This window comes from Plecotus auritus (assembly GCF_963455305.1).
Source record: "Plecotus auritus genome assembly, chromosome: 7".
In the NCBI taxonomy this organism is placed as follows: Eukaryota; Metazoa; Chordata; class Mammalia; order Chiroptera; family Vespertilionidae; genus Plecotus; species Plecotus auritus.
Window position 1 is genome coordinate 78,756,019 of NC_137774.1, and position 143,011 is coordinate 78,899,029.

The 143,011-nt window shown below is 48.8% G+C and overlaps 3 protein-coding genes across 10 annotated transcripts; 1 reads left to right on the forward strand and 2 right to left on the reverse strand.

Moving 5' to 3' along the window:
• Positions 1-2,834: 2,834 nt before the first annotated feature.
• Positions 2,835-42,357, reverse strand: TEKT5 (tektin 5; the record flags this gene model as incomplete). The annotated part of the gene is made up of 7 exons (XM_080679635.1): positions 2,835-3,051; positions 6,597-6,751; positions 27,823-28,045; positions 32,194-32,337; positions 37,768-37,838; positions 38,440-38,523; positions 41,785-42,357. The coding sequence occupies 7 exons, from the start codon at positions 42,355-42,357 to the stop codon at positions 2,835-2,837; spliced, it is 1,467 nt and encodes a 488-aa protein (XP_080535761.1).
• A 13,795-nt stretch (positions 42,358-56,152) lies between these two features.
• Positions 56,153-80,586, forward strand: NUBP1 (NUBP iron-sulfur cluster assembly factor 1, cytosolic). 2 transcript variants are annotated; one of them, XR_013961240.1, is made up of 12 exons: positions 56,153-56,586; positions 56,664-56,768; positions 58,929-59,062; positions 64,988-65,056; positions 67,325-67,357; positions 67,956-68,046; positions 68,628-68,782; positions 71,302-71,412; positions 71,643-71,745; positions 73,029-73,112; positions 77,787-78,019; positions 79,306-80,586. XR_013961240.1 is itself a non-coding variant. In XM_080681033.1 (11 exons), the coding sequence occupies exons 1-11, from the start codon at positions 56,568-56,570 to the stop codon at positions 73,930-73,932; spliced, it is 1,011 nt and encodes a 336-aa protein (XP_080537159.1). In that variant the 5' UTR covers positions 56,153-56,567; the 3' UTR covers positions 73,933-74,103. The 2 variants fall into 2 exon arrangements, 1 of the variants encoding a protein (XP_080537159.1); XM_080681033.1 differs by lacking the exons at positions 77,787-78,019; positions 79,306-80,586 and adding an exon at positions 73,826-74,103.
• On the reverse strand, positions 73,983-110,619 carry TVP23A (trans-golgi network vesicle protein 23 homolog A). 7 transcript variants are annotated; one of them, XM_080681037.1, is made up of 8 exons: positions 110,465-110,619; positions 110,106-110,185; positions 77,933-78,077; positions 77,328-77,417; positions 77,014-77,142; positions 75,863-75,991; positions 74,927-74,986; positions 73,983-74,207 (listed from the first exon to the last, which is right to left on the reverse strand). In XM_080681037.1, the coding sequence occupies exons 1-7, from the start codon at positions 110,471-110,473 to the stop codon at positions 74,927-74,929; spliced, it is 642 nt and encodes a 213-aa protein (XP_080537163.1). In that variant the 5' UTR covers positions 110,474-110,619; the 3' UTR covers positions 73,983-74,207. The 7 variants fall into 7 exon arrangements, with proteins under 7 accessions (XP_080537163.1, XP_080537160.1, XP_080537166.1 ...); XM_080681034.1 differs by having other exon boundaries at positions 77,933-78,188; positions 110,465-110,604; XM_080681040.1 differs by having other exon boundaries at positions 77,933-78,188; positions 110,490-110,547.
• Positions 110,620-143,011: the final 32,392 nt, after the last annotated feature.

Genomic DNA, 143,011 nt, shown 5'->3' on the forward strand with positions numbered 1-143,011 from the left:
GGGTTCTGGCTCCCACCTCATGAATATTCCTATGCACCTGTCCTAATCCAGCCTCCCTGCAGCTTTGCCTGAAATTCTAACAGCTTGGTCTCTCCACCTCCCTCCAGCTTCCTCCTCCTCCTCATGAAGAGATTATTTCTAAAACACCAATCTGGTCATTTCACATCCCCACTTTAGGGATCCCTACTCATTTGTAGAAAAACTGGCTTTTCTCTCCTCTTTCAAGCAAACTTGCTTCAAGGAGAGTCTCCACTGAATGCTAAGTGGCCTTTAACTTTCCTTTAAGACTTGCTGGCTGACCTCCCTTTTGAATGAAAGCAAAGATTTCAGACAGTGTTACCTTAGACAGACAACATTCCCTAACCAGACACCGTTAACAATATTTTGTTTTGTTCGACATTGGGCCAGGCAGGTTTCCTGTCACAGTCACGCTATAAATTTGCCTTTAAAATAAATGGACTTTTTAAAGCACACCAATCTGCAAGAGTGAGTAATAGTAAAGGCAGTTCTTGGTTATGGCAAAAATTGAGGAGGTGTTATTTGCTGCTCAGAGTGTGGCCCCTGGGCTGTCAGCATCGTCTGGAGCTCGATTCAGTCTCAGGCTCCACCTCAGACCACACAACTCAGAATCTGCATGTTAGCAAGGTCTTCCAGGTGATTGTCACATGCACGTTAACACTGGAAAGCACTGATGTGAATAACAAAGTCTGGCAAACACTGACCTCAGGAAAAAGTAAAAATGATTTGTCACTCATGATCTGGCCTCATGACCCTTCTAGATAGTTCACGGGCCTCTTTGAAAGCTCCTCCAGCCGGCTCCTGGCCTTTGTCCAGGCTACTCCTCGCTCCAGAAATCCCACCCTCAACCTCTTCATCACTCAAGACTCAGCTGCAATAGGACTTTTCTTCTCTTGGTTAATTGAGGTGAATTTCACATACGATAAAATAAACAACTTAAAGAGAACAATTTGATGGCATTCAGCACGTTCACAATGTTGTGCCACCACCTCTCTCTTCCTTTAACTTTCTTCTCCTCCTTTCACCACTCCAAAATAAAGCCTGTACCCACGAGGCAGTTACTTCCCATGCCGCTCTCCCTGGCAACCATTGACCCGCCGTTTGTATGGATTTGCCTATTGTGGATGTATCATACACTGCAACTGGGACCATACAATATGTGACCTTCGCTTCTTCCACTTAGCACCATGTCTTCAAGGTTCATCTGTGTTGTACATGGGTCAGTGCTTCATTCTTTTTCTTTTGTGTGTGTGTGTGTGTGTGTGTGTGGTTTTCTTTTTCTTATTTTGGGTGGGGAGGGGTGACATCCTATATAATTAAAGGGTAATATGCAAATAGACCGAATGGCAGAACAACCGAACAACCAATCAAAGTGTAATATGCTAATGATATGCTAAGGCTGCTCAACCACTCACTATGATGTGTACTGATCACCAGGGGGCAGACAGTCAACTGGTTGACCAGTCGCTATGACATGCACTGACCACCAGGGGGAAGATACTCCAACCGGTAGGTTAGCTTGCTGTTGGGGTCCAGCCTATTGGGATTGAGTGAGATGGGCTGGACATACCCTGGAGCCCTCCCAGGATCCCTGCCCGGCCCTATCGTGCACCAGTGGGGTCCCTCAGCCTGGCCTGTGCCCTCTTACAATCCAGAACCCCTCAGGGGATGTTGGAGAGCCGGTTTCAGCCTGATCCCGTAGGCCACTCCCCATGGGAGGGCGCCAGATGCAGGGCTCATGGCTGGCAAGCGCTGCTGTGGCAGCGAGAACCTTTCCTGATCACGGCTGATTGGGCCCGAGCCGGCAGCAGGCATAGTAGGGCCAGGATGAGTGGGAATGGCAGGTAGGAGCTGCAGGTGGCATTGAACTGTGGGTTTCAGCCCGATCCCTGCAGACCACCCAGAGGGATCCCATCTGTGCACGAATTTGTGCACCAGGCCTCTAGTTGGTTAATAAGATCATGTGGGTTTCAAGTGTACATTTCTGTCATTCATTCCTTTATTAAGGCTGAATAGTATTCCATTGTGTGGCTAGACCACATCTTGTTTTCCCACTTACCCATTCGTGGACATATGAGTTGTTTCCACCTTTTGACTATTATGACTAGTGCTGCTATGAACATTCATGTGCTCATTTTTGTTTACAATGCTGTTGCTTATATACCCAGGAGTAGAATTTCTGGGTCGTTTGGTAATTCTACATTTAACCTTTTGAAATGATGTCACTTCTTCAGAGAGCTTTCTTTGAACCCTTATCTGCCTCCACCTTCTCCCATATCAATCTCTAAAACACCCCACCTAGCAAAGCTGAGTTTCAGCCCTAGGACTTCTGACCCAAATCCTATTTCTTGGCACCGCCTCACACAGCTGAGTCACCTCCTCCAGGGACTGACCTCACTGGGTGGACGAGGATGCTCAGGTTGGACACTTGTTCAAGGCCCACAGCTCCTGAAAGGTGGGCTGCGGACTCTCCACTCCTGTCCAGTCTCTGGGCACAACAGCCTGTCTATACTGTGCTCTTAAGTGGACAATCAGGTTTTATAAAACACGGCCTCCTCTGTTCCTGGGGATGCTGACAACCTCACATTGCTCTGTCTGAGGGTCACAACCTGTCGCCTCTCTGGATCTGCCCCGAGGCCCGTTCTACCACAAGGAATGAGTGCCAGGAACCTTGGTTTAGGGCACATTTATTTGTTTTTTCTATGATAGGAGGAAAGGGATAAAACAACACTTTCATTTATTTCACTGGTCTGCCTTTTCAAAGTTTATGTTGCATAAGGAACCGACACGGAGCAGGCACCACAGGGGGTGTCAGCTCACGTGTAGCCCACCAGGCGCGGGGTGCTGGGGAAGGTCCTGCGCATGCACATGCACTTCTCCTTGTCGATGCAGAGGGTGTTGGCCTTGATGGCCAGCTCGTGCTCCAGCCGGCACTTGGTCATTACCAGAAGCTGCAGCGTGTCCTGCGTCTCCCGCAGCCTCAGCTTGAGGGTCTGCAGCGTGTCATCGATGGTGAACACCTCGTTCACGAGCCTGGGGCGAGAGCAGAGAAGGCACAGTTCACTCAGTTGTTCAACACAGGTGCACCTACTATGTGCCAGGAACTGCGCCAGGCGCTGGGAGACTGCGGTAAGCCAGACTGGGGAGACTCAGCCGACAGGGAAGACAGGGGTGGAAGAGGCAGGGAAGTAAAGGCAGGACAGAGCTCCCAGGGGTGATAAGCGGAGAGGGAGAAACCATCAGGATGTTTAGGAAAACAATCTGGCTGCTGCTCAGGAAGTTAAATGTAGACTTATCATGACCCTGCAATTCTGCTCCTGAGTATCTCCCCATGAGAACTGAAAATACTTGTACATGAATGTTCATAGCAGCACCAATCACAGGAGTCAAAAGGTGGAAACAACCCAGATATCCATCAACAGCTGAGTGGATAAGCCAAGGTGGTCTGTCCATACAATATTATTCGGCCATAAAAAAGTAATGGAGCAGGATAGATGTGATGGCACAGAGGGACCTTGAAGACATTGTGTTCAGTGAAAGAAACCAGTCATGAGGTTATATGTTGTATGACTCCATTTATATGAAACTAGAGGCCCGCTGCATGAAATTCATGCACTCGGGGGATCTCTCAGCCTGACTTGCGCCCTCTCGCAGTCCGGGAGCCCTCGGGGGATGTCTGACTGATGCCTTAAGCCCTTTCTCCTGACAGAAGCGGGCCTAATCCAGCAGTCGGACATCCTTAGCGTGCCGTGGAGGTCAGAGAGGCTCCTGCTACCGCCACTGTGCTTGCCAGCTGTGAGCCCAGCTTCTGGCTGAGCGGCACTCCCCCTGTGGGAGTGCACTGATCACCAGGGGGCAGCTCCTGCATTGAGTGTCTGCCCCCTGGTGGTCAGTGCACATCATAACAACCGGTAGTTCTGCCGTCAGGATGAAACCGGCTCTCCAACATCCTCTGAGGGGTCCCAGATTGTGAGAGGCACAGGCCAGGCGGAGGGACCCCACCGGTGCATGATCGGGGACAGGGAGGGGCGTGGGAGGTTGGCCAGCCGGGGAGGGACCGCGGGAGGGCTCCAGGGCATGTCTGGCCTGTCTTGCTCAGTCCCGGTCAGCCAGACCCCAGGAGCAAGCTAACCTACCGGTCGGAGCGTCTGCCTCCTGGTGGCCAGTGCATGTCATAGCGAGTAGTTGAGCGGCCTTAGTATATCATTTGTATATTTCACTTTGATTGGTTGAATGGACGACCAGACACTTAGCATATTGGGCTTTTATTATATAGGATTCCAGAATAGGCAAATCCATAGAGACAGAAGGGAAATTAGTGGTGACCAAGGGTGGGAGGGAAATGCATAGGGAGTGACTGCGAAAGGCCCACCTGCAGGGGGAAGGGCTATGCAACTGTGCTGCGGCTGGGAGGACGTGCTGGGAGGCCTTGAGTGGGTACCAGGGCCAGAGCTGCAATGTGATCGGAATTAGCAGCTGGACACCGTTCTCTCCCTGGGAATCTCTAGACCAGCGCTGTCCAGCCGCACTTTCTGTGGTGACGGAAATGTCCTGTTCTGTGCTACCCGATACAGCAGCCCAAAGCCACTGACCACTGACCACTTGAAATGTGGTTCGTGTGAATGAGGAATTGGACTTTAAATTTTATTTTATTTTAATTCAATTAAATTTAAATTTAAATGTGCATTCATTCTGGGAACTGCGCTCCGATGAGGCCTGAGTGATTAGAGAGGCTCAGGCAAGGAGGGGCCACCTGTAGGAAGATGAGGACGAAGGCCCAGCAGTGGTGAGAGGGAATGCGGGTAAGGAAGACAATGCACAGATCGGGCACTTCAGCTGCTGGAGAAGGCAAGACAGCTCGAGTCCCATCATCTGCTCAGCTCCCAACACACTGTGCACACACATTCATACACACACCACATACACACGCACACATGCACATCACATGCACACACATACATATACATACTACGCACATAAATACAGAGATACACACACACACACACACACACACACACACTGCCTGGGGCTCCCATTCATGCTCCCTTTCTACCCCTGTGGGTGGCTCAGCTGGTGGGTGAGGGGCAGGAGCTTGTCCAAGAGCAATAGGTCCTCCGGGACATCTGGCCATTCCCTAAAGGCCTGCTCTGTGTAAGCCCCTGGGTGGACAAGTAGGTTATTAGAGCCCCAGGAGGGGCAGGAGCCCAACCTGAGGGACTAAGAGGCTTGAACCGCACGGAGGAAGGATCAGGAGAGCCTCCCCCAGCCCTCCCCTGGGACCCGGGCCCCTTGCAGTCCAGCAGGGTGGGACCCTGGCCACACTGCACCCACTTCCAGGCGTGGTAACTTTCCAGGCCAGCAGCAGGCTGAGGAGCAGCTGGCCAGGCCGTCATGTTCAAAGCCGCCCACCCCCACAGCACACACGCCCAGCTTTTGTTTCCTGAGTATCTCAGGCAGTCGCTGGGGCCGCTGGGGCCGTGCAAGCATCACCACAGGGGACCACCAGCATTTTCTCTCGGTATGTCCCTCTTTCTCTTTCGTTCAGCTCTCTTCTCCACATCCAACCCCGGAGGAGGACAAGCCGAGGAGTTGTGGGGGAATTTGTTACACAGCAACAGAGACTGAGACAGTGCCCGCAGCATGGGGGAACTGGGCAGCCAGGGGGCCTGCGCCAGCTCCACAGCCCATCATGGGGAAACAAGCCCGTGTGATGGTCCTCCCTCACCCGGCCAGCATCACCTCCCAAGCTCCTCCTCCAGCTCACAATCCCTGCTTCTGGGTTTTCACCCCCAGAAGCACTTTTCACCCCCTGCTGTGAAGAGGCCCTTTCTCAACAGAAGCAGCCCTTCCATCCCTGAGCAGGAAGCTGTTCCAGTGGTTCACAGGTGAGAACTGAACACAGGCAGCAAGGAGAAGGAGTGAGGTGCCAGCTGGGAGCCTCTTGTATGGGAGCCTGGGCGGAGAAGCCATGGGCCAAAGGCCACATCTCTGCTGGAGGGTACCTCTCCATAGCTTTCAGGGAAAGTGGGGGCTTCCCAGAGCACAGTGGGAATATGAAGCCATGCTTGGTTTTTCCCATCCTTGGTTTAGGCCCGGGGGCAGGGCGGGGTGGAGGGGGACAGACCTTTTTTCTGGTAAGGGCTATTTGAATATTTATAACATCATTCGTGGGCCATAAAAGATTATCAACTTAAAAGCTAGCCTGCTATATTTGGTCAAACATTTAATGAACTTCCCCCCAATGCCTTGGCAGGGCCAGGCAAAATGGTTTTGCAGGCCTTAAATGGCCCTCGGGCCGGACGTTCCCCCGCCCCCACCCCCCCACTCCCCCTCACCCCCCCACCCCCCCCCCCACCCCCATTCCCTGGCTTAGGCAGTTGGGAAGGCTTCAGTGCAGTGCAGAGCGTCTGGCCTTCCCCGTGATGGGTGGGTTTCAAGGGGACCCCCAGAATTTCAGGCACCACCCCCCGCCCAGGGCCCTGTTGACTTGTGAGACTAGATGTCCTGGTTGGTGGAAGACCCTTCTCAGATCCAGGTTTCCTGGGAGCTCTCCCACCCCTTCCAGCCTCCCCGCTCACTTGAACTGTGGGATGTCCCTGCACAGCTCCACATTGGGGCGCCGGGTCCTGCACTCCAGCCGCGTCTGTGCCACCTTCAGTGGGCACTCCTTGGCCATGATGGACCTCTCCAGCAGCGCGATGGTGCTCTCTGCCTGAAAGATCTCCTGCAGCGTCTGCGGGGAACATGTAATGTCACGGAGGGAGCGTGGGGCCAACCAGCTCAGCATCCACTCAGGTGTTTCAGTGGCCCCTTCCCCAACCGGAGGGGAGGGGACCTTGCTCCTCCTAACACAGTCTTGGGAAATTGCTTCAGCATCTCTCACTACCCAGGCCACTGTGAATGCTGGGGAGGAGCAGGGGCCAAGGTCAGGTTTGTTTTCTATCTCCAATATCCACTGGAGTTGTTCAGCCAGTGTGGCTCAGTGGTTGAGCATCGACCTTGGAACCAGAAGGTCACAGTTCAATTCCTAGTCAGGGCACATGCCCAGGTTGTAGGCTTGATCCCCAGTGTGGGGTGTGCAGGAGGCAGCCGATTAATGATTCTCTTTCATCATTGATGTTTCTCTCTCTCTCCCCTTCTCCCTTCCTCTCTGAAGGCAATAAAAATATATTTTAAGAAATATATATCCACTGGAGCCAGCCCATTAATGTTCAGTGGGAGGGATGCAAAGTAATTGGAGGAAGGAAGTTTTTAAGATTAACATGTATAACCCTCAAATAATAGCTAATTTCTAAATCCACTTTAATCTGAATTAATCTTGGTTGTTCTATATCTTTTTACAATCCAGAGTTTGCCTTCCTAATAACTAGGTCAGTAAATAAACTAGAAAAAAAGAAAAAGAAAGGAAAAAGGAAAGGAAGAAGGGAGAGAGATTCTAAGTTTTCTATTTATCTATAGAAATGTTTTCCCCAATGTAATACCACTAATGTGCACTACAATTGACCAATGCACAGATGCCAGGAAGGCACAGGAGGGAGCCAGCTGGGGATAGAAATGGTCTATATCTTGCTCTAGGTGGAGGTTTCACAGGTGTAAACATGGGGTGTGGGGGGAAGCAGCATTGAAATTCATCAAGCTTTCATTATAAGACTGTTATACCTCAATAGAAAATAAAACTAAAATCAGAAAAAGGTCAATCACAGGAAAAGATTGGCAACATGTTAATATTCATGTTGGGTATATGGGGATCTTTTATATGTCTCTGTGTTTAAAGTTTTCCATAATAAAAGATAAAAGCACGAGAGGGTGAATAAAGAAGGAAGCATAGCCCATTACCCAGAGGAACCTGCTCTTGCACTTAGCCAACATTAAGCACATCCAGAACTGAGAGTACTAAACAGATGTCACCTTGCTATGACTGAAACATCCCTTCTCCTCCCACCATCACCAGCAGCCCTGGATCTGTGAGCAGTTCTCATTTTCATGCCCCTTTGCTAGGAGAACTATTTAAAATATATATATATATATATATATATATATATATATATATATATATATATTTGATTTTTTTACAGAGAAGAAGGAAGAGGGATAGAGAGTTAGAAACATCAATGAGAGAGAAACATCGATCAGCTGCCTCCTGCACAGCCCCTACTGGGGATGTGCCCACAACCAAGGTACATGCCCTTGACCGGAATCGAACCTGGGACCCTTCAGTCCACAGGCCGACGCTCTATCCACTGAGCCAAACCGGTTAGGGCTAGGAGAACTCTTTCAGTGGGTGCCAACACCTCCCTCCAAGACTTGGCCAGGCCCAATAGCGAGGTTACATGTGCTCTGTTCCTGGCAAGCCTAGAAGTGGTTCCTGCCACGGTGCCCCCAACGTCCTTCCCTCAGCTGTTTGCTTGCCTGTCACACTCACTGGCATGTAAGCTCCAAGAAGTCAGGGGCTCTGTGTCAGCCATGCTGTGCCCTGATCACCAGGAACAGCGCTTGGTGCGGAGTGAGGGCTGCTAGGTAAAACACAAGATGCCCAGTTAAATGTGGATTTCAGATTGACAATAAAGCATTTTTTAGTGTATGTCTCAACTACTGCATGATCTGAAATTCAAGTTTAACTGAGCATCCTGCATTTTTACTTGCTAAATCTGGCAACTCTATTCATAGTAGGAGCTCGATGATACTGAATGAATGAATGAGTGAGTGAGTGAGTGAGTGAGTGAGTGTGTGAATCACGGTGGGATCTGGAAGTCTCGATTTTTAGCTAGCTTCCCAATGGTCCCTCTGCACGCTAAGGTTTGGGAACTGTATGGCCTAAAGTTTACATGGTCCTGTCTATCTCAGATTTCGACATCAGGGAAAACTGCTTCCACATGAATGCACCAGTGCTCCTGACGGGTTGGCCCTACAAGTACCAGACCCAGTCTCCGCCTTCAAGAATTTTACAGTCATGTTGTTTTTCCCTTTTTTGTGAGTTATGAAATATTCACAAATCATAATAGCTACTAGGATGACTACGTTAGCTGGGTTGGGCTCATATTCGATGGGCACCAAGAAATTGCTTAAAAGAATTTTTTCCAAAGAATTAAAGTCCAGGCTTTCCTATTAGCTTAGGACAAAAGCCTAGAAAGAGAGCATTTCGCTGCTTCAGGAGGATAAAAGGATGCCCCTTTCCTATTGGGGTGAGACACGGGCTGCAGAGCAATGGGAGGCAGGGGGCCTGCTGTGCCTCCTTCAGAGACCACGGAGGAGGAGGGCTGGCCCCTCACCGGCCTCAGTGAGCTGCACAGACCAGCACGATGCTACTACTCGCCGGTTAAACATTACCCCACAGAAATGCTCTGGTCCAGCACATGAGAGGGCGTGGGAACACTCCAGTGGGAACACCTCTCTAGAAGCCCTGGAGAATTTCTTCAGAAACCCTCCATTCGCAAGGGGAGCGTGTGGAGGGTATGCAAAGCTCAGAAAGCACCAACCGAGTGGAGAAGAAAACCAAGCCTTCTCTGGACAAAAAAGGGGCCACATGCTAACCCAACCAGCTCAGGGAAGGCCTGCATGGTGGTCTTGCAGACTCAAAGACCTAAAGTAACCACAAAGGATGGTCTGAAATTAAACCTTTAACTAAAAGCAATTATGGTGGGTAGTCACATCCTAGGCCGGTATCTTCCCTGACAAAGGTCAATCTTTACCTTAACTGAACCTATTGTCTTTTTACATCTACGATAACATATGGTTGGAATGTCAAAGTACTTTTCCTTTTTCCGGACCCCTCAAAGCACAGGAACCGCTCTGCGGAGACCACAGACCCTCACTGTTATTGAGTTAATTGTTGACTGTTAACTATCCTGCTCCCACCTAAGTAAAAGAAGCATGTGTCTATCATTTTACTTTTTATCCAATTCCAGAGGTTTCCCCACTTTGCTTACTCCCGCCTCCCTGATCTATCACCAATGGAGTTCATGTAACCCACTAACATCTCCTCTTTTTTTTTTTAAAGGACCAATTTTTTTGGAAAAAAAAAAAAAGCAAATATGAAAAGATCCTTGGTACATCTCCTCTTTTGATTGTTATGTGTAAAACAAGGTAAAAAAAACATCTTTCTCTGGAGCATTATCCCAATACGTTGAGATTCTGCTTCCTGGCAATTGTCAACAGTTTGGCTCAAATAAACTCACAACAATTCTTTACAGGTCTGAAAGTTTCTGTTTTTTATGTTAACACTTTTATAGACGAAAAATGCTTCTTGGTACCACATTACCAGTATGGAAAACAGTCCCTCAACTCTACCATCTAGATGACCCTAGTTGGAGTCGGGGAGGGCTATTGCTGAGGTGGTGGGAGGAGGGCATTACTGGGAGTTTAGCTGCTGGTCATACTGTCAGCCCTGCCTGCCCCAGCCCCAGCCCCAGTCCCAGCCCATGGAAGGGCTGCTTCTAGGCCACCTTCAGACGCCACAGCCAGTGAGGCTGCCCTTATCTTGGTTTCTTCTGTTTGCTCTTCCACCCCCTGGTTCCCAGTTCAAGGCTTGACCAGCCTCACCAGGGTCTGCAACTTTACAAAAGGCCTGTCTCTGGAGTGGGGGGGGGGGGGGGGTGTGATGGGGTGGGGATTGACAGTCATTCATGTGCTCAGTCATTTCTTCATCCACTCATTCATTAATTTATGGATTCATTGATTCTTTCATTGACTCAACAAATGCTCACTGAGCACCTACTAAGTGCCAAGCACTACTGTAGGCAGTGGACACAGCAGGGGACAGAATAGACAGAAAACCCTGTCCACGTGGAGTTTACATTCTAGTGTAAATGCATTCATTTGCACCTTTATGCAACAAACGTCTATTATTCACCTCCAAGTCCTTACCACAATGTCGTCAGTGCTTTCTTTAGCATTACAGACGCCTTTAGTGTGCAGGACATTGTTGGGGGATGTGGCCACATACAAGGCATCCAACACATGTTCATTTTCAGTTCGCCAGGAGCTCCCACTTGAGGACAGCGGAGGAACAAGGACCCAGCAGCACAATGAATGGGAGCTCCCAGAGATCTGAATTTATCAATCATTTTAAACCTGCTGAACACTCCCAGTTGGAACTCCAGCATGGTGCCAGTATTGGGCATGGCCTCTCCAACACATGCTCGTGTCTCTTGATTGACAAAGGGGAGCTATGGATTCAAGAGGCTTCTTGCCTGGCCAGTGTGGCTCAGTGGTTAAGTGTCGACCCATGAACCAGGAGGTCATAGCTGATTCCCAATTGAGGCACATGCCCGGATTCAGGGCTCCGTCTCCAGTAGGGGGAATGCAGGAGGCAGCCGATCAATGATTCTCTCTCATCATGGATGTTTCTATCTCTCTCTCCCTCTCCCTTCCTCTCTGAAATAAAAAAAATTTTTTAAAGAAGCTTCTGCAGACAGCAGGTTCCAGCTGCATTCCTACACATTTGCTCTGCTTTCCTTGTATGTATCTTTCTACTTAGGGCAAGTGCTGTTGGTTTTCCACTGATAGAAGTAATATAAACACATTTTGGTTTTTTTGTGTGTTTTTTTTAATTTTAATTTTAATGTTTTAAGTGTATCTTTATAAACACATTTTGAATGAATGCATTTTTAAGTGACTCAATTTAAACAGAAATAAAGTAAATAACAGCCCAGGTGGCACATGGAAATGGCAAAATTGGGAATGTGGCCCAGGAGTGCTGCCTTTGGGAAACCCCATATACAGTGTCTCCCAGGTACTTCAGGTACTTAGGTACAGAGGGTGAGAGAATCGAGGGGGGACCACCATGAAGTCCCTAGCCTCCCATCTCCCTCTTAGGGCACCATCTGGTGGTGTGCATGTGTGCATGTGCGTGCGTGCGTGTGTGTGTGTGTGTGTGTGTGTGTGTGTGTGTCTGGGGATGGGGTTGGAGGTGGGGAGACTAGAACTGACGGTTGGTTGTTTCTCCATGCCACCACCCCCTGGCACCTGCTGGTATTTCTTGAGCAGCTCTGCCTGTGGTTTTCCAGAATAGGCTGCTCTAGAACCAATCAGTGACCAGGTGGGTGTGTGCTCTGCCAAAAAATGTTCCCTATAACCCAGGGGTAGGCAAACTTTTTGACTCGAGGGCCACATGGGTTCTTAAACTGGACCGGAGGGCCGGAACAAAAGCATGGATGGAGTGTTTGTGTGAACTAATATAAATTCAAAGTAAAGGAGCGGAGGGGAGAGCAAGAGAACCCTCAGCTCTTTCGGCTCCACGGGCCAGATAGAACAGCCGAACGGGCCGAATCCAGCCCGCGGGCCGTAGTTTGCCCACGGCTGCTATAACCTCTTGTCCAACCTCTGTAACTCATAGCTAGGGTCCTCTTCATTAGAGGGGAGAAAAAAAAGCCACATACACTCTGTCCTAGGGGCAGCCCTTGCCACCCAACCCAGTCCTGCCAGGGTGTACCTCCCAGTCCTGCCAGGGTGTACCTCCAGAAGCCCCAGGTGTGGGAACTCACCTCTAGAATTTGAGGAATGCAACCCCCAAGAGCCAGGAGGCAGAGACAGAGGTGGCTGACCAGGGGCAGGGGCTGAGACAGAGCAGTCTTGACCTTCATGCTCAGGAGGAAGCAAAGGATTTGCTTGGTGCCAACACAGGCTCCAAGTGCCAACTGGGCCCACCGCACTCTGAGCTCCAGGTCAGCCTGGGCCTCAAATTCCATGATGTTTCCTGGGAGAAGAGCCCTGATTCTAAAAGGATGACCCCATATCCCAGCACATCCACTCCTGCGTACATACTGGAGGGTATCTTCACCAGGGCCACTGGGGACGGCAGTTTTTATTGACTAGTCAGTAGGTGTTCAATGACCACTTGCTCCCTGGGTGTTTGGTTAAAACAAGAGTACAGATGTTGGCATCACACTACCAGACCTAACACCTCCACGCTGCGTGACCTTAGGCAAGTGTCTGAAGCTCTCTGAGCCTTTCCGGCAAAACAATAAATAGGGATCATAGTGATCATTTCCACTCCATAGAGTGGGAATTAGGCAATCAACGCCCAGCCTGAGAGAAGGAGCTCTAGGACACCTTAGTGAGTGTATAACCCCCTTCGCTGCTGGGACACAGCTGGAGAGAGGCAGGCACTCCTGTGGTCACACGCAAAGCAGCGGTGTAGAGTCTGCTCTCCAAAAACCAAGTGTGTACTGGTATGTGCTGTGTGTGCACGTTTTCCCCACAAACACACCCTGGAAAGGGCCACAAGGAAGTCATATGCCCCTTCCCCCACCTTCCCTTGACCAGTTGGAGTAATCCTCCCATCCTTCCTCCCTTTCTCCTTCTGTCCCCCCCACCCCCCAGACCTTGAGTTCTGAATGGCTGTCCTGAGCCCTAGAGGCCCCCCCACCCCCCAGACCTTGAGTTCTGAATGGCTGTCCTGAGCCCTAGAGGCCCCCCCACTCCTTGGTCTACTTTCTGTTCTCACAAAGCCAAAGAGCTAGAGGGAAAGGCTGCTTGGGGCAGGGCTCAGCCGGCTCACCCAGCAGCTGGGCAGGGCCGCTGGGAGATTGGCCCAGGGGGTCACCCCATGGGAGGAGTCTCTGCAGCCTCAGCGAGCAGGAACTCAGTTTGGAGTGGAGTTCCCACCTCACTTTGCTCCCCAGGCCTCCACTCCCTGCTCTGCCTGCTGCAGGCTGCCTGCCAGTCCAGGCTGCCAGACGTGAGGGCGGAGGGCGGGGAGTGGGGGGTGGTCCTAAGCCTCCCGCCAGCCCTGCGGAGGGGAGTGGGAAGGAGCCGGTCACTTCTGCTGACTGAGCCTCTCTATAGTCACACAGCTCTAGGTTCAAATTCAAGCTCCTGCTCTTCCCTGCTGAGTGACCTCGAGCAGTTCTCTTAGCTTCTCTGTGCCTCATGCAATCATGAACTCAGCATCTACTGAGCCCCCTCAAGCAGCAGCCCCTTCTGTTGAGAATAAGTGGGGCACTTATTCTCTTGTAAAACCCACATCATCATAATCACAGCTCGCCCACGGGGTTGCTGTGAGGATTAAATGAGATAATGTGTGTGAAGTGCTTGGTCTAGTGCCTGGCTTGTGCCACAAGACTGTCCTGCATCCTAAGCCAACCCCTGCCCTGTAATGTTTAGTCTGTTAGATTTTTCCTTTGGGATCATTGGTCTTCTTTTTGTTATATTTATGGAAGACAATAGGAAACTCAGATTCATTTGACAGAATTTATCTCTACAGGCAACTTAAACTCCCTCAGCCCTCCAGTCCAGGGCTTGGGCTTAAAATCCATCAACTTACTTGGATGTAGGGGTCGTCTGTGCAATGGAGGAGGGAAATTCTCCTTATGGTGGGCCACCCTCTCCCCAAACCAAAGTTCTTTTTGTTAACCAGGCAGATTCCCAGCAGAAGGGGCCTCCACACAGGGTGCTTGGAGGTAGAAGCCCTGGGCAGGAAGTCAGGAGACCAGGATTCCCATCCAAGCGCTAACACAAACCAGCTGAGGGACTCACAGGCCCACTCAGAGTCCTGGGCTGTGCGAGCACCTATTTCCTTATCTAGAAAACGGGCGCTCAGGGCCTGTGCTTCCTCACTGGTGGGCGTTGCAAGTGCTCCTGGGTGTGATTAAATGCCTTATACCTGCTCCAGTCCATCATCAATCTCCCATGCGCCCCCGAGCCTCATCCTCAGAGACCAGCCTGAGACCTGTCAGCTGCAGGTATGACTGTGATGTGTGTGTGGGGTGTGTGTGTGTGTGTGTGTGTGAATGCCCTTCAAATGGCTGCAGTCCCAATACACAGCCTTGCAGAGCATCGTGAAGATGGGCTACACCATGTACACAATTTTCTGTAAAGGTCTAGGTGGTAGATGTTTTAGGCTTTATGAGCCATAGGGTCTCACACTACTCAACTTGGCCATTGTAGTACAAACGCAGCCACAGACAATACATAAATATATGGGGGAGGGGATGGTCTGTGTTCCAATAAACTTTATTTATAAAAACAGGTAGAGGGCCATTTAGCCCTGGGGCTAGTAGTTTGAGACCCCTGCTGTAGCCCAGCACAGAGGAAGTCAGGTTCCCTTTAAGCAGCCCATCTCACTCAAGGCTGCACCTTGCTACTCAAAGTGTGGCCCAGGGACCAACATCATGGGACTCTGAGCCCTTGTTGGAAATGCAGACTCTCAGGCCCTATCCCAGTCGGATCTACCAACGAAATCTGCATTTTAAAAGGTTTAAAATGCGGCCAAAACCGGTTTGGCTCAGTGGATAGAGCGTCAGCCTGCGGACTGAAAGGTCCCAGGTTCGATTCCGGTCAAGGGCATGTGACTTGGTTGCGGGCACATCCCCAGTGGGAGGTGTGCAGGAGGCAGCTGATCGATGTTTCTCTCTCATCGATGTTTCTGACTATCTATCACTCTTCCTTCCTCTCTGTAAAAAATCAATAAAATATATTTTTTAAAAAAAAGGTTTAAAATGCGGATCACATGCACATTAAAGTTTTAAGGCAGAGAAGGACATGGTTAGATGTGCAGTTGGAGGCCGATCCCTCTGGCTGTCATTTGAAGACTGAACAGAGCGGACAGTCAGGGAGCAGGAGGCCAGAGAGAGCTGAGAGGCAGAAGGACCCACTCCAAGCAGAGCAGCAAGGTCACAGTGTGTACAGCAGGCAAAGCGGTGCGCACGTCACCCAGGGAGTGTGCCCAGTCAGGAGAGGTCAGACTTCACAGACTTCAGCCGGCCCAGCTCCTGAATCAGGCGGGCCCTCCTAGAAGAAAGGCTTGGAAGCTCCAGACCTCTTCGAACCTGTTTCCCCATCTGTGTAATGGAGGTAATAACAGCCTCTACCTCAGAGGGTGACTGTGAGGATGAATCAGGGGTCCTCAAACTATGGTCCGCGGGCCACATGCGGCCCGCAGAGGACATTTATCCAGCCCGCCGGGTGCCGCTGCCTGTCCTGCTTAGCAGCTGACTCGTCCCAGGCCCGCAGTGCGCATAGGAATTTATTCATAGTTTTTTTTTTTTTTAACTATACTCTGGCCTTCCAACGGTCTGAGGGACAGTGAACTGGCCCCCTGTTTAAAAAGTTTGAGGACCCCTGATTTAGGTACTCGCACTATGGCCAACACGCATAGATCTGGGTTTCTCAACCTCAGCACTTGCTCTCCATTCGTCCATCTAGCCACCTATCCTCATGTCCATCTATCTTTCTATTTTTTGCCTTTTCTCCTTTCTTTCCTTTTTTAAATCAAATCTTAATGCCAGGAGACCAGGGCTTCTCAGTTTGCGGATTACTGACATCTTGGACTGATAATTCTCTGTGGTGGGGGCTGTCCTATACACTGTAGGATGTTTAGCAGCCTCCCGACTCTATACAATAGATGCTAGTAATACCCCAGCAATAGTGTCTTTAGACATTGTTGAATGTCCCCTGGGTGCAAAATTGTCCCATTCCAGAACCACCCACCTGGATGTTACCTGTATATTGTCACTAGACTGTGGTGGTGGGAGTGGGGGAGATGTTCACATTAACTGACAGCATGAACTCTGAAGCAAGACACTTAGATTCCAATCCTGGCTTTGCCACTTACTAGCTGGGGCCAGGTGAGGGTACGCTTGAGGCAAATCACTTGTCCTTGGTTTCCTCGTCTGTAAAATTGGGCTACTAATGGCCCCTTCTTCATCAGGTTGTAGGAGGCAAAGATGAGCTAACCAAAGAAAAGCACTTGGAACTCTGGCTGCACATAATAAGGTCAATATGTATTCTGCGGTTATGGGTAATTTTTCGCTTTTTTCTCTTTCCACTTGTAGAGAATGGAAAACTAGACGGTGACCATCCTCCCTCGGCCCTTGCTAGGGACCAGCTGAGGGCAAACCCCAGTCCCCAGAGTCGGAAAAGGCTGAGGTCTGCTCTGGAAATGGTCTCTGGCCACGTCTGGCAATTGCTAGGTCTGCCGAGGGTGAAACCAAGCTCGGCTCAGCAGAAAAGTGCACGGATATTCCTGGCTGGAATGGAAATCCACCCAAAAACGCCTTTGAAAGGGGAGATGTGTTTGGCTGGGTTGTTTGCCATGTAAAACTATCTGCCTGCGTCTTGTCTTGTGACAGCAGTGAAAATCCAAGGCTAGGAAATTATTTTTGATGTGGAGGGAAAAAATGGATTTAGCAGTTCCAGCCGTCTTTTCAGTTTCTGGATGCTTTGTGCAACCTTGCAAATTTATTGTTTTCCAAATTGCACGGAGCCAAGGAGTTTCCAAAGAGATGCCTAGCTCAGCGCAGCCTCCCCAGCTCTGGAAGTGAGAAGGCAGCTTGGAATCCTTTTTCTGGTCAAATGGTGGAAGGTTTTTGAGTGCCACCAAGCCCAGGGCAAGGAGAGCAAGGAGGAGAGGGGTGCTCCGGAGGGACCTCACCTGGGAGGCTCCGGAGCAGGGTGTCCCAAACTTGGCACTCTCTCTTTTTAATTTTTTTTATTTCAGAGAAGGGAGAGGGAGAGAGAGATAGAAACATCAACAATGAGAGAATCATTGATTGGCTGCCTCCAGCACACCCTCAACTGGGGATAGAGACCGCAACCTGGGCATGTGCCCTTACTGGGAATCAAACCTTGATTCCTGGTTCATAGGTCAACGGGCCACATGCGGCCCGCTGAGCCACGCTGGCCGGGCCCACTCTTGACTTTTTGGGCCACACCTTCTTTGGGGGCTGTCCTGTGCCTTGTGTTCAGCTGCATCCCTGTTCAACCACTGAGCCACGCTGGCCGGGCCCACTCTTGACTTTTTGGGCCACACCTTCTTTGGGGGCTGTCCTGTGCCTTGTGTTCAGCTGCATCCCTGGCCTCTGCCCACTACCTGTAGCACATTGCCCCACCACCACCACTGCTGAGGTGTGACAACCAAAATGTCTCAGACACTGGCGAATGCCTCCTAGGAGTAAATTCACCCTGGGGGAGAATGACTCTGGAGGACAGATGTATAAGCCCTGCTTGCAGCTGTTTCTGTCCAAAGGTGGCCAGCTGCCTGTCAATAAAAATCTCAGCTGCGTAGAGGCCGTCTGGGACCGGGGTCCTGAAAGTCCTGGAGGGGATTGGAAACGGTTGGGGGCTCCTTGCTGGATAAGAGACAACACCTGTAATTCACTATTGGGCCTTGGAGGGTCTCCTTAACACATCACAATTTTTAATTGTGCATCTACTTATTTTTTAAAACCAGTCTTCGTCACTAGACCATAAGCCCCTTGAGGGCACAGACTCTTGTCCTATTTGTGATGTATCCCCAGCAACTAACTCAGAGTCTGGTACACAGGATGTACTAAGTGAATATCTGCTTCAGGGAGGGAGGAAGGAAGGGAGGGGAGGAGGAAATAAACCAGCGTGTGTTGCATGCCCACAGCTGGGAGACACACCTGGAGGGCTCCTTTCAACACAGATGGCTGGGCGGAGGAAATAAACCAGCGTGTGTTGCATGCCCACAGCTGGGAGACACACCTGGAGGGCTCCTTTCAACACAGATGGCTGGGCCCCAGAGTTTCTGATTCAGCAGGTCTGGGGCAGGGCCCAAGAATTTGCATTTCTAACAAGTTACCAGGTGACGCTGCCGCTGCTGGTCCCAGGACCACACAGCTTGAGAACCACAGGTCTGAACCCTGAACCTCTGGCTTTCACTCTTGGCTTGGGAGAGTTCAAAGGCTGGATGCCCGGGCCACACCCCAACCAATGAAATCAGAATCCCTAGAGACGGGACCCAGCATCTGGGTGACTCCAGTGTGCAGCCAAGCTCTGCCCTCTGCCTTATGTTCTAGTGACGAAGACTGCTCCGATTTACCTTCTCATGCAACCCTCACAGCCCGTAGGAGCACTCCATTCTTAGATATTAAGAAACTGAGATTCAGATCTTTCCCAAGATCCCTTAGCTGTACCAAAATTCAACCCTGGTCCTTTGATTCCAGGCACCATGTCCTTTCAGTCACTTTGCTTGTCCCTCCTCTTCAGCAGGTCAAAAATCAGTCCTGGCTTTCCCCCCTCTTTAGAGCTAGTATTCATTGAGCACTTACAAAGTGACCATGGCTGCTGTCCTTACTCTGACAACAAATATTTGCCTATCATTATTACTCCCATTGAGAAGAGGGGGAAACTGAGGCACAGAGGTGGGGCAACACGACCTTGGTCACTTAGCCAGGAAGTACTAGAGCCAGAATTGAACCCAGCTGTCTGCACTGCACTATGGGGCTCATGCATGGGGGAGGAAGAATGTCGAGATGGAAGGGGAATCTGGACCAGCATGGGGCAAGCACATGTGGAAGCTGGGAGTGTGGGCAAGAGTGGGCTGCAGGTCCCGCGCAGGCAGGCAGCCGCAGCCCCAAAGGTGGACAAGTCACAACTTGGAAGAAGCTAGGAGAGCACTGGGACATACCTATACCCAGGAGATGCCCATGCAACCCTCTGCCTCGTCCATGCTGCAATTTATATCCTTGTCTCAGCAATAACCAATTCCAATGATTGCCTGGCCCAAGGCGTCCAGTCAAAGCATATGATGGGCTAACACCAACTGTAGAGTGCAGTGGGAAGAGGGAAGTAATGGCTCCCTTGAGTATCAGTGGTGTATGTACCCAAAATGAGCTCAATACAGCCTCATTTGTACGCCCCCCCCTCCCACCTGTGCCATGCTGACCCTTGCTCCTCCCCGTCCTGCCTGGTCCCCAGCTTCCTGTATTTGTTGGCTACCTTCCCAGCTCTGGACCTTGGCTCTGTTTCCCTGAGTCCAGCAGCTCCCCTCCCATTGGGCACAGTGTCATTGTGAGCAAACACTGTTGATTCACGCCCCTCAGCTCTCGTGGACCCCCTCATGCTGAGTGTCCCCACGCACATACCACCCGGTACAGTGATGAGACCTGAGCCCATGTGACACTAGAGCCTTTGAATCCTCTTGGCACTCAGGTGAGCACCAGGCTAGGAGACCTACCACACAGGGCCCGCGGCTCTTCCTGAGAGTTAGCTTGCCAACCCATGTACAACCTATACACTTAGTTAATATTTTTCTTCAAATCATCTCCTGTTTCAGCCGTTGACAAATGTATTAGAAATGGAATGTTTATATGCAAGTGGAAAGCTAGTATCCCTTGCCATTAACAGAGTCCCATAACAATAGAGAAAATGGAAAAAAGAAGTAATTTCTGACAGGTTCTGTTGTCTTTCAAAGTTTCAGAGCCAGCCGGAGGCGGGATGCCTTGTTGTTAGAAAGGGAGATCACACATGAAAGAGAGAGGTAACTGACAAATTGGATCAATCCTTCTTGCTCCTGGACATTGTCAGAAGGAAAACTTCTGAAGAGAATTTTCTCACCAAGACGCAATGGTGTTTAAGGCCTGGCCCCTGCAATTCCTCACCAGACTGCCCACGGGGCATAGGGGCTCCGCTTCCCCTGGGCTGAGCCAGTTTTAGAAGCGAGCCAGTCAGTAGCTTGGCTGCGGCACCGGCACTGGAAAGGATCCGGCTGCTTGCAAAGCACAAAAGCATTTCCCACTCCACAATGGGTTCCAGAGCTCCCTGGACAAAAAGAGGGGCTGGCGCAGGCACTGGGGCCCTCTCATCGCTGGCCCTCACCCCTCAGACACCACGCCTTCCTGCCCTGGCATTGCCTCCCAGGGCAGGGGTGGTTCTGCTGGTGTTAATGACCATTAGAAGTGAAAACCCTAAAGAAACTTCAGCGTTAAGAGCAAAGCCTTGCAAGGTGAAAACTCACAGCCCCTCTGTGTTCTGTTAGACTCTTTTCATGGCCACTATTATACACCTGCTTTCCTGCATTTCCTCTGATGCGCAGAGCAGACAGTGCCAAAGAGACTCAGTGGCCACTCAACTCCTGCCTGCAGAACAGGAGGCTTGGAGTTGCGAGAGCCCTGGCTGGTGTGGCTCCGTTGGTTGGAGCATCATCCTATACACTAAAATCAATTTTTAAAAAAATTTGCTAGAGCTGCCACCTGCTTTCCACCAATTAGCTAACAATTTTTCTAGAGATCCTGGAAATCTGTACACAAATGTTCATAGCAGCCCCAAACTCGCAACAACTCTACTGTCCATCAGCAGGTGAATGGATAAACAAATGATGGCATATGGGCACCATACATACTAGGGTGTATCCGTACAATACAATACCATACAATACTCCTCAGTAATAAGAAGGAATAAACTAAAAATCTCAATTATGCTGAGTGAAAGATGCCAAATCCTATATAATAAAAGGCTAATATGTAAATAGACCAAAGAGCGGAACAACCGAACTGAACAACCGGTTGCTATAAGTTGCGCTGACCACCAGGGGGCATGTGCGGAACATGGTGGGTGTCAGCCACGGCGGGATTGTGGAGCAGGTGAGCGGGGGTGCCAGACCAAGGCAGGCGCCAGTCACTGTCATTGGGGCGAGCCTCTGGTGGTTACTGAAAATTCTTTGCTCCTGAGCGCCATGGTCCTGCCTGGTACTCGCACCTGCTGCTGGCACTGGCCCTGCTTGCATCTGCTGTCAGCGCCTGGCACTGGCCCTGATCGCTCAGCGCTGTCAGTGGGTGCAAGTGGCAGCTGCCAGCCCCCATCCCCCTCAGGGCTTCTCCACTCCCCCTGCTCCTGAGATGCCATCGGGGCAGCAGCCGCCACTTACACCTGCTGCTGGCACCGGCCCCAATCGCTGTGCACTGTCAGTGGGTGCGAGAGGGGCCGGTGCCATCAGTGCTTGGGAGCAGCAGCAGCGGGAGTGAGGCTGCCGGCATACAGAGGACTGGGGGCCGTGGTGGGAGGGGGTGGGCAGGGTCGCGGAGGATGAGCTGAGACCCGCCCCTGTGCCCACCGCAGCCTCGCGGCTCACAGTTCCTTTCAAGGTGCATAAATTCGTGCACTGGGCCCCTAGTTAAAAAATAAAAGAGTGCATAGAATATTTCTCCCTTTGTAGAAAATTCTAGAAAGTGCAAACCTATATTGACAATGGATTAGGGGCTGTGTGGGAATGGGGGGGGGGGTGGGCAGGACAGGAGGGAGAGATGGCAAAGGGGCACAAGGAAACCTTTCATTTGTTCATTACCTTGATTGAGGCAATGACCTCAAAAATGTCAAAACTCCTCAAATTGCACACTTGAAATACATGCATCTAATTGTGGGTCAAGGAAAAATAAAGCTGTTAAGAGAAAAATGTGAGGAGCCAAATAACATGTGGACTACTGGTGTTGATCCTCTGATTTAAACCTCTCCACCACCATTTCCTTGGAATTCACTGTGCATTTCGGGAGGCACTGCGGTTGCAATGGTGGGCAGTGCTGAAGTTCTCATGACAGCAGTGGTGCAAGCCGGCCTGGCCGCGATGAAGATGGAGACCCACAGACACGGGCAGGCATGGCCCAGAGAGAGCCTGCTGCCCTCACTCTACGGCTAAACTCTCGAGGTTTTTTGAAGAATCTAAAGATTTGAATTTTCTTCCTCTGTGAATTTAGTTGGCCTGCTCAAGGACCGAATGCCCTGGGAACTAGCTGCCAGCTAATCATTGGCAACATCAAAAGCAAACAGAGCAGTTAGGAGACCACAGCAATAATCCAGGCAAGAGGTGGTGGAGACCTGGCCAGCAGGGAGCAGGGGAGGGAGTGAGGAGTGATGACATGCGAGCGTAGAACCAATCGCATTTGTTGATGGAGTGGATGTGGGGTGGGAGGTAGAGAGGCATCTAAGTGGACTTCAAGGTTTGGGATGGAGCACCTGGAAGTCAAAGCCCCTGGAAGTCCCTAGAAGCATCTGGAAGTCAGAGCCACCAACTGAGATGAGAGGGCTCCAAGTGGAGCGGGTGGGAGGGTGAAAGTCTGAGGGTGGGAGCTGGCTCCTCCTGTCGGCTGCCTCTGAGAAAGCCTGCAAAAGGCGGGGGGGTGGGGGGGGGAGGGTGGGGTGCAGGGGGGTGAGCTGTCGAGAGGAGGCAGAGAAATCCAGCTTATCTGATAAATTGACAACCTAATCCAGGCGGTGCTCCTGGCTTGTCCTGATCCCCGGCTAATAACATCATTTGCTCCAACCACATTAACCACTAAGGTGGGAAATGCAATGTGACTCAAGGGCACACATTGCAGAGGGTGGCAGGCACCACAGAGGGGCATTTGCATCCTCACAAATTGGGCACTGTCTGTGTGATGGGGCAAGCTAGGCTGGCCCCGTGCAGGAGGAGTGACAGGACTTGGCTCGGAAGCTCAGAAGCAAAATACAATTAGAGAAAATCTGATGAGAATTAAATGACCCAGGATTGCCTTTAAGAAGGATTTGGTTCTCTGAGTATTCTGAGCCTGGAAGGGAGGAAGAAAGAGGGAGGAAGAGGGAGAGGGAGGGAGAGAAGGGAAGGAGACAATTGCTTACCCAGATGTTTGTCAAAGACAAAGCACTCTACAACCCACACTCCCGCTATTTCCTACCACCCAGTTCAAATGCAGGTTCTCAGGCCCGACCTCAGACCTGCTCAATCAGAGCCTGCATTATGATTCAGTCCCCAGGTGACACTGGTGATTACCAGGCACGCAGTAATGTTTGAGACACGCAGGCCTACACACCTGTTTTCTAAATGTCAGGTATCCACCAAACATCTTTACCATGTTTGCCATATCCCCTCACACCACTTGTAACATGATTAACAATCTTCAAGTCAATTCATTTTGCAAAAAGACTTAAATGTGTTTATTTAAAAATAACACTTAACCTGGCCAAGGTGGCTCAGTGGTTGAGCGTTGACCTACGAACCAGGAGGACATGAGTTCGATTCCTGGTCAGGGCACATGCCCTGGCTCGATCCCCAGTAGGGGGCATGCAGGAGGCAGCCAATCAATGATTCTCTCTCATCACTGATGTTTCTATCTTTCCCTCTCCCTTCCTTTCTGAAATCAATAAAAATATATTTTAAAAAACAACACTTTATATCACTATCCTCAGTGGAAAATTGGCATCATCTGTCATAAGTGGAAATCACCATAAAAATGCATGAAACAAGATGCAATAAAACAATGCTGTTTCAGCTCTGGCTGGCTACTGCTGCCTGCCCAGCCTTCCTAGCCTGAGGCCCTCACTCCGTAAAAGGGAAATCAGCCCGTGTTAAAGGGATGAGGGAAGCACTGTAGCATCCAACCAAGACCTTCCTCTTGATGAGGCAAGATAGTGAGAAGCTAGGAAAATCCCTGGGCAAATGGAATGGGGAAAATAAGACAAGAAAATGAAACAAGGCCAGACAATTTGAACTTTTTACAGCCAGCTGGTGAATTGTGAGACCTTATCTTCCCCAACCAAGGACATTTGAGAGCAAATGGTTACTACCTCCCCACCCTAACCAGAGAATACATAGCTTAAATCACCCTGGCCTGGGAAAATAGAGAGCAAAGACCCTATTAATGCCATTTGTGCCAGCTAAGCCCAAGGACAGATGAAGTTGGGGATAAATAACAAAAAGCCTATTAAAGCCAGACAGACCCAAGATAAAAAATAAAACAATAAAACAGACCAAAGAATAATCCCAAATTCCCCTACATGCTCATTTTGATGCATCAGCCTATTAAAATGCACCTGGAAAGCTGATGAATATTCTACTGAAACCCTCCCCTAAGATTCTCACCTGCAGGAAAAAAGGGGATATAAAACCTTCAGGACCAAGACTCAGTACAGGCTTGCTCTAACATGCCCAGGCCCCTTCCCAGACGTGAACCTTTTATCTCTTCCTGAACTCTAAGGGTCCCCACAAGACTTGCAACTAGGGGAGTGGTGGGCAGCAGCAAGTTGACCAAGGCTCATCCCCTGATCCTGCCTCCAAGGATCCCCATTCCTCTGACTTCCCAGTGAGCTAAAGCAGCCCCGCCTTGCTCACTTCCATCACTGTGACCTTCACTTGCCTTGGCTCACTTCTTTCCTACAACATTTCTAGGGAGTCAACGCAGAGCACTGCCTAGACCAGCCTTGGGCAAACTACGGCCCGCGGGCTGGATCCGGCTGTTCTATCCGGTTCTCTTGCTCTCCCCTCCGCTCCTTTACTTTGAATTTATATTAGTTCACACAAACACTCCATCCATGCTTTTGTTCCGGCCCTCCGGTCCAGTTTAAGAACCCATTGTGGCCCTCGAGTCAAAAAGTTTGCCCGCCCCTGGCCTAGACTCACCCCTGCTGTTTCTTCCACCCTAACTTCTTCCTTTGTTTCACTGTCCCAGGCATTAATAAATAGACTCTCAAACCCACCTGGACTCAGGTCGTGAAATCTTTCCAACATGAAGTCAAGAATCCACACACTACAGGCTGGCCTGAGGCAGCCCTGCTCCAGGCCTGTCCCTGTCCGGTAACATTGGGATCATCACAAGGATTGTAAAAGGACTGAAGAAGGAGTAGCTTTCTCACTGTGTGATTCAATGATATCAACACTATGTCCATGTCACACACCTGCTGTCATTTCCCCTGTCGGGCGAGCTCCTACACCTTTAGAATAAGCGCTGTTCTATTGCAGTGTCCCTGCCCCATACCTCCTCCCCGTAAGTCCTTGCATCTTTTCCCCTCATCTAGAATCCTCCCCCTAAAAGGCACATTCAACCAGGTAAGTGGATGCAAGTGGGGACTTATGTTTATCTGGAGACCCCCCCTGGACCCTGGCTCTCAGGACAGAGCAGTTCTCAAGGTCAATCTCCTGCTTGCTGGTCATCAAGTGCTTCAGCCCAGAGAAGCCACCAGCCCCTTTCCTAGCCATTGGCAACATGACCAACACATACCCCCCAGTGCAAGGACAAAGTACAGGGATGAGGTGCCAGGACAAGTTGTAAGGTTTGGGGTGTGGCCTGGGGGATGGAACCCCAGGATCATGGTGAACAGCTAAGGCTGGGTACGCATTCCCAAACCACTGGGCGGGGGCGGGGGGGGGGGTGTTCAATGTCCGCATGGGAAGCCGTGTAGACCTGGCCTTTCAAGTGGGTTCCCATGACCACTTGGGCAATAATTTAATTGCTTTCCAGCACAGGTGAGGATGAGGGCCTAGAATTTCCAGAAATGCCTCTTGCCAAGGGGATCAGACCAAGCTCAACAATTAACAGTTAAAGTTTTAAGGGGAGCATTTCAAACCCTCCGGCTGAAACAAACTGTGAAAAGGTGAAATGGTTGCTATATATTTATCTTCATTACATCAACTCCTTCTTTTACCGTCTTAACAAAGCCAAAGACAAGTTCTCAGTCAGGCAGTGTTGTCAATAGTGTCATGTAGGGGTTTGGTAGATCTCAAATGGGTGCTGGCTTGTTTGCAAAGCACCTGGTGGTTATATAATGACTATTAATAAAAATCCATGTGGTTGCAAAAACTCTGATCAGCAGTAATGAGGCTGTTAGTAATCATTAAAACTTCCCCAGAGAAATTTGGAAAGAAAAAAGGTTTTGCTCCCCACCTCCAACCAGAAGATCCCTTTTCTTTCCATTGGTAATAGTATTTATACTTGTTACCTTTTTATTGAGTGTTTACCATGTGCCAAATTCTGTTCTACAAACTCCACAGAGATCTACTCATTAATCCTCACAGTAATGTCAAGTAGAAATTCTTCCTGTTTTTTAAACCTCACCTGAGGATATGTTTTTTATTGATTTTTTTAAAAAATATATTTTATTGATTTTTACAGACAGGAAGGGAGAGGGATAGAAAGTTAGAAACATCGATCAGCTGCCTCCTGCACACCCCCTACTGGGGATGTGCCCGCAACCAAGGTACATGCCCTTGACTGGAATCAAACCTGGGACCCTTCAGTCCGCAGGCCGACACTCTATCCACTGAGCCAAACCAGCTAGAGCTTTTATTGATTTTTAAGAGAGGAAGAAAGAGGGGGAAGGAAAGGGAGAGATATATATATGAGAAATATCCATCGGTTACTTCCTGCATGCACCCTGACCAGGAACGGGGATTGAACCTGCAACCCAGGTACATGGCCTTGACTGGGAATCTAACCCACAACCCTTCAGTGTGCAGGCCCATGCTCTAATCATTCAGCTACACTGGCTAGGGTGACAATAGCAATTTTTATGTATATTTTACCATAATATAAAAACTATTTTTCCCTACAAAAAAGAGAAAGACAGAAAGAAGATACTTGAAATTAAAAGCATTCACTTATTCATGCATCATTCTCTTAAAAACATCAGTTCAAAAGTTATCATTGTAATTCCTTTAATTTGTCGCACAAAGATTTAAGGAGTGTCTGCTGTGTGCCAGACAGTATGCTAAGCATTGGGGGACCAGGAGCTGTCTAAATTTATATAGGGCAGGAAGGATAAATTCCACGCAGAGAAGACTTCCCCAGAGGTGTGGAACAGCATGACACATCGAAATAAGGGAGTAGCGAAAGGGGCATGTGAGTATGGGAGTGGCAGGAGATAGTGACAGAACTTGACAGTGCTGCCTATTCCTCAAATTCCAAAAGTACCTCACCCCTCAACACAGGGTCCTGATGCTGTTGAAGCCTTGAAGGTCAAAAGGTCACATTTTCAAAGATGCTAATGTGAGAGGAGTAGGTTTGCTCAGACCTGGTTCCTGGGGCTCTGATATCCACACCCATCCTCGGCCATCAGCAGCCTTCGGGTGCTGTGGGGACAGCCCAGCTCCAACATCCAGGGAGCAAGGGAAATTTACCCCTAGATGCTTGAATCCTCCTAGGAAGCTCAGAGCCCTTGTCTCCTTCTGGGCTGGGCGCACACACAGACTGTGTGACAGGTGGGAGCATGTCAGTGGCAGGAGTGGGTGGACAGCATGGCCAGATACTGCTGGGACCACGGGAGGAAGGAGAGGGTGTGGCAGAGTGGACAACGGTCCTGAGACGCCTCTCGCTTACTGACCTTAGCAAGCTGCATCTGTAGCTTATTCTTCACATCGGTCACCTCGGAGATGCGGGCGTTGAAAGCCAGGTTGGTGTTGGTGAACTGTTTCCACATCTGATCCGACAGAGTCTCAAAGAGGTTCTTGGCCTCCTCCTGCAGCCGGATGGAGTTGGCCCGCATGTTCTGTGAATGCCTGATGTTGTCATTACTGAACTTGGCCCAGGTCTCAGGCACAGAGATCCTGCAAGAGGCACAAGGGAATTCAACACAGGTGAGGACCAGGGCTGTGTGGCAGGCCTTGGGGACCTCCGAATCCAGGGTTGCTGAGCCTCGGCTCTCTTGACCTGTGGTCGGGGTCAGACTCTGTGGTGGGAGACTGTCCCATGTACTGTAAGATGTTTAGCTGCAGCCCTGGCCTCTGCCTACCAGATGCCAGTAATGCCCAGCAATGCCCCTCCAGTGTAACAAACAGAAAAGGTCTCTAGACATTGCACAATGGTCCCCAGTTGAGAACCCCTGGGCTGATCCAACCCCCTCATTTCTCAGGTGAGGCCACTGCAGTGTAGAGAGGGCAGCTGCTTTCCGGGGTGAGTTATGGGAGAGGAGAGAGTCCCAGAAAGGCTCTTCTCCATAACACTTCCCTCCCTCCCCACCAAAACACAGAGACGGGGCACCGTGCTGGCTGCGGGGTCCCTTCCATGCAGGGATGTGCATGTGGCCTTGTTACTTGCACTGACTTACTTGCTCAACAAATGTTCTTTGAACACTGACTACATGGCAAGCCTTGTTCTAGACACTCGGGATAGAGCTAGACACAAGAACAGCAACATCCCTGACCTCATGGTGATACATTTCCAGTGGAGGGAGACAGACAATAAATAAAGATGCTTACACAGGGTGTTTGGGCTATGAAGGAATTCAGGAGCAAGATGATGAAAGAGAGACAAAGGGAGCAGGGCCATCAGGTGTCAGGGTCATAGAAAGAAAGAAATGGAATTTATACTCCGAGGGTGTTGAGGTGCTCATGGATTAGCTCTTGCATGAAGTTGTTACCACTCAGCTCTGAAGGGCAAGAGGAGAGGGACAGGCAGGAGAGGAGGAGGCTTGGAGGGTCACTGAGAGGGCGGGAGAGCGGGAGCAAGGGAGGATAAGCCCCCACATCCTTCTCCTTCCTCCCTCCATTTCCTGCTGCTGTCCCTCCTATTGGCTGAACTCAACCGGAAACCAGATGGCAAAGAGCCAGTCTGCAAAGGGCAGCCGCCTCTACAGCTAAGGAATGAAGGAAGGTAGGGGCTGAACGGAGACCCAGGTTGCTTTGGAAAGGGCAGGCAGGGAAGGCTTTTCAGAGGCGACAACTCATCAGGGATTCAGTTTAGACAACAGAAAGCCCTTCCTTAGATACAGAAACCCCACAAGCAGCCACCGACGAACAAGCGAGAGTATTGTCCTCTGGGGGGGCCTTCAAGCTGGCTTCAGTTCCTGCGTAAACCAGACGAGAGACCTATTCAAGGCCTTTTCTAGCCAGGAGGTCTGTCCAGTTCTTAAATAAAGTCCCTTTCTATTCTCGGGCAGCAGTAAAAAGAGACTGAATTTTCTGAAATAGAAGTCTCGTTCCAGACGTTTTAAAGCACACTTGGACTGCATGGTGGGTAGACATTTTCAAGCATATGTCATATGTCATTTTGTCCTGGCGTTCGCAGGCGCTAACGTCCAGCACTAGAAAGGGGTCTCGGGCTTCTGGAGATGGGAGAGGCACTGTGCCTGCAGAGCTGTCATCCAACAAAGACCTGAGGCTCAGAGAAGTGAAGTGTCTTTTCCAAGGTCACACAGCTCCTCGCCATCAGATGAGGGAGGAGGAGGCACAAGGACAGCAGAAGAGAGCAGCAGCTTCACCTGCTGCTGAATGGGGCACCGTCAGTGTCAGCAGCAGCCACCTCAGAGCCCTCGCCCTCCTCGGGAACAGGCAGCTGGGCTCCAGAGAAAATGACCCGCTAAGCACATTCTCCCTGGGGAGCTTTGCCAGGGGCAGCCCGTCTCCTGGCAGGTGGTGTGCCCAGGTGGGAGGCAGGTAGTGCTTTCTGTAGCCTGTGTCCTCTGAAGACTAAAGACACAGACGGCAGGCTTTGCTGGGGAGGCAGAAAGGCGCCTGGATAACACGCACAGGCTCAGTGTCCATCCAGTGCGGGCTCAGGTCACGGCTCGGCCCCTCACTGTGTGAGTTTAGGCCGGGAGCTTCAGCTCTCTGAGCCTTAGTTTCCTCATTATGAATGGGGATAATAACGGGATAATAACCCTGTAGTTGTTGAGTGACTAAATGTGAAGCCCCCATCACAGCCCTGACAATAGTAAACACTCGATAAGATATTTATGATTCATGAGACACTGTGTGTAAAGCTCTCAGCAGGGGGCCCGGGACATAGTAAACATCACGTAAAAGGCACCCACTATCACCATCATCACCATCACCATCATCACCACCACCACCACCACCACCATCAGTTAACCCGTGGCAAAGAGAACTGAGGTGAACAGAGACAACTGCAATTCAGAGTCTCCAAACAACCTTTAAGCTGCCCAGACACAGCGCTGCTTTCACCTAAGAACTTCTATGCATTTATGCATTGCCCATGGACACAGACAATAGGGGGTGAAAGACTGGGGTGGGGCGGGAACCAGGTGGAGGGGGGTAATGGGGTGGGGGCAATGGGGACATCTGTAATACTCTCAACAACAAAGACTTTTTAGAAAAAGAAACCCAAATGAAAGCCCTGAGCTAGCACACCTGAGGAGCGATTAGTGACCACAAACAGCAGTGGAGGTGCAGGCTGAGGGACTTTAAATAGCAGCCCTCCTGGGCACGGAAGTCGGAGTCTCCACCAGCCCAGCCGGCCTGGCTGCCCAGGTTTCAGGGAGGCATCGATGTGGGAAGGCAGTCCTCCCACTCTCTGTCCTGATGGGCAGCTATGGATGAGGGCACCAAGCCCCCTAAGCCCTGCTCACCTTGCCAGTGCCATAGGGAAGTCCACCTTGTCAGGAAAAGAAAGGCCCCCAGGAGCTGCCATCACTGGAAACACCAAAGGGTCCTCTCAACATGTATGTTTTAAGATCCAGAAGGTGGTTCAGGAGACTGCCAACAAACACCTTCGCTTCCTTCTTTCCTTCTCTCTCCCTTCCTTTCGTCCTTCTTTCCCTCTCTTCCCCCTTTCATTCATTCTTTCATTCAACCAATATTTATTGCACACCTACTATATGACAAGCACAAATCTATAGGCAAGAGATTTTTTTAAATGGCCCAAGATGGACACCACCCCTGCTTGTACCCCAGAGTCTCTCTCTTTCTCTCTCTCTGTATGTGTGTGTCTCTCTCCAGCCTTCAAGCTACCGAGTGGGAAAGCATGCGTCAGTTCTACAGGAAGTTCTGGGATGCTGTGACACACCCACAACAGTGCCCAGCATGCAGAAGGCACCTCATAGCTGCTGGGCTGAGACAGTGAGGTCATACAGCAAGCACTTAATAAATGTTGGCTGTTGGCATACACGAGGCTCTGTGCTCAGCACTTCACACGCCCACCGTTTTATACTCATAGCAACTCTGGGCAGTGGCACTATGATTAGCCCAGGGCTACAGATGAGGAAACAGGCCCAGAGGATTAAGGAATTCACCCCACGTGCCAGTGTTGAGGCTGGATTTGAGGCCGGGCAGCCACTACCAGCACAGGTGGACACCAATCATGACCACTACCAGCACAGGTGGACACCAATCATGACCACTACTAGCACAGGTGGACACCAATCATGACCACTACCAGCACAGGTGGACATCAATCGGCTCCCAGCCGAGCTTGACTTCCTCTCCCTCTGGTTACAGCCATGTTGTTGTGGGGTTTGTTTGGTGGCATTGCCAATCGAGGTGCCCCAGCATGTCCTGGCCCAGCAGCAGTGGCCGGGTGACCCTCACTCAGCCGATCACTTGTTCTGTCTTGCTGGAATTTGAATCTTGGGCAAAGTGGGGCAAGAATGGCAGGATGGGGTGGGGGTGGGGGGCAATGGTAAGATATGTACACATATAATACCTTAATAAAAATTTGAAAAAAAAAAAAAGAATGGCAGGATGGTGGTGCTCTGATTAGCTTTCACTTCCTGGCTCATTCAAGCTGCCAGAGCCTTCCCCTTGAGTCTGTGGCTCTCCACAGCCTTCCAGTAAATTTCATCTTGTCTCAAGTTTTTTAGCCAGAATTGGATGCTATGGGTTGCAACCAAGAGTCCCCGTGGAACCACACTGCCTCTCACTTGACTGGCGCACGATCAATGCCCCTTTAAGGGAGCAGACTCAGAGGCCCCTTCTCCCATTAGACAGGGTCAGATGGGGACCTAGAGCCCAGTACTTACGTGCCATCGACCTTCTCCATACCATGGAAGAAGCTGATGCAGTCGGATGTGTTCCTCAGGTTAAAACACTTTTCGTCAATAAACTGGGCTGAGTTTTTGTCCTCAAGGTCCCTCTCCAGAGCATGCTGAGCATCTCGGTTATCCCTGGGGTGGAGGGGAGGGGGGCGGGGTCACGGATTTATTCCTGGACTGTGCCCTTATCCAGAGTCCCTCCCCCTAGGTCTTATGGGAGGTCGGTGCTGAGCCACTGCTGAAAGCCAAGTCTTTGGACTCCCAGGTCAGTGCTGAGCCACTGCTGAAAGCCAAGTCTCTGTCCACCCAGCAGCTTCTCAGGCCTCTTCCCACTTCGATGCCCCCACCATATACCCAGGACCTCCCCCCAACCCCTCAACTTCCCCCCAATCCAAGCAAACCTGTTGTCATTAGAACAGGGGTGAGCAAACATTTACTGTAAAGAGTCAAATACTAAATATTTAGGCTTCGTCAGTCATATGGTCTCTGTAGCAATGACTCAGCTATGCAGAAGGCCGTCATAGATAATATGTAAGTTATGGGTATGGCTGCATTCCAATAAAACTTTATTTACAAAAACAAGTGGTGGGCCAGATTTGTCCCTCCAGCTGTGGTTTGCTAACCTGATTGAGAAGATACGAATTCACACTTTGGACAAAGCCCGGTATCGCTTTAAACCATGTGTCTCATCCTATGCCCGGCACAGAGGGAGAAGACATGAATAAGACCCAGTCGCTTACCTTCATGTTGCTCTCATATTTGTGTAAATAAATACAGTAAAACTACATATGGTACAGAGTGGCAAGGGCAACAGTGCAGGTTTGTAAAGGATAGACAGTAACACTCAGGAGGAAGCCATCAGCTCAGGGTGCGTGGGTAACCAGGGCAGGCTTCCCAGGGACGTATCTGGGCTGAGATTTCATAATAACAGGAGCAGACATTCCCGACAAAGTTGGATGGGGGGTGAGAATTCCAAGCTGAGGACACCTCATGTGCAAAAACAGAGGAGCTAGAGACCTGCAGGTGTTTAAGGACTTAGAAGCAGCTCAGTAAGATTGTCAGAACCAGAGGCCGGGCAGAGTCCAGGACTGGGTGGAGCCAGGGACTGGATGGTCAAGGACTGGGCACTCAGGGACTCGGTGGTCAGGGACTGGGTGGTCAGGGACTAGGCACTCAGGGACTGGGTGGTCAGGGACTGGATGGTCAGAGACTGGGCACTCAGGGACTGGGCACTCAGGGACTGGGCACTCAGGGGCTGGACCGTCAGGGACTGGATGGTCAGGGACTGGGCACTCAGGGACTGGGCACTCATGGGCTGGACCAGCGGTGGGCAAACTACGGCCCGCGGGCCGGATTCGGCCCATTCGGCTGTTCTATCCGGCCCACGGAGCCGAAAGAGCGGAGGGTTCTCTTGCTCTCCCCTCCGCTCCTTTACTTTGAATTTATATTAGTTCACACAAACACTCCATCCATGCTTTTGTTCCGGCCCTCCGGTCCAGTTTAAGAAACCATTGTGGCCCTCGAGTCAAAAAGTTTGCCCACCCCTGGGCTGGACGGTCAGGGACTGGGCACTCAGGGACTGGATGGTTAGGGACTGGATGGTCAGGGACTGGGCACTCAGGGACTGGGCACTTAGGGACTGAATGGTCAGGGACTGGATGGTCAGGGACTTGGGCACTCAGGGACTGGGCACTCAGGGACTGGACAGTCAGGGACTGGGCAGAGGTAAGGAGGGGACAATAGAAAGGGCCTAGGACTTGAATCTCCAGGGCTGGTATCTTGGCTAAAAAGTTTAGACATAAAGGCCACTATTTGCCAAACTCTGAACATAGGAGAACCATGTTCATGATTCTTGTCATATTCCCAACGTGTATATACTATTACTTACCTGCTACTTGTATTTTTATGAAATAACTTTTAGAATATAAATGAATGTATTGTGAAAGGGAAACCCCCACCACGGTCTTTAAAGGAAAACCAATAAATCTTTCCATAGGTCACCTCAAACATAAACACTAAGCAAGCACTAACAGAATCCCAGCAGAATCCATCGTCTCTAGAAGGCTCTAGACCTGGACCTTTTTCTGTTTCTCTCTTGATTGAAAAGAGTGGATTAGTCAGTTAAAGACACCTAAGCGTCGACTGGGACTTTCACCTTGAAGAATTGGGCGATAATAAGGGACCAACTCTGACTAAGCAAGTTGAGGTCCAGATACCAACTAAAGTGATGGGTGCACATCTTACATTGGTCTCTCTTTCCCCTTCTGCATCCTCTCTTTCTCTGTCTCTCTATCTCTATATCTCTTTCTGACATCTTTTTCTCTTTCTCATCTTTCTTGCTTTCTCTATGTCTTAGGGCCTCTCTCTCTTTCTCCCTCTCCCTCTCTCTCTCCCCCTCTCTCTCACCAGTCTGTCTCTGCCTATCTTTTTGTCCCTTTCTTTTTCTGCTACTGACACTGGGAGCTGGTGAGGGTTTCAAACAGGTCAGGAGCCAGAAAATGAAATCCTGATGGTGGGCCCCCACCTATGAGGATACTCAGGGGTGATGTTGGGCAGAAGGAACCATCCTGGAGCCTTCGGAATGGGCAGCGCCGTGGAGAAATAGCGCCCCATCTTATCTAATGAACTGGCATGTGAAGAAAGACCAGAATTGTAGAAAGAACCTGCCAGAGTATTGGAGGAGCACCTGGGGCCTCAGAATCCCTGGCCAGCTGGTCTAGACTCCTGGCCCTCGCTGGTGATGCCCAGGGAAGGATGGGACAGCCCCTATCTCCCTTCGTGGGCCCATGACAAAGAGCCCAGCCCTTGTTGAGGCTCACCCGGCTGTTGGTCCACCAGGAAAAGCCGGAACTTGGCTCCGGCCCATCACGAAGAGCCTTCTGCTTTGTTAGAGAGCTGGTGAGCTGAGGACATGATCCTGCCCAGATGGGGGCCTCGGCCTCACCCACAAAACCACAAGTCAGCAGCCAGCCCAGGCCTGCCGGTGCCAGGTTGGCCACCCGAGGGGGTCAGGGGCAGAGCTTCCCACAGGCGGCCAGCACCCATGGTATTGAAACTCTGGCCAGTTCTGGGTAAATCAGGCTGCCCAGCAACACGGGTTGCCTTCCTGCAAGATGCCAGGCAGCCTTTGACCAATAGCTGCTCCTCGAGGTCCAATAGCCTCTATCCAGGTGGCCCGGCCTCTGGTCCTGCCAAGGGAATGTCCCCTACACCTGCTCATTCCCTCCCACCTCCTCTGCCTCAGCTGCTTCATCTGTGTCCCTCCCAGCTTCCCCCGCTTTCTTCCTCTTTCTCTATGTCCCTCTCCATCTCAGGTCTCTGTCTCTGATGCCCCTCCTGATTTCTCTCTTTGTCTGGCACATCTGTGTCTCTCTGTCCCGTTGTCTCCCCCACACACATACACATCTCTGTCCTTTGCTTCATGTCATTCTTGTTCTGTCTCTCTCCCTCAGACATCGGTGCCGGAAGACAATTCCAGCATGTCATAATTTCAAGGGTTTCATCAAAAGGTTGATGGAACTTGGGGACTCAACAGGGCTGAGTCACATGTTATCACCTGCTGGAATGGCTAAGGCATTTCCCCAAACCTGAAAAGGATGCATTAAATTGATTGTTTGCTGCCAGACAGCTCAGGGCATCTTAATCTACATGTTATTGCCTCCTACTGGCCAAACACCCGAACAGCCATAGGCTATTCCCCATTCAGGCAATAGACTCTGTAGATGAAACCCTACCCTTTGAAGTGTGTATCTCCACCTTGCCTTAGGACAATTTGTGTTAATAAAAAGCAAGGGGTCCTGAGACAAAGAGAACTTAGTTTCTTTAGCCAGGCTCCTCTGCCTCCCCCAATATGCCTTTTAAAATTATCTTTCGTCTCTGGATGCTTATTTAATCTATGCACAGTCCCTTCTCCAGATTGCTAAACCCTTCTAGATGCCAGATCAAGACCACCGGCGTTAAATGTCGCCCAACGTCCAGCATTACATTGGGCCCCTCTATGTCTCCCAGTGGATGGGACTGTCCTGGTCTGTCTCGGTCTCTCTGGTTCCCCCAATTCTTCCACCTCACCCTTCATTGCCTGGGATTGCAAAGCAGCCCCCGACCCTAGTCTCGGAATTTCTCTCTCAGGGTCCAGCTCCCCAATTTCAAGTCTGGGCTTTTATTCACTCCGCTGGTTCAAACTGTCCCATTCCCTAAACTTCAGCCCTCCCGTCACCCCAACACTGATTTCTGTCACAGCCTTATGTCAACAACAAATGGAAAATCATCTCTCTTGCCAGAAATACATAATTGTAAAAATAAGAGCAACACAAATATAATAGAGATGTTTGCCTGCCCTAACTTTCCTGTTTAAATCCAAGGATTTAAGGTTTTTAAAAAAGTGAATTCATTTATAGACAACATTAGGCAACCAGTAGTCCACGTGGCAGTGGAATCGTCAGAAATCAGGACGAGGCGTCAAAGACAGAACTTAACCCCACCTCAGCTATTCAACGGGCCCTTCACCCACTGCTGAGCCTGCACCTCATTTCCAACCACCCTCTCTTGCAGCTCCCTGAATCTGCCCCTGACCATGTCCTCATGTTCTGGGGTAGCTTTTCAACACTGCCTGGGGTGCTTTTTGTCCTGGGTGATTCTCTCCAATCCCTGCCACCCAGTTCTCACTGCAGTGGAGTTGGGGGGCTGCTGTAGAGAGGGTGTGTGTGGGGAGGGATTACTGCTGTCCCTGGGGTATAGCAAGCCAGGGCAGCAAACCCCCGGAGCCTATCTGCAAGCTGCCTGGCCCCTTGGCATCCCATCAGGCTGCCGCAGTGCCCCCGACAGCAGGAAGGGTTGCCCTGGAGAGGTTGCCATCCTGCCTCCTGCCATCTGGGTCCAAGGAAATAAGAGAGAAGCTAGCAGAGCAGCGTGCCCTGCATGACTTAAAGGCAAATGCCCCAGTCAAGAACCAGGCGGGAAGGCTGACTCTGGAAGAGCTGGGTGCCAAGAGCTTAGCTGTGGGTCCCAAGCCCCATAAAACTCAAGCCGCCCTTTAATTATGGGGGAGCCTCCTGGCTTGTCATGAGACCAGTTACGTAATCTTCCAAGAACGAAAAGCTGATTCCTTTTGAAGACACATGGCTCAGGCATCCACCAGCTCCCCTCTGGAGATGCCCGGCCCCTCGCCTGGATGCCGACTGCCACCCAGTCTGCCATCACCCCAGGTACAGGGCTCACAGTGGGGAGAGCAGGTAAGGTGGGCCACTGTGAGAGCAGTTTCTTGTCCTGCGGCCCCCATTGCAAACAGGAATCACCAGTGATGTGCTGACTCATGGAAATCAATGTGCACATCTCAGTAACACACTATTGGTAGAATGGAATCAGCTATCAGGGCAGCATTTATATGTGGACATTGACAAATGCTCCAAATCAGGATTTTTTTTTCTTTCCTAGGGAGCTGGTTGTTAAACACCAGTACACCACTGACCAAAAGAACCACCGAGTACCGGGGTCCATCTGGCTTGCCCCACACAACCTGGGGGGCCCAAACAAGCTCCAAGAGGGAGAGAAAGCAGCCCTTACCGCAACTGGATTTCAATTCTTTGAGCTAGTTTTCTCATCTGTTCTTGGCAGCATTTCAGCAAATCGACCTCCTTGAATGAAAATGTCAGAAACAGAGGCGCCCCTTAGAAACCCACAGCAGCCTGGCCCCCAGGCCAGTGACCATCCCTCCCCTCTCATTGTGCACCCTCCGCCCCACAAGCTGAGACACAAGGGTGGGGCCCATGTCCTGCCTCACCCCACGTGATCCCCTGGCCAGACAGATAAGGGTCGATTGTGGAGCTTCAACATTCCTCACCCACCTTCTTCTCTTTTTATATACTTCCAGGTTAAAAGGACATTTAGCACCTACTCTGTGCCAACTACTCAATCATAGATTGTTTGATCATTAAATTAAATAAGGCATACAAAGTGGTACAGTGTGTAATAACATACAGTAGGTGCTCAATAAATGCTAGCTTTTTAAATTATTTTTTACTGGTGTAATGATGATGATGCCCATTTTAGAGATGAAAAGACTGAGGGTCAAGTTATCTTTCTCCCTGTCCCTAAACTGCAACCTAGGCCCCCATCCTGGCTTTCTGAGCCCTGACTTTGCATGGGCTGACAGGTGGCTTCTGCTCAGAAAGCTCTCTGACCAGCTGGCCCTCCCTCCTCCCTTAGGGGGGACTGAGCTTACAGGAAGCACCTTACCTGAATAAGGTTTTTCTCCACATTGTCATGGACCAAATCGATCCCGATCCTTTTCTCTCGATGGTACAGACACTCCAGTGCCACCTGTAGGAAGCAGCGGGAAATCATGTGTTCTCCCTGTCGTATTGGAATCCTGCGCAGAGGAACTCAGGTCTATCTTGGCCATGATCTGATTTATTCCCGGGGAAACCTGGACGCTTCATGTAGCCTCACCATCGTGCATCTGAGTGGGTTTCTGCCTCCTCGCCACAGCGGTGAGCTATCACGGCTGCAGCGGGTGCAATATTGGTGCGTATCTCACAGGTTTGCTGTGCAGGTGAATATGACTATGAACTTACAGCTGACCCTTGAACAACACGGGTTTCAACTACACGGGTCCACTTATATGAGGATTTTTTCCCCAATAAATACTGTAAATGTGTTTTCTCGCCCTTATGATTTTCTTAATAACATCTCTTTTCTCTAGCTTACTTTATTGTAACAATACAGTATATTATACATATAACATATAATTTATGTGTTAATTGACTATTTATGTTATCAGTAAGGCCTCCAGTCAACAGTGCCCCATCAGTAGTAAAGTTTTGGGGAAAAGTTATACATGGATTTTTGGCTGCACGGGCACCCAGTGCCCCTCACCCCATCAGTGTCTGGGGGCCAGCTGGATGTGGAGATCTCTAAAGGGGGGAAGCGTTGCAAAGTGACCAGGGCCGAGACCCAGGCAAGCCTGCCACACAGCAATGAACCTACAACTGTCGTGGGGACGTGAGCAGAGCGGAATGGAAGACAGAACAAGTGGCAGCTCAGGGAGCCCCTGCAATGACACAGGGGAAGAACAGGGAGGGGCCACTAGCCTGTGATGTCACAAAGAGCAGCGGGGAGCAGGCAGTGGGGAGCTCGACATCCTGGTGTTGGGATGCCAAAGCACCTGGAACTCAGGAAGGCGAGGGATTCGTGGATTCCATGAGGATTTCCTGAGCCCCCCTCTGTGTCCCCCTCAGTCACGGTACCAGGGATACCTCAGTAAGCCAAATAGGTGCCCCAGCTTAATGGAGTTCTCACAGAAGGAAGAGAACACACACACACGTAAACACATAAATGCAATCATTTCTGACAGTGATGAGAGCTGTGATGAAAACAGGGTGATGTGTGGGTGGGGAGTCAGGGTATCAGGGAGGACTTCTCAGAGGTGACAAACCATGACCTGAATCATGAGAAGCAGCAGCGATGAATGGGGCCAATGTGCCAGGAAGAGGGAGCAGCAGGTGCAAAGGCCTAGGTCAGAGGAGGAGGAGGAAGAGGAGGAGGAGGAGAAGCAGACAGAAAAGCCACTGTGGCTGGAGTGGAGAAAGCGAGGCTGGAAGGATGAGCAGAAGCTGGGTCATGCAGCGCTAGAGGCTGTGACTAGGAATGTCGATGTTAATTAGGGAGCATGAGGAAGCCATTGAGGTGGCTTTAGCAGGGGAGTGGGGAAATCCAGTTCAATATTGAAAATCACCCCTCTGGCTGCAGTCTGGGAAAGGGGTTAAAGGGGGAGCAGGAGTGCGGAGGCCAGGGGGGAGGCAGTCACCACTGTCCAGTGAGAGACGCCCGGACTGAGGTGGTAACCATGGAGACGGAGAGAAGTGGACAGAACTGAGATGACTCTGGTGCCTGTGGCTGCCTGAGGCGGCACATGTGATGGGCAGATCTGGGCTTTCCACACAGGCTGGGGGTAGAAGACAGTGGGAGAGGAGAACACAGATTTGGGACGCTGCCCTGGGTCTCTGAGCAGCATCCCTGCCCACTCTTCTCCCAGGGGAGAAACTTAGGGGTGTGGGGAGATAGTAGGACCCCACCCCCACCCCACCAGAGTGGACAGACTCTGTGCCATGTCTCCCGATGGGTCTGGAGACAAGACCTCTCCTGCAGAAGTCCCCGCACCTGATGTGGTTTCCAGGTAGGATGTTCCGAGTCCCCACACACTCCAGGGAACCCCAGAACATCAACTGTGTGGCCGAGATGAGCTCCCCAGCCTGAGGCAGACACTGCCGGTTCCTTACCCAATGTCCACTCCAGGACCCCGAGAAAAACACTCACTCATCCAGACTCCACTGAGCCAGGGAGCCCAGGTGAGTTCTGGCAAATGGGCTAAAAGTGGAATCCCATGAGGGGTCTTCGGGAAAACTGATCTTCCCCATAAAAAGGGACAGACCCACTGGGCGCACTGCCCTACCCCCACCTCCCTGCCTCGAGTGAGAACATCACAGCACTCCTTGCAGGTGGGAGCTTGCAAGGTGAGATAGGAAACCTCCTTGCCAGCGGTAGGACAGCAGCACATGCTAAAGGGTGGCCGAGCAGAAAGATCAGAGCCTGGCTGCCTTCTGGCATCAAGTGGATGCCTGATGTGCTTCCCTCTAGAATTCTCACTATGACAAACAAAGAAGCTCCTATTTGGTTGAGTCAATGTGGCCACCTATTTGTTTACATGCAGCCCAAAGCCATCCTTACCGATCCAGGATATGACGGGAGACTGGGAGGCCAAGGAAGTGTCACAAGTGTCCACATTGAGACATTTATTCATTTATTCAACAGATACTTATGAGTGCCTACTGTGTGCCAAACACTGAGCTAGGCTGGGAAGATATTCCAGCCACTGGTCTAGTCAGGCATAGACACACAGGCACATCGCAGCTGAGTAGGTCTTGAACACGCTGGTGACAAAGCAGACACAATTCCCTGCCCTCATGGCACCTACGATCTAGTGTGGGGAGAAACACAGTAAATAAATAAGAGTGAATGTTCTTGAGTTTGTAAGAAGGTGTTAAGAGCTTTGGAGGAAAACGAAGTGGTTATTTTAAGTGTGTCCATCCATCACACACATGCAGGCCCCCGAATGCTTGTAATATCTTGATGAAACTCTTTAATGTTGATATAACCGCAAGGAGAAGAAGGCATTCTATCCAGTGCGAGGAACCCTGATTTGACTGGGATTGTCCTAAATTGACTAAGATTATATATTTTAAAAATATATTTTTACTGATTTCAGAGAGGAAGGGAGAGGGGGAGAGAGAGAGAGAAACATCAATGATGAGAGAGAATCACTGATTGGCTGCCTCTTGCATGCCCCACACTGGGGATCGTGCCCTGACTGGGAATTGAACCATGGCCTCCTGGTTCACAGGTCAACGCTCAACCACTCAGCCACGCCTGCAGGGCTAAGATTATATTTTTTATGTTATAAACAGATTACAGATGGTGTTGCAGTACAAACCAACCTGCAAGGTGCCTGTCACGTGATCACTCAAGGGACGTGATGGTGCTGCATTGCTGCGGCCACCGCCCCTCTCCCCGCCCCACACTCACCTGTAATGGGCAGTTCACCTCGTCCGCTGCACACTCCAGCCGCTTCCTGACTGTGTCCAAGCCTCGGTTCTCGTTAAGAAGCCTCTCCAGCTCATAGGTCAGCTCAGACTTCCAGAAACCGATGTCCGACAGCCTCTGGCCCAGGTTCCGGCAGGTCCCCTCCTGCATCTGCTGCGTCAGCTGGTCCTTGTCCTGCATGAGCCGCATTGAGTCACCGATCAGCCGGCCAGCCCACAGCCGAGAAGCCTCCGCCCCGCGCATCTGCATCTCGTGGGACCTGTCCCAGTCGTGGGGGCTGTAGCGACAAAAGAGCCCTGCGCGGAGTGAGGGCAGGATGGTGGGCGGCTTCTGAACGCCCTGGCATGTGGCCCCCTCCTCCGGGCAGATCTGGGCGTTGGAGACTTTGTGGAAGAGGCTGGGTCTCCATGTGTTGAGGTAGCGGTACCCTGGCAGGTAATAGGGCTGGTAACATTCCTGCATCACTGGGGCCTGCACATCCAGAGGCTCATTGAAGCTACAGGTTTTCCTGGGGCCACAGTAACTGGCGTTCTGACTGGTTCCAAGAAACTCCATCATTTCCCATCAGCCCACAAAGGCAAAACTCCGCCCAGGAGATCCAAGGCCACAGCAAGGAGAACCCGCAGGGCCTCTATGACTCGGCACTGTTGTCATAAAGCCCAGGGGACAGGGCTTTCCTGGGGCCCTCCCTCCCTTTCAGGCCTGCGGGGGCCATATTGTCCCCAACAAAACACACAAAATCAACAAAGTCAATGTGAGTTTCTCAATCCACAGTTGGAGGTGCAAGAAGTGACATTTGTCTATTTTTCCATAACAATCGAATTTACCTCCCCAGACCTAACTCTGCCTATGGGAGAACATTTGATGTAGTCCATGCCGGTGAACACAGTCAGTCAGGCCTGCTGGGTCAAGGTTACTCGTTTTCCTTCTGTCTTTGTCCCCAAGATGGCACCAACGCAGTACATCCACAGCAGGGACTATTCCTCGGCAGCCAGAAGAAACGGGCTCTTGGCACACAAAACAGTCGCAAATCTCCGAGTAAATCTCAAATGCATTCAGCTAAGCCTTAGCTGCTATGGGAAGCAGCTAGGCTCCAAAGACCACATCCTGTGGGCTCCACTTGGATGACATTCTGGAGAAGGCAGGTCTATGTGGACAGCAGACAGATCAGTGGTTACCAGGGGCTGGGGCTGGGAGGACAAGAGAATTTGGGGATGGCGATAGTACTGCTTTACGTATTGATGGTGGTGGGGGTTACACAACTAAATGTACTTGTCAAAACCAGTAGAAAAGGTGAATATTATGGTACCTAAATTATACTTCAATAAACCTGATCTTGAGGGGAGGGGCTCTGAGCTCCACAACTCAGCAGAGACCATGTCTAATTGCTTCACCAGTAAGTCCCAGCAAACCATTGAATGAATGGATGGGCATCAGGATGACAGTTTTATCATTCAAGGTAAAAGAGTAATACAAGCACTAGCTAAGGGTAGAAAGTAAAATTTAGACTTTCTCATCACCCCTAGCTTCTTTTAGTCTCCTTAGCTATAATTACCATTCTCAGACTTTTGTATCTTTCCAGAAATACTTTATGCATATACAAACATACATAAATCTATATCTTTTTACGTAAATGATAAATATGCATGCCATTTTCCACACAACCATAACTCTTGGACAGCACTTCGATCTTTTCCTGTTAGTAGCTGCGCGGCCCTGCATTCTCTGAGTTACTATTATGTATTTGACCATTCTCTGTGCCTAGGCATTTAACTTCTTTCCTGTTTCTTGCTGTTACAAACATTGCTTCAACAAATGGCCTTCCACGTGCGCGCCTTTCAGTAGGTTAGTGGGGGGTCCAGTTTTCACCCAGTGTACCTCTCCCTCTACGCACACTGGTCTCGTGAGTTTGACAGGCACACAGGCGCCCCACTACCAGAATGAGCACATTTCCATCGCCCAGGAAGAGGTCTGTGCTGTCCCTGTGCTTCTAGCCCTGGCAATCACTTGCGTCCTCTGTTGCCTCTGCCCCCACAGAATGCCATATAAACGGGATCATGCAGCACACAGTCCTTTGGGCCAGCCTTTCTTCCTTAGCAGGATGCTAAATGCAATCTGTAACCTTCCGCATACATTTCTGGGCAAGTCTGAGCATAACTTCTGGAAGAAGTTACCAGATGGAAGCACATGTATATTTTTTACTTGGACATATACACTGAGTGGCCAGATTATTATGATCTCTGAATGCATAATAATCTGGCCACTCAGTGTGTGTGTGTGTGTGTGTGTGTGTGTGTGTGTGTGTGTGTATTAGAGGCCCAGTGCACAAATTCGTGCATGGGTGGGGTTTGGCCAGCTTGGCCAGGGGAAGGGGACATGGGCGGTTGGCCGGCCTGCCTGCTGGTCGAACTCCTGGTTGAGGGGACAATTTGCATATTAGCCTTTTATTATATAGGATATACACTGAGTGGCCAGATTATTATGCGTTCAGAGATCATAATAATCTGGCTACTTGGTGTATATTCGTGAAGGTTTCCCCTCTCCTGGGGACCCCTAGAAATATACTTTATTACTAGATATATTTTTATGTGCATGTATATCGTCCTGAAGGTTTTCCTGTCCTGTTGGCCTTGGGGGGAGGGGTGGGGGGGAGGAGGGGGAGCAGCCAGGGTTTTCCTTGAACCCTGGCAACAGCTTCCAATTCAGACACTGAGGGGCATTAGTCAGGGGTGGCTGCTCCTGCCTGTTTGCCTTGGCTATGAGCCCGGTGCGTAGGTGTGGGCGGCTCAGACGTGAACACCAAGGGCCCCCCCTCCCCACCCCCCGCACCTGGCACCAGTTACAGGACTGCTGTGGAAGGAAAGCAGGGTCTTAGAAAAATCCAGAGACTCGTGAAATAAATCCCTTGCTGACCTCTAGTGTGGACAGCTCCAAGCAGGCAGGAAGGATCTGTGGCCTCACTCCCCTGGGCTCCAGGTGGCCTGCTTGACTGATCTGGCGAAATGTGGGAGGACAAACCCCATTGAAAGTCAGCCCCCCACAGAGTTAAACTGCCACCAGAGAAACCAGCCCATCTGCTTTTCAGCGCTTTGGGCTCAGGCTTGATTTTCCTAAGCGAGGCAGGATTCCTTGAAGAAAAGAGCAGATCTCCAAGTCCTGACATTTGACTATTGTTAACGTAAGAAATGTCCAAACCTGTAGAGAATTTTTATAAGATTTTATTTGTGCCAAACTGAGGAACATTGCTGGGAAGCAAGATCTCAAATGTTCTGAAGAATAACAGTGTTGCTGTTTCATTTGTACATTTGGACTTAAGGAAGGAAGATGACCCGAGGGTGGGGGAAAGTAAGGCAGGGATCGGATTACTGAATAGTTAATGAGATTTTGTGCTCCCTTGAGGGTGGTGGTTCTTCAGAGGGGTCTGAAAAAGAGGATTACTTTGGCATCTCAAAGGTGTGTTAACCTAGATGCATAAGAATTATGGAAAGGGCTTGCTGAGTGCAAAAATAAACCTTTTACTAAAAAGTTATAGGTCTGGGAGGTGACTACCCACCAAGACCTACCCAGTTAGAAATTTATGATCAGATCACCCTATGAGGTTACTTTCAGTTAGATTTATTACTGTGCCTCTTTTTGATCCATACTATCTGTACATTTTTAACATACATATTGTACAAGGATATATGTGTGTGTGTGTGTGTGTGTGTGTGTGTGTGTGTGTGACTCATGCATTTTTTCCTGCTGTAAAGAGAGAGAAGAATATGTCATGTTAGAAGTGGAAAGTTGGCAAGAGGTTTGACACAAACAAATCTGTGTTCTCAGACTTGTTAAGTACTTGCTCTCCCACTTCCGCCTGTTTACAAAAACATCAGCCACAGTAGTCAGTGGCCATGGGCAGAGGGCCTCCCTGGCCAGGAAGGATGCACACAGGGAAATATGGTCAGTTGTTCAGGTTGAGGTGGCCTTTCCTTCCAGTGGAATCCCAGCTCCACCTCCTTCCCAGCCTGTGTGCCGTAGACGGGAGTAGTGAGAACCAAGTAGGGCACAGAAAGGTACTTAGCACATAGTAGGTGTTAGACAATTGTTATTGGTATTGTTATCATGACACCACATGTTGCCACGTCCTTTTGTTTTTATCTTTGAAAATGCTGGGAGTTGGGCATTATTCACTCCCTCATTTTACAGTGGGCAAAGTGAGGCTCAGAGAGGTGAATTTGTTTGCCCAGGGGCACACAGCCAGTCTCCGGAAATGGCTCAGGTAACAATCTCTCTGTTTCCCAAGGGAAAAAGTTGAACCAGATAAAAATCCTGGGTGTGCTTCCAGTGGGGCTGGCAGGGAGCTCAGAGAACATCTCAGTGAAGTCAGGTCTCTATATCCCCAAGTTACAAACAATTTTAAAAGCTCCGTGGTTTTCAAACACTGATGTTCTCTGATGTGAAAGGTTGTCTTCAAATAAACTCCCACAGAAGCAGGGCATGTGGCACAAAGAGCTCTGAGGTGCTCTGGCTGGAGGGATTGGAGGTGGGGGCCTTACCCGTGAGTCCACAGGGCTCCATGGAGCTCAGCGGAAGCCCCTGATTAGTCCACTCCCTGCCCCATTTCTCAAATGAAGGTCACCTACCCAAGAAGGAGAAAAGCCAGACTCCATGTCCAAGTTTTTAAAGCCAGACTAATTGTTAGAGAAAGGATTTGATTGCTATCGTAATCAAAAAGCATTCTGTTGAATTTGCAATCATGCTGTGGATGAGTGTGGCTGTGTTCGTTTCCCATGGCTCCTGTCACAAATCCTCACAGAGTTTGTGGCTTAAAACAACACAAACTTATTCTAAAGAGAGCTTTATGGGGCTCAAATTAAGGTGTAGGCGGGGCTGCTTCCTTCTGGAGGCTCCAAGGATGAATCCATTTCCTTGCCTTTCCAGCTTCCAGCGGCTGCCTACATCCTTTGGCTCAAGGCCCCTTCCTCAATCTTCAAACCCAGCAGTACAGCAACTTCTCTCTCCTCTGACCTCCTGCCTCCCTCTTACAAGACCCTTCTGATCACATCAGGTCCATCCAGATATTCCAGGATAATCTTCCCATCTGGAGATCTTTAACTTATTCACATCTGTCAAGTCCCCTTTGCCTGGAAAGGCAACATACCCACATTAGGACATTAGGACATGGACATCTTTGGGGGACATTTATCCTTTCCACCACCATAAGCAATATGAAAGCATGCTGCGTGATAAATAGTCAGGCAGAAGTACTGTGAAGAGACTCAGGGGGTGGAGGGGCAAATTGAAGCAACTCCTAAACCATTGCTGTTCCCAAGATCTCATTTATTTACGATGCATTTATTTTAAGTCTTAAAAAATGAAACTCTGGCTCATCCAAACTTAAGTTCTCATCTAGTCCTCCAGATCTGTGCTTCTCATATGTTAATGTGACCTCAGATCACAGGGGGTGGGGGAGGGGTGGGGGTAGGGAGGATGCTAAAATGCAAATTCTGCTTCAGTAGGGCTGGGGCTGACCAGAGATGTTGTATTTCTTACAAGCTCCCAGCTGAGACTGGTACTTGACATACCTGGAATAGCGAGATCCTGAAATAAGTTCTATGAGAGAAGGAACCTTCTTTGATTTTGCTCATCATTTACCCACAGCACGGAGTAGAGTATCTGGAACATAGTAGGTGCACAATTTTGGTTTGCTGAATGAATGAAAAGATGGATGGAGAATGGATGGATTAGTCAGTGAGTAGATAAGTGGATGGATGAATGAATGAATAAATGAATGAATGAATGAATAAAGCGATAGAACTTCAAATGCCATTAAATGAGAAAAATAAATTGAAAGTAGTTGGCCACAGCTCAACCAAAAAAGAATAGTAAAGCCTGACAACTCAGTCCAGAAGACTGAAGGAAATCAACTTCTAAATATTTAGAAAGTGAAAATACTAAAAGCAAGGCCCTTTGAATATGTAGTCTTTGTATTTGTCAAGTGTATCAAAACTAAAAAACTAACCAGGAGCACAATTATTCTGGAAATATTATTGTATGGGAGGGGTGTGTGTGTGTGTGTGTGTGTGACAAAATTATCTACTCTGTGTGTCATCAGGTACATCACTGCTTAGAGTTCCCACTAGACAGTCGTTTTCAATCTCTTTTAAACCCCGCCCATAGAAAACTCATTCTCTTTCTGAAACCTCCATGGGAGGTGAAGTAGGGGAGGCTGGGGAGATGAGAGAAGTTGCTGACACCCAGCCCCGCCAGTGGAGCTCCCAATCCTCCTCCACAGCCCCTCCTCCCAACTTTTGGAGACTCCAGGCCCAGGACTGCACTGACTCTATTTTATTGCAATCTTTGTCTGGAATCTGCTGTTTTGGCAGCCTGACTTCTGTGATCTGTGATGGGAAGGCTCCCTGTCTGTGAATTTAATGGAAAACCAATCTGTCTGCAGAAGAAAGGTGATGGCTGGAGCCCTGGCTGATGGAGCTTCCTGCAGCCATCCAAACAACTCATCATGGCAGCAAGCATTCCTTGGGTGCCCCCTGTGGGGAGGCAGGAATCTTTCACCTGTGCCCACCTAGCAGCCAACATTTGTAACTAGAGGTGGCTCCAAGCAGTGCTTAGAAAAACAGGAAATAAGGACACACACAGGAAAGACAGAGAAAAGCTGCTTTGAATTCAGCATCCATGTCGGTTTGTATCATTCAAAAACAAAAATTGTTCTTTACAATAAAGCATTTATTTTTCACTTTGAATTTCCAAAGGTATCTTTTTGGTGCTTAGAGCACTGGCCCTGGCTGGCATCTAGTGACCCAGTAATGTCTCTGGAAATGTCCCTGCAGACACACACATGCACATGTGCTAACATGCATGCATGTGTGTGTTCATTGCCATATTGGTGGTAGCAATGGCATCAGGCTGTGGCGGATGGTCATCCCTGAGAGATGGGAAACAAATGCGGTGAGTCCTACAATTGCCCCAGCTCTCCACCTGGGCAAAGTTTCCAGGCTTTGGCACAGGGAGGAGTCAGGAGGGGTCAGTCACTTCTTGAGTTAAGGAGACAGAGCCAGGAGGGCAGGACATCAATGCAGCCAGAGTCTGAAGGACAGAGCAGGGAAGAGGAGAGAGCTACCCAGAGAGAGCTCTGGAGGTTTACAGAGGGGTCCCTTGGTTTTCAGCTGAGCAGGATCAGTGCCTGCATGTGAGGAAACCACCCAAAAGGATTAAAGGGAACAAGCCCCAGAGCTCCCATCCTGCCAACCACAGTAGAGAATTTCATAATTTGTGCAGCACCAAGTCCAATACCTGGAAGGGTTTTGCCTCAGGATTAGGCCAACATAAGCCCCAAACCTAATACCAATCTTGTCCTGCCTAACAAAGCTGAAAAGATCCCCAAAGATAAAAGCGTTTCTAGTCAATTAGCTCTGTCCCAGAAAAAAAAATCAAGTATATTTGTAAAAATACAAAAATTTTTAGTACTCAATTGGTAAAATTCACAATGTCTGGCATTCAATAATAAATGATCAGTCATGCAAAGGAGAAAAAAAAATGACCTGTAATGCAGGGAGGAGGGAACCAATGAATTGAAACCAAACCAGGAATAACAGAGACAATAGAATTAGTAGACAAGGACATCTAAAAAGTTGTATAACTGCATTCTATATGTTCAAGATGTTAATGGAGAAATTGGACACATTAAATGGAGACATGGAAGATATTTTTTAAAAAAATACACAATACCTGAAATGGACTTGCAAAGATGGAAACTACACAAGACGGGATTAAAGGCATGTTTTAGTCAGCCTGGGCTGCCAAAACAAAATACTGGTGTCTAATAAACACAGAAATTCATTTCTCACAGTTTTGGAAACTGGAAGCCCAAGATCAAGTTTGCAGCATGTTTGGGTTCTGGTGAGGTCTCACTTGCTGGCTTATAGATGAGCACCTTATTTTTGTGTCCTCACCTGGCCTTTCTGAGTGTGGAGAGAGAGCAAGCTCTCTGGTGTCCCTTCTTACAAAGTACTAATCCCATCATGAAACCCTCTGATCCTAATACCTCTCAAAGGCCCCACTTCCTGATACCACCACAGTGGGAGTTAGGGCTTCAACATAGGAATTTGGGATTGAGGGGACACAAATATTCGGTCTATAACATGGCACGCTAGACAATGCAAAAGAAAAAAAGACTGGAAAAATTAATTATAAAATATTGCTGAAATAAATTTAAAAGTGTTAGTGGCAATGTCTACTCTCGGTTCTTGAGTTCGGCAAAGAAAGAATTCAGAGCCAAGAGGAAGTTAATTTATTTAGCTTTCAAAGATAAAGTACACTGAAGAGAAGATCTGAGTGGGCTTCTTGAGAGTTGCCTGGGCCTTTTAGAAAGTCACAGAGGCAAAAGAAGCGAGCCAGCTGGGCTGGGTGGACTCAGGAAACAAGTTACAGAGGCAAACGGAGGGCCCTTAGAGACAGATTCAGGGGGTTAGCCCCATAGTAGCTGCTGCTGCCTCCTGCTCTCCTGGTTGCAAGTATACAGAAACCTTTAGAATTTAGGAGAAAAAAAGCAAAACTATATGCCTGAAGAAAGAAGAGGGAAGGCACAGGTGCACTCCAGAAAGAGCTCCCAGGGGTCCTTTGTCTTAAGGATTTTTATCTGTTTTCTAAAGGTGGGAATTTAAGGGAGGTCTCAGGGGAGGATCTCAGAATACTCATCAAAATGGGTGTACAGAGTCAGGGTTGTGGTCTCTACTGATTGGTCCACACTAGGGTAGAGGGTCATTGGACATTGCATCTGGTCCTGGTGCCAGTTGTGGTGTTGCTTCTTCTGGTTTGCTGCTTTTCTGAGCCTGGAGTTGAAACACAACTGAAGCCTAGTTATCTCTAGTTTGATCAAAGCGCTATCTCTGTGGTCAATAGACCTGAGGCTTTGTTCCTAAGATTATTTGAGGTTGATTGGAACCTCATTGTCCTGAGGGCTTAAGGAAATAACAGTGCAAGGGAGAAGGAGGCAGGAGAGGTTGGGTACTGGAGGAGGCCAATGTGAATCAGCTATCTGTCTCAGTTTCCCCATTTCTCTTGCCAAGGAATTTTCCTGGCTTCTTACTATCTTGCCTCAAAAGGACCTAAATAGAGAGATATGTCATGTGTGTGAACTGGAAAACTCAATATTTTTAAGATGTCACCTTTTCCCAAATCAAAGGTTAGATTCAGGGCAAACTTAATCAAAATCCCAGCAGGCACTTTTTTTTTTTTTTTTGGTAGAAATTAATAAACCAACTCTAGCATTTATATAAAAATCCAAAGGGCCTGGAATAGCCAAAAACAACTTTGAAAAGGAAAATAAAGTTGTAGGATTTAGACTTTCTGATTTCAAGACTTATTCTAAAGCTACAGCATAGTATTGACATAAAGATAAACAATGATCAATGGAACAGAATAAAAATCCAGAAATAAAATATATCCATATATTCAAGATCAATAGAGTTTCAGCAAAGGTACAAAGTTAATTCTATGGAGAAAGGATAGTCTTTTCAACAAAAGGTGCTGGGACAATTGGGTATCCATATGTAAAAAAATGAATTTCAACCCATACCTTGTATCGTATAAAAAAATTACATACAAAAATGAACTCCAAATGGGTCATAGACCTAAATGTAAGTCTAAAATTATAAATATTCTAGAAGGAAACATAGGAGGAATTCGTTTGTGTTCAGCAAAGATTTAGATATGATGTCAAACACACAACATAGTTTTAAAAATTGGTAAACTGGACCTCATCAAAGAATAGCTCTTAAAGAGAAGGAAAAGACAAGCCAAAGACTAGAAGAACATATTTGCCAAACATATAATTGATCGAGGACTTGTATCCAGAAAATACGTAATATTTTCAAAACTCAATAATAAAACAACTAAAAAAGTTTTTTATGGGTTTCAGATTTGAGGAGCCCTTCAGCAAAGAAGATATGCTGATGGCGAATGAACACATGGAAAGCTAGTGAATGGGGATCTGGGACTTGAACGCGGACACCTAGCATTCAACACAATTATTCACTAGAGAAATGCAAATAAAAACCACAATAAGATATCACTACGCACCTATTAAGGGGTCAAAAAACCAAAAGACTGGCCATTCCCACTGCGGGTGAGAGTGTACAACCACTTTGGCAAACAGTTTGGCGGTTTCCTACCATTGTACCATTCCACTCTTAACGTGTTTACTCCGGAGAAAAGAAAGTATATGTCATTACCAAGACTTTCACAACAATGTTCCTAGCAGCTTTATTAGTAACCTGCCCAAACTGGAAGCAATCCAAATATCCATCCACAGGTGAATGTATAAACAAGTTATGGTGTAATCTTACAATGAAATACTACATAGCAACCAGGAGAAATGAACTTCACACGCACAACAACACAGATGAATCTAAAATAAATATGCTGAATGCAAGAAGCCAGATCAGAAAGAGCATATACAAGATTCCATTTGTATAAAATTCTAGAAAACCCAGGCTAATCTATAGAGACAATAAACAGATGAGTGATTGCCTGAAAATGGGGTCAGGAGAGGTTTGCAAAAGGTCATGAGGAAACATTGGAAAATGACACGTGTTCACTGTCTTAATTGTGATGGTTTTAATAAAGCTTAGAACTAAACTAATCACTGCAAGCACATGCAGGCTCAAAGGTGCCTTTTTAAAAAACCGTGTCACTCATGTTAACTTATTTAATCCTCCCACCAATAACCCTTTGAGGTAGTTAATATTACTATTGCCATTTTACAGAGGAGGAAACAGGCAGGAAGAAAAGATGGAAATCTGGTGAATGGGGATCTGGGACTTGAACGCAGACAGCTGGCATTCAAGAACCCATGTTCTTAACCAACAGATGTTGGTTTCTCCATCTATCTATCTATATAAAAGCCTAAGCGACCATCGCAACCGAATGGACGACCAAACAGGCTGTGTGGAGTGACCAGGCCAGCAGGGGGGTTAGTGAACGGCAACCAAACGACCAGCAGCAGGCTGCATGGGGTGACCAGGCCGGCAGGGGTGTCAGTGAGGGGCGACCACACGACCAAGCAGCAGGCTGTGTGGGGCGACCAGGCCGGCAAGCGGGTCAGTGAGGGGTGACCAAATGACCGAACAGCAGGCTGCACAGGGCAACCAGGCCCACAGTGGGGGCAGTTGGGGGCGACCAGGCTGGCGGGGGGGGGGGGGGCGTGAGGGGTGACCAGGCCAGCATGGGGGGCAGTTGGGGGTGGCCAGGCTGGCAGGGGGAGCAGTAAGGGGCGACCAGGCTAGCTTGGGGGGGGGGGAGTTAGGGGCAACCAGGCCAGCATGGGGGGCAGTTGGGGATGACCAGGCCAGTGGGGGGTGGGGGGGCAGTTGGGGGCGACCAGGCCAGCAGGGGGAGCAGTAAGGGGCAACCAGGCCAGCTGGGGGGGGGGGAGTTAGGGGCAACCAGGCCGGTGGGGGGGGAGGGGGAGAGCAGTTGGGGGTGACTAGGCCTGCAGGTGGGGCAGTTAGGGGCAATCAGGCAGGCAGGCAGGTAAGCAGTTAGGAGCCAGTGGTCCCAGATTGTGAGAAAGATGTCCGACTGCCGGGTTAGGTCCAATCCCCAGGATCAGGCCTAAACCGGCAGTCGGACATTCCCTGAGGGGTCCTGGATTGGAGAGGGTGCAGGCTGGGCTGAGGGGACTCCCCGCCCATGCACAAATTTCATGCACTGGGCCTCTAGTATATACTGTATATAAAAAGCTAATATGTAAAGTGTCCCCTTGGGAGTTCAACCGGGAGACTGGGAGTTCAATCACTTGCTATGATGTGTGCTGACCACCAGGGGGTGACGCGGAACGAAGGAAGGCCCCGGCTGGTGGCTGGCAGCTGGCAGCTGGCAGCTGGCAGCTGGGGAAGATCAAGGCCCCAATCGGCCCGGATCGCCTGCCAGGCCTAGGGACCCTACCCGTGACACTGGGCCTCTAGTATAATAATAAAATGGAACTTCATTTCTCATCTCAATTACATATTAAGTACCTGTGGTGTATAGCCCTTTGTTAGTTATTTTTGCTGGATTAGGGAAGAGGTAGAAAATTGTCTAATTTTTTGTGGTTGATTTCAGAGGGGAAGGGAGAGGGAGAGATAGAAACATCAATGATGAGAATCATTGATTGGCTGGCTGCCTTCTGCACACCCCACACTGGGGATCAAGTCTGCAACTCAGGCATGTGCTCCTGACTGGAATCAAACCCGGGACCCATCAGCTCACAGGCCAACTCTCTATCCATTGAGCCAAACCAGCTAGGGCTCTAACTTATTTTTCTTCCCATTTCCTGACTACTTTCTTCATAGATAGGGGGAGGGCGCCATCTAGTGGTGAAATGCAAAAGCCACAGATACCTCCTGTGCACTTAGTTTTCACCACCTGTGTTAAAATGCTCCTGTCCTGCTGAAGCAGCATCTAGTTTAACTAGTTTGCCCCACTAGTTTCCTCCACTAACCTGCCACGTGATCTGGGGCAACTTTCCCTGTGTAGGCTCAGTCCCCCCATCTGTAAATAAGAGTGCAGGAAATCATTTCTGCAACTGTCACTACAACCCTACAAGCAGTACCAGCAGACCTTTGTTTTATTGCTCTTTGCTTTATTGCACTTCACAGGTGTTACGTTTTTCACAGATTGAAGGCAAACTAGATTATGAGTCATTGTATTGTGATACTCGATTTATAATGGTGTTCTGGAACTGAACCTGCAGTTATCTCCGAGCTATGCCTGTATTGGAGCTTTGTTCTCTGGATGTTCTGTGCTTGGTGTTTTGCATGAGGTAAATTATTTTATCTTCACAGCAACTTCACAGAGCAAATGTTTTCATTATCCCATTTTAAAGCAAAAAGAGGCTGGGGACATGAAGGGTCTTGCCCAGTGTTTTCAGCTTATAAGGGTTGGTTGGAGTCAAAATTTAAATACGAGTCATCTGACTTCAGAGCTCCATAAACTCCTATGTAATCTACCCTCACCCATCTCACCCATCCCCACCATGTAAGTCTGCAAGTCTTTCGTTTTATACAGCTCCTCAGATCTCCTTTCTGTCTGCTAGATGGGATGCTGCCTGATTAGTAAATCATTGGATAAAGCTGTGAACCAAGAGAAAGAAGACACCTACTAAGAAGGGCTCCTGGTGGCTAACTGGGCTCAAATTTTAAGAAACAGCCATTTCTGCACAATGGTCTGAAAGAATGAGAGAGAGAGGCCGAAAAACCAGGACTACAGGCTTTATTAGAGGAGAAGGACCTGCCGGGCTATCTTGCAAGGGGAGAACAGCAACACGTGCAGAGGTGAACACGCCTTTTGAGGGGAGGAATGGGAAGGGATGGGGCTTAGAGTACTCGGCATGTGCTGATTGGTGGTTTCATATAAGGCACATGATTAGGCACTTAGGCACTTAGGAATCAAAAGCTTAGGATATTTGGCAGGTGCTGATTGGTGGTTCAAAGTATAGTCCATATAAGGTGCCTGGTTAGGTGCTCAGGACTGTCCAGGCCACAGGTGCAGGTTACGTCATAGTCCGTCCATCAGTTGGGGGAAGGGAAGATCTATCAGGGTCTCTCACACAAACTGCACTTCTGGGAGAAGCCTGCACTGATCTACCTGCCTCTGCACTGGCTTACCTGCCTGCATTGTTTCTGGCATCTGAGTCAGCCCGTATAAAGGACCAATAGAACTGAGGCTTTCCTCATCCCATTAGAGCTGAGAGTTCCAACCAATCAGTGTGGCTCTATTCTGACCAATCAAACTTTGAAGCTTTGGAGCCCTCATTTGCAGAGGACTGACCAATCAGGGAGTAGGGGTGGAGACTTCTGTCTATATAAGCCAGCTCCCCTGTGATTTTGGAAGTACACTTTCCTTTTCACCTGAGGCTGAGGCTTGCATTTCCCCAGTGGAGCTGAAACACTGGAGCTGTCTCTCACTGCAGCATAGCAGACTGGCACAGGCCAGAGCTGACTGCACAGCACAAAATAGACCCCTAAGGAGCAGAGCAAAGCTCTCTAAGCAGAGAGGGACCTGTGTGCTGCTTTCAAAGTCGTGCTTTGTATTACAATTGAGCTGTTTTGCACTGAATAAAGTTTGCCTCTTCACCACACCCCCAAACTGGGGATTCCCGTTGGTGTGAAGTTGGTGCCAAAGACCATTGGTTGACAAAGCCAATAAGATTTTTAAAGTTTACTCATCTGACGTGTTTTTTTTTATACCAACAATGGGACCAATTGACCTATGTCCCTCCTGCTGTGATACTAGTAGTGCATATTATTTGTCTTCTGCCAAAAACTTTCAACCTGAATCTGATAACGAGGGGTGGGGGAATCAAACAAAGATTATGGGATATTCTATAAAACAATTGGCCTGAACTGTTCAAACTTATTAACCTCACAAAGACAAAACATGTGGCAGGGGAGGGAAGGGGCAGGGAGGAGGGCTGTACTGGATTAAAGGAGACTAAAGACACATTGGCTAGTAATTTTGCACCAATGGTAAATTTCTTGGTTATCAAGGTGGTATGGAGGTCATGTAAGATAACGCCTGTGTTCCTAGGAGATACATGCTTAAGTATTTGATATTTGCAGCAGTTCCAACGCGGAGAGTAATGAAACAACCCTAGGCTTCCCGCACAAGGTTCGCGCGTGCGCACTGCTCTCTTTCCGACGCAGCGGGAGGGTCATTGAGTGCCACGAGCCGGAAATACGCAAAAGGGGTTCCGGTGCCGCGCAGGTTCCGGCGACTAAGGCGGCGAAATGGAGGAGACGCCTCACAGTGAGCGCGCGGGAGGGGCGTGGGTGGCGGGACTGAAAGACAGGAGCCGCTCTAACTGTGATTCTGTCTCCGCGCAGACTGTCCCGGAACCGGTAGCGCCCAGGCCGGCCGAGGGGCCGCATGTCAAGGGTGCCCCAACCAGCGGCTGTGCGCTTCAGGCGCCGGCGAGACTCCAGACCCAGGTAAGGAAGGGGCAAGCTCTGCAGGGAACGTAAAAGGCGTGAGCCGGAAGAGGCGGAGCTTATGGCGAAACTGGGCGGGGATGGTGGGCGTGACTTGATGCGTTGCAGGTAGGTCGGAAGAGGCGGGGCTTGGTGGAGAAGTCTGTGGGGGCAGGGGAGGCGACGAGGGGCGGGACTTGAGGAATGAATGACAGAGGCGGGTCCCGAGGGGCAGGGCCTTTAAAAGGCAAGGAACAAGGAAAGTGACCGGCTGCAGTGGAACCTAAGGTTCAGTTACTTGCCTGAAGTCAAAAGGGGTCTTAAGAAGGGCGGGCACGGGAGAAGTTGGCTGGGTTGAGGGGTGTGGCCAGAAGTTTGAGTGACAGTGACTGGTCTGGAGGAGGCCACCAGCAATGGGATAGGCTATAAACTTAGAAATCAGGGAGCTTGGGCTTAAATCCTGGCGCCCTCAGCTACTTTCTTTGGACAGAATTTCTTCCTTTTGAGGAGCGATACTTCCATTCATTCAACAGAAATATGTATTAATTGCCTCCTAGGCACAGTGCTCTGTGCTGGGGATACAGCTGTGAAAGAGAGAGGTGGCTGCTCTAGCGGATTTTAGTTTAGTGGGGGAGACCCACAGTGACCAAGCAAGCAAGCAATAAGTCATCACAGCGATATGCACTAGGGGGGTCACATTGGAGAGTGGGGAGGACTCTGGAACTTAAAAGGCAGGAAGCTGGGAGAAGAATTTTGAAGGAGTTCAAAGAGAGACTTGGGTTTGATTTTTAGTTCCCTCAAAAACAGTATTGACCTTGAGCAAGAGTCTTAACCTTTCTGGGCCTCTATTTCCGCATCAATAATGGGGGAGAAAATTAGTTACCTCACAGTGTTGTTTGAAAGGTTTGAAAGAAGGTGAAATCATGAAAGCACAGCAAATGTCTAATACGTGATAGTCATCAGTGACAGGTACTTACCAAGTGCCTGCTGTTTGTCAGGTTTCTCAACCTGGGAACTTACTGACTTTGGGAGCTGACAGTTCTGTGTGGTGAGGGCTCTCCTCAGCATTGTCGGGCATTTAGCAGCATCCCTGGCCTCTACCTACTACATGCCAGGAGCACCCCTTCCTTGTGACAACTAAAAATGACCTCAAACATTGCCAAATGTCCCCTGGCAGATTTTGCCCCCAGTTTGAGAATCATTACTACACTCATGCACCAAATAATAATATTTGGATCAACCATAGACTGCATATGTCACAGTGGTCCCATGAGATTATAAGGGAGCTGAAAAATTCCTATCACCAGTTAGTCACTGCCCTAACTTTATAGTGCAAAGCATTCCTGAGATGTTTGTGGTGATGCTAGTGTGAATAAACCTATGTCATATAAAAGTACAGCACATATAATTATATACCGCACATAATACTTGATAATAAACTGTTATGTTAATTAGCTTATATATTTACTACTGTATATTATACTTATTTTAAATGTACTCTTTCTACTTAATAAGAGTTTGCTGCAAAATAGTATGCTGTGTTATACTGACAGCTGCCTCATATATCTCATGTTTATCTTTTGATTATATCATCTTTTCTTGTGCTTGATTTAATCTCGTGCTGTTTCATACAGTAACATACTCTATAGTCTTATTACCTAGGAGCAGTGGGCCATATCGTATAGCCTAGGTCAGTGGTCGGCAAACTGCGGCTCACGAGCCACATGCGGCTCGTGAGCCGCGGTTTGCCGCTCTGTTGACTAATGAGTTTGCCTACCACTGGCCTAGGTGTATAATAGGCTCTACCATCTAGGTATGTGTGAGTGCACTCTATGATGATTGCGGGACAAAATTGCCTAATGACACGTTTCTCAGAACGTTTCCCTGTTGTTAAGTGGTGTATGACTGTATATTCATAACTCTGTTATGGAGCCGGGAATAACGTGGTGAACAATTCAGGACAGAGTCTCACCCTCATGGAGCTTATATTCTAGTAAGATATGATAAGTAAATCAATAAGTAAGAAAATGTCAGATGTGATAATAGCCCTATTTTCTTTGTAGCACTTATTACTACCATTGACTGGGTGGTATTTCACACACAAACCCTTCTAGCCCATTGGAAGAGTGACATTTGGGATTTAGTTGGAGGATGTCATCACCTGAATTGCTTTCTTTGCAGCCATAGAGGAAATCAAAGAGAAAATGAAGACCGTAAAACACAAAATCTTGGTGTTGTCTGGGAAAGGCGGCGTTGGGAAAAGCACGTTCAGCGCCCACCTTGCTCACGCCCTAGCGGAGGATGAAAACACACAGGTAGGGGAAAACTGGGGAGAGGCTCCTGTCTGAGGGTTCATGATGGCTTGTGGAGAACTAGTTCCTTAGACTAAGCCAAATTGGCCTCTTTGATCCCTGCAGGGAAGATGAGGAAACACATAGCAGTCAGGCAATGGAAGCTTTCATTGGATGCTCTCTTTGTGAAAAGGTTAACAGGTGTACATTTCTCTTGGCAGGCTGGCTATTTATTACATCAAGTTCAGATTTCTTTCTCATGATTAACCCCTTTCTGCCTTTTTCTAGGCCAGGGGTCTACAAACTATAGCTCATGGCCAAAACGAGCCCATCTCTTGTCTTTTTATCGCCTGTGAGTTAAGAATGATTTTTACATTTATAAATGGTTGCTTTTATTTTATTTTTATTATGGTTATTATTTTTGTTATTTGGGGTTTATTTTGGCTTGTTTTTATTATTACTTTTTAATCCTCACCTGAGGATATATTGTTGTTGTTTTTCTAGATTTTTAGAGAGAGAGAGAGAGAAACATCAGTGTGAGAGAGAAACATCAACAGTTGCCTCCCGATGCACGCCCCAACCAGAGATTAAACCCACAACCTAGGCATGTGCCCTGACTGGGAACTGAATCCACAACCTTTTGGTGTACCAGACGATGCTCCAATCAACTGAGCCACCTGGCCAGAGCTGTTTGTTTTTAAATGGTTGCTTTTAAATCTCTATATATAAAAGCCTAAGAGACCATTACTACTGGTTGACCAAACGACTGGTTGCTATGACGTGCACTGACCACCAAGGGGCAGATGCTCAATGCAGGAGCTGCCCCGGGTGGTCAGTGTGCTCCCACAGCCAACCTCTCATGGATCCCTCTGGCCAGCTGCCCCGATGGCCCCGATCACCAGCCAGACCAAGGAACCCCACCCATGCACGAATTCGTGTACCAGACCTCTAGTTGTTACATAAGTGCCTACATAATATCCTTAATTTTGCCCACAAAGCTTAAAATGTTTTCTGTTTGGCGCTTGAAGAAAACATTTGCCGTGCTCTATATATTTCACAAAACAATAAAAAATTCATCAAACCTCAAAAAAAAATTTGCAAACCCCTGTACTGGGCCACAAACATATGCCTAGGTACACAAACGAGCGGGAAAACTCAAAGTACCCAGAGCTGCTCTCTGGATTTCAGCCTTAATAAAAGGTATGGTGGGGCAAGGAAGAAAAAAATACTTTTTACCAAAAGGTCAAATGGAAATTTGCAGTACCTGTGATTTTTAAAATACATTAGGTTATTCATTGGGACTCATGATCATTTTGCATTGACCTTAGAAAATGATCCCAATATTCACTTTATCATTTTGTATCTAATAAAACCATGACAATTATGTTTTTCAGTTTTGTTTTGTTTTAACACAGGTCACATTCTAAAATGACCTGTTGTTTCCAAAATGAAATTTTGCCCAAAATTCCAGTGAAAGAAACCTGGACATATCAGAACTGCTAGAGTGGCATGGGTGTCTCTAAAACCCAGCCTCCCGCTGTGTTGACCCCTGAAATGAGAAACCTCATGAGACCTTGTGAATTGGCACTGTGTGTGCTCTGGGTTAGAGAACTTGCTAGTCACTATTTCAGTTTCCAGCTAAATGCTGTTTTCTCCATCAGAGCACTTCCTGGGGCCTGCAGAAGAGCTCTGTGTGACCTGGAAACCATCTTATTTTGTTTGTGTTGAAAACCATTTCCTGCCATTTCAGTTCTTTCCATGGTCTTCATGTGTTCTTTCCATGGTCTTTGTGTGTACCTTTCATGCATTGTTTTATTTCTGAACATTACTTTTCTAACATTCTGAATATTGAAAGTTATTTTTATATATGAGGGCTAACACTTTCACTTCAACTTTCTTTTCTTACTTGTTGACAAATGGCCCTTTACTTTTGTTTGACTTTTTTAGAAAGTAAGATAGTTCTAGAGCAGGGGTGGGCAAACTTTTTGACTCGAGGGCCACAATGGGTTCTTAAACTGGACCGGAGGGCCAGAACAAAAGCATGGATGGAGTGTTTGTGTGAACTAATATAAATTCAAAGTAAAGGAGCGGAGGGGAGAGCAAGAGAACCGGATAGAACAGCCGGATCCGGCCCGCGGGCCGTAGTTTGCCCACGGCTGTTCTAGAGGGACTGTAGAGAGATATTTATTATTGAAATTTCAAAACTGCCACATGTTGCCTATTATATTTTAAAACTCTAAAAGCTGCATAAATTTCAGTACTTTCTATTTGTGTGAGATAAACCATTCTACCTCAGTGAGCAATAGCACCCTAAGACCTTACTATAATAAAGGCTTTATTTCCTCCACATCACACACACACACACACACACACACACACACACACACACAAACACTAATAAAGCCAGCTACAGTGGGCAAGGGGATCAAGCCACCATTCTGATATGCCCTCAACATACAAACACGTACACACACGCAGGGGCCCCCAAGACACCTCACCAGTATCTAAGAACTCCAGAAATACATTTTTTTAAGTCACTGGATTACAAAATTAGAGTTTGCTTCAGGAGTTGGCAAACATTTCATGTCAAGAGCCAGATGGCAAATATTTTAGGCTTTGCTAGCCATACAGTTTCTGTAGCAACTATTCAGTCTGCCCTTAAACATGAAGGCAGCCATCAACAACCTGTACACCACAAGCATGTCTGTGTTCTAATAAAACTTTATTGTTACTGAAATTTGAATTTCACATAATTTTTACAACATGAAAAAAGTATTCTTTTGATTTTTATTTTTCCAAACCTCTAAAAATGTAATAACCATTTTTAGCTTGCAGGCTGTACGAAAACAGGTGGCAGGCTGGATTTGGCCCCCAGGGTGTAGTTTGCTGGGCCCTGGTTTGTTTTTTAACACCAGAAGCACCTGTGCTGGCTGGGGAAGAACTTATTTGGAGGACTGGAACCTTGGGCAAGGCAAGTCCTTCCTGGGGCAGTGACGTGGCTGGACTACGTGATCTGTGAAGCTCCGTGTTCCTGTCAGTCATTAGGGCTCTGAATTCTGCCTTATCCCTCATTTCTGTTCCGATCATTTTGTATCCCATGGAGCTGCTATCACTGGCCTATGTACCTGGCTGACGTGGGCTTCTCTAGAATCTGGTGTCTGCCATCAAGATGTTCTCTAGGGATTTGGGGAAAAGGAGAGACGACTGGCTTGGAGAAGGTGGCATCAGGACTGTGATGGCGACTGATGGATGGGGGAGGGGGAACCAAGGCACAGAGGTGGGGCCAGGGCGGACATGGAGAGGCAGGCAGTCTGGGGGACTGCTCCGGGGAAGGGGGCCAAGGCTGAGGCTGAGCCAGACCTGTGCTTTAGGAGCACTACGTGACAGCCAGCGAGTGTGTGGTTGAGTACCATGAGAGGGCGAAGCCATGTCTCCAGGAGAGGCCCCAAGGGTCCAAACTAGGGCAGGGATTGGAGCAAACAGCAGGGAACAAATGAGGGCAAAGTTGGGGAGACAAAGCAGAACCTCCCAACTTTTGGAGGAGAGAGAAGTTGGAACTCTACTAGTAGTTGAGTATTTGGGGTGCAGTCTAGCATGGTGGCCAAGAGCACAGGCCCTGGCGTCACCCAGCCCCACCCACACCACTGCTGTGACCTTGGGTAGGTAAAATGGACTCAGGCTGAGTGAGATGATACATGTAAACGTAAAGTGCTTAACAGGGTACCTGACATATAGTAACTGCTCAGTGAGTGTCCTTGATAGCAGTCATCATTATTACTTTATTCCACTAACTGAAAGAAGGGTGGTGATGAAATTTTTGCTTCAGTGATAACGATTTATAGCCTACCCAAATAGTGCTGAGCAGATTCAAAACATATTTGTCAATTCGTTCTTCTATCAGTCACCAATCTCTTGCAAATTTATATGGGCCAGTTGGCTAGCCAAGAAGTCTGTTTTCTCACGGTCCAGGTTACCCAGAGTAATCGTGGCTTTTTGAAGCTGCCGGGCATATTCTTCTCAGCTCTCTGGAGGTGGGCTTTCACCAGGCCAGTTGCAAGTAACCACTTGTGAATCAACAGCTGTTTACATAGAATTGCGCTTCCATATAATTATGTTCAGAAATCCCCACTGCACACACATCTAGACTTTGCAGTATGCTGGAGGAAAGCACACCATCCGGTGTGGAAACAGAGCTAGATAAGCTGAATTTCTTTATGCAGCGGTGCTTTTTAAAAACGTCAGTACTTGGGAAAGTGTATCACTTTGCAAAAGGTGCCCAGTGTGGGCATATAGTAGATGCTCAATGTGTCTCGTAGATTACACTCCAGTCACACACATTCCTCCCTGCCCTGAATTCAGCAGGATGGTGGGAAGCACCCTGTCCCTTTTCTAACCCTGAGCAAGGCTGTTCGTGTCTGCGCTCAAGGCAGGCAGGAAGGTATCTGACAACTGCCTCGTTTGCAAAGGGCTTTGCATCAGGAGGCAACAGAATTGGGAAGCTCCTGACCAATCACAGACTGGGAAATGTGTAAGTTGTGGTGAAGGGAGGCGGAGGAGCCCAGCCTCTGACATCAAAAGCTCTCACACCATCTTTCCACCACAAGTCACCAGCTTCCCTGAATCACCACTTCATCATCTTGCTTTGTGCTCTAAAAGATGAACTTGACCATTAAAAGGTCCATGCTAGGTGCTTTAGGCCTGTTGAGTTTTTAGGCCAATCTGTGGGGTTTGTAGACTCTAAAGCTAGAAGGGCCCTAACAATCTCCCTAAACCAGGGGTGGGCAAACTTTTTGATTCGAGGGCCACAATGGGTTCTTAAACTGGACCGGAGGGCCGGAACAAAAGCATGGATGGAGTGTTTGTGTGAACTAATATAAATTCAAAGTGAAGGAGCGGAGGGGAGAGCAAGAGAACCAGATAGAACAGCTGGATCCGGCCCGTGCCGTAGTTTGCCCAAGGCTGCCCTAAACACTTGTCACAGATCAAGTTGTGTCATTCTGTTGCACTGCTTGCTTAGTCCAGCAGAGGGCGCCTGAGGTAAACGGCTGATCTAATGTATGAAAAGCTTTCCTGCCCAGGGTCTGATTGCTGGTGAGGAAGTAGGTTGGTGTTTGTTGAGAGCCTTGAAGAGGGAAGCAAGAAGCAAATTTGGGGCAAGTTAAAAAGTTACCCAGAGATGCTGCACTTTGTATGCAACACATTAGAGCTTTCAAGATGAATATTAGCCGCCTTTCAGAGTTCCCGAAGGCCGGTTCAGTCCTCATCTACCTCAGGGCAAGCAGGGTGTTTGGCATGGAAGGAGTCATCCACGGCTGTGCTTACCACTAGCAAAGAGGTTTTCTATATTTCCTTCTTATTTTCAGTTTCTTTTCTGGAAGCTGAGCCTAGGCTATCACTAGCCTCGGGATCACAGGGAAACGGGGTTTGGTCAGAGCTCATCTCCTTGCCAGGCCCCCTGAGGTAGTGGAGAGAGCCCTGGCTTTGGAGTCAGAGACCTCGATTTATGTCCCAGCTCTGTCCTGGCTCATTGAACAGGTCATGGGGCCCCCTGAACCTTAGTTTCCTCTTCTGTAAAGCAGAGATAATAATTCCCACAACCAGGCACATGGTCAGGGCCAAGTAAACAGTGCCAAGACCTGAATTTCCACATGACCTGACACCCGGGTCCACAGGAGCACCTCGAGCCAGGTCAGTCTGGGCGGGAGGGAGGGAGTCTGTGCTGATGTGCTTTGCCAAGTTCTCTTTGGGAGCCTTGGACTGTTTCCATGGCTGGAAGATAAGTGCTGTAAATCTTCCTCGTGAGATTCTCCTTGGTCCATGTTTGACCCAGTTTCTCTCCTCTTCTCCCCTCCCTCCTTTTCCTCTAACCCTGTTCCTCTCCCAACTGTGTGTGTCTGGAGGATTGTACTTTCAGTTATGTCACAGCTCTGGTCTCTTCTTGTTCCCCAGGTTGCTCTTCTAGACATTGATATATGTGGGCCGTCCATTCCCAAGATAATGGGATTGGAAGGAGAACAGGTAAGAGCTATGTTATAAAATGCAGTGGAGTGGTCTCTTACAGCAAACTACTGTGCTGAGCTACTCAGCCTAGATGAAGGATTAGCACAGCCCACACATTTTTACATGGAGATGATAAAACCAGATAAATGTTTGCTAATCCATCTGTCTACTTCAACAATAATTGTGAATTGGTGGTGGTGGGGGATTATTTATAAAGTTCATCTAAACCCGTGGTCAGCAAACTGCAGCTCGCAAGCCACATGCAGCTCTTTGGCCCCTTGAGTGTGGCTCTTCCATAAAATACCATGGCCTGGGCGAGTCTATTTTGAAGAAGTGGCGTTAGAAGAAGTTTAAGTTTAAAAAATTTGGCTTTCAAAAGAAATTTCAATCGTTGTACTGTTGATATTTGGCTCTGTTGACTAATGAGTTTGCCGACCACTGATCTAAACCATTAAAGAAGTGTTGGTTTCCATGCCTTCTCAGAGGGGAAGGGAAACAGCAAGTAAAATGCAGAAGTAAGACACAGAAACATAGCTGACTGGGAAAGCCAGACCAGAGTTGGCTGGGGGCTTGTACCCTGGAAGCAAGGGAATATTTCTGCCCTGTGGTTGGTTACCTCTGGGGAACTGAGACTGAAGTAGGCGAGTGATGTGGGGTGGGGGCGGGGCCGCAGTGGTCTGAGCAGGTGCTAGTCTCTCCCTCCCTAGCTGCAAGAAGCAATCCCAGAAGGGTTCCCTCCCCCGGGGCAGTGCATTGAATCTGGCTGGAGGGCTGGGCTGTTCTGGGAGTGTCAAGAATGGTGCATTCTTAAGTGCAGCACTGTTCTGTGCGCTGGGACCCTGTGGTGAGCAAGGCAGATACAGACCCTGGCCCTCATGGGAAGGGTCAGATGGGACAGACGATAGATAATAGAAAACTAAAGCAGGGTGAGGCGGCAGACAGCATGGAGCAGGACAGGAATGGGAGCTGCTCTTTGGGGAGGTTTTCTTTTTTTTTTTTTTTTAAATTGGATAAGTAGGAATGAATTTTTTAATTTTATATATATATATATATATATACACACTATTATATGTATCTATTATTTTATACGTATATATTATTTTTAGAGAGAAGGGATGGAAGAGGGAAAGAGAGAGAGAGAAACATTGATGTAAGAATGAAACATCAGTTGGCTGCGTCCTGCACACCCTCTACCGGGGATCAAGCCTGCAACCCCAGTATGTGTCCTGACCAGGCATTGAACCAGCAACTTTTCAGTGCAAAGGATGACACTCCAACCGGCAGAGCCACACCAGCCAGGGCACAAATGGTTTTGTTGTGTTGTTTTTAATGAGACTTCCAAGCTAGATACAAAGGACCACGTTATATGATCACACTTCTATGACTGTCTGAAACAGGCAACGTGCAGAGACAGAGCAGATCCATGGTCACCTGGTTCTAAAGGGATGTGTCAGGATTGGGGGTGACAGGGGAAAGGTGCAGGGTGTCCTCTAAGGTTGATTGTGGTGGTGGATGTACGATCATGTGACTATCCTGAAAGCCATTGAACTGTACACTTTCAGTAGGTGCATTGTATGCTATGTGACTGATGTCTCCATAGAGCTATTTTAGAAAGTAAGTCTTCATTAAGAAAAGCAGACTTTCCGTTTTGGCTCCTGCGCTGCTCTAACTTCTAAGATGGACATGTAATTGGGAGTTGCTTAAGTTCTAGCTTCGTAACAGGTGGTGCGAAGTTGAGCCCTGGCTATTGATGAACACCCGTGATGGAGAGTCAATCTTGAAGTCCCCCGGGAGCGTCTCCCTGACACCTTCCTCCCAGTGCTTGCTCCCTGGGGACAGCAGGCCCCAGCGGAAGCTCAGGCCACGGGCAGGGCGGTGCTGTGTCACCTGGCTCACTCACAGTACTTTCTTCACTTCTGGACTTTGAGGGGCAACCCCGCTGCTCCACAGTCACTGCATTTTCTCAGTAACCCCCAAGCAATTTCTGTCACTCTTTAAAAATACCTCAGACCCCAAATTGTATTTGACTGGGGTAACTGGTTCTGTGACTAGATGGCTACACAGTTTCAAAACAGCCCAATTTGATGGGGAAAAGGATATTGGATTATTGCTTTCATTAGCCACCACCCCCCCCCACAGCTGTTCACTTCCTATTAAGCATTAAGTAATGGCATTTTAGATTAATTCTATTTTGTAAAACTGTCTTCTTGCTGCGTAAAATGTGTCTGCATGAAGTGTGACCAGGGTGCGGGATTTACAAGTGACTTGATGCCCGTGTTCACACAGGTGCACCAGAGTGGCTCGGGCTGGTCTCCAGTGGTGAGTGCTCATGTTTTTACCTTATTTTCAATGGAGTGGAGATGGGCCAGGTATGCATAATGGGTATGTGGTGGCTGGCAACACTGTTCTCAGCCCGCCTGCACATCAATCAGCAAGCATTTACCCGGGCACGTTTCTAGCGCAGGGCCTCCATTAAGACCAGGGCTTGGCAGACCACTTCTGTAGAGTCAGACAGTGAACATTTTCTGTTTGTGGGCCATACACTCTCCATTATTGTAGCTCAAAAGCAGAGATACGTAAATAAATGACCATGGCTGTATTCCAGTGAAAGTTCATGTACAAAAGCAGATGGTGGCCAGGTTTGGCCCAGGGGCCACAGCCCAGCCCAGGCTCAGCCAGTTGAGGACATGATGCTCATTTATTTCAGCCAAGTCGCCTGTCATTGTGGCTGAGGGCCAATGATACCTCTTTCAATCCCACCATATGGTAACCTTTTTCCCCCTCAAAATGATTTGAGGATGTACTCATAGATCACAGTAATATTACCCCCAAACGGTTTTTTTCAGCCAGACGAGACATAGGGAAGTGCCTTGTGCTGTGGCTTTAAGGAAAATGTTTCTTGCCTCATCCTCTCCAGTTCCTGGAAGACAACCTGGGGGTGATGTCAGTGGGTTTCTTACTCAGCAGCCCCGACGACGCTGTCATCTGGAGAGGACCCAAGAAGAACGGTTTGTGCTCCGTTTTCTGTCTGTCGCTCTCTCCCAGCAGGACTGCTGGGGCTCCCCTGCCCCCCTGCTGTCGGGACGCCGCGGCAGGATTTTTAAGTGTTCAGTTGCCTCTGTCTTCACTGGTTGGAGAAATACCAGTTTTTGTTTTACAGTTTTTAATATCTATTGTGGGTTTTTTTCCTCCTGAAAACCCATATAACCCTGAAATTATCCATATTTATTGTGGTTTTGTAGTGGCTTATTTGTGTCAGAGAGAGAAGTGTCTGAACTGATCGATACCAGCCTGAGTGGGCACTGAGGCTTAGGCAGATTCCTCAAACTAGGCACTGGGACATTTGGGACCGTAGTAGTTAGGGGAAGTGTGGACAGTGCTCTATACCACGGATGCCAGGGGCAGCCTGGCCTCTGCGCTGGATGCCAGCAGCACCCCCTCCCTCGACGTGGCAGCCACCAATGTCTCCAGGCTTTTCCAGATGCCATGACTGAGAGTCTGCACGTGAGGGTCACAGACTGTTTCTGTGGAGCCCCCAGCCCAGCCTGGGGAAAGGGAGGCCTGGCCTCAGTGTGGTCCCTCCTCTCAGGCATGATCAAGCAGTTCCTCCGCGATGTGGACTGGGGAGAGGTCGACTACCTCATCGTGGACACCCCACCTGGGACGTCAGACGAGCACCTCTCGGTCGTCCAGTACCTGGCCGCCGCGCACATCGATGGGGCCGTGATCATCACCACCCCTCAGGTGAGCGAGTGCGGAGGGAGCTGAGTGGGAACTGCGCCGCCAGAAGCTTTCTTCCTCACAGGCCCTGAGACCTGGTCTACCAGGGGCCCTTCGGGACGAGCAGCCCTGCTTTGTCTCTGCAGAAACCCTGTTTATCTTTGGTCCGGGCATTTGCTTTTGACAAATAAGCATTCCACAGTTGGGTTTTTTTGGTCCAGTAGTGGTTCAAAATTGCCTTTTAATTTCCTCTCACAAAGCCAGCGAGAGTGATGGTGCTGTTACAATTCAGATTGTTCGCTATGGTCACCTCACCCTTACCACGCTCATGCATCAAGTCCGCAGTCTGCAGGGCTCCCTCACTCGCATTGCAGGACAGTTTGGAACTCTCCCCAGTTTTCTACAGCACCAGCCCGGGCGTAGGCAGGGATTTCTGGGGAAGCTGCTGCAGGCCTTGCCAGCTCCTCGTGTACCAGTTACCGAGGCTGTGCCACAGGACTGTGAGGAACCCACATTGGGTAAGTCCAGCAGGCAGTAAGTGCATCAAGGCACTATGGCTACTCCTTAGCACGTGTGACTAACAGTCACGGCTCCCGAAGGATCACAGCTCGAGTCATCTATTCTCCAGAGGCACACATTTGCTGGTTCTCTTCAGTTATGCTTCTCACAATATTCTTCCCCACTCCTAAGAAAGCAGGATAAAGAGGCTTGGTCTGCCTCTGAATCAGGCAGCCCGGCCCCATCCTTCACCAAGCCTTCACTGAGCAGTCATTACATGCAGGCCCGGGCCAGGCACCAGGACAGTAAAACATACCGGTCCTCCCTCATGGCCCATGCAGTCACCGAGGAACGTGGGCGCTGTGCATGCAGGCACACGCAGGATGCTGTCAGTGGTATGACAGGATTCATGTCTTCGGATCCCTCTGGTTCCCTGTGCAGAGAGATGTCGGAGCATGTGGAGGAGCAAGACACCGCTTGGGTGGCTAGAGGCCACCTGGGGCACTGGCCTGGATGGAGGTGGAGAGAAGATGGATTGTTCCCAATGTAATTACTAGATGGAATGCACCACCCGGGATGTTGATGGTGGGGAATGTTTTCCGTGTGTGGAGACAAAGGGCCTATGAGAAGTTCCTGTACTTTCCTCTCAGGTTTGCTGTGAACATACAGCTGCTCTAAAAAAAAAAGTCTATTAGCAGAAGTCTAGTTGGCCCAAAGATGGCTTCTCCATGCCACATTTGTTGTGAATGGAAACATGGAGTCCCTGAGTGTTCAAGAAGAGGTGACGGACCAACAGGTGCTAGCCCTTCCCCAGGAAGCCATGGGGAGCGGGCACGCGCCACACGTGTGCCCTATAGAGCCTCTCTGGAGAATGTAATTTTGGGCTGTGGACACCCACTTTCTCAGAGCCCTTCACATCTGGACTGGCAGGCTTTGAATTACAGGACATCACGGAGAGAACCAGAGGTGCAATGAGATGCACAAAGTCGGAGCCAGTTTACGTTCTAGCTACATGCCTGCACCCCAGCCTCACAGAGGCCTAAAGCCAAATGTGTGCCTCTGGAGAATAGATGACTCGAGCTGTGATCCTTCGGGAGCCGTGACTGTTAGTCACACGTGCTAAGGAGTAGCCATACTTGACGACAGCGAGTGAGGACATGTGTCTGCAATAACATTAACCGGGGAATGGGGAGGATACTAAGCAATGATCATACTCAGTACCCACACCGTGAAGTATACATGCAGTGTTCAGAAGTGAATTTTAAGTGATCCAAAGATCTTATTTTCTTTCTGTTCGCAAAGTTGTTTGTGTTCATAGTAATCTAGATCAGAGGTTAGCAAACTTTTTTTGCGAGGGCCCAGATAGTACATATTTTAGCCTTTGGGGATCATGTGGTCCTTGTCATAGCCACTCAGCTGTACCACGTAGGGTGAAAGCTACTGGAGACAGTATGTAAAGAACGGGCATGGGCTGGGTTTCAGAAGAACTTGACAAAAACAGGCAGCCAGCCAGATTTCGCCACAGGCCTAGTTCCCCATCCCCTGAACTAAAAAACAGTGCACACTTTGGCTCAGCATAGTATGTTGAAAAGAAAGTAAACATTGGGACATGCTAGTTGGGGAGGTAGAGAAGGGTGTAGGGGGATACATGGTGATGGAAGGAGACCTGACTGTGGTAGTGCTCACAATACAGTGTAGAGATGATGTGTGTGGAATTGCACACCTAAACCTGTATAATTTTGTCATCTCAATAAATCCAATAAAAAGGAAAAAAAGAGATATGCTAAAAGGTCACTTTTCCGCAGATTCATTATATATTTGATGTTTGGCTGTTCGGGTTCATCCTTTCTGGGTTTTGTGGGAATGAATAGTGCCTGGATAGGGCTTAGCACATGGTCGGCACTAAGTAAATACTCATTGGATAAACGGCTCACATCCCTAAGCTTTCTGAGGGCGATCCACTGCATTGCAGCCGGCCCTCGACCTCACACATTCTCTTTCTTGTACTTTAACTTTGAAACAACTGGTCTTTTGAACCGTGATAGGAGGTGTCCCTGCAGGATGTCCGGAAAGAAATCAGCTTCTGTCACAAGGTGAAGCTGCCTATCATCGGGGTGGTGGAGAACATGAGCAGCTTCGTCTGCCCCAAGTGCAAGGTGAGTGCTGACAGCCCCTTGCGCAGGTCTCTGAAGCCGGTTGCTTTCCCCGTTGTTTCCAGAAGTGGGATCACAATGACAGTTCTGCATTGCTGATTGAATGAAAAGTCTTTGGTAGTTAGTGTTTCACATTCAGAATGGACGTTTTTAAAAAGTTTCTTTAAAATGTGGTACCGTCTTGTGATCCTGAAACAAAGTCATGATTCTTCCCCACTTACTTTGCCTCACAGAAGGAGTCTCAGATATTCCCGCCCACAACGGGGGGTGCAGAGGCCATGTGCCAGGACCTGAAGATACCGCTCCTCGGCAAAGTGCCTCTGGACCCGCACATAGGTGGGTGAGTCTCCACGCCCAGTTCCGTTGCTGAGTGGGGCCTTCATACACTGGGGCCCAGCCCCCGGACCACCTCCAGGAGCTCCGCCTGCAGCAGAGAGAGGCAGTGAGCCAAGCGGGCAGGTGGCCAGGGGAGCAGGCAGACCTTAGGGAGGAGGGCTGGTTGAGGTGGGGCTGGAAGAGTGGAGGAGAGATTGGTCAGGTGATGGCCGAATGCAGGGAGGGCACTAGGAAATGAACAAAGGGACCCTTAGGGGACAGACCTGGTTCTGCTGCCGTGAACTCCGGTGGGTTTCCCAAGCTGCTTCCACGCGTTCGCATGGGAGCTCCACCTCTGCGCCCCCTCACTTGGGTTTCCCTGTCCCGTGGGGGAGTCGAGGAAATGACAATTCCAGGTTGGCCTCACCAGGGTCCACTGAGATTGGGGAGCAACTGTGGGTGGGGAATCACTGAGCCTGCTTCTCCAGTGGTGCTCAGCATCTGGGGGCAGGGGCAGAAACACCAACCGCAGGGGCCTACACAGGAATGGGGGTGGGCAGACAGATGGAGGAGGCAAGAAGGCCTCGCGCCCACTGGGGCAGGGCCCCTATGATTGCTCACCGGACATTGGGTTGACATAAGGTCCTAGAGACAACCTGCGTGTCCACAGGAGGACATTGGGTGGACAATCTTATGAAAGATTAGCATACAGGTTGATGCCGATAGGTTGATGCCGATGTGGAATGACCTTCAGGATGCGAGTATACATGGAAAAAGCAGTGGGCAGAACATGTGTGTCATATGCTGCCATTCTTTTTTTCTAAGTATATGGGTGTGTGTGCACATACGTGCCACATTTATATGCACATACAGTTTCCAGAAAGACATCTGAAACACCGATCGCCTCCCCTTTTATGGTACATTTTGTATCCCATACTTTTTCTCCATGTGCATTCATGATCTTTTTACTCAAAAGAACTAAGTAATCTTTGAAAACTCAGTTCCTGGGCCCACCCAGGAGCTGCTGAATATGTCCTGTGTGGGGCCCTGGAACCTGCATTGCCACACCACCCAGAGGAATTGTAGGCACACACATGGAACACCCTTGGCCAGGGGAGGGTCCCTGTGGATAGAGGGAGGCAGGGGGTCCTCTGAGGCCCCCGCCATTCTTTCCTGGCGTTGTTCATTATGAATGCAGCAGGTTCAGGAGCTTCCTAATGTCACAGGCACAGAAAGAGCCCCAAGGCCATGTTGCCACTTTGTTTTCTTCAGGGATTTCATTCTCTCTCATTTGTTTCTTTAAGGTAAGAGTTGTGATGAAGGACGGTCTTTTTTGGTTGACGCGCCGGATTCACCAGCTACGTTAGCCTACAGAAGTATAATTAAAAGTAAGTGTTTATATGAGCCTTGTGAATTCAGATGGTTGTGGGGCCCGGAGGTGACATAAATGAGCAAAGTGGGCTGGGTGTGAGGAGAACCCATTTAGGATTATAAGTGGTCACTGCCACGCAGCCTCGGCTGGGCATTCAGGCCAGTGGGGTCTGGGATGACCTGGAGAGCGCCTCCCTCAACCCAGGGACCGGGAGTCTATGAGAAACCTTTCAGTACGTCAATGTCATAGGCTAAGTCATAGTTTAAAAGACACAGCGAGGGTGGATTTTTTAGCATAGGAAATACATCTCGGTAAAGCTGTCAAAAGAAAATTAAGAAGAAAAGACACAAAGCCTAGTGAGCCACACCAAACTCATGTGCAGCTCCAATTCCCAGCCGGCAGCCAAGGCGACAGTTGTCGAAGGCCTACAGTCCTGGTTTGTGCGGGAGCTTTCTGCCTAGTGAAGTGGTGTCGAGGGAAGTAACATCACTCCCGGGCTCTGAAGAATGAACCGAGGACGGGCCTCCAGTGTGGTTCTCACCACGGATGGGCAGTGTGTGGTATTCAGGTCACGGAAGATTCGGGGCATCAACAGAAATGGGGCTTTTTAGGGAGTTCAGCATCTGGGGATTCCACCCCAGCCTGGAAGCACCCAGGCTGGCACAGGCAGGGCTGCCCGGGGCACTGAGGAGCTGCCAGTGTTTCTCTGCCTGCCGCCTTGTTTTCCAGGAATCCAGGAGTATTGTAGTCTCCATCAGCCAAAAGAAGAGAGGACCTCGTTAGTTCCTGAAACACGGGGGGACATGGATGCGAGCAGCACGGCCAGTGCGTCCTGACCGCTCGGGCACAAAGTGGGCTCAAGGCAGAGAGGGACCAGACTCTGGTGTGAAGTCACTATTGCAGACACTTTAATCATCTGATACTTGTACAGTTTTCTTTAGATCACATGTAAAGGGCGTTCTTTACAAATGTGCCGCTTAAAAAATAAAAGCGTCTCCTCAAACGTCCCTGCTTCACTGAAAACCCACGGCTTGTTGGTCGGGAATGCCTGCTGGAGCTTGCTTGACTTGCAGAACCCCTCACCTCACCACTGCTGCCTCTGGAGATATGCCTGAAAGGGAAGCAGAGGGATGATGTATGGCTTCGGTGCAGAGCACACGGTCACGGTTTTAGTAGTAGTCCAGTTACTCTCCAGATTGGGGAAAAGGATCATCGATGGAGCCTCAAGCCAGGGCTTGTTCTGAGGTTAGCATCGATGCAGCTGCATGTGGTCAGAACACCCCTGAGCAGCCCTGAGATCACCCACTAAACCGAACTGGGGTCTGTGTCTGCCCTGTATAGTCACATGACACTACCGCAGTAACTTCCGGTGCCATACAAGACATTTCACAGGAAAGACAGGTGTGAACTCTAGAATTATGGACTTTGCCAAGAGAGGCTCCCTCTGAGATGCACAGGAATGGAGACAGCTGAGGGAAGAGTAAATTCCTGTTTTCCATCTTATTTCAAGTGTAAGTGGTACATGGGCAAATTTCCTTGTTCTTTCCTCTCATCTTCTCATTTCCCTCCCTGCTCCCCTTAATGCCTGCATATGGTCAAATCTGTACATGTCCAACGCGAGGAGGGTGGGACCCCAGTAAAGGGTGATGAAGTCACAAAGCCCAGGAATGCCCAGTGCACGGGCTGGTTCCCCTACCTGGCTATGCCCCTGGCCACTCAGGGCACTGGGGTAGGCGGCTCAGGCCACGGGCACAGCCGGGCACAGGGGAGCTGCATTTCTCACAAGCCTCCAGCCCCGGTCCAGACCCCTGCCTTGATCCCGCCTCTCACCTAACACTTGTGGATCTCCAGCCCCTCGAGGCCAGGCTTCTCAAAGTCACGTGGGCAGGCCTGCAAGGGAAAAGCAGCCATGGCATTTGGTCCCACCTGTGCCGGCCCAATTCCCACTCGAGGTCAGGGCAAACTCCCATGTGCCAAGAGCATACAGTAGCGCTATGAACATTTAACACGGTTCACACCACTTCAGGATGAGCTGGTCACGTTTATTTCACTGCGTTTATATGTGAGGTTAAAAAAATGTGTGTGCTTCTAAACTCTATAGTTTTTAAAATCACTGAAGACTAACGATGGTAGTCACAGAAGGATAAACTCTGTACAATTCCACTTGTGCGAGGGCCCTGGATTCATCATATTCATAGGAACAGAAAGTAGAATAGTGATTTCCAGGGGCTGGAGGTCAGGCAACAGGGAGTTTCTGTTTAATGGGTACAGAGTTTCAGTTTTGGAAGATGGAAGGTTCTGGATGGAGATGGATGGTGGTTGGGGATGGATGGTCGCACAACAATGTAAATGTACTAGATGACACTGAACTGTACACTTGAAAATAGTTAAAATGGCTCTGGCCAGTGTTTCTCAGTGGTTAGAGCGTCAGCCTGCTCACTGAAGGGTCACAGATTCGATTCCTGGTCAAGGGCACATACCTGGGTTGCTGTTTGGGAGCGTGCGGGAGGCAACCAGTCGATGTCTGTCTGTCTCTCTCCCCTTACTCCCCCCTCTTTTCCTCCCTCCCACTCTCTGAAAAAGCAATGAAAAAACTACCCTCAGGGGAAGATAAAAATAAATAACTGGTTAAAATGGTAAATTTTTATGTTGTGTATATTGCACCACAACTTAAAAAAAACTAACAGTGGCAGCCCGACTGACGATGAAAACATTCAACACTGCAGTTGCCAACAGGCCCCCTCTCCCTGAGCTTCAGTCACTCACCGTCTGGAACACTGTCTGGGACAGAAAGCTGGCTGCGGCTTTGCTGATGTCACTCTCGCCTCCCATCTTACAAAGGATGTAGCCATACAGGTTAGCGGCCTGGAGGGAGATCCCCGCTATCACGAGGGCCTGCACCCAGACAAAGAAAGGTCAGGCTCCTGAGCTTACATGGAAATGTTCCTCCCACACCCTGTAGCAGTGGCTCTGGCTGCACCTAACGTAGCAGCCAACTTTTACGAGCACCTTCCAAGGCTCCTGGACACCTTTTAATCAACGACCTGTGAAGTCGGTGCCATTATCATCCCAGAGACACGAAAGTTGCCCAAAGTCCAGGAGCTGATGCAAGGGCAGACCAGGACCCAAACTCCAGAGTCCACACCTCGAATCACACTGTTGCTTGTCCCGTCTATGGATATTTTGTTTTCTCCGTGAATGAAACAGGTCATGGCAACAAAATACAGTAACTCTGAAATAAAACTTCAGAACTCTTGAGGCTAGCTTATTCCTACCTAGGGAGGGTTCCCTGTCCAAGGTAGGATATCATAGGTGTTTTCTATAACTCCTCTCTTAGCAGCATTATTCGTGCACCAAAGGTGGAGGCAACCAAAATGGAGAATCCCTCACCTCACTGAGCAGTGGGTCCACATGCAGCTCAATGAATGGAGGGATAAATAAAATGTGGCCTGTCCATACAATGGAATATTATTCAGCCTGAAAAGGAAAGATGTATTGATACATGCTCTAGCATGGATAAACCTTGAAAATGCTATGTTACCAGAAAGAAGTCAGTCACAAAAGACCACATATTGTATGATTCCACTTCTAGGTAATGTTCAGAATAGACAAACCTATAGAAACAAAGATGAGGGGGTGTCGGGCTGCGTGAACAGGGGCATTGGGGAGGGAGTGATGGCTGAAGGCTGTAGGATGTCTTTGCAGGTGGTGAAAAATCCTGAAAGTGATTGTGGTGATGGTTGCACAACTGAATACATAGAGGCCATTGAATTATACACATACAGGTGAGCTGTATGGTGTGTGAATTATCTCAATACAGCTATTTCAATAAATCAATCAATAAATAACAATCCACTCCTGGCACCCCTGGTTCTGTACAGATGTCAAAGCAATGTCAGGGTCAGGTGTTGCCTTACCAGCCACTTTAGCTTCAAGGAAAACAAGGTGCTAAAGAAGAACACAATCCAAATGATTGGGCAAATAATGAGGCCAAGCCAGAAGATTCGGGCTTCTGCTTCGGTGGCAGCGATATTGTTTGGAGAGACCTGTGTGGGAAAATGAGTCATGCCATCATTTTCATTGACTTTACATGTGCTTGTTACGCGCTGGGCGCCGGCCCCGGTGGGCTTTGGGCAGGGCAGGATCAGAGCTGCCCAGAGCCCGAAAGGAACCCACGGACACTTCCCACAGCCGCTCTCCCCGTGCTGGTTCGCCTCATCATGGAGAATACCTTTCTGGCTTCAAAAATCCAGTGGCTTTTCCCATCTTCATCGACCTGGTTCCACCAGCGGAGGCCCACCATGAGCCTCCCAGTTACGTTCTATGGAAAAGGGACAAAATGATTCTCAGCGCACCTTGGGCAAAGGGCAGGTCGTCACCTGTTAGTTGGTGAATAAAACAAAAGTTAAACTTGTACTGGGAGCAGAGAGGAGGGAAACTGGACTGTGGTGGTATCTCAGTCAGTTTTCGAGGCTTCTAATTTTTAATTAAGCTTACCTTAAAAAGTGACAGACTCCCCAAATATATATATCCACATTAGGTAGAACATTCAAATTTCTGTATATTATATGTAAACTTTATTAAAAATCAAAGCTATGTGGAGTTGTCATCTCACATGACACATATTTGCAACAGTTGATATCCTGAAGCCATTTACTCTAAACAATGTATTTTTTCCTCTAATTTTAAGTGACTCTGGCTCCATATTCCTAAGAATGTATCAGCAGTTCCAGCCAGAGCACCTCTTTGCTCAAATCGGCCACGTGCATCAGGACAGTCACCATCCGGGCGCAGCCCACGTGTTCCGGGAACAGCGGCATCAGAGGGGGGCCTCACCTTCACAGACCAGAAGTCGAAGGACAGAAGGAGGAGCACGGTGACAAAGCAGCCCACAAAGCTCCTGCTGAACCAGTCGCAGCCCACGTAAGTGACGATGGCGCTCACTCGGAAAAACAGGTGGAAGAAGGTGGCCAAGGGGTGCCTAGGAAAGAACCCAGGAGGCCCCTCACTCCCTGGTGTCTGACTTCTCATGCTCTCCCTGGCACATTGCACACCAAACTCAGCCAGGCTGCAGCTCCAAGGGCGGCCAGCACTAAATTAGAAGGCCCGCAACAGTCAGCATTGTACTCGATTTTTCCCCTCTTGAAGAATCCTGTACTTTCCCCTCATTTGATAACAAGTATCACTTGCCCTCCTTGAAACTGGGTCACCTTTGAAGTGAAATGTGACCATGGTCACTCACTGCCTTCCCACCTAGCAGCAACAGGGACTAGTTCCCTAAAGCAAAGGTTGGGCTATTACCCAGTCGTGGAGCAGTGGGTCCACGTGCAGCTCATGGGTGCTGTCTCGAGTCATTGGGGAATGCATGTTCCTGGATAGAGGGAAATGAGAATGACATGCCAACAACAGGTCTGACTCGTGATTGCTCATGATGCGTGGGACTTAAATGATGAAATGGAGTCTAGGGGGAGATGGGTTTTGTTCACTGAGCCCCTAGGCACAAAAGAAGACACAGAGCCAAGGGGAATGTGCTCATCCTACACCAAATGCTGTTGGGGTTCTTTTCCCAGCCTTACAAAGGGTTCAGCATTCTGGAGAAAGGGGCTGCGCCTAGATGATTAAAAAGTCCAAGAACGAAAGATAATTTTGAAAGGCATTGGGGGTCAGAGGAGCTTCAGCTAAAGGGACCTAAAGACTCTCCTTGTCTAGGACCCCGCGCTATTTATTATAACACAATTTGTCCCAAGGCAAGGTGGAAATATACACTTCAAAGGGTAAGGTATCAAAGGGTACAGAAGCATTGTCAGTTTGGGGAATAGCCTACAGCTATTCAGGTGTTTGGCCAACAGGAGGCAATAAAATGCCCTGAGCTGTCTCGCAGTTAACAATCCTATTCAGGTTTGGGGGAAGTGCTGTTTACCATTTCCAACAGGTAAACTACATTTGACTCAACTCTGTTGAGCTCCCCAAACTTCACCAACCTTTTGGCGAAACTCTTGTAATTATTACATGCTGGAATTGGTTCTTGGCAAAATGCTTTAAAAATTAATCTGGAAGATGAGAGACCCGAGGGTAATCAATAACGAGGGACACCCATTTGTTGGAGCAGATAGATAACCAACACCTGTAGGGGTCAGGCAGGCGACAGCCGGGGTGACATGGGCCAGGCAGAAGAGAAGACACTCATGGCTTTCTATTTCTTTCTTTAGGAATCCACTTTTGACAGAGCTCAGGTAGAGAAAAACACTCAATCCGGATCAAGAAAGCAACAGGGCAGGACCAGTGATGATGGCAATGAAAGCACCACCCATTGCTAGGGAGGTGGGGGGCAGGCCTCCCTCCAGGACAGGGGACTGTTCTCTGCACATCTGCCCTTGTACTGCCAGATTCAACATTTCACAAGAAGCTAGAAATCCAGACTTAGATGGCAAATAGGATTTTAAGTGATGGCTTCTAATTCTGTTAATAAAATAATGCAGGCTGTGTATCACCCTGGCCCGCCAGCTGCCAGCTTGCAACATCTGAGATGACAAAGAGGCAGCCATCACACCTGCAAGGGATTCCCAAAAAGAAGCAGGGTCAGAATAAATCAACTAGGGGCTCCTATAGAATGGTGTGGTTTCAAACTCCCAAGGGAACGTGGACTAAGATTCAGAAGCAGAATTTAGGACTTCTGCATGTACTCCTGATGTTCCAAAGGAAGTTCCAGAGGAAGCAGGGGGCCATGGCCAAACACCAGCTGTGCACCAGAACGTTTCTCTTCTGTGCCTTTCAGATGCTGAGCTCTCCTGGCAGCCTAGTGAAAGGCCGGCCTGGATAGAGTACCTGGCACTTAAGAATTAGATGTGATGCCCTGGCCAGGGTGGCTCAGTTGGTTGAAGTGTCATCCCATACACCGAAAGGTCATGGGTTTGATTCCCAGTCAGTGCACATACCTATGTTGCGGGTTTGATCCCTGGACGGGGCACATATGGGAGGCAACCCATTGATGTTTCTCTCAAATAAAAAAAACATCCCCAGATGAGGATTGAAAAAAAAAAAAAAAGAATTAGACATGATCACACAGAACTTCCAAATATGGACTGTTCCAGAAGACAAGACTTTTGGGAATCTCTTAAACCATTTTTTGCCTTAAATCTTATTGAGGATTTTCAATAAACTGTCTCTATACAATTTCCCCCTCACACTGAAGATAAATGAATCATCTCACCATATTGGAAAGTTCTTCGAAGGCAGAAACCATGTTTTGGATACTTTTATATCCCCAACAGTACATGACTTTTAAAATTCTCAGCAAATATTTGTTGTGTTGAAACTTGTAATCGAGTCCTTTAAGGCCCACTGGGACATCTGTCCTCTTTGTAGGACAAATATAGACTTAAAAGATTTAAGAGAGACCCAAGTGTGCAGTAGAACCTGGAAGTTGGTGTATTTGAATAAATCCCCTGCCTACTACTTCTTTTTCTTTCTTTTTAGGCTGTGGTTTCCTGAAATAAAACACAAAAAAATTCCAATTGTTGGAAAGTTCTACTTAGTTGGGAGGTATTATTATTGTCATTCAATCAAATTATTATTATTCACACGATGCCCAAAGCAAGTAGAAAATGATGCCTGTTGCACTTTCAAATATTGCTTTAATCCTGTCTTATGCAGGTTGCTCTCTGCACAACCCTCCAAAGCCTCATGCAGTCTCTCTCTGGAATTTGCCCAGCCTTTGCCCCCAGCTAGCACTAATGTGGCCGCAGACCAGTTTTCTAGTTTTGAGAGTGTTGAAGGCTATGGCTTAAGCCTGTCCATTCTTCCCTGCCATGGGGTCCTCCATCCTGCCAGCATTCTCTCCTGCCACCTCCGCAGCTGCAGAGCAAGCACACACACCAACAGCACCTCCACCTCTCAATGCCACTGGCTTCCAATTCCACCCTCTCAGGCACGCACCTGGTCGTCGCTTGAGAGGTGCCCAACTGCCAGGGCTCCAGTCCTGGCTCCTACCTCAGAGTTGCTCCATGATCCTCCCTAAGCTACGTAACCCCTCAGCCTCAGTCTCTGCTTCTGTACAACGGGAGTGCCAGCAGCAGCCACTTCCTAGGATCCTGAAAAGATCTAGTGAAGCTGGCGGGTATGAAGTGCTAGAAACACAGGCCGTGCTTCGTAACTGCAAGCAGCTGTTGTTACCTCAGACCCCGGAGTCACTCGAAACTGTTCCACCTCGAGGAGCCACACTGGAAAATTCCCCCTTTGACCACAACTTTCCCCCTCTCATTCCCCGGGGGCACTTTTCATCTCAGGATTCCCCCAAGACTCCAGATTCCACATTCCCCTGCCACGTTGCTTTTGCTGAAGAACCACCTTCATTCCTCAAGAAGAGTTTTTCCCTGGGTCCCCAATGCCCCCTCCACCTGGCCCGTAGAAGCCTGTTCTTTCAGTAGAGGAGGTGGGAAGAATGACAGATGGTGAAAGGGGAAATGAGACCTTCATCAAAGTGTTAAGGTGGGAAGAGGCTCAATGGGCTTTTGTTTACATTTAAATCGATTTGTGGAGTTCTTGGTCCCAGGATACCTATTATCTTCCTCCTTAGAAGGAAACACTGAGATTTCTCAACCTGGAAAGTGCATGAAAGTCTCCTGAGGGGCCTGCAAATGTGCACGGCGCCTGTCCCGACACACGGGTGCAGGCTGAGCGTGGGGCCTGGACTGACTTCACAAAGCTTTGAAAGCTCTGCTCTAACCTGGTTTGCAAACGCAGGCCCAGCGCTACATCAGGCTCACTTCCTATCTCTGTAACTAAAGTTTTATTGGAATGCAGTCATGCTCACTCATTCGCTGGCCTGCAAAGCTAAAATATTTACCCAGAAAGTGTGCCAACCCCTGGTCCAGACCAACAGGAACAATTTGGTGATGAAATCAGGCTCCACTCAAAACAAACCAAAAAGGAAACAAACTGCTACTAACGGCCACTTTTCCCCTAAAAAAATCTGCTTTCAATAGTGGCAGCGTGGGAGCTGCCTGACGAGCAGAACCAGCAATTATGCTGAGAGTCAGAGTAGCCATTTCCGGACGGTTGAGGGGCGGTGACGGGGAAGGTGCGCAAGGAGCCTTCTGGGTGCTGAGATGGTCCACATCTTGATCATGTGTGTACACACGTGTACAAATTCATCAAACCATATGCTTAAGATTCGTGTATTTGACTATATGAACACTACACCTCATAAAAAAAATGTTTCTGATTGAAGCCACTGACCAAGGAAAAACATGTGCAAGTCACACTAAAAATTCTACGTGTTGTGGACGAAAGGGGCCACATGCTGACCTGACAAGCTCAGGGGAGGCCTGCGTGACAGTCTTGCAAACTCAGAGACCTAAAGTAACCACAAAGGATGGTCTGAAATTAAACTTTAAACGCAGTTATGGTGGGCAGTTACATCCTAGCCCAGTATCTTCCCTGACAAAGATCAACTTACATCTTTACTGAGCCCATTTGCCTTTTGCCTCTAAGATAACATATCTGTGAGATGTCTGAGTAACTTGTAACTTCCCTTTTTCTGGAGCCCCTGGGGCACAACCAAATGTGGTGGGCGCCAGGACAGATATCATAAATTCCTTCATTATCATGTTAATTGTTCCTGCACTCACCTAAGTATGTGTCCATCATTTTACTTTTTATCCAATCCCAGGGGTTTCCCATGGCTTTGCTTTATCCCACCTCCTTAATCTATCACCAATGAATTTCATGTAATCCACCTATGTCCCACCTTTGATTGCAATGTATAAATACAAATGTAACCCGCCATTCTCCGGAGGATTATCTCAATTTGTTGAGGTTCTGCTTCTCGGCATATGTCGACAGTTTGGCTCAAATAAACTCACAAAAATTCTTTACAGGTCTCAATGGTTTTTTACGTTAACAGTGTGATACAATCCAGCAAATGCGCTCCTCAGGATTGACCCACAAGGTGAAAACGTACGTCTGCACACAGATATTTATTAGCACCTTTATTCATAATTGTCCAAAATAAGAAGCAGCTAAGATGTCCTTTAATAGGTGAATGGATAAACTGGCACATCTACACAAAGGAATATTACTCAACACTAAAGAGAAATGAGCCATCAAGCCATGAGAAGTCATGGAGGAACCCTAAGTGCATATGACTAAGTTAAGGAAGCCAGTCTGGAAAGACTACACACTGTTTGATTCCAGCTATATGACATTCTAGAAAAGACTAAACTACAGAGATAGTAAAAAGGTCAGTGGTTGCCAGGGGTTGGGGGAGGGAGGTTGACTAGGTGGGACACAGAGGATTTGGGGGGCAATGAAACTAGTCTGTATGATACTGTAATGGTGGACACATGTAATGGTGGACACATGTCATTATACATTTGTACATGCAGAACGTGAATCCTGATGTAAACTATGGACGTTAGTTAATATATGGGTTCATCAATTGTAACATTATGACACTAATGCAAGATGTTCATAATAAGGGGAAATTTGGGGTGGGGAGGGGCTTGTGGGAACTGTATTTTTGCTCAATTTTTCTATAAACCTAAAACCACTCTAAAAAAATGGATATGGGTCAGGGAGGGGTATTCTGTCTAGGCAGTACGTGGCGTAAATCGGGGAAGATGATGTCCCATAGACACATACCCCTTTACCACAAACTTCTAAGTCATGATTGATTTGGGCAGGGTGGGAAGCCGGCTGGTTAGATTAGCAGTGATCTAACAGTATCTTTAAAATTTGCCTTTTATTTAATTGTTAAACGGAGAAGTAAACTGGACTCAATTTGAAAACTGGACTCTGATTTTTAAGACTGTCTCTGGCTTGTATTCCTCATCCAACGTCCTATTTTAAATTCTTCATCATCTTTCAGGCACTCTGGAAAAGCTTTCTGCTTTTCCCTGTGGCAAAGGTCTGGGGTTTACTTTGCCACCACAAAAAGAGCATCTGCGATGACATCTAGCATCTGCTTCAGAATAATTCGGGGCAGGGAGTGGGTGGATGAAGATGAAACAGGATGGCCATGTGCTGATCACGACTGAACCCAGGCAACCGGAACACCACATCATTGTTCTCTGTACTTTTATGTAAATTTGAATTAAAAAGTAGAAAAATAAATCATCAAGGCAGCCTCAACTTTGCATTGAGGTCAAACGCCTTTCAGAATAAACCAAGCCCACGGGTTGATATTCTGGGGGCGATGTGTGGTAAAAAAGAAAATAATAAAAAATCCAGACCTAAAATTCTCCAATTGAGTAATTGGCCATTACAATTGGATGCATGAGGGAAATTCCAGAAAGGAGGTCCTTTCTTCTGCACTTACCGGTCCCTCTGCACAGAAAAGGCCACTGCTATATGGAGTACAAATGCCTACTTGCCCCCCGCCACCCCAGTCCCCACCTGGACAATGGGTACAGTGAAGGCCAGGGAGGCTAAATCCACATTTGAGCCCCATCCTTGCTGTGTACCACCCTGGACAAGCTACTAAACTCAGAGCCTCAGTTTACTCACCTGTCAAATGGGAGACCATTTACCTCAGATGTCTGAGGCTTCCAGGAGATAAAATACCCAGGATGCCAGACCAGAGGGTGGTTGTGGCTAATAGTAATCTCCCTGTTTGACTCATTAACAGTCAAGATTTTTGAGAACAGAAGAAAGTACGAAGAAGCCTTGACCAGTGACGTCAGACCTGCTTTTCCCCATTGTTAAAAGTGAGGAGGATGCTACTATTTATTTCTTCAGCCCTGACATCCACTTGGAGTCAGGTGGCTCTTCTGCTAGCAGCAGTACGCCACCGTGAAGATGTGGGCAGAGGGGACCTCCAGTGTGATAAGAAGACAGGATGACATCTGCCTCCTTCAGCCATTCTCCATTTGCCAGCTCCTGCGTGCCCTGGAGCTTGTTAGGAATGCAGGCCCTGCGGCCCCACCCCAGACCTCCTGAGCCCAAATCTTTATTTAACAAGACCCTAGGGCAGTGGTCGGCAAACTCTTTAGTCAACAGAGCCAAATATCAACAGTACAACGATTGAAATTTCTTTTGAGAGCCAAGTTTTTTAAACTTAAACTTCTAACGCCACTTCAAAATAGACTCGCCCAGGCCGTGGTATTTTGTGGAAGGGCCACACTCAAGGGACCAAAGAGCCGCATGTGGCTCGTGAGCCGCAGTTTGCAGACCACGGACCTAGGGTGATTCCTATGCTCATTACAATTGATGAGCCTTCCTCGGTTCCCTTTTCAAGATAAACCAGTTCCAGGAACAAAGCAGAGAGGGACAGAAGGATCCCATGCCTGAAAAGGCAGAGACCCCTGCAAGCCTTCAGAAACCCCATGCTCCAAGGATGAAGCACCTGGGTGGAATCTGACTTTTCTTCTCTAGAATGCTCCACAGCAATGCTACCGTGTTTCCCCGAAAATAAAACATCCTCCAAAAATAAGACCTACTTACAGGTTTCCTTCTGAGTGAAATATAAGGCATCCCCCGAAAATAAGGCCCCCAGGCTCTGTCTCAGAATGAAAATTAATTTACCGTAAACTGGTCGCTAGGGCTGCCCCAACTGGCGTCTAGCAACCAGTGACGTTATGCAGAGTCCTGACATCACTGCTGTGTGGAGGCGGAGCAGAGGTCAGAGTGAGCGGTGAGCGCGGGGCGGGAGAAAGGAGGAGACTTTCGCAGATGCGTGTAGAAGAACAGGAGGATTAGAGCGGACAGGACGCGGTGAAGGTGGTGAGTGCTGGTCTGTCTCTGGTGACACTACCTGATGCTCGCGGCCGCCTTCATGATGACTGAAGGTTCTCAGTCAGTGGCAGACCCTGCTCCAGCCCAGATCCAGGCCCCAGCAAGCCCAGTGACAGTCCCCAGGCAGACCCCAGGGGGTAAATGTCTGATAAAGGGGTAGGGGGGATGTCTGGTGAAGGTGTTCAGTGGCACAGGGGTGGGGGGAGGGGGATCACTTAAAATGACACAGGAGGATCAGAGGGGGCAATCAAAATGACACAGGAGGATCAAAAGGGGTTACTAAAATGGTAATCCCCTCTCTGATTCTCCTGTGCCATTTTGATTCCCTCCTCTGATCCCCCGTGTCATTTTGAGTGATCCCCCTCCCCCCACCTTGGTACACCAATTCCTTTTTTTTTTTACCCCTAGAAATGAGCGCAAAAAGAAAAAGCTACTCCGTGGAGTACAAGAAAGGAATCGTGGAAGACTCTTGGGGCCAAAATCTTACTGCTTTCTGCAAAGAGAAGATGTTGAGTATCCGATTGGTCCGAAAATGGCGAGCACAGTATGGTAACCTCATTGAACAAGTGGACAAGGGAAATGCTAAAAAGCGCAAGTGTGGATCAGGTCGGCAACCATTATTTTCCGTGCTGGAAGACCTGATCTGTGAATGGGTTGTTGACAGGAGAGCAAAGGCTTTGGTTGTGAATAGGGCTCAGATTCAAGAATTTGCCCTTGCAATGGCACCACAGTTTGACATAGCTCCCGAAGACTTCAAAGCATCACAACACTGGCTGGATAATTTCCTTCAGTGAAGTGAACTGTCTTTAAGAAGATCTACAACATTGTTTAGGTTGGAAGATACTCAAGTTATTAAGCGAGCACTTGCATTCAAGTCCTTTATTGATGATGCTGACTTCTCTAAATACAATCTTTCCAACATGATTGCTATGGATGAAACTGCAGTGTTTATGGGCCAATCATCTCAAACAACAATTGAACAGTGGGGTGCCTCCTTGGCGTACATTCCCTCCACTGCTTACAAAAGTGCACGTGTTTCCTGTATTTTGGCAATTCGTCTGGATGGCACTAAAATCCCACCTTTAATCATTTCTAAGGGCAAGAAGGAAAAGATTGAACGTGTTTTGGGCGTTTTTATTCTTGAAACTGAAAAAGCCTGGGCCACACAGGCAGTTATAAGGAAGTGGGTCGATTTAATGCTGCCACTTGTTATGCGAGGGAGCCAAAGAGGTCTGCTAGTCTGGGATGCAGCCAGCACTCACCGCGCTAAAGACATGAAGACATTTCTTCACGAAAGAAAAATAGATCAGATAATGATTCCCACAGGAATGACGGCCTATCTCCAGACTCTTGATATTGCAATAAACAAGCCATTCAAAGACAATTTGTGCATGGAAATTAATGACTACATTGAAAATAGAATGGAGAGAAATCAGCGTGGAAACTTTGTGAAACCTAAACTGCAAGAAGTTGTGACTTGGGTGAAGAATTCATGGGAGAAAATCACTGACAGTTGCATTGCAAATGCACTGCGAGCAGGCTACCTTGACAAGAAGTACTCATTTAAAGACAGTGCTATTGCTAAACATGAGAGATTTGGTCCACTGATTCTGAAAGAAATGGAGTCACAAGAAATTCACCAGGAAATTCAGGAATTGGATTGTTATGATGATTTCCAGAAGATGATGACATGATTGTCATTGAATAAATGAGTAAATTCTTGATACTGTAGGATTCATAGTTTGTCTGGTTTGTGTTGACAACTACCATACTACTGTACCGTTTACAGGTAATAAATTTCCTTTATTTTCATTTAACAATAAATGTGTACCGTATTCTTCTTCATGGAAAAATAAGACATCCCCTGAAAATAAGACCTAGCATGTCTTTGGGGGCAAAAATTAATATAAGACACTGTCTTATTTTCGGGGAAACACGGTAGCACCATCATCCTTCAGACCCTGGCTTCCTGCTTCAAACAACAGCACATCCTCCTCCTCCTCGACATCTGAGCCGGAGACCACCAAGTTTTCAGACTGTTGGGATGTCTGAGTCGATGCTGATTGCTAAGTCCTCACAGCTTTGATTCAAAGGTCAGCACAACAGAGGTTTGAGTGTGGAAGTGAGTAAAAGAACAGACTTCCTTCTGGTCACCACCATATTCCCTCTTGTTTCTGTTCTTTATTTCTTTTTAGAGAGACATCCCAACCTTCGAGGCTAAATATGCTCAGGCTACAAAATGAAAGTGAACCCCAGGGACAAGTCCGTGGGCCCCTGGCCACATAGCCCAAGCTGGGCCCTGTGTAGAACCCTCTCCCCTCTGCCCAGAGCACCGGGTGATCCCCACCCAGGCCACACCCTCCTGCTGCTGCTGGACTCAGGGATCAGATTCCTTAGCGAAAGACCCAGAGTTTTTGAGTACATGATCAGAGTAGCACTATTTACAGTCACCAAAAGGTGGAAACAGCACAAATGTCCATCAACAGGTGAGTGGATGAACAAAATGTAGCACATCCATATCATGGAATATTATCCTATACTAGTGGCCCGGTGCATGAAATTCATGCAAATTAAAAGGGAATTAATTAGAGGAAATATTTTAATATTGCTATTTGCCCTTTCTCTATAATAGAAGTGTCAGAGATGAAAGAAAATTAGTAAAATGTATATAAAATCTCCCTCCTATCAGAGTCTTGGGCATGCTGTGGGACCTAGAGTCAAGTCCCCACCCACCACCCACACACACTTCAAAAATGCAGGAGACCCAGACCTGGCCGGCCCCACCCACAATGGGTGAGACCCAGGCCTGGCCGGCCCCAACCCCGTCAAGCCCCTTCGGACGCAGGGGCGCAGCCTCAGGTCCCCTGGCCTGGCACCAGGTGGGGGGGTGCAGTCTCAGGCCTCCCATCAAGCCCTGCTGGGCAGGGGACGTGGCCTGAGGTCCCCTGGCCCGGCACTGGGGCGGGGGGTTCGGTCTGAGGTCTCCCGGCCTGGTGCCAGGGCGGGAGGCATGGCCTGAGGTCTTCTGGCCTGGTGCCGGGGTGGAGGGCGTGGCCTGAGGTCCCCATCAAGCCCATCCTTCCTCGAACAGCGTCATGTCAGCACTGAACGGGGACACATGCAAGCAGTATCATGTCCCTAGCTGGGGATACAGGCAGGCAGCTTCATCTCAGCACTGGGCAGGGATGTACTCAGGCAGTGTGATGTTAATGCTGTGGGCAGAAGTCCCCACCCACAGACTGGTCGTGACTGGGACACCATAATGGACAAATTAGCATATTACCTTTTTATATGTATCCTATCTAATAAAGAGGGAATATGCTAATTGACCATCTCTCCGTCACAAAGATGGCTGCACCCACAGCTGAAGCCAAGTTCCCATAAGGAGCCTTAATGGGCAATCAGCAGAAACCTGAGGCTATGCCCTCCCCCGCCCCCGTAGGGCTTGACAGGGGACCTCAGACCACACCCCCTGCCCTGGCATCAGGCTGGGGACCTCAGGCCACGCCCCCCACCCTGGTGCCAGGCCAGGGGACCTGAGGCCATGCCCCCCACCTGGTGGGGCTTGACAGGGGACCTCAAGGTGCGCTTCCTGTCCTGGTGCTGGGCTAGGGGACCTCAGGCTGCTCCCCCCGCCCCAATGCCAGGCTGGGGGACCTCAGGCCATGCCCCCCACCAAGTGGGGCTTGACAGGGGTCCTCAGGCCATGCCCCCCGCCCCAGCATTGGGCCAGGGGACCTGAGGCTGTGCCCCCCTGCCTGGCTGGGCTTGACAGGGGACCTCAGGCCATGCTCCCCACCCAGCAGGGCTTGACAGAGGACCTCAAGGTGCACCCCCAGTGCTGGGTTGGGGGAACTCAGGCTGCACCCCCCCACCCCAGAACCAGGCCTGGGAACCTCAGACCGCACCCCCCACCCCCCACCCGGTGGGGCTTGATGGGGGACCTGAGGCTGTGCCCCCCCCACCTGCCAGGGCTTGACGGGGGACCTCAGGCCATGCCCCCTACCCAGCAGGGTTTGACAGGGGATCTTAGGCCATGTCCCCCACCTGGCGGGGCTTGATGGGGGACCTCAAGGCACACCCCCTACCCCAGTCTGGGCTGGGAGATCTCAGGCCATGCCCCCCGTCCTGGCGCTGGGCCAGGGGACCTGAGGCTACGTACCCTGCCCGGCAGGGCTTGACAAGGGTGGGACTGGCCAGGTCTGGATCTAGCCCAATGGGGGTGGGGACCGGTTGGGTCTGGGTCTCATGCGATTTTGAGGCGCATGTAGGTGGGCAAGGACTTGACTCTGGGTCCCGTGGTGCACCCCAGACTCTGACAGGAGGAAGGTTTTCATATACATTTTACTAATTTTCTTTCATCTCTGACACTTTTATTATAGAGAAAGGGCAAATAGCAATATTAAATTATTTCCTCCAATTAATCCCCTTTTAATGTGCACGAATTTCGTGCACCGGGTCACTAGTAGATAATAAAAGCTTAATATGCAAATTGTCCCTTTGACTGGGAGTTCAACCGCTCGCTATGACATGCGCTGACCACTAGGGGGTGGCACAGAGCATGGCGGGTGTTGGCGACACAGTGCTGGCAGTGGGTGGCAGTGGAGGCGCTGCTGCCCATGGGCCCCAACGAGAATGGGACCGCAGCGGGATAGTGGAGCAGGTGAGCGGGTGGCGCCAGGCCAAGGCAGGTGTGAGCAAGGCCCTATCGCCCTGCCGATCGCCCCACAGATGGTGACCAGTGGTGGTGGCGGGGGAAAAGGGCAGGGCCACTGCCTGGCTCCCAGGCTCTGAGGGAGCCGGGCAGGAACCCAATGACTCAGGTGGAGGGGGGCCCAGGGGCCCAGGTGCTGCCCAGTGCCCAGATGTCAGCTGGGACCTGCCCTTCCATGCCAGATGCTCACACTTCGATCACCAGCCAGGCCAAGGGACCGCACCCGTATACATGCACTGGTCCTCTAGTTCAATCATAAAAAGGAATGAAGCACTGATACCTGCTACAATGTGGATGAACCTTGAAAACATTAGGGTAAGTAAAAGAAGCCCAACCCAAAGCTCAGATATTGTATGACTCCACTTAGGTACCTAGAATAGGCAAATTTATAGAGGCAGGAAGTGGAATAGAGGCTACAAGGGGCTGGGAGGGTGGAGGGAATAGGGAGTTAAGGTAATACAGTGGAACGTTGGTTCTAGAACTTAATTCATTCCAGAAGTCTGTGCAAGAAGTGATTTGTTCGAAAACCGAATCATTTTTTCCATTAGAAGTCATGTAAATTGAATTAATTCGTTTTAGACCAAGCATGTCAAACTCGCAGCCCTCAGACCACATGCCTCATTTATTTGGCCCATGTTAGCCTTTGAGTTTGACATGCTTGTTCTAGACCAGGAGTGGGCAAACTTTTTGACTCGAGGGCTGCAATGGGTTCTTAAACTGGACCGGAGGGCCGGAACAAAAGCATGGATGGAATGTTTGTGTGAACTAATATAAATTCAAAGTAAACATCATTACATAAAAGGGTACGGTCTTTTTTTTTTTATTTCAATAGTTTTATTCATTTCAAACATTTTAACAAGAAGAATGTAAAAACTAATTATTATAATTTGAAACTGCAAAAAATGGAGAAATCATAGCACAATAACATACCTTGTATTGAAGATGGCAAAGGCAAAATAAAATTGCCTAACAAAGGAAAGGTACAAAAGCCTTTCAAATTAAACTTAAATATAATAAAATAATTTAAAACTAAAACAAATAGAAAAGAACAAAATGTGTAAACAGTAAATTAAACATTTCCTTTAGTGCAACTTCCAAATTATGCCCGGGACGTAGATGTAGATGGCAATGTAGACTGGGTTGAAAGGTTTTTGGTCTTTAAAACATCAACTTCAGTGGGAACAGTGTTGTTGGTCTCCTTTTTAGCTAATGCTCTGATGCTGTGCTCTCCAGGGGCATGTCTCCCTACATCACCACGATAACGTGTCTACGCATTCCCAGGGTGATGTCGGGGGACACGTCCGCGGGCATTACAAGGAGCCTCTGGAAGATTGAGAGGTTGTTCCTTCTACTGAATGGGCGGATATAAATCCGCTCACTCAGAAGAAGGAGCTGCGGCTGACTTTCCCGACGTTGCCATGTTAACACTGCTGCTGGTGAAGGAGTGGAGGGGAGAGCAAGAGAGCCCTCCGCTCTTTCGGCTCCGCGGGCCGGATAGAACAGCCGAACGGGCCGGATCTGGCCCGTGGGCCGTAGTTTGCCCACGGCTGTTCTAGACCCACAAATGATTCCTTGTTTTAACCTTTATTATACAGTGCATGTCTAATGTACTATTTAATCTATAAACAAACACTCCTTTTCTTAAATTTATGGATCCACCCCTACTAGCCTTAAAGCAATCACTTTCAGCACTTGGTCCAGGGGTGCCTTTCAGGAAGTCAGTATGCAGCATCTTTGCCTTTTCACATGCCATTGCCTCTGAAATGCTGTCACTGGCTAATTGCTTTTTGTTTATCCAAATCAACAACGGTTCTTCTACCTCTTCAACTGCCCATGGTCATTGTTTCTTTCAACACCTTAGCAACATTAGTGTTGAATTTTAGAGAGAGGAAGGGAGAGGGAAAGAAACATCAATGATGAGAGAGAATCACTGATTAGCTGCTTCCTGCATGCTCTCTACTTGGGATTGAACCTGCAACCTGGGCATGTGCCTGACCAGAATCGAACCTTGACCTCCTGGTTCATAGGTTGACCCCCAACCACTGATCTACACCTCGAGGCAACATTAGCACTCTTTTTTTTAAAAAAAAATTAAATCTTTATTGTTCAGATTATTACAGTTGTTCCTCTTCCCCCCCCCCCCCATAGCTCCCCTCCACCTGGTTTACACCCCACCCCATGCCCTTACCCCCCCTACTGTCCTCATCCATAGGTGTATGATTTTTGTCCAGTCTCTTCCTGCACCCCCCACACCCCTTTCCCCCCGAGGATTGTCAGTCCACTCCCTTTGTATGCCCCTGGTTCTATTATATTCACCATTTTATTTTGCTCATCAGATTTTTTATTCACTTGATTTTAGATTCACTTGTTGATAGATATGTATTTGTTGTTCATAATTTTTATCTTTACCTTTTTCTTCTTCCTCTTCTTAGAGAATACTTTTCAGCATTTCATGTAATACTAGTTTGTCGGTGATGAACTCCTTTAGCTTTTTCTTACCTGTGAAGCTGTTTACCTGACCTTCAATTCTGAATGATAGCTTTGCTGGGTAGAGTAATCTTGGTTGTAGGTTCTTGCTATTCATCACATTGAAAATTTCTTGCCACTCCCGTCTGGCCTGCATAGTTTCTGTTGAGAAGTCAGCTGACAGTCGTATGGGTGCTCCCTTGTAGGTAATTAACTGTTTTTCTCTTGCTGCTTTTAATATTCTCTCTTTGTCTTTTGCTCTTGGCATTTTAATTATGATGTGTCTTGGTGTGGTCCTCTTTGGATTCCTTTTGTTTGGGGTTCTGTGCGCTTCTTGGACTTGTAAGTCTATTTCTTTCACCAGGTGGGGGAAGTTTTTGGTCATTATTTCTTCAAATAGGTTTTCAATATCTTGTTCTCTCTCTTCTTCTGGCACCCCCATAATTCTGATGTTGGTACGCTTGAAGTTGTCCCAGAGGCTCCTTACACTATCTTCATATTTTTGGATTCTTTTTTCTTTTTGCTTTTCCGGTTGGGTGTTTTTTGCTTCTTCGTATTTCAAATCTTTGACTTGATTCTTGCGATCCTCTAGTCTGCTGTTGGATCTCTGTATATTATTCTTTGTTTCAGTCAGTGTATGCTTAATTTCTAGTTGGTCCTTTTTCATATCCTTGAGGATCTCACTAAATTTATCAGAGGTTTCTAGAAATTTCTTGAAAAACCTTATAACCATGGTTTTGAACTCTTTATCCAGTAGTTTGCTATAGGACACCTAGCACACAAAGCCACTCTATCGACACAGGGAAGAAGCTAAAATGTGGAGACAAAGAAACACGTCACAAATGAAAAAAATGGAGGAAAACATTAGCACTCTTGATGGCCTCTTTATGTTTTAAAATTGTGCTAATCATCCATTTTGCCAGCAACAAAAGAAAAAAAAAAACACAAAAAAATATTCACAGCACAATTTCCTGAGGTGTTAACAACTCAAGGTTTAGTGGTAAACTGACTGAATTCTCCCTTGTTTGTGGCCAGAGAAATGCTTTGTCAGGTCAATGACTGAAGTTTTGTCACACAACTGAGACATTCCTGGCGCGCCCCCCACCCCCCACCATCCCGAACAACTTGGCCAAGAACTGAATTGGTCCAGATGGGAGATGTTTGAGAACCAAGGTTTGACTGTACAGGGTTTCAGTTTGGGGTGATCAAAAAAGTTCTGGAGATGGATGGTGGTGATGGTTACACCATAGTGTGAACGTATTTAATTACACTGAACAGTATACTTGAAAATGGTTAAAATGGTAAATTTGATGTTATGCATATTTAACCACGATTTTAAAACTATGGAAAAGAAAAAGGAATGAGTGCATGCTACAATATGAAGAAAGCTTGAAAACATTCTGCTAAGTGAACAAAGCCAGACCCAAAAGGTCACATCCTATAGTATTCCATTCATATGAAATATCCAGAATAGACAAATCCATAAAGACAGGAAGTGATTAGTGGTTGCCAGGGCTGGGGGGATGGGAGGGAGGAGAGTGGGAACTGACTGCCTAATGGCCGTGGGGTTTCCCTTTTGGGAAGATGAACATGTTCTGGAACTGACTGATGGTAATGGTTGCACAACATTGTGAATGCATTAAGTGCCACTGGAACTGTTCACTTTAAAAAGGTTAAAATGGTCAGTTTTATATTGTGTGTATTTTACCACATTTTAAGAGAGAAAAGAAAGGGGGGAACAAGAGACACTGCCTTCACTGGTTCCCCTTTAGAAAGAAGGCAGCAGAGGAGGGGTGAGGTTGGGGGGCAGGGGTGTCACTGAGGACCTGTGTGACCTTGGGCAAGTGCCTTAACCTCTGTGTGTGTGTCCCAGTTTCCTCATCTGCAAATGGTCAGAGGTACTGCATTGCACAACCCCGGGGGGTGCCTTTGGATCACTGTCATGTTCCCTGGAGTCACGCAGTGCACGCCTGTGCGGCCATATACACTGGTGACAGTACCGCTGGCATGGGCTTGCTGGGAAGATGACATGAGAATGCGAGTGCATGCAAAAGGGCTTAGGACACTGCCTGGTGGGCAGCAAGGGTTCCGTTAGTGCCCGCTAATTAATGGGAGTGACCATCCCACCACCCTCCTTTTGTGTAAGGCAGTGCTCCACATGGGAATCACCTGGTTCAAGCATGTCAAAACTGCGGTAGGTGGGCCGCATGCCTCATTTAAATAAATGAGGCATGTGACCCGCCGCCCTCGAGTTTGACATGCTTGCGTCTTGTTGAAATGAAGCTTCTGATTCAGGAGCTTGCAGGAGCAGGGAGGGGACTGAGAGTCTGTGTTTTAATGAGTCCCCAGGAGATGCCAGTGCTGCTGGTCCAGAGACCAACCTCCGGGGAGAGAGGGAAGCTGTCACAGGCTGTGTGAGTTTCCCAGGCAGCAGTAACAAAGCACCACCAACTAGGTGACTTTAAGACAACAGAACTTTCAGTCTGGAGGCCAGTAGTCCAAAATGACGTGTCAGTAGGGTTGGTTCCTTCTACAGGCTGTGAAAAACCCTCTGTCCCAGGCCTCCCTCCTGCCTTCTGATGACAGCTGGCACCCTTGCAGTCCACGGCTTGTAGCCGCATCATTCCGATCTCTGCCCCCATTGTCAAATGGCCTTCTCCACCCGCCTGTCTTCACATGGCTGTCTTTTCATAAGGATGCCAGCCATATTGGATTAGGGGCCCACCCTACTGCAGTATGACCTCATCTTAACTAATTACATCTGCCAAGACCCTGTTCCAAGTAAGGTCACATTTCAAGATACTGGAGGCTAGGACTTGAACATACCTTTTGGGGGAAGATGACCCTGAGGAAGGGACATCTTTTCTAGTCCGCAGGAAGTGGCTGCTCTGATAGCAGAATCAGCACCAGAACCTGTCAACCTATAACACCTACCTTGGGACAAAGACACCCAAAGAAAAGTGAGTTAAGAGGGGGACGGAGAGCTGCTCTGCAGAGGACCGGGTGCTGTGAGAGGTGCAGTGAACTGCCGAGGGTTGGCGCAGAGGCCCTTACGCAGGTGATGTGCTGCTGGCATCAGATGCATGCGCTATCGGCCAGCTGCTCGTTCTGGAGGGAACCGACTCCCTGAGGAAGGGTCATCTTTTCTGGGTTGCAGGAAAGTATGGGCTCACAGCTGCTTTAATGGCAGAATTAGCACCAGAACCGAAGTCTTCACTCAGTCTCAGCCCAGAGTTTCCCGCAGATCAACTTGGTGACAACAGTGACTACCCAAAATTCAAAGGGATGATCATCAGCCCTGCTTATGCACTTCCTAGCCCTACAGCCTGAGGGCTGACACAGGAGATGAACCCTGGCTGGGGCTTCTAAACTCCCTTCTCCAAAGGAGCCAGGATTCCTTGGAGAAAAAGCAATTCCAGGGGCAGGTGGAGAAATGCATATGAGGAGGCTGGGCCCTCGACACACCCCAGGTAGCAAGGAAGCTGTCAGAGACACCAGAGTCAGGTCAGAAAGACTCAGAAGCCAACAGGAAGGGGCTCCCACTGGCCAGAGGTGCGACAATTTAAGCAGCAATAAGACTATCTTATCCACGAGTCATGTGATTCTTTTTAAATATCTTGATTTCAGAGAGGAAGGGAGAGGGAGAGAGAGAGAGACATCAATGGTGAGAGAGAATCATTGATTGGCTGCTTCCTGCACACCCCACACTGGGGGTGGAGCCAGCAACCCCGGCATGTGCCCTGACCAGGAATCAAACCGTGACCTCTGGTTCATAGGTCGACACTCAACCACTGAGTCAGGCTGGCCAGCCAGTCATGTGATTCTTAAACTAAACCCTCAGTGGTCAGCTGTAGGGGGTGTTGGGGAATGATCTCCTTACTTGAATAAAAATGAAGGGTAAGAATCAAGTATTATGCTATTTTTCTATAAAGTATGTCTTGTAATGACTATATATTTGAAGAAGGAGGGTTTCTCTTTCTAGATTTCTTCGGCTCACTAATGAAGACAGAATGATAGAATTAGAATGCCCTCATGATGCTCCCCCCAGTGTTAAAGAGTAGCAGCTGAGGACACCCAGGCATTAGGAACTCCCTGATGGAAGAACCACCCAGCCCAGCTGCTCCCAGACCCTGACCTTTAGGCTCAGTGTGAGGTAAGAAATACTTATTACCTTTTTGAGTTTGGGGGTAATTTGTTAAGCAACAGTAGCTAACTACTACAGGCTCTAACACCGAAGACTTTGAACTGTGTGAAACCCACGTTCTGTTTTGTCCGGTCATTCCCAAGGGCAGGAAGGACAAGGAGATTGGGTTCCTCTAAGAGTCAGGTGGTAAAATGAAGAATCCCAGGCTTATTTAAAGACAGCTGGGGGTGGGAGGAGAGCATGAGGCCAGCTGCGCCTCTTTTAAACAGGAGACTTGGAGTTACTAACTGAGGGAGAGAAAGAGAGCAGAGCAGCAAAGGACTGAATTTCCAGAAGGCCGGGGAGGAAGTCAGCCGGCAGGAAGGTGCGCAGAGCAGGTGTCACCCTGGAGAGGCTGAAGGAGGTAAGGAACCTGGATTCCTGCTTGTTTTCACCCTTGTTGTGAGTAGGGTGCTGTTTGTTTGTTTGCACTGGAAGTAAAAAGTAGAATTCACCCATTTATTCACCCACTCTTTTTTTTCTGAAGAGCTGCTAGATTCTGCTAGAAAGTGGGCAGGATTTAACGGCATCGAATATTAGCTCTCGTGTGGGCTTGGATCTATTACTTGGCTCTTGGGAGCTTCCGTTTCCTCGTTTGCAAAGTGGAGAGAATCCTGCCTTAAAATGCATTTCTTTCTTTCTTTCTTTCTTTCTTTCTTTCTTTTTTTTTTTTTTTTTTACCATTTTAATATTTTGGGAATCAGGATACATCCACTAATGGTTGCAAATATTAATAAGGTATTTATTTTCTACCTTCCGAAACTATAACTGAACCAGTGCACTTTAAAACGATAGCACCTTAGGAACAAAGAGCCCAACTTATAAATTATTTAATGGGAGAACTGAGTGAACTCATATTAATTCATTCAGCAAATACTGATCACTACCACAGCCTGGCCTGTGGGGTCCCATTAAATAGCTGTCTTCATTCTTCATAACAGTCTGTGACATTTTAAGAAATAATTGTGCTTTCTGATAACAAAAGGATGTTCCAAATTCAGCCGACTGGTTTCTGCCTCAAAACTTGGAACTGACTCCTCTTTAAGGAGTCGTGGATTCTTCGGGCGGTAAAGAGCATCAAAGACCAAAACCCAGCTCAGTTGGTTAAGTGACATGCCATGCACCGAAAGGTTGCTGTTTGACTCCTGGTCAGGGCATATGTCCAGGTTTAAGGCTCCATCCCCAGCAGGGGGTGTGCAAGAGGCAGCTGAACAATGTTTCACTCACATCAGTGTTTCTCTCTCTCCCTCTCCCTTCCTCTTTCTCTCCCCCCTCCCCCCCCCCCTCTCTCTCTCTCAAGCAAAACCTGGGGCTGAGATGCAGATAAGAAGTAGTGGCAAAGGACTTATATGCATGCATATAAGCCTAATCAATGGACACAGACAACAGGGGGGGGGCATGAATGGGAGGTGGGGGTAATGGGGGAATAAGGACACATATGTAATACCTTAATCAATAAAGAAATTAAAAAAAAAACTAATAAAGTAAAAATTTAAAAATAAAAAAGGTAGTAGTGGAGGGCAAAAAAAAAAAAAAAAAAAGTGCCATTCCTGTGCTATATTTACAGTGACAGAGTGACAGATCTGGAAAATAAATGTTCTTTTAGAACAGAACATCGTTTCTACAGTGTTTCTGCCCAAAATCATGACTTGGATCCAACCATAACAAACATCAGACAGACCCAACTTCAGATACATGCCTCAAAATAGCTGTCCACCACACTTCAGAACTGTTCATGTCATGAAAGATAAAGAAGAAAGGCTGATAACTGTTCCAGAATGACTAACTGCAATGGGCAAGCCTGGATTGGATCTTGAACTGGGGGAAAAGACACAGGAATTCTAGATTAGATATATTTCTCAGTTTCCATCATACTTTGCTTATGTAAGAGAGTGCCTGTTCTTGTAATACACAGTGAAGTATTTAAGGGTCAGGAAGCATGGTATGTCCAACTTACTTTTAAACACTTCAGAAAACATACACATTCATACACCAAAGTGTTAACACTTGTCAGTTCTTTGTACTATTCTTGCTATTTTCTGATAAGTCTGAAATTATTTCAAAGAAAAGAGGGGTTTTTTTTAAGTCTTTACAAGGACATTGATTCAAAATATTATTTTCCAACTTTACATATTTTGTTGCTGTATTTTACAGTTCTTTCATCTGTGGTTCCAATAGCCACCAACACTCCCATCACACTGAAAGCAGAACATTTTATAATTGCCGTGCACGTGTACTTATTGTTTGCAGATGAATCTGGTAGTCAAAACAATGACTAACACTGCAATTGAAACTGTAGTTGACATTGTCTAAGGATATAGGACTGAATTTGTAATCAACACATAAATGTCTTCAGTTGATTTTCAAAATCGTTTAAGAAGTATGCAATTTTGCCCTAACCGGTTTGGCTCAGTGGATAGAGCATCAGCCTGCGGACTGAAGGGTCCCAGGTTCGATTCCGGTCAAGGGCATGTACCTTGGTTGCAGGCACATCCCCAGTGGGAGGTGTGCAGGAGGCAGCTGATCGATGTTTCTCTCTCATCGATGTTTCTAACTCTCTGTCCCTCTCCCTTCCTCTCTGTAAAAAATCAATAAAATATATTTAAAAAATTTGCAATTCATTACTAGTATGAATAGTTTAAAATTATTTTTAAAAAGTATGCAATTTTAATAAATGGAGCATAAAGCAGCAGCACCACATTAAAAAACCCCTAATATTTAACCAGGCACTGTGCTAGGTCCAAGTGCAGTGAACAAAATGGACCCAGTCCTGCCCTCACGGACATTACCAGTCTCTGGGGGAGGAAGGAGCAGAGAAGCAAATGGGCAATTTCAACTCAGTGTGAAAAGTGTCACTAATGGGATAAGAAGAGTCACCATCAGAATTTTCAGCAACTCACACAGCATGGCCACTGTCCAATCGGAATGGTGGTGCAGCGTCCCACCAGCTGTCCATACTGTTCCAGATGCCAACCCTTCAGTATGGGAGTCAGGCAGGGCACCTACACGGTTCTTTGTTGTTTACTGACATTTTAAGAAAACCCAAGATGTGGACACAACAGTCAGTCATCAGGCCTGGGGTCAGACATGGGGCTGCAGGGTTGAGAGAAGAGGCACATGGCTCAGGATAGGGGGTGCTTCTTAGCAGTGATGAGGATTAATATCTACAGGATATGGGATTCCTTTGGGAAAGGGTGATTAAATTGTTCTGGAATTGGACAGTGACGATGGTTGCATAACCTTTTGAATGTACTAAAAACCATTGAGTTGTACACTTCAAAGGGGTGACTTTTATGGTGTGTGGATTATATGTTAATTAAAAACAAAATCTTAAAGACATTTTAAGTTCTAAAGGACAAATTTAGGCTACAGAGAGCAAAGGGTATACAAAGACTGGGGGATGAGCAGGAACATGGGGGCTCAGGGTAAGTAGACTCGAATGGCCAAGCACAGCCTGATCCCTGAGGTCGGGCCCTCACAGACAGGCCCCTCCATCCCCTGGCCACAGCTTCTGGAGGTCTGGGGAGAAAACGGCATTAGAGAGGATTTCCAACTCCAAGCCCCTCACACCCTTGAAAGTGTAGAGATGCTATCAATAGAGTAGTATTTGCTCCTCACTGTCCTCAAGAGGTGGGATGGGGGTGGGGAGGCTGCAAACTCCGGTGCTTACAGGGCCAACCTGATCTGTAAATAAGTCAACTGGGTTGGTGAGGGCTGGGGATCACCCAGAAGGGGCAGGCCCCACAACTCAACTCAGCCCACCCTCTCAACTCTAATGGCTTCTCAAAAGAAGTTAGCAATCCAGATTTTTAAAAATTATTTAATTGCATACTACTAAGTGGAGTAAGCCAGTCTGCAAGGGCTATCCTCCTATATAATAAAGAGGTAATATGCAAATTAACCCTCATGCCCTCACAAGATGGCTGCCTATGACCAGGCTGGCAGGGGGATTAGTGAGGGACAACCAAAGACTGGACAAACAGGCTGGGTGGAGCAACCAGGCTGGCCGGGGGTTTAGTGAGGGACAACCAAATGACTGAACAGCAGGCTGCATAGGGCGGCCAGGCCAGGGGTGGGGGAGGGGCAGTTGGGGGCAACCAGGCCAGCAGGGAGAGGCAGTTGGGGGCAACCAGGAGGGGCAATAAGAGGTGACCAGGCCAGCAGGGGGGCAGTTAGAGGCGACCAGGCCAGTGAGGGGGGGGTGTGGTGCAGTTGTGGGCAACCAGGCTGGCAGGGGGGGACAGTTGGGGGCAACCAGGCTGGCAGGGGTTGGCAGTTAGGGGCGACCAGGTCAGCATGCAGAGGCAGTGAGGGGCGATCAGGCCGGTGGGGGTGGGGGGGCAGTTAGGGGCAACCAGACAGGCAGGCAGGTGAGCGTTTAGGAGCCAGCGGTCCAGGACTGTGAGAGGGATGTCTGACTGCTCCGGATTGGAGAGGGTGCAGGCTGGGCTGAGGAGATCCCGCTCCCCATGCATGAATTTCGTGCACCGGGCCTCTAGTATACTATATGATTCCAAATATCTGGCATGCTGGAAAAGGCAAAACAAAGGAGACAGTGGATCAGTGGTTGCCGGGGTTGGGGAGGGGGGATAGCGAACAGGTGGAGCACAGAGGATTTGGGGGGGGGGGCCACAATGGAAACAGTTTATATGATATTGAAATGGTAGGTGCATATCATTATATTTGTCCAAACTCATAGAATGCACACCACCAAGGGTGAACCCTAATGTAAACTATGGGCTTTGGGTGATTATGATGTGTCAATGTAGATTCATCAATTGTAGCAAATGTTTTGTCTGGTGCAGATGTTGATAATGGGGGAGGCTATGTGTGGGAAGAGGCAGGAAGGTATATGGGAAATCTCTGTTCTCTCACCTTAATTTTGCTGTGAACCCAAAACTACTTTAAAAAGAAAGTTTAAAAAATAAAAATAATACAACAAAAAATTTATTGAGGTGAAATTCACATCACATAAATTAACCATTTTAAAGTGAACAATCCAGTGGCATTTAGTATTTCACAATGTTGTTCTAAAACATTTCCATCAGTCCAGAGTAAAACCCCACACGCAGCTGCACTTTCTCCCCATTCTTCCCTCTGCAACCCCTGAAAACCACCAGTCTGCCTTTTGTCTCTGTGCTGAGTCAGATTTCAAATGTGACCCATTCCAATTTTTAGATTTAAATTCACATTCATTTAAAATACTTCCCTGAACTAAGTATCTCTGAGGCTTAGAGTCAGTCAGCTGACTGTCCTTTTGGAGTTTCTATTCTAAAGTATTTTAAAATTCAGGGGACAGATGTATCTGTATTGAGATGCAGGGGAACCGTGAGGCTCTGTTAACATATTTGTGGCTATTTCTGAGTCATTCTGGAAGCCTCCTTGCTCCTGTGATGAGTGAGGAGTGAGTCATTGGCCATGGAACACTCCAGGCTGAGCCCCTGTGAGCATTTCCTTGGGGCTGGCAAAGGGCCAGCCCTAGGCTTTTCCCCTTAGATTCCAACCCATATTCATTGAGTTGGTCTTTGCTAAGGAAATGTCATTGGCATCATCACTTGCCAGAATATATGGCTAAACCTACCCCCACCCCAATGAAAGTGAAACATACGCACACCAGTGTGAGCATTCCATACTAGTATTTATCCAGAAATAGACAGCCTGGAAAAATGTTCCAAGCCCCTGGGAGCACAGCAGAATCTCACAGTAGGAGCCTTTCACACTCAACACCTGCTGAGTCAGCATGTTCCCATAGAGAAGTTCCAGCCCTTCCTTTGTTTGAGTTCCCTGGGAATGCTGATGAAGGTGAGACTTTCTGGGAATGCAGACCTGAGACCTGCATCTGGGACCCTGACTTCCACCACCTCTCTCCAACCTCAAAAGCCCCAGACTGGCACCTGGAAGAATCTGGACAAAGGTCAGCATGAACCGAGTTCCCTTGTGCATCCCTGGAACACAACCAGTCCCATCCACCAGCATCTTTCACCCTTCATGGGCCTCCTAACAGACCTCACTGCTTCCTTTCTTGCCCGACAGGCCACATGGCAGTCACAGGCAGCTTTCTCAAGTGTCAATCAGATCTGACCACCCCCTGCTCATCTACAAAGATTGTCCGTCAAAAGCAGGCAAAATTCCAAACCCCCCAGGGGAATCCTCAAAGCCCTCCACATCCTTTCCCCGAACAAACCTCCAACTGTGTCTCTTCCTTCCACTCTCCCCCTGGCCTGATTCCCACAATCCCTGGAATATACCTCACCTCAGGGCCTTTGCACTTGCTGTTTCCTCTGCCAGAACTCTCCTCCTGTGGATCTTTTCCATGCCTGGCTCCTCCTTCGCAGTTAGGTCTCAATCCAAATGCACCTCCTCAGGCCTCCTCTGAGCCCTCCATGACCTAAAGAAGCTTCCTGGCCCAGGACCCCTTTTTCTCGCATTCCTCTTCGTGGCACTTGCCACTCTTTGATGTTACTTTGTTTAGATATTTACTTACATGTTCACTGTCTTACCCCTAATCAAAATGTCAGCTCCAGGAGGGCAGGGGCCATTGTGTCCCCTAGAACTGTGTTTGACACACAAAGGTCCTTGAACATTTTGGTTGATTCAATGAGTAAATGGGTGGGAAAAAGAACAAATGAGTGGTTCTCAAAAGGCAGCTGATTTGGGGCCTCCCCAGCAATATTTGGAAACACTTTTGGTTGTCACAACTGGGAGGCTGCCCCTAACATTTAGTGGGTGGAGGCGAGGGATGCTGCTAAACATCTTACAGTGCACAGGACGGCCCTTGCAACAAAGGATGTTCAGTCCCAAATGCCAGTAGCGTCAACACTGGAATAAATGAATGAATGAGTTAAATCTTCCAGGTGCGTGCAGTCAAGCTGTCCAATATCAAACATCAAAGAACTTGACCAAGGTCCCCTTCTGATCACCCACTTCCTTTAATTGTGTAGGTCACAGTTCACCAAAAATCTCTCTTCAGTGATTTGATTGCTGGGACAGCATTCAATTTCATGTTAACAAGAAATATAAATAAGAGGAAGCTAAGCAGCTGTAAATATAAGGAGTTAATTTCAAAATGTGTAATTCCGTGCCCTAATCAAAGAGAACTGAAATTTGTCTAGTTCCCTGATTTTATGGGTTCTTTTCCTTGGTAACCATAGGCCTTCCTTAAAATTAAATAATCAGCTCTTGGTGAGACCTGCTTATGTGTCATATTTCTATATTTTTAAGACAGATTTTTAGAGTGGGAGAGGGGCAGGATTACTTGTTCCCCAAAGTCAGTGGGAACAGAGGGACCCCAGAGGGCGTCCTTATTGAGGCAAACAGACTTCCTGGAATAACAACAAAGAACAACCAAAATCTCCTCTTCATTGTGTTGGAGTATGATGTCTGTGTGTATGCTTGTGTGTGTGTCTGCATGTGTCTGTGTCTATGTGCCTGTGTTGATTTCTGAGAATGATGGGCAGCCACTAATGTAACATCTGTACCATAACCTGTCCCCTCTCCTTCCTCGCCCCCCACCCCAGCAGCTTCCTTGGGTCAGTGTCAAACACAGAGGTGCCAGGAATGCAAGGAGTTCCTTTAAATGCAAATTTAACTTATCCAAATCCACACCCTAGAGAAGAGATAATGATCTAAGTGAGGGTTCTCAACCAGGGTCCACTTTGCCCCTAGGAATATACCTCACCTCACAACTCTGGGAAGAGGGGAGCGGTGCTGCTGGCACTTAGTGGGTAGAGACCAGGGATCCCGTGAAGCCCTGCAGTGCACAGAACAGCCCCACACAGAGAACTACCCAGCCCCAAATATAAACAGAGCCAAGGCTTAGAAAGCCTGTTCTAAAAGGGGAGGGGGCGAGGCATAAGACCGAAGCCCTGGAAATGCTATTCCCACTGCAGAGTGCACCCCTGTGTTGCTCCTAAGCACAGTGTAATATAAGGTCGGACTCTAGAGCATGCATGTCAAACTTGCAGCCCACGGGCCACATGTGGCCCACAACGAATATTTTTGTGGCCCAGCCAATATAACGGTATGCAAGAAACATTTTAATAAAAATTCTTAACTTAATTTTTACAATATCCTGTTATACATAATTACTAATAATGAACTACAACGTTCACTAATGACTGATTACTATAATTGTGTTACATTCATTTCTCTTACACGCCTTACGCGCAGGCACACCATTTCTCTCCACTAATACTACCAGCAAATTTTTAGCAGCCGATTGCCATGTCATTAGTCTTGTATTGACTTGTTTTGTGTGTGCAACAGGAAATATTTCGCTTTCAGAGAACAAGACGAATAGGTTTATTTGCATTACGCTCATTAATTTGTGCAGTTATTCAGTGTCTGGTAAGTTAATGTTCAAAAAATATTTATTTTTATTAAAATGTTCTATTATTTTATGTTAAAGATTCATTTATTTCAGCCCTTGGTATTCGGCATATCTCTATCGAAATAAACCTACGTTTCTATGAAAATTGAAGCTTTTGTTTTTTTGTGGCCCACATAAACTTAAACCTTATTTGGCCCGTGTTCACTTTGAGTTTGACATGCTTGCTCTAGAGCAGTGGTTCTCAACCTTTCTAATGCCGCGACCCTTTAATACAGTTCCTCATGTTGTGATGACCCCCAACCATAAAATTATTTTCGTTGCTACTTCATAACTGTAATTTTGCTACTGTTATGAGTCATAATGTAAATATCTGTGTTTTCCGATGGTTTTGGTGACCCTGCAACCCACAGGTTGAGAACCGCTGCTGTAGAGCCTAAGACCATCGGAAAACACAGATATTTACATTACGATTCATAACAGTAGCAACATTACAGTTATGAAGTAGCAACAAAAATAATTTTATGGTTGGGGGTCACCACCACATGAGGAACTGTATTAAAGGGTCGCGGCATTAGAAAGGTTGAGAACCACTGCTCTAGAGCCTAACTCCCCACTCTGCCACTTAACAGCTATGTGACATTCGGCAAATCACTCAACTCTTTCCTTCAATTTCTTTCATCCTGAAACCAATAAAAATCATAGTATCTACCTCATAGGTTTGTAACACAGATTAAATCTACACTAATAAAAGGGTAATATGCTAATTAGGCTGGATAGACCGGACATCTTCCAGATGTTCTACCGGACAAAGCCGCAGCAGCTGCAAGGGCCGAGGAGCAGGGTGATGGGGGCGGCGCCTTCCCCTGATCACCTGGTTGCCTCCTGCAGAGGGAAGCCAGACTGCTAAGCTGTCAGTAGAACATCCCCTGAGGGCTCCTGGACTATGAGAGGGGGCAGGCTGGGCTGAGGGACCCCCCCCTACTTCAGTGCACGAATTTTCATGCACTAGGCCTCTAGTAAATTATAATAAGCAAAACACCTAGAATAGTGCCTGCATATAAGTGCTAGCAAAGTGTTTACTATTACTGTTTTCATTCAAAATCACTTCCCCTAAAACACAGCCAACAATTTCATCTGCAGCTCATTTTGAGGAACAGCTTTTGTATCCAACGTGGGAAGATAAATGGACATGAAAGACTACTTGAAAGACAAAATGTTATTCTACTTGAGACGCTGGGTAGGGATTTGCAAAGGTAGTTTTGATTTCATGTGGGTCTTGCCTAGGGACCTGGTCCCCACTTAACATGTGACTCCCCATGGCGTTCTTCTCATTGGATGCCCCCTGGGCTGAATGAGGACCAACCACGAAACGCTGACCAAACCAACCCTAACAACTGAGACCCAAATCAGGTCCAAGGAACCTGTCTGAGGCAAGAGGAGACCATCCTGCTTTGGGTGGGAATCCATTGAAATCCATGACCTTTGGGTCTAAATGAATTTGTGAAGCCAGTGCCTTCAAAGCATAAACTAACTTTCCACAGGAGGGACAGTCTCCCACTCCAAGGACAACCCCAGGGCGATATCCTGCTCCAGCTGAGGACGTGCCTCTGCCCCAAGGACACAGAAGTCCCACTTGGGGTCAGATAACAGGTATGAAGCCCACATGAGGTGTCAGGGCTCCCACTGGTCTTGTTACATATGTTTGTCACTTGATGTAGTCCTCTTTACACAACCCTACGATGGGACTAACATCGTCCCCGTTTTACAAATGAGAAAATGGGGATCGGAAGGTGCCCTGACTTGTTCAAGGTCACTGTAAACAAAGGGTAAACACCAGGCTTGCCTGGGAGTGACCTGCGTGGAATAGCCCCTGGGTTGGAGGAGCTGAGCTGGCAGGCAGCCGTGGGTCTCGGTGAACAGAATCATAGAAAGCTTTTCAGGAAACAGAGGTTGAAGCTTCTAGGCTTCAGGGTGACCCACAACACCCTGGCCTTGGCCTCTGGCAGCCCAACCTGGCCCAGGTAGGTAACAGACCCCAGGAATGTGTGTGGGGTGGGGGCTGGGTCTCCCAAGGAGATGAAGATGCCATGTCATGGCCTTGTATCCTTCTTTAGTTCCAGCTAGGATTCTGATCATGTCACTACCCTGTATGAATTCTAACTCTAGAACTGCACTGTGCAACATGGTAGCAACGTGTGGCTGTTTAATGCCGGAGGCTAAAACAAACAGCAGTTAGCATATTAATGCTAAAAGACCCGTTGGAAGGCCCTTGGTTATACCAGCCACAGATCAATTATCAGCAGCCACATGTATCTGGTGGCTACCATATTTGACAGCACAGATAGAGTAGATTCCCATTCTAACAGACATCACACATCCAAAGTATAAGCCCTTCAGCGTGTGGGCCCCAGTCTCTGCCCAGACTGCTCCCCAGTAAACCACTCTCAGCTTCCTAAACTCATCTTAACTCTAAGCCTGTGCATGTGACACCCCATTCTTTTTCCCTGCTTTAGCTAACTCCCACCCAATTCCATAGGTCTCAGCTCAGCTGTCACTTCTTCCCCTGCCCAGGACAAGTGCCCAAGCATGAAACACTGTCGTAGCAGCCATGGGCATACCTATACCCTATACTCCCACACCACTGGTTTTCAACGAGTTTGCCTCCGGGGGGACATCTGGCAGTGTCTGGAGACATTATTGGTGGGTGCTTCTGGCATCTGGTGAGTAGAAGCAAGAGATGCTGCTAAACATCCTACAATGCCTGGGACGGCCCCTACAGGACCGTCCTACAGCAAGAAGTGCCTGGCCCAGAATGTTGGCAGTGTCGAGGTTGACCATCTCTGCTCTCGACTGGGCAACTCCATAAAAGCAGGGGGAGGTGTCCTTATACCGCAGAGTCCCAGTCACCAGCCCAGAGTCTGGCATACAGGAGGTGCTCAATAAAGACTGAGCTTAGATGCTATATAAGATTCTTGCCCCAGGAACCCAGTTCTTTCACAATGTCTTTCCTTAAAGACAATCTCTGATCATTATGGTAGGCTGAATAATGCCCACCAAAACATGCAGGTCCTACTCCCCAGAACCTGTGAGGGTTACCACATATGGCAGAAGGGACTTTGCAGATGTGATTACTAGTATGTTGGTTGAGATAGGAAAGTTATCCCAGATCGTTCAGCTGGTCCTTTAACCCTATAAGAGAAAGGCAAAGGGAGATTTGACACAGAGGAAGAAGGTAATGTGAAAATGGGCAGAGAATATTTGAAGATGCTACACTGCTGGCCTTGAGGATGGAAGAAGGGGCCCCAAGCCTGCAGCCACCAGATCTGGAAAAGACAAAGAACAGATTTTCCCCTGGGGCCTCCAGAGGGAGTGTGGCCCTGCTGACACACTTTGGTTTCAGCCCCGAGAAACTGATTTTGGACTTCTGGCCTCCAGAATTGTCAAGAGAATACATTTCTGTTGTTAAGCCAACAAGTTTATGGTGATTTGTTACTGTGGCACTGGGAAACTAAGATTGTCCTATTCCATTCTGAGCTTTATTGGATTTGGATCAGAGAACGTAAAAGGAATGGCATGTAGGTGCCAGGTCCCCACGCCTGCTGGCTCTGATGGCTGGAAGGAGAGATGGGGCGCAGGTGAGTGAGTGTGGCTGAGCTTTGGGTGTTTCTAATGTGGCAGCTGCTGGGTCATCAGCAATCACGTTTATGGCTCATTTTTCACACCTTAGTCCTGCCACTTTCTGTGATGCTGAGCCTCAGGCAGGAAGTGTTTGACCCAGGACACTCTGGCTGGCTGGCTGGAACTAAAGCAGGGATTAGAATAAAAATCCAAGCTGTCCACCTCTCCAGCCTCCTGCCAACCCCTTTCTCCTCTCCCATCACCCTCCAGACATAGATGATTTTCTCTGACCTTCCAACACGGCCTTAGGGTCTTTGTACCTGCTGTTCTTTCCGGGTGGAAATCTTCTCATCATTCAGGTCTCAGCTCAAATGTCACCTCTCCAGAGATGCCCTCCTTGACTGTGCTAAGGCAAGTGGTCTTACCCAGTTACTTTCTCTTTTTTCAATCACACTGTTGACTTCCTCCCAAGTATCTGTGTTTGCCTGTTCAATGTTAGGTCTCCCCCAACCCCAGACTGCAGGTTCCAAGCCCTTGTCCACCTCTCCAGCCTCCTGCCAGGAGGGCAGGAACTTTTATCTGTCCAGGGTGTGTCTCTAGCCCAGGCGTCCTCAAACTACGGCCCGCGGGCCACATGCGGCCCGCCGAGGACATTTATCCGGCCCACCGGGTGCCCCTGCCTGTCCTGCTTAGCAGCCGACTCGTCCCGGCCCTCAGTGCGCATAGGAATTTGTTCATAGTGTTTTTTTTAAACTATAGTCCGGCCCTCCAACTGTCTGAGGGACAGTGAACTGGCCCCCTGTTTAAAAAGTTTGAGGACCCCTGCCTAGCCCATGCCTGGCACACACTAGGTGCTCAATACATTCTGAATGAATGAATGAATGAATGAGTGAGTGAATGAATGAATGAACGTGGAATGAATTTGCAGCTTTGGGGGGATGCTTGCCCAAAGCCAGTCCAAACATACCTGATCTTGGCTTTCCGAAAGGCCAACTCCTCTTCGTTGCCAAAGTCCAAGGACACATCCTCAGTGTCGTCCACCAGGGCCTGGAATGGGGGTGGGGGTGGGGGTGGGGAGGAAACCAAAGGCGAGTGACAGACCCGCCCGTGGTGCAGAGCCCACCCTCATCCTTCCTGCAGACCGGGCCCCTCCCTTTCGGCTGCGACTCAAGGCCGTTTCCACCCTCTTGCCCATCTGGGGTCCAGCCCGGCCCAGGCCGCCGCCTCGCGTATCCCTCCTCCTCCTCCTTGTTTCCCCCTGCGCTCCCGCAGGCTCCGCCCATCCTCACCATCATCCTTCCACGCCCAGCATCCCCGCGGCCCTACCTGCTTCATCCTCCCTAGAGCCCACCTGGAGCCCAGTCCCCACGCTCCTGCTCTGCCTCTCGCCGCGGAAAAGCTGGGATGCCCCTCAGGCCACTGGCAGCAGACCTGGTGGGGTCACAGCCTGCGGCCGCGGGCCGCCTCCGCGCAGGTCTCCTGTGGGGGCGGGGCGCGCGGGCCCAGAGCGCAGTCGCAGGCTGGGAGGTGGGCTCCCCGCGCGGGATGGGGCGGGGCCTGGAGAGCCCCTGGCCAGGGTACTCACTGGGGAGTGGAGAGATGGGGCGCATACACAGCTGTGGCAGGGAGGGAACGATTTGGACTCAGAGAGGGACTTGGGGACCTTGAACAGTGATCCTGGGAGGAACACGGGCTGCATCAGTGAATGAGGTGGATGTTCCATAAGTTTCCAATGAGCGAGTGAATGAATGTCAGTATTGGGCAGCCCCACTCAGAGTTTGGAGAAGTCAATGTTTCCCAAAAGTATTTGATCCCAAGAATTTCCCAGGCTCCTTAGTAAAAGCAGATTCCCAGGCCTGGCCCTGGAGATTCAGAAGCCGGGAGTGGGGTCCTGGAATCAGCCTTTTACAGCAGACTCTGCTGCAGCCACAGCTTGGGAATCACTGCTGACCACAGTGACAGCGGCATGCATCCGTGCAGACACATACTGAGCACCAAGTAACTACTATTGGCAGTAATAGTAGTGTTTCTGGGTGTAAAGGCCTTCCCAGGTATCTCCCAGGAAAGGAGGCTTGCCACCTGAAAGTCTTTCCTGGCCCAGCTGAGAGTCCAGATGCCAACACCCTAGTCCTGCCCTTTGCCCTCCTGCCACAGGCAATAGGCCCCTGTCCCCCATCCTTGGTGACCCAGAGAAGGGCTGCTGGTACAAGCATCTGACACACTCAACCTCTGCTGCCCCCCTAGTGATCGGCCTGGGATGTGCCCAGGAGGAGAGGAGGAAGCAGAGCTGCCTAAGTTCTGATCTCTGGGTAGGTTCCCCTTCATTCCCTAAACTGACCCACAAAAGGCCTGCGGGTATGTGTGGGGGGAGGGTGTGTGGGGGGAGGGTATGTGGGATTAGAACAGGGGTGGGCAAACTTTTTTTTAAAAATATATTTTATTGATTTTTTACAGAGAGGAAGGAAGAGTGATAGATAGTCAGAAACATCGATAAGAGAGAAACATCGATCAGCTGCCTCTTGCACAACTCCTACTGGGGATGTGCCCGCAACCAAGTTACATGCCCTTGACCGGATTCGAACCTGGGACCTTTCAGTCCGCAGGCTGACGCTCCATCCACTGAGCCAAACCGGTTTTGGCTGGGCAAACTTTTTGACTCGAGGGCCACAATGCGTTCTTAAACTGGACCGGAGGGCCGGAACAAAAGCATGGATGGAGTGTTTGTGTGAACTAATATAAATTCAAAGTAAACATCATTACATAAAAGGGTACGGTCTTTCGGCTCCGCGGGCCGGATAGAACAGCCGAACAGGCCGGATCCGGCCCGCGGGCCGTAGTTTGCCCACGGCTGGGTTAGAATGTCATCTTTAAGGGGCAGGGGGTCTGGGTGGGGCCTAGGTGCTGCAGCTCTAACAAGCTCTCAGGTGGTGCTGATGCCGCTGGCCTCTGGACCACCCTTCGCATTGTAATGATTAAACCGCCAAAGCCTGGTTTCCTAGAAAGGCTGCTGGCTCTTCTAACCCAAAGCTGGTTCCAGGCACAAAAGAGTGTCATACTGAGAAGCTGGGCCCCAGCTGCCTGGGAGGAGCTGCGGGGGCAGGTGGAGGTGAGAAGCCGTTGACGAACATTTAGGGGCTTTTTCTCCTACCCTGAGAATCACCAGCTGTTGCTATCTGTTAAGTTGGGGCTCAGAGAGTCCCCATGGGGTGAAGAGGCAGGAAAACCCCCTTGGAAGCCCCCTTTGGGGACCAACTGTCATTGTCAGCCATTGGGTTAGGGGTTCCTCGAGAAACAGCCACAGCTCCCAGCATATGGAGGTCACCCCACAGGCATGCCGTTCTCTCCAACCCCCAACCTGTCCATCTGGGGGCACAGGCTGAGGATGCAGATGGTGGGGCCAGACCTGGGAGGCCCAGTATCCCCTCCCAGGAAAAAGCATCCTCCCTGCCCACATACCAGGATGGCCCTGGGGGGTCTCTGCGGGATTTGGGGTGTGGGCCGAGAGCCCGAGGTTCTCCAGGGACTTCGTCATTGACTCTGAAACCAGCTACAGTGGATTCACCTGAGGCTGCTGGTTAAGAGGCAGATTCCAGGGCCCCACTCCAGGCTTCAGAATCACCAGGACCACGCCTGGGAATCTGCTTTTCATACGGGCCCCAGGGAATTCCTGGGATCAGAGGCTTTTAGGAAATAGCGACCTCTCCTCACACTGGTACCACTGAATATGGCCACTGGGATCCTGACACAATCCACCCTCTGCTCGTCTTGGCCCAGAGGGGGTTGGGGAGCAGAGCTGTGAGGGGCAGCTCATCTCTGACCCCTGGCCCTGGAGCCAGAACCACTCAGGGGAGGGGCTCCAGGCTTAGGCAGCCACTGGCCTCTGGATGGCCCTTGAAGGTCAACATCTGGAGTTGGGCAGGCCTGGCTGGGAAAGTGGCTTCACCACTCCCTGGTTGGGTGGCCTTGAGGAAGAGGTTTCACCTCTCTGACCCCAGTCTCCACATCTGTAAAATGGGGCTGTATCTACCCCCACCCAGCAGGGATTTTGCCTCGACTAGAGAAAACATGTGTAAAATGCCTTCTCCGAGTAGGGGCTCAGAGAACAGTGGCCTTGGTGACAGAGACTTGTGGTCATCAGCAGAGAGTCCTGGGATCCTAGGAACCCCCATGGGCCTTGCAGAACACAGTGGGTGAGCTTCATGCCGGAGTCATTCCCACGGAAGGGCATCTGTCTTCATAGAGGAATGGGTGCTGCACATTGGCTGTTTCCTGAGCACTGACTGTGGGCCCCACACTGCTTGTATTGGGACAAACACATCTGGGACAAGGGGCTGTGCCCAGCCCTTCCCCCCAGATGGGACCTCAGACGCCCTGGACCAGGAGGCAAGAGCTTGGGTGTGAACTGATGTGGCTGAGTACTGCAGCCCGGACCATGGCTGGGGAGGCAGGAGGTGTGGGCATGGCTGGACCATGCCTGGGTCCAGGCTACACGGATGTTCTGCTCTTTATCCTGTGGGAAAGGGGCACTTGCCACAGAGTTCAATAGTGAGAGCAGGATGTGTGTGTGATCAGACCTGGCAATGGAAAAGGCCCTGAGCTACACCCATTCTCCCATCAGGCAGGCTGGGTGTGGCACCCCCAGGCCTGTCATTCCCGGGCCAGCAGCCTCTTCACAGCCTCAGCCTCACACTCCCCCGGGGTGGCACTCCCTAAGATCCTCTAGTCCCTCAGATCTGCCCACCTGGCACCTGGCAATGGCTCTGCCATCCCCCCTCCCCCGATAGGGTTGCCAGATCGAGTAAATAAAAATAGGGGAGCCCAGAAAAATGGAACTTCAGATAAACAGCAATAATTTTTAGTGTAAGTATGTCCCATGAAATATTTGGGACACACTTATACTAAAAAATCATCAATTGTTTATCTCAAATTCAAATTTACCTGTTGTCCTGTCTTTCATCCGGCAGCTCTGTGACTCTAGGCCTGGGGCCCCCACCCTGATATCTGGGCAGCTGCCCCTGCCTCTCTCACTCTCCGCGCTCTGCATCCTGCAAAAGCTGAGTTCCCGTCACCATGTTCCTTCTGCCTGACCAGTCCTGTCTTTCGCCATGCTGGCACCCAGGAAGGCAGAACAGATTGCCAAGGGAAGAAGGTGTGGCCCTCCTGTGGGCTCCCCTCGGGATCCCCATGTAACTCAGCCCACCAATCTTTTAACATTATTTCTGTAAATGGTGACCTGTTAACTAATATGTGATTGCAGATAAATAGCCTGTTTGCTTAAGAATTCTAGGAACTAATTTCAAAAGAAGCAAACTGCCCTGGCCAGTGTGGCTTAGTGGTTGAGCATCATCCCATTTGATTCCTGGTCAGCGCACATACCTGGGTTGTGGGCTTGATCCCCAATAGAGGGTGTGCAGGAGGCAGCTGATTAATGTTTCTCTGTTCTTGATGTTTCTATTTCTCTCTCTCCCTCTCTTTCTCTCAAAAAAAGAAAAAATCAACAAAAAATATTTTTAAAAAGAGAAGCAGACTCTGACCTTCAGACATTTCAGCTCAGGGTGATTTGCTGACCTTCAACCAGTTGTCAGAAGAACAGACTATGTTGGCTTGCCTGTAATCCATCAATGGAGAACTCTTTTGATTCCTCTAGTTTTTATTTCGTTCTGTCTCCCTCCTTACAAAAACACCTGCCTGTGCTGAGATGTTAAGATGGTCTGTGACTTGAGTCGCTTCTCAAGCCCCTGGCTCTTTTATAAACTTACTTTCCTTCCACCAGCCCTTGTCTCTTGATTATTGGCTTTTGAGTGGCAGGCAGCCAAACTTGTTTGGTATCACCCAGTCACCTTGCCGGGGGCAGGCGGTACATGGGGTGAGCCCTGGATTCTACCCAGATGGACCTCAGCTGTACCTGTGAGATGGGGAGAGAATCACTGCCCTGCCCACTCGGGGGGCCTTGGCTCACCCACTCACCCACCTACTGTGTGCTTGAGTCAAAGCACAGAGTCCCACCCTCAATGGGCTAAAATTCTAGTTAAGAAAGAATAAGAATTGCCAAACCTGGCAAAGAAAGAGAGAGAGAGAGAGAGAGAGTTAGGAAAGATTGAAAGGTCTTTCAAGAACTCAGAGTAGAGAGAGCAAAGGTGTAGAGGCAGTGGTGGGTGGGACTTAGGGAGGAGGTCAGGAAGAGCTGCTCTGAGCCTCTACTTTTTCAGCCCCGTGAAAAATGAGTGTGTGACGTGGAAGGGCTTTGATTCAGAGGAAAGAGCAGGTGCAAAGGCTCTGAGGCGGGAAGGGCCTGGACGCCTTTCAGAATCATCGCATCTGGCCTGCCTACCATAGCGGAGTACATGGCAGAGCCTGCCCCGCAAAGCCTTATGGGCCCGAGGGGAGTTAGGCGTCCACCTGATGGGCGGGGGAAGGTCGAAGCACCTGACTGAGGACAGAGCCTGAGGTTTCCGCCCCACCCTTCGCACTGCACCAGGAAGGGCTCTGGCAGGATGGGTGGGCCCTGCGAAATCCCTGCCCAGTGGGAAGGTACGGGCCTGGGAAGGGTCTTGTTAGTTGGGGACTCCTGGACTCTCTGACAACCACCACCATCCATTCCGCAAACGGTTTGCAGGTAAGGCCCAGCCCTTCCCCTTCCCCTGCGCCGGGCTCGTCCCAGCCCCAACCTGGATATGCTATTTCTTTGGTAAGTCGTCTGCCATCTCACCAGCTGCCCCTGGGGTGAGGTGGGGTTCCCTGCAGGCTGAGAATGTGGGGTCCCCCACCCCAGAGTTGCAATAGAATGCAGCCTGTGGGAAGATGCAAAGGGCCCAGGTCCTCCCCTAAACATGGTGCAAGAAAACCGTTGGGGAGAGGAACCTTCTGGTTTAAAGAGATTTATCACACGCCACGTGTGGACCTGGTTACGATGTGATTTGAACAAACGGGAAAATAAAAATATGAGGGAATCAGGAATAAGCCCTGATGAGGTGTTGGGTAACGCTGAGGATTATTATTCATTTTTAAGACATGATAATGATATTGTGGCTTTTTAAAATTGATATATACAGCGGGTCCTCAAAAAGCATTGTTTTGTGCAGCGTTGTTTTGTTATAATGTTGATGAGGGAGAAAAAATGGATTCCCAGGCCACGGTCTGTGTGGAGTTGGTGTGTTCTCCCCATGCCTGTGCGGGTTTTCTCTGGGGACTCTGGTTTCTCCCACATCCCGAAGATGTGCACCTGAGGTGAATGGCATGTCCACATTGTCCCAGTCTGAGCCCCTGTGGGTGTGTGAGTGGCCCTGCAGTGGACGAGCATCCTGTCCAGGGTGGGTCCCTCCCGGGGCCCTGAGCTGCTGCGGTAGATTCTATCCCTCCCGCTGCTCCCCCATACACAGCCCTGAAGTGGAATAAGCATGTGGTAAATCATGACCTTACTTGTTTATATTAATCATTTGTAAGTTTATGTTTAGCTCACACTGATTTCAAAGTTTAATATTAGAAATGTTTTAGGTCTTTTTATTTTTTTGTTAATCCTCACCCCAGGATATTTTTTTCCATTGATTTTTAGAGAGAGTGAAAGGGAGGGAGGAGAAGGAGAGAGAGAGAAACATCAACGTGAGAGAGACACATTGATTGGTTGCCTCCCAAATGCATCCCGACCAGGGCCCAGGATCAAACCTGCAACCCAGATATGTGCCCTTGAACGGGAATTGAACCCAAGACCCTTTGGTCCACAGGCTGAGGCTCTAACCATTGAGAAAACTGGCCAGGGCCGTGTTGGGTCTTTATTTAGAAGATTGGTGATGTTTTTGTGACTAGAAATTTACCATAGGAACGTAACTCTTTTTTCTATCAATTAAACTAGGGCAGTGGTCGGCAAACTGCGGCTCTGTTGACTAATGAGTTTGCCGACCACTGGGATAGGGGCTTAATCACAAGGAACAACAACAGCTTGTAATTATTGGAATTGAGAGTCTAGGTCAGTGGTTGGCAAACTCATTAGTCAACAGAGCGGCAGTTTGCAGACCACTGACTAGGGGAAAATTGCTTTCATGATATGTTGTTTCACTTAAAGTCACAGTTGTCCAGAACCTATCAAAGGCATTAAGTGAGGACTTAATGTCGTTTCGCATATAATAAAATTTACCCTTTTAAAGTATCACGTACAGTGGCTTTTAGTACATTCACAAAGTTGGGCAGTCATCAGCACTATCTAATTCCAGAAATGCTTCTTCACCCTAAAAAAAGAAACTCTGTACTAATTAGCAATTAGTACAGGCCCTGGCAACCGCTTTCTGTCTCTATGGGTTTGCCTGTTTGGGACGTTTTATATAAGTGGAATCGCATCATGTGTGGCTTTTTGCTTCTGGCTACGTTTACTGGGCACAGTGTGTGCAAGGTGCATCCATGTTGTAGCATGCATTGGTATTTCATTCCTTCTTATTGCAGAGCACTATTCATCATACGGATAGAGCACATCTTGTTTATCTCTTGATTCGCTGATGAGCATTTGGGTTGCTTCTACCTTTTGGCTACTGTGAATAATGCTGCTGTGAACTGTGCAAGGTTTTGTGTTGGGTACCTCCCTGGGAGTTGAATAGCTTATGGCTTTGTTTTTTTAAGAATCCATTTTTAGAGCCACATACCGAAAAATTCAGGTGTCATGATGTTAGAGTTTGCTTCGAAATCATACAGAAGAGGGGAGTAGGGAATGTATTAATGTCAAGAAAGAGGCTGCACACGCTGAGAATTTTGAATTGGGATGAGTATATGGGGCTTTATTATACTGTTTACTACTGTTTAAATTTGAGCACAATTTTTTTTTTAAATGTTGAGGCTCAGAACAACTTAGTTTTCCTTTTGATTCCTACCAGGCACTCTCTAGTTAGTAATAGAAATGTAATTAGTAATAGAAATGTAATTTGAACCACATGTGTCATTTTAAATTGCCTAGGAACCAGCGCTAGAAAAGTAAAAAGAAACAGGAGAAATTGATTATAATCATAATGTTCTTTAACCCAGGTCCCCAAACATGATCTTTTTCACATGTAAGCAATTTAAAAATTACAAAAAGGGCGTTTTTCATTTTATTTTTCTGCGAGGTCTTCCAGCCAAGTGTGCTTACACGGACAGCTCGCCGCATGTCCAGGGCCCAGAGGGACTCGCGGCCCCAGACTGCACAGCTCAGCGTTGTGTGGAGGCATTGAGTGCTCGTTTCTAAAAGCTCACGTGACTTCTTCTTTCACATGGTTGTTTTTACTCACCTACAACTAGAACACTGGCCCTCAGCGGGCAGTACCTCACTGAGTGCTGCACCGCTGTGCCTGGACCCGTGTATCCAGCACAGAATCGGTGGGTGAGTGGGTGAGGACCCCAGCCGGGGTGGGCAGAGCAGCGACTCTCTCCCCACCTCACAGATGGGTAAGTGGAGGCCCAGGCACAGCTGAGGTCCATCGGGGTAGAATCCAGGGCTCACTCCATGTACCGTCTGCCCCCAGCAAGGTGAACGGGGGCCCTGAGGACAGCCCACGGGATGACCCCACCTTCTTCTCTTGGCAATCTGCTCTGCCTTCCTGGGCCCCCTGCCTTGGGTGCCAGTGAGGAGAAGGACAGAGGCCGGGTCAGGTGGAAGGAACACTATGGCAGAGGCACATTCTGCAGGAGGTGGAGGGTGAGAGAGGCAGGGGCAGCTGCCCACACACTGGGGTGGGGGGGATGGGGAGTCGCAGGCTTCATGGGCCTGGATGTACCCTGGCCTGGAGTCATAGGGCTTCCACATGAAGATAGGACAGCAGATACACATGAACCGGAGATAAGCAGCTGATGTATTTCTCAGTATAAGTGAGTCCCAAGTATAGCAGGATGTCTGCGTGGCTTGGAGCCCTGGCTCTGTTTCCCTGGGGGTGGTGGTCTAAGGACACGAGCCCTGCCGGGGGGTTGTGTGGGGATGGATGGGCTGATCTGTGTCAGGTGCTGGCACTGACAGACGTGCTTTGTCCTTTCTGCCGCTGCCACTGCTGTCCCCTCCGTGCGGCCTCTCCCGGCTCCCACCCTTGGGGGCCTCCTTTCCTGCAGTCCCACGATGCTGCCCATCTGTGCTGGAAGCTTGCTCCCCTTCCAGACTGCCCTTGCCCGCGGTGGGAGGCCTCCGCTAGGCCAGCTGGCATTCCCAGAGAGGGGCAATACCAGCCAAGCTTTGCTGTGTCCCGCCTGCCTCCCAAGCAACCTGCCATCTGGCCAGGCCAGAGAGGAGTCGGCAAACAGGCCAGAGAAAGCACCGTGTCGCTCAGGGGCTGGGACAAGGGGCAGGAGAGCCCTGCCCACAGCGGGGCCTTCTCTGGAAGCTGGAAGGGTGGGCATGGTTCCTGCTCGTCTTGCAGCTCTGGCCTCGCCTGGAGTGGCAGGAGCTGGGCGGTCCCGCCCACGGGTCAGTGCCCGCCCACGGGTCAGTGCGGGGAGATCAGAGCGCTGGTCTCACCCCTAGGAGCTGGAGGCCCTGTTGGGTAGGCCCCGACCAGGGAAGGTGGCCCCCCCCCCGTGCCCCCACTGAGCCCTGCTTGCTGGGGACCTGCCAACCTGTCCCACCCCACACCTTCCCACTCATCAGGCCAGACTGTCAGAGTTCCAGAAACTCCCAACCCCTCCCTACCCCAGGGCTGTGGAACCGCTGCTCTCCCCAGGAATGCCCCTCCCCTCCAGATTTTCTTAGGACTGAAAATCTGAGGTCTCCCTTCCCTGACCCCCAGCTCACATCCCAGCCAATCACTCAGTCCCTCTCTGGGGTCTGGGATCTAGACGTGTTTTGTCCTCTTTCTCAAACTTTCCATGATCTCTAATTCTCCTGTTTTCTTACTAGTTTAGCAATCTTGCTCCTCCCCACTCCCTCACTAGGGTACTATCTTCATAAGAGCAGTGCCCCTTCCGCCCACCTAGCTCCGTGCTGGGCTCACCAGGGGTGTTGGACAGGTGCCTGTGAGCAAGTGAATGACGAGATGACCAGCTCTGAGATGCGCAGGCAGCAAAGCTCTGCCCATCATGCAGGGAGGGCTTTTCAGGTCAGGGAAACAGAGGCCTGGACACCCACCTGGGGCTCTGGTCTGGATCCAGGCTTTTCTAAGACACACACACAGCACAGACCCAGATTGGGATGTGGCAGGCAGGGGGGGCCAGACGGCCCGGGCCCGGCAGCATGGAAGCTCTGGCCTCACGGAGGAGGCACCCAGGCCTCTCCTGGCTGTGGACCAGGCAGGCCAGCCAGCAGGCAGGGAGCCACCACTTACGGGAAATGCTCGACTGAAGAGAAAGGGTGGCTGGTTGTTTGGCTTCACACTGGCCCCTGTCCAGACGGGTGAGGAAGCCTGTGCAACCACATCAACTAACGCTAGTTCCTCCTGGAGCAGCAGCTGCCGGCCAAGAGACAGGGCCACCCATCCATTCCTTCCTCCTCATTTATGAGAGAGAGAGAGAGAGAGAAAGAGAGAGAGAGAGAGAGAGAGAGAGAGAGAGAGAGAGAACTCCATTGGTAAAGTATGTTAATGCATTCTGAGGCAGCCTGTGCCCTGGCTGAGAGCATCAACTCAGCAGGCAGCTTGCCTGGATCTGAACCCGGTTCCACTGCCTGAGCTGGAGGCCTGGGCAAATCAGTAAGCCCTCAGCCTCAGTTCTGTGTGTGAAGCTGGGATGATTATGGTGGCTCCTTCTAAGGACGTAGGGGAGGGAGGGAGCCCAAGACTTAGTAGCTGCCCACGTGCTCAGAGCACGTAGTGTTTGCTAAAGAAATTACGTCAATCTGCCTTCATGACCACCCCAGGAGTAAGCAAGCTACAGGAGATGGTACCTATTTCACAGACAAGTGACTGAGGCTCAGGGAGTGGGGTGTGTGTGTGTGTGTGTGTGTGTGTAAGTGTGTAAAGCAGGCACGCTCGGCCAGCAGCTAGGAGACCCCTGAGTCCATCTCGGACCTCGGGCCTCTGGCTCGGAGCTCTTCTTGCCACACACAGGCGGGTGTGCACTCCTTGCCAAGCTCTTGACCTGAGGTCTGACCTCTAGACATGTTTGAGTTGGAGCTGAGCAATAGCTTAAAAGAACGAACAAACAAATGGAGTTAATTGCCAATATTTAAAAACCAGATGTCGCTATTTTTTAAAAAAAATCACATTTTGGGTTTCTCTTAAGAAACTGGAAGCTCAGGCAACATTGAGTCTGCAGCCCCCATGGCAGGAGCTGAGCGGTGGCTGGCCCCTTCCGTTCACTCTCCCCGGTACCCAGCTCGCTCATTTACGTCTGCCCCTGGTAAGGTGCCATCGCTCCTTAGGACCCGCGGTCTTAGGTGGAATTTCCCAGGAGCCGATGGCACCCTGTGCAGGTGAGCGGGAGGTACTAGGCAGCACCCCGGGAGTGTGGGGAGGTGTGCTAGGACGGAGAAAGGCCACGCAGCCATGTGCTATTAGGTAAAGCCCCACAGAAGGTGCATTAGCTTCCTAGTGCCGCCGAAACAAAGTAGCACAAATGGAATGCGTTAAACATCAGAAATGGTTTGTCTCCTAGTCCTGGAGCCTGGAAGTCTAGGTCAGGGTGCTGACAGGGCTGTACTTTCTCCGAGGGGATCGGGGAAGGAGCTGCTCCGCCTCTCTCCCAGCCTCTGGTGGTGCCTGGACCTGTGGCAGCATCACTCCCCGCTTCCCATGGTGTCTTCCTAGTGTCTGTGCCCACACCTCCCCTCCCATGAGGACACCAGCCATGCCCACCCTCCTCCAGTGTTACCTCATCGTAACTAGTTACATTGGCCACGACTTATTTCCAAATACAGTTACGTTCTGAGATGTGAGGGGTTAGGACTTCGACCTGTGAATTGGGCTCCGGGAGGACACAGTGCAGCCCCAAGCAGAAGGTCACCCTGGCTCACTCAGAGTCTCTCCTCGGGTGAGGGAGTGGGGGTATTATACATTCTCACCATCGGCCCCTGGTCAAGGGCTGTCCCCACCAGGGACAGAAATTCCCGGTGCTTCTGGTTCTGGGCACACAGGCCAGGCATTAGGGTTGTCCTCATCATAGAGGCACAGGTGGTGATGTTGAGGGGGTAGAGGGCTCCAGGCATGAAGGTGGGAAAGGGGTCTGCAGGATGCTACCCACCATCCATTGGTTGCACTGAAGGCAGAGCCTTCACCCCACACCTGCCACCCACTTGCTTGGTGAGGATTGACTCTAAATGAGTCCCTGGCCTCTTGGTGCCTTCCTTTCTCTATGTACAGACTGGGACTGGAGCTGCCGTGGACCGGGGTGGACCATACCCACTCACCCCAATCCACATGTACCCTGACCCGGCTGGCACTCCAGGACTGTGGGAGGGTGGAGGTGTGCAGAGACCTCACACCTGTGGGCCTCACTTACAGAGGGGCTGAGGTGCCCTGGGAGACACGGGTGCCCTGGCTCTGAAACCCCGCCCTGTGGGTGCTCAGGGATTTTCAAACGCAACTCGTGAAACACAGCATCTGTACATGGGAAAGGGCACCAGGACTGAGGATAACAGGGAGGAAAAAGGATCCTCTGGTGGGGAATCTGACTCAGCTGGCTGCCTGGGGTCGGGAGGAGGTGGCTCCAGTCGCCGGGCAGTTAAGTGCTTGTTGCAGGATCTGGGGGCCCAGGCAGCGTGGCGGTGGGGCAGCACTGCTGTCTGGGAGAGCACATAGATGTGTCCCCAGAGGGAACGGGCGGCCTGGTGGCGGATGGCAGCCTCGTCCTGCGAGAGCACCAGGCCTTTAGCTGGAAGTCCCAGCTTGCTAAGCAGCACGGCCAGGTGCAGAGCGGGCCGGGGGGTAGGGGGGTGCGGAGAGGGGGCGGCCAGCAGTTCGGAACCCCTGACTCTAAACTCACCAGCAGCGGAGCGTGGCTGAGGCCAGCAGCACTGACAGAATGAACCGCAGCTTGAAGTACTGGGGCCCCAGTGCTGTAGGACCACCCCCATGGCCATGCTCTGCAGCAAGTAGGAGCTGACATGACCCCGGGAGCCTGACAGCCCGCTCAGGCTCCAGCTCGGCCACATTGAGCGTTGAAAAGCCTGGGTTGACGGCTGTAGCATGCCGGCTTTGTATTTTCCAGGCCTTAACAGAACAGCAATCTATCCCTTGCTCACTTAACAGCCCCCAGTTAGTGTTCAAGCTGGCAGGGCAGTTCTCCACTGGGAAGAGCCCACGCTTTTTCTATCAGGGGGTCCGCTGTACCCCAAGACCCTGTTGTCTTCCATCCCCAGAAAGTGGTGGAGGAAAGGAATACAGAGGAGGTAGGCCCAACTCTCTTAAAGGACCCAGAAAAGGCAGAGGTGCCACTGGAGAGAACATGGGCACATGACCACACCCAAGTGCAAGGGAGGCTGGGAAATGTAGTCTAGTTGTGTGCTGGACTCTAATCCTATTTTTATAAAGGATGAAAAAGATGGTTTCTATCAGTATCTTCCACAAGGTGAATCAATGTCTCTGGGGTTCCATTTCCTCCACTCTAAAATGAGAACGATGACCAGCCTTCCTCATATAAAATGCTTTGCACGGTACCCAACACAGGGCAAACCCTGGATAGATGGGTACCCAGCATTACCGGGTACCTGTAGCTACCCTTGAGGTTCTTGGATGTAGTTGGGGAGGACCATGGACAGGGCTGGACCTCCTAGTAGCCAAACAGGATGGTCTGGGCATATTGAGAGTTGGGGGCATTAACAGCAACATGACCACTTGGGTTCTGTGAGGGGGGGGGGGGGACTGACCGTTACACAGCTCTCTCAGAATTCAGTTCAATGTTCTCCACGTTCAGATGCAAGTGCTGAGTCAGCACCGTGTTGCCAGTTACAGAGAATGTCAGCTGCCGATCTGCCTCTCAGAGCCCTGAACAAGATGACCAGCCACCCAGGGCTCTTTGGACATGCCCAGGCGCCTGAAGACTCAGCCTTCATTTCTCAGACTAGCTTGGTCTTCACGCCTCCAGGATGTGGCATTCATCATGCATAATTTTAGCTGAGTTCACTTTGGGCAAAAATCAGCCACACAGGGGAGGGCCCACTCAAAACTGGATTGGTCCAGGCAAGGCCACTTCTGCCTGGGGGGCTGTAAGGCTCCAAGACCCCTCCCTCTGCTCCAGCCACTGCCAGGGGGCCTGCACCTGAGCAAGGGGGGATCCTTGCTCACGTGATCTCAGCAGTCACCAGCACCTTTCTGAAACAGACAGGCCAGGCTTGTTGGCCTCACTTTTCAAATGGGAAGTGAAGGCCAGAGAAGGGAAGGGAAGGGTGAGGCATGCAGCTGGGAGAGATGGAGCCAGGCCCTTCACACACGGTTTCTCCGCTTTGCCTGGCCTCCCTCCCTGCAGGCTTCCTCCAGACCAAACAGTGACCAGATCCTGTCCACTCCTGCTTGCAACTCTCCAAAGACCTCATTGTCCCACATCCAATCCCAGCTCTGCTCCTGCAGAGACTTCCCCCATCCTCCTGCCATGGCCCCACCCCACCCACTGCAGCCACGCCGCCATCCTTGCTGTTCTTGGAGCAAGTGCGCTTGCTTCTGCCTCGGGGACTTGGCCCTGCTGTCTCCACATGCCTGGCATGCTGGGCACATGTAGCTGTCTCTTCTATACCCATCTCCTTCAGATGGCAGTTCAAGCAGTACTTCCTGGGGCAGCTGCAGCTGGGTCCCACCCGGACCTCTAAGCACTCCCGGTTCCCATGCCCGCAGACACCCTCCATTCTCTGCTGGGGGCTTTCTCTGTCCTCCAGAACCTGCTAGCCCAGCAGGGGGTGAGAAAGCCCCAGGAGCTCCTCCCACGATGACTTGCAGCAGTTGGTGTCTGATTGCTTAGCACCCTCGTCCCCCAGGGGGTGGGTAGCTCCAAGGCTCCTGCTCTATGGAAACTTCCAGAGGTCCCCGGTGGGACTGAGCCCCAGTTGCCCACAGTGGTCATCTGCTCAATAACACACCCCAAATTTGCTCCCCCCTTCCCTATCTCCCAACAGAAATTATGTAACTAGACAACCAAGGGGTCTGTCTGGGCCGCCTGTCACTACTTGAGCCAATTAAGCAGAGACAGGGTTGAATCATATATGAACGTTTATTCCCATACTGCCATCAGGATGGGAGAGCAGCAGGTCATCCACAAAATCTGCTCTGTGCCCCACCCCACCCCCGTCATAAGCCAGCTGCTTATATTGGGGAGAAGGACAAAGATTACATGGGGAAGTAGGCAAAAGGGTATGCCAAATGGGCAGTTTACAGGTAATGCAGGCTGGAGATTTGCAAAGGCCTGCGGGTATGCAAAGGGTGGGGGTCTTCAAAGGGCTGGCAGCTCTGGTTTCTACAACAAGCTTGTTAACATTCCATGAGAATAGGCAGCTCCCGGATGGGGAGGATGGGCCTCATTTCCAGGTGAGCTCCCAGGTCCCATGTGCAACCCCCAGCCAGGTTAGAATGTGCCTTCTGTAATCAGAACAACACAGTCACGGTTAACAGAGCACGATTACGATTTCTTATCATTATAGCTGTTCCCCAACATTCTATCTCTGCCCTGATCACCTTCTGCAGTCTCCTCACATCCTTGGAGTTGGCTTCTGGAAAGATTCACATCGAGTCTCATCTTCAGAGTCCTTCCCTGCCCACCCTGTCTGTAGGGGGTTCATTGTAGCCCCAGAAAAGCTGTGTCCACATCTTACCCCTGGAACCTGAGAATAGGGCCTCATATGGAATAAAGTTTTTTGCAGATGTAATTCAGGATCTAGTGACTGGTGTCCTTATAAGGAGAGGACGCAGACAGAGGGAGGGAGGCCATGCCAGGATACGGGGAGAACACCATGTGTAGACAGAGGCAGAGGTTGGAATGATGCCTCTGCAAGCCAAGGAATGTCAAGGACTGATGGTGGCCCCCGAAGTCAGGACAGGCATGGGACAGATTCTGTCTCAGACCCCCTCGAGGAACCAACCCATCTGACCCCTTGGTTTTGGAGCCCTGACCTCCAGAACTGTTGGAGAATGAATTCCGTTGTTTTGGCAGCCCAGCGAAACAAATCATATCTAAGCAGCTCTGCACATCGCTCGATTGAGTCTTCCCCTGAAAGTATCCAGGTGGCATCTGCTGTGTCCCCCACCAGAATGAAAGAGGTCCTCCCTGTCCTCTTCCCTCCACCCCCTATCTCCAGCCCAGGACAGTGCCGGATCCATGATAGACCCTCTATACGTAACTGATCAGTGAACCCAAATGGACCCCAGTCCAGTGGTCCTTGCTCACTCCTGCTCAGCTCTCACCTCATCTAGAAGACAAAATACCACCTTAGCCGATTTGGCTCAGTGGACAGAGCCAAAGGGTCCCAGGTTCAATTGTGGTCCAGGGCACGTACTTCGGTTGCAGGCTCCGCCCCGGCACCGACCCTGGTGAGGTTGCATGCGGGAGGCAACCAATCGATGTGTTTCTCTCACGTGGATGTTTCTCTCGTCTTTCCCTCTCTCTCCCACTCTAAAAGATCAATGGGAAAATATCCTCAATGAGGATGAACAACAACAACAACAAAAATAGAAGACAAAAATCCATTCCCAGCTGGCCTTGGCACGGCTGCACTCTCCAGGCCCAGGAGCTCTCAACCTGGCTGCATGTTAGAATCCCCTGCAGATTTTTTCAGAAAACCCGGGTCCCACCCCTGAGGCTCTCAGTGAAGTGGGCCGAGGTGGGACTCCAGCAGCATTTTCAATGGTTCTTCCAGGTGATGCCAATGTGCAGCCAGGCTTGAGAAGCACTGGTTTGGGGGGAGGTGGGAGTAAGGGAACAAGACAGGGTCCGAGTTCCAGGGTGGCCCACAATCCCAGTTTAACCAGACTGAGTGGGTTCCTGGCTTCAGGACTTGTGGTCCTAAAACCAGGGCTGTCCCAGCAAACCAGAAGGAGTCTGTCACCCTAGGTGTTCCCCAAGCCACCTGCATGATATTCCACTCTGTCAGCCACACCCTTAGTCCTGGCCACTTTTAGAGGAAGGGGTCACCACTGCCTCCAGGAGAGACCCAGGGGTGCCTGCCCCAGGCCTGGCGTGTCAGAAAAGGGGCGGGGCCACAGCAGGATTGTGTGGAGATGGGGCGGGGTCCAGGCATCAGGCGAGGCATTTCCCCTGTCAACCTCCCAGCGGGCATGTTTTAACAGAAGGATTTTCCCAGGTGGCTTGTGGGTGCTGCAGATTCATTGTGAGAGTCTTTCGGGGTCAGACTGGTTTGTTTCCTTCTCAGAATCCTCTACCCGGCCTGGCATCATAGTAGTATAGTAGTATACATAGTAGTAAGCAGGTTGAATGAACAAAGGCACGCAGGTAGCTGACAGTCTTGTCGGCTGGAAACAACCAGGCCTTTCCACTCCTGCTCCACACACCCAGCACCTGCTCTGGTTGTGTACAACGTAGATGCACGTTTGTGACACAAGAAAAGCACTGACAGGGTTCCCAAAGGCCCTTCGTCTCCCTCCAGCCCACTCCCCTGCTGGGGATTGGGGGCTTCTACTCACACCACCTGGTCTGAGTGTTCATCCAGCCACACAAATAAAAGTAAAATGGTCTCTGTTCTTCTGTGAGATGCAGCAAAAACGACTAGCTAACCCCAGTATCTTCTTACATTGAAAGAGAATTTTTAGTTGGCTCATGCCCCCATCAGCTAAAAACCACCTTTCATGGCCTCCCCTGCAGTTGGTGAGGTCATGTGACCCAGTTAGCAGAGGTCAGCTGTGCTGCTTTGGGGTTATGCCTTTCCCTCTGGTGGAACGCAATTGTGATGACAGGGGCTGGAGCAATCGTTTTGGATCATGAGGTGGAAGCCATGAGAAAAGATGGGAAAGCCAAGCCAGAGAGGGGGCCTGGGTTTCTGCACCGGGGAGCCACTTTCTTTGTTCTGAAGGGCCTGTGTGCAGGCTGTTAGGGAGAGAGAAGTACACTCCTACGCTGGCCTTTGTTACAGTAGCCATCCCTGTATCTTTCCTCACGCACTACCTCATGTGGAAGTGGCCAGGTAGGTATGCATCCACTGCCAGCTTACGCTGGGATGGTTTGAGTTAAAAAGGTTGGCTCCTATCCTCAGGAAGGATAATCCTTACTTGTTCCTCCTTTTGGACGGCAGATTGGAACATGATGATTGGAGATCACATGATTTGTGATCAACGTCTCTGCGTAATCAGGATTTGCAACACCCTGATTGCAAAAAAAAAAAAAAAAAAAAAAAAAGGCTCCATGTCCCAAGTCTGGGGGCACCTCTTAAAGAGACAGGCAGTCACCCAGGCTCCAGGGGAGCAGAACCTGGCCATGCTGAGAGGTTCTCGGGACTGCCAGATGGAGAGAGGGATCTTCAGGATTAAGATGCTAGCAGCAAAAAAGCCGCGGTTTCCATGAGTCCCCGTCAAAAGCCCTAACCGGAGAGCTGCCTTACAGCTGTGCTGTTCTCCCGGCCAGAGGCTGAGCAACTCGACTACGGTCCCGTTGCTAAGGGGCAGAGTTGGGGCTTGAGTCCAGGCGTGTGTGACCCGAAGCCTGCACTTGCCTCTGAATCACACTGCCTCAAAGTCGGGGGCTCAGATTGAGGAGTGGGGGCCTCCAGGACCAGCTGCAGGCCCCAGCGAGGGTCCTAGCTTCTGTCCTCATTGCCCACTGAGGGGTCTCTGGTGTCGTGGGGGTAGGCGGGCAGAAAAGGCCTACAGCAGGGTTGGAGGAGCTGGGAGCCCAGGGCCCTGGGACGGCTGAGGGGACAGTCATTCCTGACCAGCATGAGGTCAGCTTCTCTGGGTGACTCAGGGCTCCGCACGTTCAAGCTGGAACTCACTCTTAGCTCCCCCAGCCCAGGTGTCTCCACCGGCCCTGGGACGCTTGGGCTGGGAACACTGCCACGGGGTTCTGTTCTGTGGGTTGTGGAATGTTCACCAGCATCCCTGGCCTCTACCCACTAGACGCCAGGAGCACCCACACCCGGTTGTGACGAGGAAAAATGTCTGCAGAGATTGCCAATGTCCCCCGAGGGGCGCAGTATCCCAAGGTGGAGAACGCTGCCCTCATCACCTTCTCTGTGTACTTTCTAGAAAGGGAAACTGAGGCCTGCAGGACAGGGCTTACCCAGGGTTCCACATGCCTGAGGGCTGCCCTCCCACACCCCTCGGCACATACAAGTCTAGCACAGGCCCAGCGTCTCACTGCAGATACCAGCCACTCCTCGCCCATGGCTCTCAGCCATGCGGGGGAGGGGCGGGAGGAGCAGCTGAAGTTGGGGGCAGTGAGGCTCCGCAAGCAACCCTGGGGTGTAGGATAAACATGCCGGCACCCTTGCCCTAAGTTGGGACTGAGTCTCAGTTACTCATCTCCTGTTTGGCTTCCTTCTTCCTTTTCTTCCTGTAGTCCCTTCCCAAATAAACTGTTTCCACCCACATCCTTATCTCAGGTTCCCTTTCTAGAGAGCCCGTGGATTGGGCCCAATTTGCTGCTTTCCTGGCATTCAGGATTCTCAACCCCATTTGCACTCCCAAGTGTTCCTGGGCCTGAGAAGCCAACAGACCACCGGTTCTTGCCCGATGGCTGGGGTCACCTGGTCAGCGCTGGTGTAGCCCTGAGGGTGTGTCCGGCTGGTGTTCATTCTGATGTTGGGTATCCTTTTTATAACAGCTTTATTGAGATGTAATTCCTATACCACACAATTCATCCATTTAAAGTGGACAATTCAATGGCTTTTAGTATATAAACAGAATTGTCCTACCAGCACCACCATCAATTTTAGGACATTCCATTAGCCCAGGATACCCTGCACCGCTTCTTTGCTTTCCTGAAACTCCTCACTTCCCCCTCCCCCGACCTCAGGCACCCACTGGTCCACTCTGCCTCCATGGATGTGGCACTCTGGACATTTCATATAAATGCAATTATACAACACGTGGGCCTTTGTGTCTGGCTTCTCTCACCATGCCTGTGTTCAAGGTTCATCCATGGCGTAGTATGTCAGTACTTGTTCCTTTTTATTGCCAAATGACACTCCATTGCATGGATAGACCACACTTGATTTATCCATTCATCCATTGACGGACATTTGGGTTGTGTCCACGTTTGGCTCTTAAGAATTCGCTGCTATGGAAATTCTTTTTTCTTCAGTAAATACTTAGCAATGTAACTGCTGGATCAGGTGGTAACTCTAGGTGTCTTTTTTCTTTTCTTCTTCAAATCTGCTTATTTATTTTTATTGACTTTATTGGGGTGACATTGGTTAATAAAATTATGTAGGTTTCAGGTGTACAATTCTATAATACATCATCTGTATATTGTACTGTGTGTTCACCACCCTAGTCAAGTCTCCTTCCACCACCATTTATTCCAAACTTTTGTACCTTTTGAGGAACTGCCAGACTGTTCTCCAAAGCCTTAGTAAATTTTTTAAAAAATTAATGGGAGCATAACATTGCATACAGAAAAGTGCAAACTACAACTCCATGCATTTTCACACACTGAGCGGTCCCATGTAACCCGCCCCCAGATCAAGACCCAGGCGGCTCCCAGCCCTCCTGGCCCTCCTCAGGCCCCTCCCTCCAGGGGCACCCTGCCCGCCTTCTAATGGCACAGTTTTGTTTTTCTTTTTGGATTTAAAATGTTCTCCACCCGATGAGGAGTGGCAGCTCAGTGTTCATAAACAACTTCCACCTCCTCTCCCACGGACCCCTTCTTCTTGTTCCCAAGCCTCAGGAAGGAGGTAGGAAAGCCAGGGAGGCTGGGTGGCCTCAGGCTGGGGGGACGTGCCAAGAGAGAAGCCACACCCCAAATCTGGAGCACCCAACCACCTGCTGGGAGTTTTCGGGGATTTCCTCAGGTTGCAGAATCAGGAAACATTTCTAGTCCTTGGTCTTAGCTTGGCCTCAAGATCCCACACTCAGCCTGAAACCGAAAGCTGGGGCTTGGACTGGACGGCTACTTCTCTTGGCTGGGATTTGGGCCTGGGCCAGACACAAGAGCTTCAAAGGCGTAGCATGCCAGGCCAGAGAGGCACGATGGTGCACCTTCCTCCTGACATCAGAAGCCACCTGGAGAGCCCAGATGTCAGTGTGGCTGAGACATGGCTGAGTGGGAGTGGAGATTGGTCCCTGGGAGCACATTCTTCAGAAGGGAGGCCTTTCCAGGGCTGTGCCGAGGTAAAGTGATGGCAGGATGTTGTCAGACTGCAAGGAGGAGACCCCAGAGGAGGCAGAGAGTGCCCTTTGCACCCCTCCCCGCCTGCTCTCTGCACAGGGGGCTAGCCCGCATGGACCAATCAAAAGACTGGTTCCCAAGACCTCGGCTTCCATTGGCCAATGGGGATCCAGACAGGAGATGGGAAGGTGGATGAGACTGAGCTTGAGGTATTTATTCCTCTGACTCCCTCCATTAATAATCAACAAACGAGGGACCAGTTAGTAAAGTGCTGAGGCCGGGTTTTATTCAGTGATGCTATTGCCATCAGCCAGAGGGCCCAGGTGAACTGGAGTCAACTTCCCTGCGATGCAAGGCTGGGTTCCGCTGAGGGAAAGGAACTGAGGGATTGGAAGGGCGTTTGTCCATGTGACTAGGTCACTTGGATTTGCTAAATGACACTTGTCTGGAGGAGAAACAACTTCTGCTATCGTAATGACTGGAGGTGGTATGCACGTTGAAGCCGGTGCCAAGATTAGGCCCTTCTCCTCCTACAGGGATGGAAAGGGAGCAATTCTCTCCTTGAATGTTTGCATTTCAAATAGACAACTCAAGTCCTGGAGGAGACCGTTTTGGGTGGAAATCTTTGCATCTCAAGAGGCAGAGAAAGGAGTTAGAAACTTTTCTCCAGCCTCAGTTGGATCTCAGTGCCGCCCACAGCCCAGCTCTGAGCGATGACCTCCAAGGCACTCATGCCAGGCATCCGCTGTGGGAAATGCAGAATCTCAGGCCAGGCCCACGGAATGAGAAGCTGCTTTCAGCAAGGTTCCTGCAAGATTTTTGTGGGGATACGTTCCCTTTTCAACTCTCAATCAGTGGGTCTCACCTTGGCTGCTCATTGGCGTCACCAGGTGCCTGGATCCCACTCCTGAGAGTTTGATTAGTGAGTGGAGGTGCATCCTGGGCATCAGACCTTTTAAAAACTCCCCAGGTGGGTCTCATATGCATGCGGGTGAGAAACATTGCTCTGAGTCTGTTTCTCAGTCTTGGCACCACCACCGACATTCAGAGCCAGGTAATCCTTTGTCACGGGCTGTCCTGTGCCCCGAAGGATGTTTAGCCTCGTGGCCTCCACCCACTAGATACCAGTAGTGCCACATTCTCCAGTTTTATTAACAAAAAAATATCTCCAGACATTGTCAATATCCTCGGGGGAGCAAAGTCATCCCTGATGGAAAACCACTTTTCTAAATTCTCTCATAAACCACCTACCAAAGCACAACCCAGTGGCTTTCCCGCTTATTCCCTCTTTTTCTTCTCTTAGCTCTTCTTTGTTTTTCTGGGGTTGACATTTTTCTAATGGGCCCAGCTTATCTGTAGCCGTGGTTCTCAACGTATATTCTGGGACCCACAGCATCAGCATCACCTAGAAACATGTTTAAAATGCAGGTACTCAGGCCCCATCCAGTCCTACTGATCCGTAAAGTTTGGGGTTGGAGACCAGCAATCTGGGTTTCAACAAGCCCTCTGAGGAATCTAATGGCATGCGAGAGTCCAGCAACCCTGGGAGGGAATATTCTTGTCTCTCTTTCCATCTCATGGAGGTGGGAACTAATGTATCAGAAAATAGCGTGAATTGCTCACGGTCCCACAAACTTGATTCTAGCTCTATCTTTAGCTTCTGGCGCTGACGTAGCAAATTCTGTAATAACAACAGAAATGTATTCTCTCAGAGTTCTGGAGGTCAGAAGTCCAAAACCAAGGTGTCGGCAAGGCCATGCCTCCTGTGATGGCTGTAGGAGAAAGTGTTTCCCTGCCTCCTCCAGTTCTGATGTCTGCCGAAATCCTTGGAATTCCTTGAATTGTGGCACCATAACTCCAGTCTCTACCTCCATCTTTATATGGCCTTCTTCTCTGTGTCTCTTTGTTTCAGATCTTCCTGTCCTTTCTCTCATAGGGTACTAGTCCTTGGATTTCGGGCCCACTTCAAGTCTAGGCTGAGCTCAAGATCCTTCATTACATCTACAAAAATCCTATTTCTAAATAAGGTCAAATTCATAGGTACCGGGGGTTAGGATTTGAACATACCATGGGGTGTCTCTATTTATTGTCCATCATTCCGCTTTCCATACAGAGCAAGAGAGAGACTGGGGCAGAAACGTGAGCAGGTACATAAGACAGGTGGGCCTCTTTACTCATTTTTCCTCTGGGGAGAACTGTGTGAACATATTTTATCAGCGTATCTTATACAGGAATGGAAGGGAGAAAGAAAGAAGGAAGAAAGGAAGGGAGGGAGGGAGGAAGGAAGGAAGGGAGGGAGGGAGGGAGGGAGGGAGGGAGGGAGGAAGGGAGGGGAAAGAAAAAACAGAGAGAAGGGGGGCAAAAGAATATGGAAGAGGAGATAAAAGCAGGCAAGAGAAATAAACACATTTTCGAAGCTAAAAAGCTCATAGATGGTGATTGACTAGCAGGGCAGGGGAAGGGGCCATCTGGCAACTGACCAGAAGGGATGCCACTGTTGGTGTTACCTCACTTCCCAGGAAGTAGAACAAATGAATAAAGATGCAATGCAGAAAACAGGAAGGAAAAGGTAAAATAATGAGAGGAACAATCCAGGATGCCTGCCATCTGACTAAAAGAGGTTTCAGAAATTAAGAACTGAAAAAACAGAAGGGAGGAAATTACCAAAGAGATAATACAAGAAAATTTCCTGGGACTGAAGGAAACAGGGCAGCAGATGAACAATGGTTCTTAAAATAGCTTGCTCCAGTGAATGTGGTCAGAAAGCACCCTGGAGACGGTGGGTTCAGCAGTCTTATGAGGTGGAGGACCAAAAGCAATTCTTACCACCCTGGCCGGGTGGCTCAGTCAGTTGGAGTGTCCATCCATACACCAAAAAAGGTTTCGGGTTTGATTCCCAGTCAGGGCACATACTCAAGTTGTGGGTTTGATCCCTAGTCGGGTGTGTATGGGAGGCAACCAATCAAAGTTTCTCTCTCACATCAATGTTTCTCTCTCTCTTCCTCTCTCTCAAAATCAATAAAAATGTATCCTCAGATGAGGATTTTTTAAAAAAGTAATTCTTACCAAAACTTATAGGATACAGTGAAAGAAGAGCTAAGGGGGAGATTTATAGTTATAAACATTTACATTAAAAAAAAAATCTCAAATCAATAGCCTAACTTTACAACTTAAGGTATTAGGAAAACTAAACCCAAAGCTAGAAGAAGGAAGGAAATACTAAAATTATTATATTTTATTTTTTATTTTTTATTTTTTAAAATATATTTTATTGATTTTTTACAGAGAGGAAGGAAGAGGGATAGATAGTCAGAAACATCGATGAGAGAGAAACATCGATCAGCCGCCTCCTGCACATCCCCCACTGGGGATGTGCCCGCAACCAAGCTACATGCCCCTGACCGGAATCGAACCCGGGACCTCCCAGTCCGCAGGCCGACGCTCTATCCACTGAGCCAAACCGGTTTTGGCTAAAATTATTATATTTTAATAGTAAACATTATAATAAATATATTTTAATAAATAATAAAAGTTAGAGCAGAGATAGACAAAATAGGGAATAGAAATACAATAGAAAAAATCAATGAAACCAAATGTGTGTTTTTTTAAAGTCAGCAAAATTAACAAATCATTAACTAGATGAACTAAGAAAAAAGAAGACTCAAATTACTAAACCTGAAATTAAAATGGTGGCATTACTACCAATTCTACAGAAATAAAAGGTATTATTAGAGAGTACTATGAACAATTGTATGCCAACAAATTGGGCAACCTAGATTAAAGAGGACAAATTCCTAGAAACACAAAATTACCAAGACTAAATAATAAAGAAATATAACTAATATGGAGATTAAATCAGTAAACAAATATTTCCCAACAAAGGAAAGTTCTGGACCTATATAATTAATTAATCTCTATAACTAATATAACATTTAAAGAACTAACACCATCCTCCTCAATGTTTCTTAAAAAAATGGAAGAAGAGGAAATATTCCCAAACTCATTTTTTGAAGCTAGCATTACCCTGATACCAAAGCCAAAGAAACTTAAAAGTACAGACTCATATCCCTTATGAACATTGATGCAAAAATCCTCAACAAAACACTAGCAAACCAAATTTAGCAGCATATTAAAAGGATTATATATCAAATTCAGCAGCACATTATAAGGATTATATACCATTCTGGGGATTTATTCCTGGAATGTAAGGATGGTTCAACATATAAAAATTGATCAATGTAATCACCATATTAGCAGAATGAAGGGGAAAAAATCACATGATCATCTCATTTGATACAGAAAAGGCATTTGTCAAAGTTCAGCAACCTTTATGATAAAGACATTCAACAAACTAGGAATAGAAGGAAATTTCCTCAAATTAATAACAATCCTAATATATAAAAAACCTGGGTCCATCACTACCGGAGGCTCGACCAACTGGAAGTCAGTCCTGCAGTCAGCGCTGGGTTGCTGTGATGACCCAGCACTGACTGCTGAGGGGGCTGTGAATCAGGCCCAGAGAGAGGCCTGAAGAGAGAAGCAGGGTCTGATTGTAGCCTCTGTGGCAGCTGTTGATCAGCACTTGCCTCTCTCTTTCTCTCCAGCAGCCATGCCTCCATTTCTCTCCAGGCCTCCACCAGGGCTGCTGATCAGCCCCACCTTTCTGACCAGGCCCAGTTGATAGACCCAGAGATGCTGACTGGCATAGAAACCGACCAATCAGAACTAAATCCAGGTGAACTGTGAGGAACCAATGGCTGCATAGGAGGCGGAGCTTTTGATTCTGACTGGCATAGAAACTGACCAATCAGAACCAAATTAGCCAGCAGAGGAGGGCAGTTGGGGGCAAGGTCAGGCCTGCAGGGGAGGGCAGTTGGGGGTGCAATCAGGCTGGCAGGGGAAGGCAATTGAGGGTGAGATCAGGCTGGCAGGGGAGGGCAGTTGGGGGTGAGATCAGGCTGGCAGGGGAGGGCAGTTGGGGGTGACCAGGCTGGCAGGGGAGGGCAGATGGGGGCGATCGGGCTGGCAGGGGAGCAGATAGGTGTTAATCAGGCCAGCAGGACAGCGGTTAGGGGGTTATCAGGCTGGCAGGCAGAAGTGGTTAAGGGCAATCAGGCAGGCAGGCAGGTGAGCGGTTAGGAGCCAGAAGTCCCAGATTGTGAGAGGGATGTCCAACTGCCAGTCTAAACTGGCAGTCAGACATCCCCCAAGGGGTCCCAGATTAGAGAGAGTGCAGGCTGGGCGAGGGACACCCCCCCCCCAGTGCATGAATTTTGTGCACCAGGCCTCTAGTCATATATTAAAAACCCACAATGAACATCATACTCAATGATAAAAGACTGAAGGGTTTTCCTTTAAGATCAGAACAAGTCAAGAATGCCCTCTTCTGCCACTTCTATTCAACATAGTGCTGGATCAATCAGGCCAGATCAATCAGGCCAGGAAAAGAAATAAAAGGCATCCAAACTGGAAAGGAAGAAGTAAAGTTACCTCTGTTTGCAGATGATATGATCTTATATGTAAAAACCCCTAAAGATTCCACATAAAAATTGTTATAATTAATAAATGAATTCAGCAAAGTAGCAGGGTATAAAGTCAATACACACAAATCAGTTGCATTTCTATGCACTAATAATGAATTATCCCAAAAGGAAATTAAGAAGAGAATTCCATTTATAATAGCATCAATAGGAATATAATACTTAGGAATTAGCTTAACCAAGGAGGTGAAGACTTTTATGCTGAAAGCTGCAAAACATGGCTGAAAGAAATTAAAGAGGAAATAAATATTCATGGACTGGAAGACTTAATATTGTTAAGATGTCAGCATTATCCAAAGCAATCTATAGATTCAATACAATCCTTATGAAAATTCCAATGACTTGTTTTGCAGAAATAGAAAAATCCATCCTAAAATTCATGTGGCATATAAAAGGACTCCAAAGAGCCAAATCAGTCTTTAAAGGGAACAAATCACACTTACCGATTTTAAAACTTACTACAAAGCTACAGTAATCAAAAGTGTGGTACTGGTGTAAAGACAGACATATAGACCAAGGGAATAGAATAGACCACCCAAAAATAAACCCTCATATATATGGTCAAAAGATTTTTGACAAGGGTGTCAAAACCCTTGCTATTCAATGGGCAAAGGACAGTTCTGTGTGTGTGTGTGTGTGTGTGTGTGTGTGTGTGTGTGTGTGTGTGTGTGTTTTTAACAAATTGTGCTGGGAAAACTAGGATATCACATGCAAAAGAATGAAGTTGTATTCTTACCTAATGCCATGTACAAAAGTTAACTTAAAATGGATAAAAGACCTGAATGCAAGACCTGAACCTATAAAACTCTTAAAAGAAAACATAGGGCAAAGGCCTTACAACACTGGATTTGGCAATAATTTCTTGAATATGACACCAAAGGCCCAGGCAACAAAAGAAAAAATAGGTAAATTGTACTTCACACACAAAAATTGTGCATCAAAGACACTACCAGCGGTTTTAAAAGGCAACCCACAGAAGGGGAGAAAATATTTTCAAATCATGTGTCTGATAAGGGATTAATATTCAAACTCTATAGAAAACTCAACAACAAAATAACCTGATCCAAAAGAGCATAGAACTTAAACAGCTATTTCTCCAGAGAGGATGTGCCAATGGCCAATGAACACATGAACGGCACTCAACATTACTCACCAGTGAGGAAATGCAAACCGAGATTGCAATGAGGTATCGCCTCATACCATTAGGGTGGCTCCTATAAAAAAAGAAAACAAGTGAAGCTAAGGATGTGGAGAAACTGGACCCCTTGTGCAGTGTTGGTGAGAATGTAAAATGGTACAGCCGCTGTGGAAAACAGTATGGCAGTTCCATAAGAAATGAAAAACAGAATTACCCTATGATTCAGCAGTTTCACTTCTGGACATATACCCAAAAGCACTGAAAGCAGGATCTCAAAGAGATATTTGTACACCCATGTTCATGGCAGCATTATTTTTTTAAATGTTTTTATTGATTTGAGAGAGAGAGAGCGGGGGGTGGGGGGGAAGGGAGAGAGAAAGAGAAATGTAGATGAGAGAAGCATCAATGGGCTGCCTCCCACATGCATCATGACCTGGGATCAAACCCACAACCCGGGCATATGCCCTGACGAGGAATTGAACCAGTGACCTCTCAGTACATGGGACAGTGCTCAACCAACTGAGCCACAAGGCCATGGCAGCATTATTCACAAGAGCTAAAATGTGGAAGCAACCTGTGTCTATCAATGAGTGAATAAATGAGCAAAATGTAGTGTATTCATATAATGGATATTATTCAGCCTTTAAAAAAAGGGGGAGGGGAATTCTGACATATGCTGTAACCTGGATGAACCTTAAGGACATTATGCTCAGTGAAATAAACTAGTCACAAAAGGACAAGCACTGTATGATTCCACTTATATGAGGTACTTGGAATAGTCAACTTCATAGAGCTGGAAAGTAGGGTAGCGGTTGCCAGGGGCTGAGGGGAAGTGGTGAGTGGGAAGTGACTGCTTAATGGGTGCAGAGTTTTGGTTTCACAAGATGAAAAGAGTTCTGGCGATGGATGGTAGTGATGGTAGCACAACATTATGAATGTATTTAGTATCACTTAAAATGGTTAAGATGATTCATTTTATATTAGGTGTATTTTACCACAATGAGTGAAAAACTGGGAAGATAAAAGTACCTACCTTTTTAACTTTCCACAAGTAACCTTTTAGTAGGTAGGAACTCACGCAGCATCAGGAGAAAAGAGGCAGTGTAAGTGAGTAAAGCAGGCGTGTGTAAGGCAATAGGGGTGGTGGTGACTGTGTCCAACTAAGGAGGGCATTCTCTCTATGTTAGCTTGCTGGGGTTGCTACAACAAAGTACCAGAGACCATGTGGCTTAAACAACAGAAATGGATTTTGTTTTCACAATTCTGGGGCTACAAGTCCAAGATCAAGGTGTCAGCAGGGTCGGGTGCTCCTGAGGCCTTTTTCCTTGGCTTGTGGATGGCCGTCTTTTCCCAGTGTCTTCACAAGGGTTTCCCTTTGTGTCCTACTCTCCTCTTCTCATAAGGACACCTGTCGCATTGGATTAGGGCCCACACCAATGACCTCGTTTTAACTTAATCACCTCTTTAAAGACCCCTATCTAAAAATACAGGCATATTCTGGGGTGCTGGGGGCTAGCACTTCAATATATGAATTTGGGGAGTGGGCCCAATTCAATCCATAACATCCCCCCTCCCCAGAACATGGCCCTTCACATGAAAACATTTCACTTTTCATGCTAAGCACAGGCGCCCCCTGCACGTTCGCAGGCTCTGTGTTTGTTGATTAAAGAACAGTGAGCAATAAACCAGGCTGCTTCCTCGATGACAGGAGCTGGACTCTGCTGGAACTTGGGTGGATCTTTGTCCCAGGCTCAGTACAAATTTGGAGAAGCGGATTAATGAATTTACTTGGAAATGAGAACTTAACCCTGTGGTTCCTCCCTCCTGGGAGGAAGTTCCAAGGAAAGAACAAACAACCAAAACTTGTTTTGAAACACTTTCTCCCAAAAGATGTTGGATACTTAGAATTTCCTAGCTTCCCCCGTCCAGATGATGCCCGGAGGAGCCCGGGCCAGCCTGGCGAGGGCAAGGAGAATTTCTAGGCTGAGTGAGTCTGAGGCACAGCTCACCCCCACTTGCCTTTCTGGGGTTTTCCTCAGTGTCTCTGTAGATGGTCCTTGGCCTTGTGCACATTTATTGTCACCCACTCTCAGGTGGCACCTTTCAATAATTACATGCCCGCTGAGGGAGAGGGGAAGAGACAAGGCATGAGTTTGTGGAGGGTGAATCTGGGATAGTTCTAACAATGGCTTTTCCACTTTTTTGCTGTGAGATCATGAACAAGTGGCCCTGCCTCTCTGAACCTCAGTTTTTCTGTCTGTGAAATGAGGACTCCCCTTCCCCGCCTTGTAGTGTAAATAACGTAGATGGGTGTGCTTTCAAAAGTCATGACAGCCTGGGAAGCCCGGCATTGTTATCGGTGCTGGGTGAAACCTGAAATCTGAGAATTACTCAAAATTCACACATGGGACAAAGCCAGTAAGTGTAAAGTACAATGTGAGAAACAGACCGAATCCCTAAAAGGCGTGGGGAAGGAGAGCAAAAGGCCAGAAATTGGGTTTGTGTTCTAGCTCGCTGCTGTGAGCTACACACGTTGCTCCATCCCTTTGCTCCTCGAGTGCCTCTTCTGTAAAATGGAGGTCAGAGGATCTATGTGGCAGCATTACTTTGAGATAATAATAATCCTATATGATAAAAGCCTAATATGCTAAGTGTCTGGTCGTCTGGTTGTCCAACCAATCAAAGCATAATATGCTAATGATGTGCTAAGGCCATTCAACCACTCGCTATGACGTGCACCGACCACCAGGGAACAGACAGTCGACTGGTCGACCAGTCACTATGATGTGCATTGACCACCAGGGGACAGAGCTCCGAATGGTAGGTTAGCTTGCTGCTGGGGTCCGGCCGATTGGGACTGAGTGAGATGGGCCAGACATGCTCTGGAGCCCTCCTGCGGTCCCTCCCTGGCTGGCCAACCTCCCACGTCCCTCCTGGGCCCTGATCGTGCACTGGTGGGGTCCCTTGGCCTTACCTGCACCCTCTCGCAATACAGGACCCCTCAGGGGATGTCGGAGAGCTGGTTTTGGCCCAATCCCGCAGGCCAGGCCGAGGGATCCCACTGCTGCACGAATTCGTGCACCAGGCCTCTAGTAATAAATAATAATCTGTATTGGACTCTTACTATGTGCTGGCTCAGGTGTTTCGTTTGCCATGTTTCATTTTAGCCCATGCAGCCCTAAGAGATAGAGACTTATTTCTACTACTATTTCACAGACAAGGCTCAGAGAAGTCAATTAACTTGCCCAAGGTCACAAAGCCTGGAAGAGGTTTACCAGCATCCCCAGTGTGTGCTGTTTGATCTGTGAAAAACATTTGTAAGATGTCAAACTTCTTAAATTTGTGTGTAAATGTTTGTGTGTACATGTTTTCATTTCTCTTGGGTGTATACCTAAGAGTGGAATTGCTGGGTCACATGGTAACTCTCCATGTAACTTTTTGAGGAATTGCCAAAATGTTTTCCAAAATGGCTGCACCACATTCCATTCCCACCAGCAATGTATAAGGGTTCCAGTTTCTCCACACCCTCTGTTCTTCATCCTCTTGATTTTAGACATTCTAGTGCAAGCATGTCAAACTCAAAGGCTAACACGGGCCAAATAAACAAGGTTTAAGTTTATGTGGGCCACAAAAAAAAACAAAAGCTTCAATTTTCATAGAAACAGGTTTATTTCAATAGAGACATGCTGAATACAAAGGGCTGAAATAAAAGAGTAATCATTAACATAAAATAATAGAACATTTTAATAAAAATTAATATTTTTTCTTGAACATTAACTTCCCAGACACTGAAAAACTGCACAAATTAATATGTATAATGCAAATAAACCTATTTTTCTTATTCTCCAAAAGCAAAATATTTCCTGTTGTGCACACAAAACAAGTCAGTCCAAGACTAATGATGTGGCAATCGGCTGCTAAAATATTTGCTGCTAGTATTAGTAGAGAGAAATGGTGCACCTATGCGTAAGGCGTGTAAGGCGCGTTAGGGAAATGAATGCAACACGATTATAGTAATCACTCACTAGCGAATGTTGTAGTTCATTATTAGTAATTATGTATAATAGGATATTGTAAAAATTAAGTTACAAAATTTTTATTAAAATGTGTTTTACGTACTGTTATATTGGCTGGGCTGCAAAAATATTCTTTGTGGGCCACATGTAGCCCACAGGCTGCGAATTTGACATGCTTGTTCTAGTGCGTGTGAAGTGGTTTGGGTTCGCTTTTCCCTGATGACTAACATCCTGAGCATCTGTTCGCAGGGGCGTGTGCTCCGTTAGAGATGTCTGCTGGACATCCAGATGGAGTGGTGCAGAGACTGCTGGACACGCAGGTCTAGAGTTCATGGTGGAGGTCTGGGATGGCGACATAATATGCGTGGTGTTTCAATCCATGGGACTGGATGTGATCGCCCAGGGAGTGAACACAGCTAGAGAAGAAAAGAGGTCTGAGCACAGAGACTTTCGGTGCTCTAACTTTGATAGGGGGAGGTGATGAAAAGAAGATATGGGAGAAGAACAACCCCAAGTGGGGAAAGTGTTTCAAAGAGAGAATGAGGGCCCCGGCTGGGTGGCTCAGTTGGTTGGAGCGTCATTCCATGCACCAAGAAGGTTGTGGATTTGATCCCAGGTCAGGGCATGTACAGAGGCAACCGGTCTATGTTTCTCTCTCACATCCATGCTTCTTTCTCTCTCTCCCTTCCTCTCTCTAAAAGAGCAATAAAAACATATCCTTGGGTGAGGATTTTAAAAAAGAGAGAGACAGAGAAAGAATGATGGACTATGCCAAATGGTGCTGGTGTTAAAGTCAGATGTGGTCATTGTTCTTAAGAGCACGGAGGCAACAGTGACCTTGACAAGCAATTTCCATGGGTGGAAGGATGTGTGAGAGAGAACGGGAGGAGAGGAATCTGAGACGGAGGCGTTTAAATAATGCTTTCCAGGAGTCTGGCTTCAAGGGGAGTGAGACAGATGTCACCTCACACCTGTTAGCTTGGCTTTCATAAAACACAAGAGATAACAAGTGTCGGTGAGAATGTGCAGAAAAGGGAGCCCTTGT

What these genes read in the sequence shown, in the direction of transcription:
- NUBP1 (XM_080681033.1), top strand. An exon ending in GAGAGGACCCAAGAAGAACG is followed by an intron (nt 68,047 to 68,627) that starts GTTTGTGCTCCG and finishes CCCTCCTCTCAG; the next exon opens with GCATGATCAAGCAGTTCCTC. An exon ending in GCCTCTGGACCCGCACATAG is followed by an intron (nt 71,746 to 73,028) that starts GTGGGTGAGTCT and finishes TGTTTCTTTAAG; the next exon opens with GTAAGAGTTGTGATGAAGGA.
- TVP23A (XM_080681034.1), bottom strand. An exon ending in TCGACTTCTGGTCTGTGAAG is followed by an intron (nt 77,418 to 77,932) that starts GTGAGGCCCCCC and finishes CCTTTTCCATAG; the next exon opens with AACGTAACTGGGAGGCTCAT. An exon ending in CCCAGACAGTGTTCCAGACG is followed by an intron (nt 74,987 to 75,862) that starts GTGAGTGACTGA and finishes TTTCCCTTGCAG; the next exon opens with GCCTGCCCACGTGACTTTGA.